A 128348-nucleotide genomic window follows, 5' to 3' on the forward strand; every position below is an offset into this window, starting at 1 on the left:
TAGTCTCATTATTTCTTTTATCTTAATTTTGGTGAGTCCCACCCAGGGACTGGCCTCTCAATGTCTCCTCAGTAAAAGCTCTCCCACAATCGCCGGGAGCCGGGAGAGGGCCCAGACTGACAGTGGTGTGCCGGACATCAGAATCCTCACCACTTTTGAGGAGTGTGCCCTGGACGTGAATGGTGTGGCTGAGGACAGGGCGGTCACCAATGTGGAGGCTGGCAGGCGCCGCAGAGGTCAGGGACCACCAGGCTCCACCCGGGAGACCTGTCAAACGTGAGTTGTTATTGCCTTACTGATTGACCCATCCATCCCATTGACCACATGGTGGCTCCCTCTCCAGTGTCCCATGAGGCCACCTCGGGGGAGTGCTCCGAGGATGCCACCATAATAGTCGAATCACAGCTGTCATCCCCACCCTCCACTAGCGCAGATACATGCAGCTCGGTGGGAAATGTTAGTGGCCAGAATTCTTGGACACAATCTGGTGAGCACCACACAGCTGCTGATGTACATTAGGTTGAGGCAGGAACCACCAGGCGAGACAGCCATCAGAGGTCTGCTAGATCCCAGGTCCCAGCTGGGTCCCAGCCTGATGCTGAGCCGATGGAAGAGGTGATCCCGGAGCTGATGGAGCATTATGGTGCAGGCGACATTCAGAGGGGGATGTCAGCAACACTCCAACAGATCCATAGCCACTTGGAGGAGTACCAGAGGCTACAGGCGTTGGAGCTGTCATCGGCAATGCATAGCCCCGAGGCCAACACTGCTAGCGTGGCGCCTGCAGTGGAGAGCCTGTTGCACAATATTGGCACCATGAGTGAAGGTGTCCAAGGTGTCGCATAGTCGGTGGCGGCCATGGCTGAGGGTCTCAGCAGAATGCCAACTCAGTGGGGGATGTGACCCAGTACCAAGCTGACCTTGATGAAGTTCTGCAGGACATGTCCCACTCTCAGATGGGCATGGCCGAGCAGAGCTTGTCCCAGTCGCAGGTGTGTATTGCTGAGACACTGAAGAGCATGTCCCAGTCACTGAGGAACATCCCCAAGGGCATTGACACGATGGTGCAGACCATGGGGGGACTTCCAAGGCTGGCATAGCGAGATGATGCAGGGACAGCTGGGCTTTTACCAGCTGCAGCTCCGTCCCAAGGTGAACCCTAGGGCCCTATGGGCACTGAGCGGGAGTAGGGGGTGCTAGGTGCCAACTCGGACCCGTCCCATGGCGTGGCAACGTTGAGAACCATCCCCCCCCAGTTCCACCCCTCTGATGAGGCAACGTCTCACAGCCAGCACAAGGAACAGGGCAGCATGGCTGTGCATGTGCCGCCGACAAGTGAGCCAGTGGCCTCTGGCCTCAAAACCCCCAGAGGACGCCCAAAGATCCGGGTCGTGGTAAGCAGCTGGCTGCCTCCACCTGAGATGTGCATCCTGGGGACACACCTATATGTATTGGTAGAGCTAGGAGGGCTAGGAGGACATTGTGTATTACTAGGGCACCGAGGGAGGGGGTGGGAGGCGTAGGAAGGTGGTGAGAGGGCTGGGAGTGGGGGAGGGGCAGCACCATTGGGAGGGTGGGGAATTGTAAAACACAATAAACACCTTTGTGCATAACTAATATGATGCCTCTGTCACTTTCTTCTGCAATGCGTGCCGCCTTCGGACGCTTGGCCCATCTCTCCCCAAGAGGCCTCGGCAGTCTGTGGGGGTTATGGGTGGTCAGTGGGGGGCAGCACGGTGGCACAGTGGGTTAGCCCTGTTGTCTCACGGCGCCGAGGTCCCAGGTTCGATCCTGGCTCTGGGTCAGTGTCTGTGTGGAGTTTGCACATTCTCCCCGTGTTTGCGTGGGTTTCACCCCCACAAACCCAAAGATGTGCAGGGTAGGCAGATTGGCTACGCTAAATTGCTTCTTTTTTTATTTTATTTATTTATTTATTTTTAAAATTTAGATTACCCAATTTTTTTTCCAATTAAGGGGCAATTTAACGTGGCCAATCCACCTACTCTGCACATTTTTGGGTTGTGGGGGTGAAACCCACGCAGACACGGGGAGAATGTGCAAACTCCACACAGACAGTGACCCAGAGCCGGGATCGAACCTGGGACCTCAGCGCCGTGAGGCAGTTGTGCTAACCACTAGGTCATCGTGCTGCCCACTAAATTGCTTCTTAATTGGAAAAAAAATGAATTGGGTACTCTAAATTTAAAAAAAGGAAAAATGGGTGGTCGGTGGGGAAGATGGGCAGGGACAATGGTTGCCCCACCAGTTCCCCCCACCCTCCCATGGCAGCCCACCCCTGCCAAGCACTGGGGTGGCAAGCCCAGTGCCCCCGAGCTCTTTACCTTTGAGCAGAGATGGCTACTCACTGTTGTGTTACTGCTCTAAGCCACGTGGTGGGTGTGATGCTTCTGATCTATCCCTGTCCTACTCTCTAAGTGTCACCTGTGGAAAGAGACAGAGCATGTGTGCCCTTTTCCTTATATATGGGTTCTGGGTGTCTTGACTGCCCATTGGTCGTGTCCTATTCTGTGTGTTCATTAGCTGTATGTCTGCATGTCATGACATCTCCGATGCTCCCTCTAGTGGTTACGTAGTTGTAGTGTATTTACATTAACCCCTTGTGTATTTAAAGTGATGCATATCACCACACTCACCTCCTCAGCTCCCCGCAGAAGCCTGTCCGCAAGGTTCCTGTTTTTGAAAAGGAGTATTAATCAGCACCAGCGTGACCACTTGCTGGGGAGGCCGTTGAATGACTGGAGGCCGTTGGATAAGGGGTGGTTCTCGTTAATTATATAATAAGGCTTTAGTGGTGATAATTGGTTTCTGGCCACGCTACGGTGTGATCCCAATATCGCCTATCGGAGCAGGACAGCTGCATCATAAACTGTTTGGCACCTGCCGCAGTCCTCGCTTTCTGCCTCTCCCGCTATTCACTGGCTTGGTTTTGCTTGAGCTAGAGCATAATGAGGCCAAACAATCGCGCTCCTTATGTCTGCACTTGCTGTTGATATAAACTGCATATGTAAATGATGGAACCATCAATTCACTAGACACGTGCTTTCAGATATGAACAGTGGTTTTAATCTACTTACTTCAGAGCCAGCCTGTTACCCGTTGAACTCACGATGAACTCAGGCTGGCTCTGGACACGGTTATTTATACAGCAGTCGAGGGGGAGGAGTCATGGGAGGAGCCAAGGGTGGAGCCCTGTACAACTCCTGAGCATTCCCAGAGCTACTCCCCCTAGTGGTCGGATAACACTACTGTGCTTACAGTAGTATTGGTAAATACAGTGTGAATTACCAAGTTACATTCACCACATTCAAAGTAAGTCTGTCCAGTGGTCGAACTGTCCACTGTGATCTGCGGAGCACCGGTGTTGCAGTCTCTTGTGGTGGCTGGATGGTGTTGTGTGCTGGGGTACAATGGCGGACTCCAGGGAGGGTTGTGTCTGAGCTTCATACTCTCCTGGTTCGACTGGGGACTGGGGGCTGGCCGGCGCGGGTGCACGGAACTGGTGGAGTGAGCTCGTGGGCTCGGGAGCGCGAGGGGGAAGCAGCATGGGGTGTAGGGTGAGGGGTCCTTCTGTGGGTGTAGAGGGGGTACTGGATCCGGTGGGTGCCAGATCCCGGAGGGATACTGTGCCCTGGCGGCCGTCAGGGAACTCGACGAAGGCGTACTGGGGGTTGGAGTGGTGCAGGCGCACCTTCTCAACAAGGGGGTCGGTTTTGTGTGCCCTGGCGTGTTTCCTCAGGAGTACCGGGCCCGATGTCCTCAGACATGCCGGAAGTGAGAACCCCGTGGTAGTGCCCCTGGAAAAAATGAAGAGCCTCTTGTGAGGGGTCTGATTGGTCGCTGTGCATAGGAGGGACCTAATAGCGTGGAGCGCGTCTGGGAGGACTTCCTGCCACTGGGAGACTTGGAGCTTTCTAGACCGGAGGGTCAGTAGGACGGTCTTCCAGACCGTCGCGTTCTCCCTCTGGCTCTGGACACGGTTATTTATACAGCAGTCGAGGGGGAGGAGTCGTGGGCGGAGCCCTGTACAAACTCCTGAGCATTCCCAGAGCTACTCCCCCTAGTGGTCGGATAACGCTACTGCGCTTACAATAGTATTGGTAAATACAGTGTGAATTACCAAGTTACATTCACCACAGTAAACTGTCAAGATATGACTGCATTCTCCTGGTCAGTGGTAGTCCTGCAGTGTTTTCACAATTGACAAGTTTACTTCGCCAGTTTCCATCCTAAATGTGGGCACATAAGTTGATAACAGAAACATACAATGCATGACTTCAAAAGGGGGACAGAATTAAATCTACATGCCCAGTTCCAATTATCCTGTGTAGCCTGATGTGATAGGAATCGGAGGAGATAACAGCAAAGCCTGATGGTTAAAAAGACTAACCCTGCATTATCTTAACAATTGTGGAGCAGAATAAAATGCTGTGGTCTGCAGCAGAGTACAAGATTTGCAGCCATGGAGTGGGCTTGAGAACTGATTGGGCAGTCACCTCATGCCAGCCATGCTTCCGATGGACAGTGACTAAACCCAGACCCCTAGGAGTGTAAGGGCTCAGAAACATGACTTCCAAAGCGAAATATGACACCCTAAGCATTTGTGAGCAAAAGACATTTGGTGGGATTCTCTCAGCCCAAGCCAGGCTGGAGAATTGCCGGGCCGGGCGCGAATCGTGCGACACCACGCCAAAGCTGTTCCACCGATTCTCCGGAGAATGGAGAATCGCCGCCATTGCCACTGGCGCGGCGCCGGTCAGGGGCCGCTCTACACGGCCCCCCTGGTGATTCTCCACCCGGGATGGGCCAAGCGGCCGCACAAAAAATCCGAGTCCCGCTGGGCTGTCCATATGTGGTTTTACCCGGCGGGACCTCAGCGTGCATGCATCCGGTGGCGCCCTGGTTGGGGGGGGGGGTCCGACCCCAAGGGGGTCCGATCCTGGGGGGGACCTCCGCTGTGGCCTGGCCAACGATTGGGGCCTACCAATCGGCAGGCCGGCCTCTCAAGCTGGGGGCCTCTTTTGCTCTGCGCTGGCCCCTGTAGCCCTGCGCCATGTTGCGTTGGGGCCGGCGCAGTGAAGGGAACCACTGCGCATGCGTGCAATCGTGCCGGTCGCACTGCGCAGACCCGTGGCGCCCATTTGACACCGGTATGGGCAGCTGGAGCGGCATGCATTGCTCCAGTGCCGTGCGAGCCCCCTGTAGGGGTCAGATTTGCAGCTCCTGAGGGAATTTTGATGCCATCGTGAAACGCGACGGCATTTATGACGTTGTCAACACTTAGCCTCAGGATCAGAGAATTCCGCCCAGTGATTGTGTCTAAAGACAGCGATTGATCAGTGTCTGTCCTGTGTATATGTGACTGAGAGAATGATCTGTGCTAGCAAGGTCTGGATGAAAAGGAAAAACAAAGGAACATCAGAAACAACAACCTGCAGGAACAATCAGCTTGAAGAACAAGTGCCCTGGATCTCGGACTCAGGAAAGACATTAGAATCCATCAAGAGGGAGGCTGATCACCTCACCTCTTAACAGGTGGCAGTTAGGTCCACGTCATAAGTTTTAATACTTTGTGTAATAGAGATTTTTAACTCTTTTTTAATGGAGTTTTGATGCTTTTGTGGTAACCTGGTAAGGTACAATAAAGGAGATTGTTATACGACAATTTGAGAGTTTAAGTGTTTTGTCTGTAACACTCGTTGACCCATAAGCGACGTGCAACACCTGTCTTAACCCTATTTGACCTGAAGTCCTGACACTTCGTCTTGATTTCCCACATGCAACACAAGATAGAAAGGTATGTGCAAATATCATAAATAGTTGGGAATATTTGGAATTTTCCAACCTTGGGGAGAATTTCCCAATTGTCCAGCATACTTTTGGCAGTAAAGCCGCTGAAATGCTGAAGAAATTGTGTAAATGCTATTTACAATTTTTTCAGGATTTCCGTGGTTCGCCCTCCAAAGTTACAGTGGCCCAGCTGCAGGACCCATTCCGACATTAACGGATACCGAGTGAGGAAGATCATATTCTAATTCTGAATTCCAAAGTGTTTATTAAAAGTTTGATTTGCACTATTCCATTATGGCACTACGTTGATTATTGTAAGAAAGTAAATCACAAATACCAGTTGTGGGGTCTGCATTGGTGGTAAGGTTCAGTTTAGTTGTAGAGCTCCTTTCAGTTGTAGGGTTCTGCTCAGTAGTAGGGCTTAATTTAGTAGTAGTGCTCCGTTCAGTCGTGGTTCTTTGTTCAGGCGTGGTTCTCCGTTCGGTGGTGGTGCTCTGTTTGGTGGTGATGCTCTGTTCAGGCGTGGTGCTCTGTTCAGGCGTGGTGCTCTGTTCGGTGGTGGTGCTCTGTTCGGTGGTGGTGCTCTGTTCGGTGGTGGTGCTCTGTTCGGTGGTGGTGCTCTGTTCGGTGGTGGTGCTCTGTTCGGTGGTGGTGCTCTGTTCAGGCGTGGTGCTCTGTTCGGTGGTGGTGCTCTGTTCGGTCGTGGTGCTCTCTTTGGTCGTGGTGCTCTCTTTGGTCGTGGTGCTCCGTTCGGTCGTGGTGCTCTGCTCTGTCGCAGGGCTCAATGTAGTTGGTATAATAGAGCCACAGGAAACTGGTATAATCGCTTCAACTGTTAGTTTAGGACTGAAATGTCCTGTCCTCGTATAGTTGTGAAGAGCAGTTGGACTGTTTGATAAAGACTGATGACCATCGCCAAAATTCCAACTATATGATTTGGCTGCATTTTTCAGATAATTGCTGGGATCATGAATTTTGACTCCAAAGACAACATTTAAGTCCTTGATGTAGACATTATCAGTGGTATTGCGATTGTTTTTTTGTGAAATATGCACATATATTGGAATACGATCTGAAAAGAAATCATAAAATATTTTACAACATAATTTATCCTTTGCAAATTTAAGATCCTTACGATATTTGTTTTGTGGCAATTCACATTATTTGGAAAGAAGATTCCATTCAGCCAGGCACAATTATTTAAGCTGGCAACACTTCTTAATTCCCTACCCTTTTAGCCTTGTCAAAGATTTTAATTGACTATAATGCATTGTGAGGCTCCCCAAAAGTATTAGAACTTTGTCTTGTTATTGCAAGAGCTTCCATTACTTACTTCTGTTCCTTTAATTTTATTTTCAAATAATTTTTCGCTCATCTTTAAGAGATAATTTTGACTGTGTAAAGCAGTTGATAGCAATTCAACAACCCATCTTACATTGACTTCAATGGAAATAAATAAATGGGAGAGATACAGGGTGGGAGCAATAACTAACGGCGTCAAGGCAGTATTTGGCCGAGTGTGACATCAAGGAACCCTAGCAAAATTGAAGTAGATGGGAATCAGGGAGAAAACTTTCCACTGGTTGGAGTCCTAACTAACATTAGGGAAGGTGGCTGTTGCTGTTGGAGGTCGATCCTAAACCCAGGTCACGTTGTTCGCATTCCTCAGGTCAATGTGCAATGCTCATCCACCCTCTGCTGCTGCATTAATGACCTTCCCTCCATCATAAGGTCATAAGTGGGAATGTTTGCAAATGATTGCATAGTGTTACGTTCCACTCATGATGTCTCAGATAATGTGACAGTCTATGCCCTCATGCAACAAGACTTGGATAACATCCAACCGTGGGATGATAAGTGGCAAGTAACATTCAGGCCAGGCAATGACCATCTCCAACAAAAGAGAATCTAACCACTTCTCCGTGACACTTAATGCGCATTACCCTTGTTGAGCCCCCCATCATCCACACCTTGGGGGAGAATCACTGTTGGTCAGAAACTTAACTGTACCATTTATATTACCACTATGGCTATGTCTTGACTCCCCAAAGCTTGTCCACCATCTACCAGTTGCCTGAATGCATGCAGCTCCAACGACATTCAAAACACCTGACACCTTCCAAGACAAAGCAACCTACTTGATAGGAATCCCATATGCCACCATCGATACATTGTGGCAGCAGTGTGATTGGAAACTATATCGCTAGTCCTTAACCACTGCTGGGTCAAAATCCTAGAACTTCCTCCCCAACAGCATTGTGGGTGGACCTAAACTACATGGACTGCAGCAGGTCAAGAACATGGCATACCATCACCTTCTCAATTAGGGATGGGCAATAAATGCTGTTTTATCAATGATACTCACAAGCCATGAACAAATATAAAAAGGGCTGGCAATTCACTATTACCAATTTTACACTATTGTCAAACATAAGAAGAAGATATCGGAGTATTTGGCCCTCGGAGTCTGCTTCACTATTCAGTAAGATCATTTCTAATCTTCTAGCACAACTTCATTTTCCCAACTATCCCCAAATCTATTAATTCTCTTATCCAAACACCTTATCAATTTCTTTCTTAAATATTCTAAACAAGATCATCCACTCAAAATTCAGACGTTGAGTGAAGAAATTTCTCCCCATTTCAGTACGAAATGGCCAATCCCATATTCTAACAATGTCACCACTAGTTTTATGCTGCTCAGCCAGAGAAACATCCTTATCATCATCCACCCTTAAGAATTTTAAATGTTTCAAAGAGATTATTTCTCATTCTTCTAAATTCTAGGAATTTTTGGCATAGTTTACTCAATCTTATTTTTACATTCCCTCTTTGGCAAGTATATCCTTCCTTACATAAGGAGACCAATATTTATACTCCAAGTGGATACACACCCAAGATAAAGTATATGATTTGGCCCTGGACCACAGTTTCCAGCTTCTTTATGACCATCACATAAGGCCTTCGATCGAAAGCTTTATGAACTTCAAAGAAGGAAATGCTAGTCTTCAGAGTTCCACAATTTTGTATAAAACTGTAACTTGATTTATAGATTCTTCATAAGAGCAAACTCTGGCCTGCTGTTATTTTTGCTTAGTAACCAAAACATCTGAAACTATTGATCAATGGATGGATTATCCCAAACATACTAATATTACAATCTCACCTGTGACAGTGTATGGACCACTTGCTGTTGCAATTGGGATGTATTTATTTCGCTGATGGTCTCTTCGATAGATAAATACCACCATCATATGGTCACCAAGTGCAATGTTAGTTGTGTTGATAGAGAGGGTCATACTGGATCGCCCAGTATTTTGATAGTATTGACCTAAAGTTTAAACAATTTGGTTAGCAAGTTGTTAAGGATATCTCTTGACATTTGAAGGATATCTTTATTGTACCAACCTTGTGTGTGCCAAATGTAAACAAAGTTCTTATGTCTCCAATCCATTTGTCGGGGAAAAGGACGACCATCTGGGAAGATATTGCATTTGGAAAACTTGGTGCAGTTAAACCAACCATACTCAGCAATCCAGGATGTCCAGTTATACACGTATTGACCAGGAAAGAATGAAGATGCTAGAAAATAAGCACTGGTGTTAGTGACTTATAAAGCTCAGTGAGAGTCAGATTTAGAAATTTGCATATACCTTCCAATAACTTGTCCTTATTAGATATTAAATATCTGCAACAATATGTATGCTTGAATCCCTAATTTCATGTTATATACTTAATATGTTTTTTTTATGTTGCCGTGGTGATGGCTCATTGATGAGATCCTAGGCTTGCGTGTTTATCCATAAACACTTTTATCGGTAGGCTTTAACTAGGTACAATTCCAAGGGTGGTCTGTTCCATGCAGGCACACTGTTTACCGAGTTCAGTTCTAGACTATTCTCTGATCATGTATGGTCATGTATGTATGATCATGAACAAGAGTAGTGAGGTCTTGCTTCAATTGTATAGGGACTTAGTTAAACCACACCTGGAGTCCTGTGTGCAATTTTGGTCCCTTTACATCAGAAAATATATTATTGCCATAGAGGGAGTGCAACAAAGGTTCACCAGACATGTCGTAGGGAAGCCAGGACTATCTTATGAAGAAAGATTGGGCAAACTGGACCTACATTGTCTAGAGTTTCAAAGGATGATAGATGATCTCATTGAAATCTCAAAATACTTGAAGGAATGGGCAGGGCAAACACAGTTTGGAGAGTTTAGAACCAGGGGAAGCAATTTCAAAATAAGGTAGAGGCCACTTAGGACCAAGATTAGGAGAAATTTATTTACACAGAGGGTTGTGAATCTTTGGAATTTTCTACCCCAGAGGGCTGTGGAATCTCAGCCATTGAGTATGTTTGAGGTAGAGATTGATAGATTTCTGATGAGCAATGTAGAAGGAGCCACCTTAAAGTATATAATGATGACTTGCCAAAATTGTCCGACTTCTATTGCTCTAGACACATGTGCCATTGGTCACCTTACATGCTCATATTACTTTTTTCAGAGAAAATAGAAATTCCTCTGGATGGAGGGTTCCTATTTCTGAAGGTCCAATTGGATCTTCCAATTTCTGGTGTGACTGAGACTATTTGCCAACATAGGAATGGCATAGTAGTTACACTGATTCGTGCATCAAAATGCCACTGCCATTAGAATTGGATGACTTACCAAAGAAAACCTTCAATTTGCCTGAATAAGGGTCAAGATAGCTGTTGTCAGAAGATACGGAGTATTAAGGGCCAGGGTTTAGAGAACCTCAAAGTATATCGTGGAGTTCACCTGACCTACAACTTTGAATAGATTCTGGTTATGGGGAGCACAAGGGCCCACTTTACAGGTGTGATGCAACAGAGATCTAAAAAGTATTTTTAAAAACAAAACAATGTTTATTCTATGAACCCAGTTAACAGTTCATAAACACACAGTAAACGCCTTATCATATACCAACAAACATAACCCCACAGATGCAATACTCTATAGGTAACCCTTAATACCTTTCCTAGCAACATCCATAAGTTATGACCTTTTTAAACAAAGACATCAGGTTTAAATTCTCTGCAGTAACAGGTATCACTTTGAAATCATCAATGAACTAAAGACATTCTTTAGCTTGCAGAGCAAAAGATCATTTTACATATCTGCTTGCTTTGAATACAGCTCTCCAACTCTGAAAACGAAACCAAAAACACACTGCAGCTCCCAGCTCAAAACAAAAGTGAAAGACAGACAGCTCCACCCACACACTGACATCACTGCAGCTATTTGATAAACACCCATTTCTTAAAGGTACATCCACCTGACAGGAGCTACTCATGATATCTTCGTGGGACAACTTATTCCTGTTATTTTGACAGTGATTCCTTCAGGGTCTTGACTCATACGATGGTTCACAGCAAACAATGGCCCAGATTTTGCTAGAGTAGGGCACCACACAATGTGCCCTCTTGTTGCCTTGAGATTTAAGGATTGAGAAATAAACAGTGCAAGGGCTGAGAATAACGATGAATCTGAGTAGGTGAATTCATGCCAAATCAGGTTCAGAAGAGTAATGAGGAAGGAAAGAAAGATTAGATTAAGAGAAGGAAATAAAGAGACAGAAAGGAAAACTTTGAAACAGAAGCAGATTGTTTCGCCCCTCGAGTCTGTTCCACTTTTCAATGAGATTATGGCTGATGTGTGACTCAATTCTTTTTTTTTAACTCTTTTTATTGGCATTTTCCAAATTATATACATTGCTGTTCATTTTCATTTATTGTACAGTACACAAAGACTTCTTCTTAGGTTCCTCTATTTATAGTGTATTGCCGTCTGGCTCTGCGTACAATCCTCCTCATCCCACCCCCCTAACCCCCCACCCCCCTCCAGCTCCCACTCACTGACCCCCACCTCCCTCCCTTCCTTCTTCACTGTAGCCCCCTCATTCTTTCTTGCTCGGATTTTCTACCTCACCTTGCTCCCCCCCCCCCCCCCCCCCCACACCCCAGGTCCCCCCTCGCTTTCCTCTTTCTGTATTGTCCTGGCTATTTCTCCCTGGCTACTGGCTATTTATTTATTTATGTCTTGGCCACAAACAGGTCTCTGAACAATTGGGTGAATGGCTCCCATGTTTTGTGGAAGCCCTCTTCCGACCCACGGATGGTGAATTTGATTTTCTCCATTTGGAGAAATTCCGATAGGTTGGACAGCCAGCCTGCAGCTTGAGGTGGTGCTGCTAATCGCCAACTGAGTAGGACTCTACGGTGAGCGATCAGGAAGGCAAAAGCAAGGGCATCCACCCTCCTCCCCATGAAGAGATCTGGCTGGTCTGATACCCCAAAGACCGCCACTTTCGGGCATGGCTCCAACCTCATCCCCACCACTTTGGACACAGTACCCAGCAAGTCTGGGGCAAGACCAGAAAATGTGGGCATGGTTGGCCGGGCATCCTTAGCACTGTTGACATCTGTCCTCCACCTCCGGGAAGAACCTGCTCAATCGGTTTCTGGTCAAGTGGGCTCTATGTACCACTTTTAGCTGAGTTAGGGCAGCATGATAGCTCAGTGGTTAGCACAGTTGCTTCACAGCTCCAGGGTCCCAGGTTCGATTCTCGGCCTGGGTCACCGTCTGTGCAGAGTATGCACATTCTCCCCATTTCTGCGTTGGTTTCCTCCGGGTGCTCCAGTTTCCTCCCACAGTCCAAAGATGTGCGGGTTAGGTGGATTGGCCATGCTAAATTACCCTTACTGTCCAAAAAGGTTAAATCGGATTACTGGGTTAAGGGGATAGGGTGGAGACGTGGGCTTGAGTAGGGTGCTCTTTCCAAGGGCTGGTGCAGCCTCGATGGACTGAATGGCCTCCTTCTGCACTGTAAATTCTATGAATCTATGAAGTTGAGCCTCGTGCATGTGTAGGTAGAGTTGACCCTGTGCAGTGCTTCCTCTAGAATCCCCACCCTATTTTGAACTCCAATTTCCTCCTTGTCGTGTCCAGTTCGGTGTCGGCCATCTCTAGCAGTCGTTCGTACATGCCACTACAGTTCCCTCTCCTAAGATGTCTGCATCCAGTAGCTCTTCTGATAGTGTCTGTCGTGGTGGTCACGGTTGATGCACAATCAATTGTACAAAGACGAGAGTTGGATACAACTGAGGCTTTATTGCTGTAAGATGTGTGGCCTCCCACAGCAGCTGGTGAAATGGCTGCTGAATCAGGACACGCATATTTATACTCCGCCTACTGGGCGGAGCCAGCAGGCAGGGACTACCGGCGAACCTGTAGTACAGGTCCTACCTTACATCACCTAATACAGGTGTAACAGTGGTTTACCACAACGGTTATGTCCTTGTCTCCTTCCGATGGACTTTTTTAAGCTACAGGTACCTGAGTTTGTTGCCTTCAGCTAGTTGGAATCTCTGCATCAGTTCTTCCAGTGTTGTGACCGTTCCATCAGTGTATAGGTCCCTGACTGTCAATGTCCCCCTGTCCTGTCTCCACCTTTTGAAGGTGGCATCGGTCAGTGCTAGTGTGAACCTGTGGTTATTGCAGATGGGGGCTTTGTTGGACATTTCGGTCAGTCCGAATTGCTACCGTAGTTGCTTCCACGTCTGGAGGGTGGCTATCACCATTGGGCTGCTGGAGTCTTTCTGTGGGTTTTTTGGGATGGGAGTGCCATCGTGATGAGGGCCCAGAGAGAGGTCCCCTTGCAGGAGGCCTCCTCCACGCATACCCACTCGGCTTCTGGCTGCTTTGTCCATCCCATCATTCTTTCCGCTGTTGCTGCCCAATGGTAGTATTGTAGGTTTGGGAGGGCTAGCCCTCCCCTGGATTTTATTTTCTGTAGGACCTTCTTTGTGATCCTAGCAATCTCTGCTCCCCCCCCCCCCCCCCCCCCCCATACAAACGCCATGATTAATTAGTCCAGTGAGTTAAAAAAGGCTTTAGGGATATAGATCAGGATGAATCTTAGTAGGAAGAGGTACCAGGGCAGTACGTTCATTTTGATCGTCTGTACTCTCTCCGCCAGGGAGAGTGGGAGTGTGTTCCACATCTACGGGTCCTTTTTGACTTCCTCTGTCAGACTGGTCAGGTTCCATTGTGGATCCCCGTCCAGTCATGAGTGATTTGGATCCCCAGGTAGCGGAATTTGAGTCGGGCCTGTTTAAACAGCAGTCCCACCAGTGCTGCCCCACCCCCTTGCGGGTTCACCGGGAAAATCTCACTATTGCTCATATTGGGTTTGTAGCCCGAGAAGGCACCAAACTCTTTCAGGAGCGCGATGATTCCTTCCATGCTGCTTTGTGGGTCAGAGATATAGAGGAACAGGTCATCTGTGTAGAGCGAGACTCTATGTTCTCTGACTCCTCTTTCGACCCCCTCCGGTTCTTTGCTGTTCTGAGCGCAATCGCTAATGGTTCGATAACGAGGGCGAACAGCAGCGGCGAACAGCAGCGGCGAACAGCAGCGCCGACAGCGGGCATCCCTGCCTGCTGCCCCTGTGCAGCTGGAAGTACTGGGAGCTGGTGTTGTTTGTCACCCATGAAGTGAATCCTTCCGAAAGGAGTGAATCGCTCCAGCACCTTAAGGCCTTTTCTGCATTCAGGCAGACGATCACCTCAGGTGCTCTGTCCCCGGATGGGGCATGATCACGTTCAGCAGGCTCCTGATGTTCGATGTTAGCTGTCTACCTTTGACAAAGCCCGTTTGATCCTCTGCGACCACCTCTGGTACACAGTCTTCTAGCCTTTTGGCTGGGATCTTGGCCAATATTTTGGCTTCTACGTTTAGTAGCGAGATGTGTCTGCATGTATCTCATTCAGTCGGGTCTTTGTCTTTCTTAGGTATTAGCGAGATTGAGGCTTGTGCTAGCGTAGGTGGCAGTGTGCCCCTTGCCAGTGAGTCTGTGAACATCTCCCGAAGGTGCAGGGCCAGTGCTGTCGCAAATGTTTTGTAGAAGTCCGCCGGAAACCCGTCTGGTTCTGGTGCATTCCCAGCCTGCATGGAGCTTATACTCTCCATGATCTCTCCCAGTTCTAGCTGTGTTCCCAGGCCCCGTGTTCTGTCCTCCCCCACGACTGGCATGTCCAGTCCATCGAGGAACTGTTTCACCCCCAAGTCCCCTGTTGGGTGCTCTGAGGTGTACAGTCCCCGGTAGAAGTCCTCGAAGGTCTTGTTAACCTTGTCTGGGTCCGTTTCAAGCGTGCCTGTGCTGTCCCTAATTTGCGTAATCTCTCTGGTGGCTGTCTGCTTTCTCAGCTGAACAGGCTTTGTCCCCGTGTTCGTATAGGGTCCCCTGTGCCTGGCGGAGTTGATGCACTGCTTTTCTCGTATAGGGCAGATCAAAGTCCATTTGTAGCTTTTTGCTCTCCACCAAGAGCTCTATGGTCAGTGCCTCAAGTAAGGCGTTGACCAGCTGCTGCCTAGCCGCTCCCTCCTCTCTATCCCATCGCGCTTTAAAGGCGATAATTTCCCCTTTAATCATGGATTTTAGAGGTGAGGCCTTCCCGTTTTGGTTGGTTGTCGTATACTGCGCTATGGTCTGTGATACCCGCTCGCTGAAGGCCTTGCCAGCCAATAGGGCAGTGTCCAATCTCCATGTGGGGAATTGGGTACTGCCTGTCTCCAACCTCACATCCATATAATGTGGAACGTGGCGGAGATTATGATTGCGGAATATTCCGCCTTGACTAGCCCTGGGAGCACCGGTTTTCCAACCACAGAAGAAGTCAATCCTCGAGTATATGTTTTGGACTGGGGAGAAGAAGGTGAATTCCTTCTCCATGGGTCCACTGGCCCCATTTGCCCTATGAAGTGACCGAGTTCCTTTGCCATGTTCGAAGTGTTCCCCGTTTTGGGGTTTGACCTGTCTGTCTATGGGTCCTGTACACAGTTAAACTCATCGTCCCCGTCCCCCCCATGATCAGTTGTTGCGTTGCTATGTCGGGGATTCCCGCCATGGTCTTTTTAATGAATTTCGCGCCGTCCCAGTTGGGAGTATACACGTTGAGAAGTAACACCGGTGCCCCGTCTAGGGCCCCGCTGACTATGACGTACGGTCCCCCTGTGTCCGTTACCGTCTTCGTCGTCTTAAACATCGTCCTCTTATTTAACAGAATCGCTACCCCCAGGCCCTCGTCCCATAGCAGGAATGTTATGTCTGTCCCACCCAGCCCTTCCTTACCCGCTGTCGGTTCTGCTCTCTCAGGTGTGTCTCTTGGAGGAAGACTATGTTGGCTCTCATGTTTCTTAGGTGGGTGAAGACTCTGGATCTTTTCACTGGGCCGTTAAGTCCCCTGACATTCCAGGTGACTATCCTGGTGGGGTTTATTTGACCCCACTCCTGTGGGATTAACCATACTTACCTGGTGGACGCGCCCCTGCACTCCAGGGCTTTCCTTTGTTAGGGGGCTGTCCAAGATGGCTGCTGTCACTGCTCTACCACGCAGTCGGGTCCCTGTGCTCCTGGGATTCCGTTAGTCCAGGAAGCACCCAACATGACTGCCAATAGTGTGTCTGCCACATAGGTAGGCCCCTGTACTCCAGGGTTTCCCTTCGCCCAGAGACTATACTGGGTGGTTGTCTGCAGTGCTTCTTTGTTCTGGGCCCCTGGTTGTGGCTCTATGTAGCCACATTATCCATTTCACTCCGTTCCTGTCCCTTTCCCCTTGACCCCCCCTTCCTGTCCTCCCTTCTCCCATCCCCTTCCCCCAGCTCTTTTCCCTCTTTGCTTCTCCATCCCCGCTGCTTGTTCTCACCCCCCTGCCAGGCGATGTTCCCCCCCTCCCCCTTGGGGGCCGCAGCGGCCTCTATCTGCTGCATGCTCCTGGCGCTAGCTCTCTCGCTAGTGTGGTGACCCTCCTCCCAGGAGTTACTGTCCTTCTGTCCTCCCACCCACTCTCTGTGGTCTGTCTGTTCTTTCCCCCATCTTGCCCTATACTTGTTGCTCTGCCTTCCCTCTGCTGTTGCCCTCGTCTGCATGAATAGGGCCAGTCTCTTCCTCCTGCGGCGGTCACTCAGGTGGTGGCTCATAGTTCATCAGTTGGGTTGTGTTGGGGGGAGAGGGTTGTGGAAGAGGGGAGAGGTTCTTTTCTCCACCCCATCTCTTATTGGTTTGCTACCACGCTGCCGTTCTTTGCCTGGGCCCTTCCCCGCCTCTCCTGTTGTCGCTGCCCCAGTCCGCATTCTGCAACACACTTAGCTGCTTCAGCCGGGGCATTAAAAAAAATGGTCTTTGCCCTGGTATGTGACCCAGAGCTTGGCTGGGTACAACCTTCTGAAACGTACGCCGCTTTCGTACAGCGCTGCTTTCGCCCTGTTAAATTCAGCCTTGCGTTTGGCCAGGTCAGCCTCAATGTCCTGATAAATTCGGAGTTTGTGTCCTTCCGAATTGCAGTTCCTGGACTGCCTGGCCCAGCACAGGATTGTTTACCGGTCCTGGCTGTGAGTCAATTATGTATACTTACCGTTGCCTCATAATTCCTTAATTCCTTTCTTCACCAAAACTCTATAAATCTCATATTTAAAATTTACAAATGATCTAGCATTATTGGAAGTGTTCCAAACTTCTATCACCCTGTGTGTTTGGAAATGTTTCCTAATTTCTTGCCTGAAAGGTCAGATTCCAATTTCTAGAGCTCGCCCAGCACTAGACTCCTCAACCAACAGAAATAGTTTGTTTCTCTTTGTCCAGACATAGAAAGGTGTATGTCTTATCCTTGGAGTGTGTATTCCAATTAAGTAATTCAGCAACACACTTTATTTCATCAAAGGTTATATATTCTCATATAATTACCTTGTATTAACATCAACGTCACATGCTCAATCTCATGCACACACAGACAAAGACTGGATAGAGATAAAGACAGTGTACTTTTACAGGTTACAATCAATTCACTCTCTACTTTACGATTTCCGGTCTCCCACGTGGCAGGCCTGTAGTTTCTCTAATGGATTTGATGATTTAAACTTGAAGTGAGGATCTTGTAAGGTAAAAAATTTGCATCAGATCGTGAAGTTTCTGATTGTAGAATATTTAGGGGGTTGGTTCTCAGGTAAACTTCGAAACTGGAACACGTTAAGCACTTTGGCTGCTTGATATTTGGCAGCTAGTTTCAGAGGCTGGTTCTCAGACTGGCTGGTGGCTGATGGATCTGCTGTGCCCTGGGGTAATAATGGTGTAGTCACATGATCACTGGGGATCATTCTGAGGCTCAGCCTATCTAGTTTGGATGTGAGAAGCCACTATGATACAATGGGAAGTTGATAGTGTCCATTGAGTTTTGATCTTTCTTTCTGTCCAGTATGAAACTCGGAGACAGGAATTCTGGAAACACCATAGTCTTTAGGTATTGTCCCATCCTTAAACAATGAGATGTATGAATTCCAGAGATGTTAGTGAGGAGCCCTTGCCGATATCCACGTTTAATTAGATATTCACTGGAGACCTAATACTTGGTGTAGTTCAAATCCCAAAAGTCACATGATTTGTGACAGCCATATGAACACTTGTTTGGTCCAATTTTATAAGTATTGACTGAAAATTCATAATATGACATGTCTGTACTAGGCATGACAATCCTATCTTGAAGATTTTGATCAAATTCGCCATTACTTTCCAAATTCCAGGCAATATATCTAACTTCTGTAATCTTACCTCATAATTTAATCCTTGGAGTGCAGGTATCATTCTGGTCAACCTATGCTGCACTCCCTCCATAGTCAATATATCCTTTCTGAGGTATGGAACTCAGAATTTCTCACAGTACTACCGGTGTGGTCTAACCAGAGCTTTATATAGCTGAAGCAAGATTTCTACCTCCTTGTATTGTATTCTTCTAGTTATAAAAGCTGGCATCCTATTAGCTGTTTTTATTATTTCTTATACCAATGAATTATATTTTAACAATCTTAGTACTTAGATCTACACATCAGTTTGGACATCCACTGTTTCTAGCTTTCATCATTTAGAAGGTATCCTGTTTTATAATTTTTAGATTCACAGTGGACCATCAATTGAAAGCAATTTGCTTGTTTTGGCCCTTCACTTAATCTATCAGTATCTCCGATTTTATGCTTCCATCTGCACTGATTACAATGCTACCTACCTTTATGTCATTGGCAAATCTGAATATGTGACTTTGATATGAAAAGTAGGGGAATATGTTCATTAATATTTGTTATGTTTAATATCTCCAGATAAAATTCACAGCCTGAGGAAATCACACTCCATACATATAATTGTTGACTTTCTGGGCTAGAAAGGTTGATTGGCAGTCATCAGCAATTGTCACATTTTTAAAAAAAGATAATTTTCGTTCAAATTTTCCAACAACAAATTTTATCCCAACAAAGACAACAGAAAAAAAACAGACCCCCCCCCCCATAAAAGCAATAAATTAACAAGAAAGAATAATAAACATAGAACCGTAAGAACACCCCCCCCCCCCCCCCCCCATTGCCGAGCCAAAGTTCCCCCCCCCCCCCCACCCTCGGGTTGCTGCTGAAGTTGACCACCCTCTAACACTCCGCCAGGAAATCAAGAAAGAACCCTTGCACCGACCCTCTCAGTGCAAACTTGACCCTCTCCAGTTTAATGAACCCAGCCATGTCACTAATCCAGGATTCCGTGCTCGGGGGCCTCGCGTCCCTCCACTGTAAAAGGATCCTGAGCCGGGCTACTAGGGACGCAAAGGCCAGGATAATTGTCACATTTTTAAAGGGTATGAGAAGATTAATCGAGCAATGACTCTGGAAAGTGGCTAATTATACCTAAATTATGGTCATATTCTTAAAACCCATAATTCAACTATAATTAGTAAACATTTACAAAGCCATGAGATAATCATAGATGACCAGCATTGAATTGCTAAAGTCATTTGTTCGTTATATGGATGATATAAGCATTTTTAAAAATTGGTGCCTAAATATAGTTCAAAAGAGTTCAAAACATGTCATTTTAATGGATTTTGAAGATTTTGATTCCTATGTCTTACAGGAATATGATTAGAGTAACTATAATCTGGTGAATCTTACCAATGAAGTTGTCTGACAGACAGGAAAGGAAGAATTAGGCCTATATTCTGCAATGAACAAGGTCAGTTTTTAAAACACACTTACCTGAAGGTGGAAGCAGAAGAATCAGGCATGTTGCTAGATTAAAAGAATGCAGGCTATCTTGCTCGCCCCAGCCACAATCCCCGGCATCGCTTAGCAATCTCCTCAAACCAGCTAGCCATTCCATCCAACACCAATCTTCCCCAAGTCCAGGCCACTGTTGCCTACTCTGGCAATGATTTCCACCCCCTATTGCCAATGATCTCCCACCCAGTTAATGAGTACCCCAAGCCATTATTACACCATTCCACCACCCTCCCTGATCCAGCCTTTTAACCTGAGGGCCATTTTGATACCAGCAGCAGCCCAAGCTTCAAATGTACTTTCCCAGGTGAGCTGCCTCTGCAGGTTGCCACCTTCATGGAAGTGAGGCCAAAGACCCAATATTGGGGATGTCTTGGGCCTCTCCTTTTGGAAACAGGGACAGCACTCGTCATTTCCTGTCTGCCCACACTATGACCACACTAAAACTTTGAGGCCAATAGTTTTCATGACACCCTTCTCAAATAGCCCAATTAGATTGTGCAAGTGATTGAAGTCACTGAACTTGATGACCTGATGTTTATTCTACATAGTATATACATGCATAACTTACCATTTTTGCAGTCGATATCATAAATGATGTCACCATTATCATCTTCCTTTTGACATTTAGGTAATTTAAGCACCACGCTAAAGGTTACGTTCGCTCTAACCAGAGTAGGCCCATCATTGCTCAAGTGGGCCACAACCTTTCCTCCTGAAAGAGAAAACAGATGACTTGAACAGGAAAAAAATATACTTTTCAGTTTCTCATTCAGAAGTGGTTTCATTTACAAAATAGTGAGAGTAAATGGAAACTGAATCATGAAGAATGTGCTTGAGAATTCATTATGGCTAGTGGAGAGAGAACACCTTCTCATATAGCCTCCAAAGGAAAACTAAAACTTTTTAGAATTAATTCCAAACAAGTGTTTCAATTCAGTTAGATCGTGCCCAATGTGTTTTCAGCATAGACACCCTTTAAATTATTTTAGATTACCATGTACGTGGTAACTTAAAGGGGCTGACTTTTGCGGGGACTGAAAGAATTTTCATGTTGCTATGTGGCTAAGGGTTTAAAACAAACCTTGAACATACATTGCACTCGCCAAGTCATCTCATACATTAAAGATATTATAGATTCCAAATAGAATTAGCAGCTTACTGGGTTTCTATGAGGCACTGTGGGCCATCAGCAGCCACAAAATTGTATTCCACCACATTCTGTAATCTTGATGCTTGGCATATCCCCCACTCGTCTATTACCATCAAGTGACGAGATCATCCCTGGTTCAACGAGGTGTGCAAAGGCATGCCAGGAACAATACCAGGCATACCTAAAAATGAGGTGTCAACCTTATGATGCTACAACCTAGGACAACATGCATGCTAAACAGTGGAAGCTGCTTTCAACAGACTGCAAAGCAATCCCACAAACTGACTGATATCAAGCTCTGTAATCTTGACACACCAGTTATAAATGTTGGTGGGCAAGTAAACAACTACCAGAGGAGAAGGAGGCTCCCATCCTCAGAGATGAGGTGGTCCAACATGTTAGTGCAAAAGACAAGACTGAAATATTTGCAACCATGTTCAGCTAGAAGTGTTGAGTGGATGATTCATTTCAGCCTCTTCCTGAAGTCCCCAGTATCAAAGACCCATCTTCAGCCAATTCGATGCACAACACATGATATCGCAAAACTGAATACAGCAAAAACGATGGGCCCTGGCAGCATCCCTGCTGTAGTACTGAAATCTTGTGCTTCAGAACTAGCTGTGTCCCTAACCAACAGGCAATACAGCTAGGATGGTAATAGTCATGCCACACAGGTGTCATGCAATGATTCTCTCCAACAAGGGAGAATCTAACCATATGTTCCAGATGTTCAAAGGCAATACCAGCACTGAAACCCTCATCATCAACATCCTGGAATTGTCTCTGACTAGAAACTTAAATGGACAACCCATATAAATACTGTGATGACAACAGCAGGTCAGAGGCTGGAATTCTGTAGTGAGTAACTCACAACCTGATTCCCAACCCTGTCCATCATCTGCAAGGCACAAGTCAAGGGTCTAATGGAATACTTTCCACTTGCCTGAATGAGTGAAGCTGCAAATACTTTCAAAATGCAACACCATCCAACACAAGACAATCTGGGTGATTGGCAATTCATCCATCACCTCAAGTATTCACTACTTTCTACCGGTGGGCGAGGAGCGGGCTTGTGCAGTATGTTACGATTGAAGTATTGAATGTACGTGGATGTTTGCACATTTTTGCCTTTTTTGCTTTCTTTCTGTTGATGTCTGTAACTGTTTACAAAGCCAAAAACTACCTCAATAAAATTGTTTATTTAAAAAAAAGTATTCACTACTTTCACTTCCAGTGCACATTGTCAGCAGTGTGTTCCATGTACAAGATGAACTGCAGCAACTGGCCAATGCTTCTTTGACTGCACCTTTCAACCAGAAAATGTTATTATCTACAACAGTGGGCGGGATTCTCCGTCCCACCGCACCTGTTTTCTGGTGCTGCATGCTCCCGCCGGCAGTGGGATTCTCCATCCCGGCAGCTGGCCAGTGGGGTTTTCCATTGTGGGCACCCCCATGCCGACAAAACAGAGGATCCCACCGACTGAGAATCCAACCCAGTGTTTTTCAAACTATTTGCCCGACACCCATTTTTACCAACCAGCCATCCTTCAGGACCCATGCCTGCCGACCTTCGCGGCCCACGCCAGCTGACCTTCGCAACCCACTATGGCCGACCTTCACGACCCACCATTTTCTCTAATCTTTAATGTAGCAGGTGAACCTGCTTGGTCTTCACAATCTCACTCGATTCAGGTTCACAGGAGGAGAGGTCTATGTGCAGATAGAGTGCAGAGTTCAGCCAGTTCCTTTGTGCCGTCTTCATCTTTGCGAGGACGGAAAATTCAACCTCGCACATGTAGATCATTGTGAAAGGCAAAAGCAATAAAATGGTTGTTTTACTCAGTTCCAGATACTCCTCAGAGATGCGACTCCAGAATGCTGTCAGCCTCATTGAGTTGTGCCGTGTTTTTAATTGTGCTCTCACAGGTGAGGCACAGAAATTCAGTCAGCTTCATTTGGAGTCCGCTGCTAGTTAATAATTGATTCTGGGATCTCAAACTCAAAGGGATTTTTCACCCACCTCTTCTATCTTAAACTTCTCCTCTGGAAAGTAGCGACAAAAGGTGTTGATCAGCGCAGTCTGATGCAACTGAGTAAGGCTTGCCAGTCTGTTGACAGTTTCCTTACTAACACTGTTTTCTTCGTGTCGTAGCAGTGTGAGGAACATGTAGTAGTTTTGGCTTTGCACTCGCAAGTTCCAAATTTTTAGTCACTTCTGGAAAGCTTCGATTTCTTCACAGTGCCAAAAGCAATCATCATCCCTTCCCATGTGTGGTGAATGTAACTTGGTAATTCACACTGTATTTACCAATACTATTGTAAGCGCAGTAGCGTTATCCGACCACTAGGGGGAGTAGCTCTGGGAATGCTCAGGAGTTTGTACAAGGCTCTACCCTTGGCTCCGCCCACGACTCCTCCCCCATGACTGCTGTATAAATAACCGTGTCCAGAGCCAGCCTGAGTTCATTGTGAGTTCAACGGGTAATAGGCTGGCTCTGAAGTAAGTAGATTAAAACCACTGTTCATATCTGAAAGCACGTGTCTCATGAATTGATGGTTCCATCACCATGCAAACTGAGGTTCAGTTCATTTAGATTTGAAAAGTTGTCTGCAGGATAAGACATAGTTAGTGTCATAATATCCACTCATGTATATAATGAGATGCAGACAGGCAGTGATTGACACAGAGGATGACCAGTAAACATACAGCACAGTACAGCCAATCACCAGACAGGACACTACCACTATAAAACCAGAGGGCGCTAGGTTTCTCGCTCTCTCGGGACCCAGCTACTGAGACAGTCAGAGTCCACGAGCTAGCCAGTGCAAACACCATGCGGTAGCTAGTAAGTCTGGTCAGGCTACTACAAGGTCACCAGTCAGATCAGTAGAGTGTTGACCCATAGCTGAATATGGATAGCAGTTCTATAGTTGAATAAAACAGTGTTGGATCTTCTCCAGTGTTAGACGTTTGTTTCTAACTTCCCTGCATCAAGTGCAGTCCACATCGAACCAACCTGCCTAACACATCAGTTAGCATCCAAGTTTCATCACCAAATGAATCAGCCAGAGGGGACAGTTTCTCAAGGAGGAAAGCGTAAATTTGATACCTCAGTTCGTAAACTCTGACCAGCACCCGACCCCTTGACAGCCAATGTACTTCTGTGTGGAACAATAAATGTGTGTGCTCGGCCCCCATATCGGAACACAGGGGCCGATATTCTCCAACCCTGAACCGGATCGGAGAATCCCCGGGGGGTGTGGGGGGGGGGGGGGGGGGGGGGGGGGGGGGGGGAGGCCCGAATCCCGCCCTGCCGCCCCGACGCCAGCTTCCCTATTCTCCGGCGCCATTTATCGGGGGCCAACGGGATTCCTGCCACGCTGGTCGGAGGCCATTGACAGCGCCCCCTCTGACGATTCTCCGGGCCCCGATGGGCCGAGTGACCGTCAGGTTTTTCCCAGTCCCGTTGGTGTGGATTACTCACCTCGCACACGGCGGACCTAGTCGGTAAGTATACTTTCACAATTCCTTTCAACACCACTTCAAGATCGCATGGAATTCCTTTCGATGCCAATGCCTCACGATGAATAAAACAATGATTCCAAACAATGTCCTTCCCAGCTGCCTCCATAATCTTTCCTGTTACTCTGCTGTTTATTCCAGTGATGTTGGCGGCCCCATTGCTTGTGATTCCTCTGCAATGAACCCAGTCAAGTCCACACTTTCCAACCACGTAACTATTCAATGCTTCATAAATCTCTACACCAGTCATGTGGGTTGGTAATCATAGATTTAAATCATAGAATTTACAGTGCAGAAGGAGGCCATTTGGCCCATCGAGTCTGCACCAGCTCTTGGAAAGAGCACCCTACCCAAGGTCAACACCTCCACGTTATCCCCATAACCCAGTAACCCCACCCAACACTAAGGGCAATTTTGGACACTAAGGGCAATTTATCGTGGCCAATCCACCTAACCTGCACATCTTTGGACTGTGGGAGGAACCGGAGCACCCGGAGGAAACCCGCGCAAACACGGGGAGGATGTGCAGACTCCGCACAGACAGTGACCCAAGCCGGAATCGAACCTGGGACCCTGGAGTTGTGAAGCAATTGTGCTATCCACAATGCTACCGTGCTGCCCGTAATGTCAAGCAGTACGGCAAACCTCGACAAATTCATTCTGTCAAACCTACCTAACATAAACTAGCAAGGTTGCACAATCTGGAACGTCTGTACATTCATCCAGTTATATTGAGAACTCCTGCGCTGATTTTAAATGAGAAATAAGCTGGGCTTCTAAATTCTCAGCAATATCACAAATTTGGTGAGCCACTGTGTTTTCACTCAGTGGGGTGAATTTCAGCTTTTTTAGCTAACCTCTCATCTAGAACTGTAGGAACCATGGGCGGGATTCTCTCAGCCCGGGGCTGGGCCAGAGAATCCCTGTGACTGGCACGAATCTCGCCACACCGCCCTGACGTTGGGCCGTGATTCTCCGCAGAGCAGAGTGGAGAATTGGCACCATTGGCGCTGGCGTGGTTGGCACAGCGTCGGAGCGGCCCCCCCCCCCCCGCTGATTCTCAGCCCGGGATGGGCCAAGCGGCTGTCGTAAAAAACCCGAGTCCCGCCGGCGCCGTTCGCACCTGCTCTCAGCCGGCGGGACCTCAGCATTGAAGGGTCCGTGGGCGGCCTATGGGGGGGGGGGTCCGACTCTGGGAGGGGGGGCTCCGATGTGGCCTGGCCCGCGATCGGGGCCCACCGATCGGCAGGCCGGTCTCTTTAGCTTGGGGCCTCTTTTGTTCCGCGCTGACCCCTGTAACCCTGCGCCATGTTGCGTCGGGGCTGGCGCGTTGAAGGGAGTCACTGCGCATGTGCGTGTTGGTGCCAGTGCCACTGCACATGCGTGGATCCCGCGGCGCCGAGTTTATGACAGGATCAGCAGCTGGAGCAGCGTGAACCGCTCCAGTGCCGTGCTGACCTCCTGTAGGGGCTAGAATTGCTGATCCTGAGGCCGTGTTGACGCTGTCGAGAAACGCAACGGCGTTTCCAACAGTGTCAACACTTAGCCTCAGGATCACAGAATACCGCCTAGTGCCTATTGCTGCTAGGAGAATTTATCTCTCTGCTACAGTTTAGGGAATTTTTTCTTTAGCTATACATAAGCTATCATGTAAGAGGCTAATTGTACTTTATTGTTCCATGTAACATTTCTGCTGAGGACTTCAACTGACGATTTAATTTCTCGGTGCATTCTTTGAAAAAAATCAAGAGGTTTGTCCTCGTACTCACTATGCTTAGTCTTCAAATGCCAGTACTTCCCTGCATTTATCACACATGGGCTTCACGTTCTGATTTGTATTGGCACAATTAATAAAACCACACCTTAAAAAATAATCTTTATACTGCTTTGTTCTGGATTTCAACTTCTTAATGGGCTGTTCATCAGAGGTTCTGAAGCTCACACCAGCACTGCTTTGTCCTGCTGTAGATTCTCCTGAGCCGCTTTATCCAACTTTAGTTGTGTGATCCTGGCCTGTTTGTGTCTCTGGCCCTCTCTTCTTTATTACGAAATGATCCATTTTAAATTCTTAAGTCCTGTTACTTGCTTGCTGCTAACAAAATAGAGGAATTTCTCTCTCCCAGAGCATGTGACATCAGTGTTCAGGACACGTGACCTGCTCTCTGCTGATGCTTCAGGCCGCAAGACTGCATCAATTTTTTAAAAAATCTGCTCCTGTCAGTGCGCTGACATCAGGAGGATACATTATTTTCCGCTGTGTTTCAGGCCTGCGCAGTGCTGTGGGGAATGCATGCGGGGTACGGCCAGAATTCTGAAAGCAGTCGGCATTTTTAAAAGCAGGCTGCAGACATTGGGCACTACTTCCCACCATCAGCAACGCCGCAATGCATGGCCCCACTACCCTCCTGACACCCACCCGCGACCCACCCACAGGTCACGAACCTGAGTTTGAAAAGGACAATTAGAGGCTTATGTGCACCATCAGCTGTAATCTCCCGCCAAGCCATACTCCATCCTGATGTGGAACTATATCGCTGTTCCTTCCTTGTTATTAGGTCAAAATCCTGGAGCTCCCTTCCAAACAGCATTGTGGGTGAACCAGTGGTTCAAAAGGTGGCTCATCTCAACCTTCTCCAGGGCAATTAGGAATGGTCAACAAATGCTGGCCTTGCCAATGGCGCTCACATCCCATGAATGAATTTTTAAAACTCCTTTTTACTGAATAGAATTCAAAGACCGTCTGGGAAAGAGATTTTGAGCAGAAGCAAGGTTTGCAGTACAAAAAATTGAATAGAAATTTCAACGATAGGTTCTTACCTCTCCAGCAGTTTTTCCACCGGACATCATTTCTCTTCCAATAGGGATAAATTTGCTCATTCCAGACATTACTGTCAGGATGCCACCCAGCAAGATGACCAGAATGTCGAGAGAATGATACTTTGCTACCACCAGTTAACACATCTCGGAAACCTGAAAACAAGAAATGCAGTCAGTCAACTTCAAGGATCAGAAATAAGATTGTCTTCCATTGACAACAAAGCTAAACAGCTGTCAGGTGCTTGCTACTTCAGCTGCATGAAATATATGTGAATGCATTCTTAAATCCTCAAAACAATTTTCTAAATATTTTGCATATTTGAAGTATATTTCCCTTCTCTTCCAATATGTCTCCCTTTTTCCTAAAAAATATACTTTATGCATAAAATTTGTCACGGTACATAACATAAGAGTTCAAACTTGGCATTACATAAAGTGAAATATTATCACTTTCTTTCCATGCAGTATATTGCACTCGGAGGTGCCTCACTACACTGGTCTTTACAGCTTCTGAGCACGATTCTCCAACCTCGTTGCGCTCTCGCTCAAGTGAACAAGGCGGTTGAATAGCAGGAGAGGCCAAAAATGAAAAACGTGCCAGGCGCCAAACAGTTTCCTATGCAACCGCCCCACTCCCGTAGGAGAAATCAGGATCTCGCTGTAGCGAGGTGAGAAATCAATTATCACCACTTAAGCCCTATTTCCATACAATTAACGAGAGCCATCCCATATCCAAAGGCCTCCTGTCATTCAGCCGCCTCCCCAGCAAGTGGTCACACTGGTGCCGATTAGTACACCTTTTGAAAAATGTGAACCTGGCAGAAGGACTTCTATGGGGAACCGAGGAGGGGAGTAGCCATCTTTGGTCACAGGCAAAGACCCCGGGGAGCACTGGGATTGCCAGTCCCTTGGTATACCATGGTAGCCTTTCCCCATTGACACTTTACACCAACTCCCATAAGCTTTACTGCCTCATTGCATTTTAACACACTACCCTTGACCCTGAACTATTCTTCCTTTACTCTCTTAAAAGTGGAAACTTATATTGTAACTGTTTCCATGGGAACCACTTACCAGTAGCATCCTCCCCCTTCACCCCCTCCCAATAAGCTACCTTTCTTCCTGTGGGAGCCTGAGCGTTGAGTGTTAGTGGGTATTTGACAGTGAAGAGATATCACAACCAAGCTCAATTTCATCTTTAACCAACATTCATACATGCAGACCTTCTCAGTGGAGTTGTGAATATGATCAGAAGCAAAAACTCTGCCTGATTTTGAAGATTCTGTTTCTATTGCCAAAGCTGATTCTATTGTCCTCATCACCACCCTAGTTACTGTCAATTTAGCTTAACTGACTTATTTATACCAGTTAGGTAAATGAGGCAGGTATTATTTGCTGAGCAACCAAATCCCAGGGGGAATCTTCTCTTACTGATCATATCTTTTTTAAATTCTGAAAACGAGGAGAAACGTACTGGTCCAGTGCAGCACGGTAGCATTGTGGATAGCACAATTGCTTCACAGCTCCAGGGTCCCAGGTTCGATTCTGGCTTGGGTCACTGTCTGTGCGGAGTCTGCACATCCTCCCCGCGTGTGCGTGGGTTTCCTCCGGGTGCTCCGGTTTCCTCCCACAGTCCAAAGACGTGCCGGTTAGGTGGATTGGCCATGATAAATTGCCCTTAGTGTCCAAAATTGCCCTTAGTGTTGGGTGGGGTTACTGGGTTATGGGGATAGGGTGGAGGTCTTGACCTTGGGTAGGGTGCTCTTTCCAAGAGCCGGTGCAGACTCGATGGGCCGAATGGCCTCCTTCTGCACTGTAAATTCTATGATAATCCAGCAACACTTCTGGGATTTAAAAAAATTACAGGATTCATTGACAAGATGAGAAACAAACTTAAGCGCACAAGGTTAAAGTTACACAGTTAAAACAGTCTTACAAGCACTTCTTGGCCTTTTGGCTAAGATGAGTGTGAGGTCAGGTGTAATGCCTGTATCTGGTGTGTCTCTCTTGTGGAGACCATGTATTGGATTCAATTTGAATTGGTTTTTGGAGCAGGCAAGGAGCTGGATTAGGGGTTTGCCCCTGTCCACACTCTGAGCTCTAGCTTTGTAACTCTGATAAAGTAATGGATAAAAAATAAATAAATAAATAAAACAGTTTTACAACCTTTGCAAAAGAACCCACAGTCAGAACACACAAGTAAGCACCTTCTTGGCAATAATCCCTGTTACATTTTTAACTCTAAAAATCCAGTATTATTATCAAGGCAAACTGCTGTCATTTCAGTAAAGGTATATTGCACAATGACTCGCACACTTCCACTCTGTTGTGGAAATGCAAAAATGTTCAGAAGCAAGACTGCTTTCTGAAACAAAGATTTTCCCGTTTTCTGGATGGCTGCTTCATGTTTGGCACCTTCTCTCAGCATAGAACTGGTCTCAGGACATCTTTCCCCATATGGCCAACACACTCAGCTCAACAATTTTCCTCAAATATCCTTTTTTCCTTTCATCTTCGATGTCATTGTCCTCAGCACCTGTTTGAACTCAGCGTTTCCAAAATATAAACATCTTTTGTGTTTTCCTATTGTCTCCTCTTTTGGGTCAAATAAAATTGAATAACCGTCCGTGTTTGCTTATGAAACCTTTGTAAGTTGTAAAATCCCTTACTCCCATTTAAAATCTAACAGCTGTAAAGCCAAGTCCCTATCTATCTCCTTGTGCAATTTTTTGAACCAACCTCTTTACATATAAATCCATTTCACCATAGCTTCTCCTTACAAAGGCCTGTATTTTGCACCTTTACCCCTTTTATCTCTCAACTCTCCCAGACACGTTGTCTCAATTAATCTTTCCCCAGCTTGATCAAATCATTTACACACAGGCACATCACCTTCATTACAGAATAACATAATATTTCCCAAATATTTATTTTTTAAAACCATCCATCCTAACAGTGGGGTTCCACTAAGATAGCTTTCTAATTTATATTGACTGGGCCTCTTTGGCACTACTGCCTATGGAACTAATCCAACTAAAAAAACATTTTAGGTCCTAGGACACATACTTGCATATTAAAAAGTGGTTACCATCTGGAAAAAAGTGAATTCTTTAGGCACCTTTGAATGCCTTTCAAAATGTCTGTCCTCATTTACTTTAATGAGGGGGTGAGTCAGTAGCCTTAATTTTGTAGGTCACCTGTTTCATGGAAGTGAGGCACAAGGCCTAATACCCCAGGCCTCACTATTTGGGCACAGGAACAGCAACTGGCAATCCCTGTTCACCCAAATTGGCCTCAGCCCAATTTCTAGGCTGTTAGATTCCTTGACATCCTTCTCAAATTATGCATTATTCCCAAATAGAATGTGCAAGTAAGTGAAGCCGCTGAGTTTTATTTAACATAGTACGTACTTTGCATATGCACGTGCAAAATTTATTATTCTTGCAGTTTATATCATAAATTCTGCCATCATTATCATGCTGCTCAAGAATTCAAGTGGTCTTTGAATACTATGTCTGCATCAACTCTCACCAACTTCTACAGATGTGCCATAGGGAGCATCCTATCCAGCTGCATCAACTTGGTATGGCAACTGCTCGGCCCAAGATCGTAAAAAACTGCAGAGTGTGGTGAACCCAGCCCAACGCATCACACAAGCTTGCCACCCTCACATTGAGTCTGTATACACCTCCCGCTGCCTCAGGAAGGCAGACAGCATTATCAGAGAGCCCTCCCACTCAGGCTTTTCCTTCTTCTAGACCCGTCCATCTGGCAGAAGGTACAGAAGTCTGAAGACCCGCACATCCAGACATAGGAACAGCTTCTTCCCCACAGCTACAAGACTCCTCAATGACTCTCCTCGGACTGATTTGTTCCCTGTAAGAACACTATTCACGATGTCCTCTGCTACTCTTGTTCATGCATTTGCTTTGTTTGGCCCCTTGTTCCGCACTGCAACCAATCACTGTTTGTTGATGTACCATTTGTCAATGTACTCTGTTGATTATTCTTTTTTGCCCACTATGTACATACTGTGTACATTCCCTTGGCCACAGAAAAATACTTTTCACTGTACATGTGACAAATAAATCAAATCATCTCTATTTTCTTCATCCAGCTTTCACAACTAAGTAGCTATTACTGAGGTCTAACTTGCCTCTACTCTCTACGACTCATTACTTTATTCATCCCACTCGGAAACCTGCAGCATTAATATATCCACACTGGAAAGAAAAGTATTAATCTGTCATATGTAATCCTTTTACTAACGATAAAAGTATAAAAAGTATATCAAGCCTAAAAACAACTATGAACTTAAAAAAAAGATTGAATTAAAAATCATCAGATACTCTCTAGTCAGGCATGAAAAATGCTGTAATCATATTCATGTGACTGTCAGATGACTGAACAGCCACACGATATTAAGAGTGAAAAGCTGGTGCTGTAACATGACCAAATACAAAATCTTGTAACATGAAATTTAGAACTGTAGATGTAGTTTTTTAATGCAAGTTATTTTTATAAGTTACAAACTAAATAGAAGTTACCAAAAGCTGTGGTCTGACTTAGTTCTAAAGTTCCAGTGTTTGATCAGGTCTTTATACCACACCAACACATACAGTGCTGAAAGGGTTTCTGCAGCAGAGCTAATTGACCGTTATGGCTCCTCTGTTCATTTGTATCACTGTGGAGTGGAAGGCGGAAGAGTTCTGTACATTTACAAAATACACAGGTTTGACTGATCAACCTCTGATAGGCCAACATTTTCTTTTCAATTTTTGAAAATGGCATTGTACCGACTAACATTTTTATGAAAGGTTTTTTAAAAAATCACCTTGCTGATGCAAAACAAAACAAACTGATTTAATGAAAGTGTTTTCCTTCAGCCTTTGGCACCAATACTCAAGTGTTCAGATGGCAGTGGAAACTCTGATCGTGAAGGACTATCACAGGGTTTCATATGGGCAGTAGAGAAATAAAAAGGATCTAATGCACCCTCTCCAATACTAGTGCAAACTTGCAGCGAGCAGGCATTGATGGCAATATTGCTACGGAACCACATTGGACTATTAAGCCTGCAATTATACGACTGCTACTGAGATGTCTGTGATGCACTGTTGACACACCCTTGTACTGACGGGTATCAAGGTGCCACACAATGCGATTCTGTGTATGCCTTCGAATGCATGTGTAATTATCTTGTCCTCAGGAGATAAGGTTAAGAGAGAAAATCTGAGGGCAGCACGGTGGCCTAGTGGTTAGCACAATCGCCTCACGGCGCTGAAGTCCCAGGTTCGATCCCGGCTCTGGGTTACTGTCCGTGTGGAGTTTGCACATTCTCCCCGTGTCTGCGTGGGTTTCACCCCCACAACCCAAAAATGTGCAGAGTAGGTGGATTGGCCACGCTAAATTGCCCCTTAATTAGAAAAAATAATTGGCTAATCTAAATTTTAAAAAAAAAGAAAAAAAAAAAAAAAAAGAGAGAAAATCTTGAGGTTCTGTTTGCTTTGGCAATAAAACAGATTCCATATCTAGTTTTCTAGGAAGTTGGTCCAATGGAGAAGGATGCACTCTGGCACCGGACTGGAGTGGCCCATTCCAGACATTTAACCTTATAATCCAGGCAAATACAGAGGGAATGACACAATGTCAGAAGTTCCGCCTTTCAGGTGTGACATCAAACCAAAGAGCGGAATGGTAGCCCAGTGGTTAGCACTGTTGATTCACAGCTCCAAGGTCCCAGGTTCGATTCCCGGCTTGGGCCACTATCTGTGCGGAGTCTGCACGTTCTCCCTGTGTCTGCGTGGGTTTCCTCCGAGTGCTCCAGTTTTCTCCCACGGTCCAAAGATGTGCAGGTGAGGTAGATTGGCCATGCTAAATTGCCCTTAGCATCCAAAAAGGTGAGGTGAGGTTATTATTGGGTTGCGGGGATAGGGTGGATGTGGGCGTAAGTCGGGTGCTCCTTCCAAGGGTTGATGCACACTCGATGGGCTGAATGGCCTCCTTCTGCACTGTAAGTTCTATGATTCTGTGATTCAAAGCCCTGTCTTCAGGTAGAGTTAAAAGATCCCATTGTGCTATTTCAAAAGAGAGCAGGGGAGTTAACCCTGGTGTATTGGATATTTATCCTTCAACCAACATCATTAAAATAGGTCATTTTCACATTGCTGTTTTGCAGTCTTGCTGTGCATGAATTGGCTGCGCATTCCCTACATGATAACGGTTACTACATTGTTAATAACGCATTGGTTGGAGAGGTCACGAAAGCCTTTATTTTTGTTCTTCTGTTTATCAAAGTCTCGATGGGGATCACTGTGGCTTTGGGTTGAGGGCGTTTAAACAGATCAGAACCTGAGGTTCTCACCTCAGCAAACCCACATCACTTCAAATCAACATCACAACTGCAGCAACTCCAAAAGCAAACTCACACATTACCTTGTTAATTCAATTTGAAATACAATATGTACATTTTCATAGAAACTCTTTCAACAGTGTAACACGACAACAACGTTTGAATTATGTCCTGGCAAAGTGAAATAAAAATGAACCATCTTACGGCTGCGAGCAGCTGCTTGGAGGGCTGTCAGCAGGAAAACAGTTCCAAACAGCGCCAAGTAGCACAAGCCTCTCATGATGACCACGGGTCCACACTTCTACCACACTCCAAGCCGAGATACTGAACTGCTCCCTGCCGCAACTGACTGTCAAGACAGCAATTGCATTCTTAGTACAACCCCATCGCCCCCCCCCCCCCCCCCCCCCTCACCCAGCGCTTCTTAATTTCGTGAATTTGTCATGTGCTCAGTTAATAAAAGGCACCTATTAAAAACTGAAGATCAACTCCCGCCCAATCTCATGGTTCTGAGTCATCCCGAGTTATCTGCATCATCTGGCTTATGACTTGGAAAGTTATGTCGGGGCAGCAAGGGCAGTGAATAATAAGGCAGAGAGCGGGGACTGCTCTCCTGCACCAGGACTAAGGACCACGCACAGGTTATTCCCAAAACCTAAAGCATTATTCATAACTGGGAGTACACAAAAGCATTATTCAAATGGAAATTTTGTTTCAAATTGTGGTTGGTAAAACAATCTTACCAAGAAATGCAAAACACTTGTGAGGTGATTTTGGAGTGGAGTATTTGACATTACAAAAAAAAGGAATTGTGAAAATTAGAATTTACAGCAGACATATAGATCATAAATAGAATTTACACCAGACATATAGATCATAAATATCACAGAATTCCTACAGTACAGAAGGAGGCAATTTGGCCCTTCAAGTCTGCACTGAACCTCTAAAAGAGCATCACAACCCAGGTCCACACCCCTGCCCTAACCTCATAGCCCTACCTAAACTTTGGACACAAAGGGGCAATTTAGCATGGCCTATCCACCTAACCTGCACATCTTTTGACTCTAGGAGGAACCCACACTGACACAGAGAGAAAGTGCAAATTCCACAGTTACCCAAGGTTGGAATCGAACCCTGCTCCCTGGCGCTGTGAGGCAGCAATGCTAACCACTGTTTTACATCAGACATATAGATCATAAATAGAATTTTCAACAGACATATATATCACAAATAGAATGTACAACAGATATGTAGATCATAAGTAGATTTTGACAAATTTAAAGAAATTATTTATCACAGAAATTCAGAGAAATAATTTGAGTGGTGCCACTGAAACTGATTCTACTAAAACTAACGTCGAAGAAATGGCTTGAAGGGTTGGTTCACTTTAAAATGATACTATATTGTGAGGTTCCTGTAAAAGTAAATTTTGGACTCCTGCATCTTATTACAAAATTATACTAAATACTGGCTACTTAAGTAGTGTCAAATTCACTTAAATGAAAAGGCATGTTTGCAATAATAACATTAGGACATTGAAAGAATGGCTTTGGACCATGTATTACCATGGCCTAGCTATTTTTAGTGGGGGCCTTGAGGCGCAGTGATGGCGTCCCTATCTCTGTGCCAGAAACTCTGGGTTCAAGTCACACTTCAGGACTTGATGACCGTGGAAAGTATGTTCATAATGTGGCCAAACATGTTGATGGCAGGCAATAAGGGTAGGAGAATCTTCTTGGCAGGCAACGGCAGATTACTGCAGTACTTTGCCAAGCATAATCATGGACCAATGCAATGGAAGCCCATGATTGCCATTGTCCTCATAGTGCATGGTACCTGGAGGAAGAGATATACTTTTACTGGTTTCATTCCTCTACCATCTAAATTTTAATACATGGATACACAGGTATCCCACTGTGTCCCAACAATCTGACATTAGTGTATTTTCCTAGGTTTTGTTACCCGTGACTGGTATTTTTGGTAGTGTACAGAAAAAGTGACTTTCACAATTGATGATAGATAGTCTCTATTATACTTTGCTTGTCAGTCAAAAGAAATTGTCGCCATTCCCATCGAGACCATAAGACATAGGAGCAGAATTAGGCCATTCAGCCCATCAGGTCTGCTCCACCATTCAATCATGGTTGATATGTTTCTCATCTCCATTCTCTTGCCTTCTCCCCAGAACGCCTGATACCCCTATTAATCAAGAACCTATCTATATCTGTCTGAAAGACACTCCGTGATTTGGCCTCCACAGCCTTCTGCGGCAAAGAGTTCCACAGGTTCATGCTGAAGCCACCTTTGGACTTTTTGTTGGAAGTTGAAAGTTTTTTTTCTGTTGCACCATGCCTCTTTTCGGATGTTTAGATGTATTTGATGCTGCGCTGTAGAGTTGGAACCAGTACACACAAAGAATGCATTACTACTTCCAGGTGAATAACATCACCAAAAACGAGCAGCTGTTGGTCATTTTGCTAACCGCCTGTGGTACACATACATTTGGGGTGATAAGCCTTACATACCCATGCGCAGCCGACAGTAAAACATTTGATGAGCTAGTGACTTTGTTGGAACAACATTTTAATACAACCCCGTCCATGATAATCCAACGTTACCGGTTTAACACCACAGAGAGGACCCCGGGGGAATCCCTTGCTGAGTTTTTATCCAGGCTGCACAGGATTGTGAAGTACTGACGACTTTGTCAGAGATGTTATGAGACTGGCTGGTTTGTGGCATCAACAACACAGCCATCCAAAGGAAACTGTTAGCCTTGCCGACATTGACTTTTCAACAGCTCATCCAGATAGCGTTGTCCTGAGAAAGTGCAGACGGGGGAATGCAGAAGTTACAGGGAATGGAGGTGCACACCCTTGGGCGTGCCCCCTTCTATCTGAAAGCCACTCCCCGTACCCCCGCCATGCCTGGATGGGCACCGTAAGGGTCCACACTAGTGGCCGTCGGAAGTTCCTTCCTAAAGAGAACCGTCTCAAAGGTCTATGGATATGGAGCCGTGTTAGTGTAGGAATTGTGGGTGCGACCGCGGCGCTAACACCAGTTGTGGCTGCGTCAGAGAGCCAGTCGCTCCGGTAGAAGCTGGGGCCAGCCCAGAGCCCGTACTTTACATTTGGATGAACCCAAGGAGGATGCACCTGAGGATGAGGGAACGGAGGACGACTGCCTGAAAATACATTTCATGACATAACCTCATACATTTCTTTATTTTATAGAATTTACAGTGCAGAAGGAGGCCATTCGAGTCTGCACCGGCTCTTGGAAAGAGCACCCTACCCAAGGTCGACACCTCCACCCGATCCCCATAACCCAGTAACCCCACCCAACACTAAGGCCAATTTTGGACACCAAGGGCAATTTGTCATGGCCAATCCACTTAACCTGCACATCTTTGGACTGTGGGAGGAAACCGGAGCACCCGGAGGAAACCCACGCACGCACGGGGAGGATGTGCAGACTCCGCACAGACAGTGACACAAAAGGGTCCAGGGGGGCAGTTTTTACACACATAGGGTGGTGAGTGTCTGGAATGAGCTGCCAGAGGCAGTAGTAGAGGCGGGTGCAATTTTGTCTTTTAAAAAGCATTTAGACAGTTATATGGGTAAGATGGGTATAGAGGGATATGGACCAACTGTGGGCAATTGGGACTAGCTTAGTGGTAAAAACTGGACGGGATGGACAAGTTTCGCCAAAGGGCCTGTTTTAATGCTGTAAACCTCTATGACTCTATATCAATTGATGTGGAGATGCTGGCGTTGGACTGACAAGTTTGTGTGAGGACGCAGGCTGGGAAGGCAGCAGCAGTGCTAACAGTGAAGGCAAACTCATTAAAAAGAAAAAGACATTTGTGCGGGTCAAAACTCCCTCACTTTCAACCTAGCTTTGCGTCCCAGGAAGGTGGGTGTGAGAGCGAAGCAGAGCAGATACAGGTGAGGGCGGTGTTTGGGGAGAATGCAACAGATGGGAGAAAGATCGGGATCGCTCCCAGGGGGCGGGGGGCACCACACCAGCGGGCAAGCCAGTGCAGGGAAGTATGGGCGAAGGGAGTCGCGGCGCAGCTCCTGACAGGGAGGAGGCAGAAGGGGTGGGAAAGTGCTAGAAAATTGGGGGAAGGGGGGGAAGAGTGGGAAGGACAGGCAGGGGAGAGATGGGTGACCGACAGGGGCATGGAGAGGGGAGGACAAGAGGGAAGGACAGACCTAAGAAGGGGAACCGGGAGTGGCAAGGTGCGGGGGAATGGGTAGAATGCTGGCTATGACAGGCTGCACATGATGGCAGCGAAAACAGCGGCACCAGGGGCGCCCATCTTGGTAGACCCTGAAGCAAAGGGAAACTAGGGGCTTTTCATAGTAAATTAATTGAAGCCTACTTGTGACAATAACCGATTATTATTATTATTATTAGGGGGAACTTAATGGGCCAATGAAAAGATACAGAGTCTTCGCCCATCTGAAAGGTCTGAGGGCCGATATTATCTTCCACCAGGAGACACCCCTAAGGACTAACTGCCGGAAAGAACTGGGTGAGTGAGACGTACCAATTGTGTTACGGGGCGGGGGCGTGGGCTTGGGGGGGTGGCCATGGTCCTGAACAAGAAGTCAGCCTTCACGGCGACAAAGACGGTAATGGACCCAGAGGGACAGTATGTCATGGTTAGTGGAGCACCTGTGGTCCTGCTAAATGTATATGCTCCCAACTGGGACAACACAGATTTCATAAAGAAAACCGTGGCAGAAATCCCTGACAGAGACCTGCATCGATTCATCATCAGGAGGAGGGGTGGGGGACTTTAACAGCGCACAGGACCCATGGAGACAAATCCAGCCCCAAATTGGGGAAGCTAACAAATATGGCAAAGGTGCTGAACACCTTCAAGCAGCAGGTGGGGACAGCAGACCCTTGGAGGTTCAAACGGCCAGGAGAGAGCGAGTTCTCCTTCATCTCCAAGGACCACAAGGTCTACTTGAGGATGGACTTCTTTGTCGTGGGGAAATCGGTGCTCCCAGGTGTAGTGGGAGCGGAATACTCCGCAATTGTAATCAACGACCACACTCCACACTACGGGATTGAGGTTGGAGACGTGCCGGGCTCAATGCCCCCCATGGAGGCTGAACACAGCCCTATTCGCCGACAAGGCATTTTGTGATTGGCTATCACAGGCCATAGACTGGTATGTAGCCAAAAACCAGAACGGGATATCTCACCCTCCACATTCTGAGAAGCGCTGAAGGTGGTGATCAGAGGGAAAGTTATTGCATTCAAGGCATGAAAGGAGAGGTCAGCCAGGCAACAACTGGGCGACTCCACACTGGAGGTGGATCAGCGATACTCCATGGCCCCAACTGTAGAACTGCTGGTGTAGAGGAATAATTCGCAAATGGACTTGACCTGCTGTCAATTGGGAAAACAGTGTGACATGGGTAGCACAGTGGGTAGCACTGTTGCTTCACAGCTCCAGGGACCCAGGTTTGATTCCCGGTTTGGATCACTGTCTGTGTGGAGTCTACACGTTCTCCCCGTGTCTGCGTGGGTTTCCTCCGGGTGCTCTGGTTTCCTCCCACAAGTCCCGAAAGACGTGCTCGTTAGGTTAATTGGACATTCTGAATTCTCCCTCTGTGTACCCGAACAGGCACCGGAATGTGGCAGCTAGTGGATTTTCACAGTAACCTCATTGCAGTGTTAATGTAGGCCTACTTGTGATAGTAAAGATTATTATTATTAGCTCTGCCAGACGCAGGGGACCTTTTATAAACATGGAGACAAAGCCAGCCACCTGCTGGCTCACCAGCTGAGAAAACAGTCAGCAACAAGGGAAATAGCTCCGGTTAAAGACAAAACGGGCAGGCTAATCACTGCACCAGAAAGGGTCAGCAAAGCCTTCACAACTTTCTACACCTCTCAGCCCCCGGAGGGGGACTTGAAGCAGTTCCTAGATGGACTGGACATTGGCCAGTACGATGTGGGCAACACAGAGGCGTGGCTGCAAGGGGATCAGGGCTGGGATCTAAATATCCAAGGATATATGTCCTATCGAAAGGACAGGCAGATGGGCAAAGAACATAAGAACTAGGAGCAGGAGTAGGCCATCTGGTCCCTCGAGCCTGCCCTGCCATTCAATGAGATCATGGCTGATCTTTTGTGGACTCAGCTCCACTTTCCGGCCCGAACACCATAACCCTTAATCCCTTTATTCTTCAAAGGGGCGGGGTTGCATTGTTAGTAAGGAATGAAGTTAAATCGATAGCAAGGAGCGATATAGGATCAGAAGGAATAGAATCTCTGTGGGTAGAGTGAAGGATCGCAAAGGCAAAAAGACCCTGATGGGAGTTATGTACAGGCCCCCTAGCAGTAGTCAGGATGTGGGGCAGAAAATAAATCAGGAAGTAGGAAAGGCATGTAAAAAAAGGCAATATTACAATAATCATGGGGGACATCAAAATGCAGATGGACTGGGAAAATCAGGTTGGTAGTGGATCACAAGAAATGGAATTTGTGGAATGTCTAAGAGATGTTTTTTTGGAGCAGCTTGTGACAGTGCCTACTAGGGAACAGGCAATTCTGGATTTGGTGATGTGTAATGAGGCAGACTTGATTAGGGAACTTAAGGTGAAGGAACCCTGAGGGACCAGTGACCACAATATCCTGCAGTTTGAGAGGAAGAAGCTGCAATCAGATGCAACGGTATTACAATTAAATAAGGGTAACTACAATGACATGAGGGAGAAGCTGGCCAGAGTTGATTGGAAAAGGAGCCTAGCAGGGAAGACAGTGGAACAGCAATGGCAGGAGTTTTTGGGGGTCATTAGGGAGGCAAAACAGAAATTCACCCCAAGGAGGAGGAAACATGCTAAGGGGAGGACAAGTCATCCATGGCTGACAAGGGATGTCAAGGACAGCATAAAGACTAAAGAAAAAGCATATAAAGTGGCGAGGATTAGTGGAAAACCAGAGGATTGGGAAGCCTTTAAAAGCGTGCAGAGGACAACTAAAAAGCAATAAGGGGGGAGAAGATGAAGTATGAATGCAAGCTAGCTAGTAATATAAAGGAAGCTAGGAAGAGATTCTTTCAATATATAAAAGGGAAAAGGGAGGCAAAATAGACATTGGACCACTGGAAAATGTGGCTGGAGAAGTAATAATAGAAAACAAAGAAATGGCAGACGAACTGAATAGTTACTTTGCATCAGTCTTCACGGTGGAAGACACCAGTGGGATGCCAGAGGTCCAGGAGAACCAGAGGGCAGAGGTGAGTGCAGTGCCCATCACTAAGAAGAAGGGTCTGGGGAAACTGAAAGGTCTGAAGATGGATGAGTCACCTGGACCGGATGGTCTACACCCCAGAGTCCTAAAAGAGATAGCTGAGGAAATTGTGGAGGCATTAGTGATAATCTTTCAGGAATCACTGGAGGCAGGAAGGGTCCCAGAGGACTAGAATATGGCTAATGTAACAATCCTGTTTAAGAAGGGAGGGAGGCAGAAGACGGGAAATTATAGGGCGGTTAGCCTGACTTTGGTCATTGGTAAGATTTTAGAGTCTGTTATTAAAGATGAGATCGCGAAGCCCTTGGAAGTGCATGGTAAAATAGGACTGAGTCAGCACGCTTTGTCAAAGGGCGGTCGTGTCTGACAAATCTGTTAGAGTTCTTTAAGGAGGTAACAAGGAAGTTAGACAAAGGAGAACCAGTGGACGTGATTTATTTAGATTTCCAGATGGCCTTTGACAAGGTGCCGCATAGGAGAGTGTTAAATAAGTTAAGAGCTCATTGTGTTCAGGGTAAGATCCTGGCATGGATAGAGGATTGGCGGACTGGCAGAAGGCAGAGAGTGGGGATAAAGGGGTCTTTATCAGGATGGCAGCGAGTGACTAGTGGTGTGCTTCAGGGGTTTGTGCTGGGACCACAACTTTTTACAATATACATTAATGATCTGGAAGAAGATACTGAAGGCACTGTTGCTAAGTTTGCAGATGATACAAAGATTGGCAGAGGGACAGGTAGTATTGAGGAAGCAAGGGGGCTGCAGAAGGAGTTGGACAAGCTAGGAGAGTGGGCAATGAAGTGGCAAATGAAATACAATGTGGAAAAGTATGAGGTTATGCACTTTGGAAGGAAGAATTTAGGCATAGACTATTTTCTAAATGTGGAAATGCTTCAGAAAGCAGAAGCACAAAGGGACTTGGGAGTCCTTGTTCACGATTCTCTGAAGGTTAATGTGCAGGTTCATTCGGCAGTTAAGAAGGCAAATGCAATGTTGGCATTTCATGTCCAGAGGGCTAGAATACAAGACCAGAGATGTACTTCTGAGGCTGTATAAGGCTCTGGTCAGATTCCATTTGGAGTATTCTGAGCAGTTTTGGGCCCTGTATCTAAGGAAGGATGTGCTGGCCTTGGAAAGGGTCCAGAGGAGGTTCACAAGAATGATCCCTGGAATGAAGAACTTGTTGTTTGAGGTACGTTTGAGGACTCTGGGTCTGTACTAGTTGGAGTTTAGAAGGATCAGAGGGGATCATATTGAAACTTACAAGATACTGCGAGGTCTGGATAGAGTGGATGAGAAAAGGATGTCTTCACTTGTAGGAAAAACTAGAACCAGAGGACATCATCTCAGACTAAAGGGACGATACTTTAAAACAGATGAGGAGGAATTTCTTCAGCCAGAGGGTGATGAATCTGTGGAACTCTTTGCCACAGAAGGCTGTGGAGGCCAATTCATTGAGTGTCTTTAAGACAGAGATAGATAGGTTCTTGATTAATAAGGGGATCAGGGGTTATGAGGAGAAGGCAGGAGAATGGGGATGAGAAAATATCACCCATGATTGAATGGTGGAGCAGACTCGATGGGCCAAGTGGCCTAATTCTGCTCCTATGCCTTATGGTCTTATGGACATGCCTGGTAAGGAAGAAGATAGGAAATGGGGCCTGGAAGCATCATTCAAACTGGGGGAAGTCATGGAGAGTATCAACTCCATGCAGGCAGGAAAGGCACCAGGGCCAGATGGATTCCCAGCAGACTTTTATAAAGAATTTGTGCCAGCACTGGCCACGTACTTGCAGGAGATGTTCGCAGACTCGGTAGTACACTGGCACAAGCCTCAATATCGCTGATGCACATAAAGGAGCGTGGGTCCTACAGGCCTATCTCATGAATTAACACAGACGCACAGTTGTGGCGAAGGCCCTGGCAAGGGGGCTGGAGAGCTGTATGCCAGAGGTAGTCGTGGATGACCAGATGGGCTTTGTCAAGGGCAGACAGCTAACATCGAATATCAGGTGCCTGCTGAACCTGATAATGACTCCATCTGGTGAGAGAACATCAGAAGTGATCATCTACCTGGACGCAGAAAAGACCTTCGACAGAGTCAAATGGGAGTACTTCAAAGACGTACTCAAATGTTTTTGGTTTGGGCCAGGGTTCACCTCCTGGGTGAAACTACTGTATAGCACTCCCAAGGCAAGTTTATAGCAAACACCACCAGCTCTAGATACTTTTGGCTGCACAGAGGCCTGGCAATCGAGCCACTGGGGATTGTTCTCAGAGCAGTGAAGGGGTGGAGAGATTTCCAAACTGGGGAAAGAGAACATAGAGTCTCACTCTATGCCGATGACCTGCTCTTCTACATCACGAAGCCCCCAGACCAGCCTGGAAGGAATAATGAAACTAAAGGAGTTAGGAGCCTTCTTAGGTTACAGGCTAAACCTGAGCAAGAGTGAGATCTTCCCTGTAAACCCACAGGGGACAGAGCTGGGGGAATGCTGTTCAAGCAAGCCCAGACCAATTCCACTACCTGGGGATCCAAATAGCTCAGGATTGGACACGGATCCACAAATGTAACCTGATAAGTCTGGTGGAGAAAGTCAAAAAGGACCTGCAAAGGTGGGGCCCACTTTCACTGTCCCTCACAGGGAGAATACTCATGGGGATGTTCCAGCTATCTGAGATACATTCAGATCAAAAGGTTTCTCTGCAAAGAAGCAACAATGTACTCCCAGATACCAGGACACTCGGTAGTAGAACTGCTGGACGCAGACGACCGAGGGAAGGGAAACTGTGTGGACCTGTAGGGGCGACTGCTGGAGGAGGTACTCACCCCCAGACGAGTAAAGGAAAAAATGGGAGGAGAAACTAGGCATAGAGATGGGGGAGGGATCCGGATTGAAACACTGCGCAGGGTGAACTTCACATCCCGTGTGCAGGGCTGAGCCTAATGCAGCCCTAATGCAGAGTGCACCTAAGAAGAGCGCAAATGAGTGGGATCTTCCCGGAGGCAGAAGACAAATGTGAACGGTGCCAGGAAGGCACGGCCAACCATATCCACATGTTCTGGCTTGCCCCAGACTTGTCGGGTACTAGCCGACCTTTTTTGAGGCCATGTTCAGGGTTGTAAGAGTTACGGTGCAGCTATGCCCAAAAGCGGCAATCTTTGAGGTATCAGATCAGCCAGAACTCTTCATGGAGAGGGAGGCCGATGACCTAGCCTTTGCCTCCCTGATTGCCTGTCAGAGAATCCTAATCGGATGTCAATCAGCAACATCATCCAAGGCTGCAGACTGGCTGTCCAACCTGGCGGAATTTCTCAGGCTGAAGAAAATGAAATTCACCATCCATGGGTTGGAAGAGAGCTTCCATTGGATGAGGAAGCCGTTCACCAACTTGTTTCAAGAACTGTTCAAACTAGTAGAATAAGGAGGGGGGGGGGAGGGGGTAGGGGAGGGGCAAGCCACGGGACAGAGAGGGAAAGAAAAATTGGGGGAGAGAAAGAGGGCAGGAGAGGAGGAAGGGGAAGGGGGTGCCAAGGAATACAAAAGGAACACAAGGGACAAGCAGAAGAGACAAAGCGCAGGGACCAGTCCAAGAGCAAGCTCAGGCCCAAAACAAATTGTAAATTATTGCCTGTAATGTACGGGTTTTGGCCATTTTGGAGAATGTAAAATATTTATTCTGACTAAATGGGGGGTTGCGGCCACAACTGTTGTGAAGATACTTCTCGGTGAAAAATGTGTTTGGCGTGGTTCTATAATTTATACATTGTTGGGATGTAAAATATGAAAACTCAAAAAAGCCATTTAAAAAAAATAACAACCTTGCATTATTTCTCCTGTATTATAAATGTTGATTGTTTGAAATTTGTCATTCTTGAATCTGACCTTATGTGTGCACTGTGAAAGGCTTCAGCAACATGTCTCTTTTTAGCAATATTATCTGAGAGTTTTTACTTATTATTTCCTTTCAGCCCTTCTTACAAATCACTACTAGTTTGAAACTCTCTATAATTTCCTTCCACCCTAGTTTTATCATTTATTAATCTCTTAAATCTCACCTTAATTTGCATCACTTCCAGTGGAACACTCTGACACAGCAGGCCATGCCTGAGAATGTTGGTGGCATTGTCCGTCCGCTGGACGACTTGGCTCAGACCCAGAGGGTGGTGGCACAGTCCGCAGCTTGATGTGGTGCGGTCCCAGATTAAGGCGGTCCATTCCCCATGGCTGCGAGCATCGAGATCCTGGTCGGGATGGGCTTGGCCTCCATGATTGGCAGCGGCAGGTGGCGGGGAGTCTCAGGGGATAACTCTGCTCGCATCCCCTCCCATGACGTAGCCCGGGGCCATCTGCCATGCCAAGAGAGGAGGTGGAGCCAGAACAGCACAGCACCTCAGACTACCCCCCCCCCCCCCCTCACCCTCCTGTCCATGGCGCATCTGGTTGGCAGTGGACAGAACAGGGTGACACCATGCCATCTGGGACACCCAAGCAGCAGCCGGGTCCATCCAGGCCCGGTCGCCCCAAAGGCGCCCGCCAATGGGAATCCAGGTCACAGGGTGGGAATCGCAGCAGGCCGCCTCCACTCCTGATGTACCACCTGGGAATTCACTTAGGCATTGCATTAGGGCCCGTATGCCCAGAAAGATAGACACCAGTTAAGTTGGCACGGGTACAGGGTTCAGTTTAATGATAGGGGCTAGAACACAAATCTGTATATATATTTGTTCATATTAAACACCTGTGTACAACATTACAACCTGCCTGGGTGCTCTGTCAGAAAGGTGTGAGGGTAGGGCTGGTCTAGGCTGGCCTCAGAGGAGTTGGTGGGGGAGGGGGAGATAGGCGAATTTTGGGAGCGGGCTTGGCCCAGGAACAGCAGTTCAACCAACGTTCACTGCTCCGATGTTCCACCACCATCCCAGGGATCTGATGGGACCGTGTGATGGAATGGCCAGGTCGCTTGCAGGGATCACCCAGGTGGACGGTGGAAAGTGCTACCGTGGATAGGAGTCAGACGTTGTCAATCGATCTGGAGCACCAGAGCTCATCCCAGAGGGGGTTGTCATCATCCTCCATCCCATGGACCAGACCGGCTGTTACTACCAACCAAAGGTTCATTCCTCGTAGTGAGGCAGGTAGGAATCACGGAGGGGGGAGGGGGGAGGTTGCGCAGTATGAGTGTTCAGTGGAGGGGGTGTTTGGCCTGAGGCGGGGCGGGGACTGGAGGTGGTGGTGGGATATTCGTACCGTTGGCCAGGCCCACTAGTTGGTGAACCTGGAGGCGATTAGACCGTCCTGTGCACCTTGTGTAACATTGTGCAACTTCCTATGTATGCCAGGGCCTCATGTTCTGCCCATCATCGCCCTCACCCACATTCTCCTTGTTGGACAATGCCTGGTGTTCATCTCCGTCCTCTAGCACGTCGCTCCTCTGCTGTATGATGTGGAGGATGCAACAGGCCACCACAATGTGGGCGACCCTCCTGGAGTTATACTGAAGGGCTCTTCCAGAGCTGTCTAGGCACCTGAACCGCATCTTCAGGATGGCGAAGCACCACTCAATCACGCTCCTGTTCGCTGCATGGGCGTTGTTGAAGCAGGTCTTCGTGTCGGTCTGTGGCCTCTGGATAGGCACCATCAGCCAAGACTGCGATAGATAACCCCTGTCCCCAAGAGGCAACTCCTCAGCTGAGGCAGCGCCTCGAAGAGGTCAGGAACTATCGGGTATGTCAGGATGAAGGCGATGTGCACAGTGCCCGGGTATTGAGCATCATGCACACTGCCTGGAGGGCAGCACGGTAGCACAGTGGTTAGCACTGTTGTTTCACAGCATCAGGGTCCTGGATTCAATTCTCGCTTGGGTCACTGACTGTGGAGTCTGCACGTTCTCCCCGTGTCTGCCTGGGTTTCCTCTGGGTGCTTCGGTCTCCTCCCATAAGTCCCGAAAGCCGTGCTGTTAGGTGAACTGGACATTCTGAGTTCTCCCTCTGTGTACCCGAACAGGCGCCGGAATATGACGACTCGGGGATTTTCACAGTAACTTCATTGCAGTGTTAATGTAAGCCTAATTGTGACACTGATGAAGATTATTATTATTATCGGGCCCAGATATGCATGATGTGCAACTCGTGGTCACAACCCAGCTACACGTTATTGGAGTGTAAGCCATTTTGGTTTGTGAAGACTGGCTTGTCATGGACCTGTGCTCGTAGGGCGACATGCATCCTGCCGATCACCCCTGGTTCTGGGGCATCCCAGCGATGCTGGCAAACCCTGCTGCCTGGACAGCCTGGTGGGATCAGTCCATATTGAATTTGATAGATTGTGGTGACCGGGCATAGTCTTCGTTACGGCGCAGATGCACCTGTGTATCAAACTCTGTGCGATTCCAGACAGGTCCTCACTCTGCGCCTGGGAGGACCCCATGGCGCAGAAGGTCAGTGCGACCAGCACCATAACTGCCGCCAGAAGTGTGTGTCCCTCCACATTCCCCTGGGCGCCAGGTGCGCCATGATCTGGCAGATATGTCGCACTGTCCTCCTGCTCAGCCGGAGGCTGGTCGGCATGCCCGGTCTGGCAGGTCCTCGATGACAGGTGCTGCCAGTACACACAAGGCCTCATGCGGCACTTCCCTTGCAGCTCCCCCATCTTTGGCCAGCTGGACGGTCAGCTCTCCATCCTCACAGGCTGCCTCCTGTTCCTCTGGGACACGCTCAACTGCTGCACGGTCCGCTACTGCAGCTTCCTTCTCAAGCAGCTCCAGCTCGTACAGCCTCAGTGCATCCCCCAGGGCTGCGGCGACTAGAATGAACGTCACCATTCCTGACTGAATTCCGAAGTCCATTGTCTGTATGGTGGTGACAGTCAGACATGATAGCATGGTGCATATCCCTGTGCCTGGCCAGGTCCACTGGACTATATGGTGGCCCAAGTCTGCACTGCAACCCTGCGCTTGTGTTTGCCCTCCCTTTCTCCCCCGTCTCCACACCCACCCCCAGCCATTACCCTTGGCACCCTGCCCAGGCACTGAGTGGACCTCAGGTCCTGGTGCCCCTCCCTGCTACCAGGTGTACCAGTAGCTGGCACTACAGTGTAACCATGCCAGGGGTACGCTCCACAGCCTCTGTCCTGTGCCCTCCTGTGGCCACTCCCTTGTGTGGGCTGGGTGCTGCCCCACCAACAGGTGGCGGCCCTTTTGAGAGGGGGGTGGGGTTGGTGAGGGGATTGGCTCTGGTGTGAGCACCAATACCGCCGGTGGCACTCTACACAACCTGGGGCCATGAAATGAAATGAAATGAAAATGAAATTCAAAATCGCTTATTGTCACGAGTAGGCTTCAATGAAGTTACTGTGAAAAGCCCCTAGTCGCCACATTCTGGCGCCTGCTCGGGGAGGCTGGTACGGCTGGTATGGTGGTCGGACAGTGGAGCGGGCAGCAAGGTGGCTGCCTTGCAGGCCTCGGAAATGGCAGTCTGTGGGGGACACCCTGGTTGGGGGTCATGCCAACCCCACAGCCTATTCCCTGGTCAACCCCATCTCCCCCCCCCCCCCCCCCCCCCCCCCCCCCCCCCCCCCCACTGCACCCACTTTAAAACTACAAGTGAAACTCACCGTTGGTGCTTCCTGTGGCGGAGGTGGATGATCGCTGAAGCCCCAGAGAATACGGGGCAGGTCGGCTAACGATATGGAAATGGCGTTTACGTTACGTGAGGAGTAGAATACATTGTTGCTGTTGTCAAGGCCCTGGAGCAAGGCATTCTGGTGTGTGCCTGGCGCCCGCCATGATTTTGGCTTCACAATCAATTCTCCATCCCTTGGGCGCGATTCTCCACAACGGTTTCACTCTGGCGGCGGAGGCCGCTCCTCGCCCCCTATTCTCCCCCCCCCGGGGGGCTAGGAGCAGCGTTGCGAGGAACTCGGCTGCCGGGCCTTGACGCTTGCGTCAAGGCGGCGCGCCGAGAATGACGCGGCCGGTGGCGCCTAAGTGACGTCAGCCGCGCAGGCGCAGGTTGGCTGGATCCAACCCGCGCATGCGCGGTTGCCGTCTTCCCCTCCGCTGCCCCGCAAGACGTGGCGGCTTGATCTTGCGGACCGGTGGAGGGGAAAGAGTGCATCTCTTAGAGACGCCGGCCTGACGATCGGTGGGCGCCGATCGCGGGCCAGTCCCTTCACGAGCACGCCCGTGGTGCTCGATCTTCTCTCCGCCCCCCACAGGCCCCACACTTACGTGTCGCGCGCTGTTCATGCCGGCAGCGACCAGGTGTGGTTGACGCCGGCGTGCACAGCTCGGGATCATCAGGCTTGGCCTATCTGGGCTGGAGAATCGCCGGTCGCTGTGAAAAACGGCGACTGCCGATTCACCAAGCGGCGTGTCGCAAAACACGACACGCCATTTTGGGGGTGGGGTGGGAGAATCGCGGGGGGTGCCAGAGCGGCCCTCCCGCGATTCTCCCACCCGGCCTGGGGAGCGGAGAATCGCGCCCCTTATCTTTGGAAGTCCATTCTTTTATAACTTGCAGCATGACGCCTGATCTGTGTTCTATACATCTCATTTGAAAATCCAATTTCTGAATCGTGTAATATCCTAGGAGACAAATTAAATATTTGTGCTTTAACAGTCATTGTGAAGTTCTATGAAGAAGCATATCATCGAATACCAGCTAAGGTTTCAACATGTGAAAATTGTGTTTTCTTTTACACGGAAAACAAAAAAAAAAAAACCCTGGAAATGATCAAATAGCTTTGGAATGTTCGCTGCCATGGTTTATTGCATTCCATGTTTTGTTTTTCTCAATGAAGACTTATTTGATTTTCTGACATTTTAAAACTTGCGTAAGTAGTTGCCTGATGGAATCCTCGTGAAGAATTAATCACTCTCAGCTGACCAATGATACTTTTTAAGTTACTGTTTTATTAAATTAATTCTTCAATACTGGAGTGTGCATTAACCCTTTTGAATCCAACAATCAGAACAAAGAAGCTGTTAGTTAAGTTTTTGCTCTTCAGATATGCCATTTTATGTGCAATGGGCTGTCTATAGAAACTCACGGGACTCAAAATTGAATTGTGAGCTGCTGCCTCTAGCAGTGCAACTGTCTTGCCTTGCTTCCCCTGAGGAAGGCAGAGCCACTCACTGCTAACCACGCAATGGCCTTCTTCCATGACATGGCAATCTCAGGTGCCATCCTATGTGCAAGAATATGCTCAGTTGACGCTCTCCTAACGTCACACAACCAGGGTTCCAAATACAGGTACCAGCCATGCCTGTGTTGTCTGCTCTTGATTTAAAAAGTGTGCAACAGCAAGATGAATCCAGTAGTGAATTTACTTAAAGAACTGGGCGCTCTGATTGCAGTTATTTTATTTTATTTTATTTATTGTCACATGTACCGAAGTACAGTGAAAAGTATTTTTCTACACAGTACGTACAAAGTAGATAAAAATTATAATCAACAGAATGCATTGACAAATGGCACATCTACAAACAGTGATTGGTTACAGTGTGGAACAAGGGGCCAAACAACATAGGGCAGCATAGGGCATCGTGAATAGTGTTCTTACTGGGAACAGATCAGTCCAAGGGAGAGTCGTTGAGGAGTCTTGTAGCTGTGGGGAAGAAGCTGTTCCTATGTCTGGATGTGCGGGTCTTCAGACTTCTGTACCTTCTGCCCAATGGAAGGGTCTGGAAGAAGGCAATGCCTGGGTGGGAGGGGTCTCTGATAATGCTGTCTGCCTTCCTGAGGCAGTGGGAGGTATATACAGAATCAATATGAGGGTGGCAAGCTTGTTACATTTACAAGGTAGGTTACATGTTTGGAATTTGTCCCACTGGAAATGATTTCAAAGTACTCTGGAATGTTTTTGGAGGCATTTGGTGCATTTGACAGAAATACAAAGGCTGCAACAGGCATGGGGGCTGTAATTCTGTTGATTCTAGGTGTGCAGCGGTACAGGGAGATGGAGCATCAATTGTGGAGAGGGAAACCTCCATGCCATGTCCTCTGCTTAGTTGGATCTGAACTTTTAAATCTTGTTTGACAACGGAAGGAGGATGTCTGTCAGCCAGACAATGCATCCAGCATCTAATGTGCTTGCCAATTCATCACTGTCCTGCATACTGGCCCATCAAGGTTCGCAGCTGAGTCCCCTGGAGCAGCTCTCATCTATGACCATGCAGGCAAACAAACTATTATTTCCCTCTGGCTATCTGCAGCTCATTCATGTCCAGTGGCTCACCATAGGCGGATCCTCACTTTATGCTAATTTCCATGGTAAGTGCAATGCCAATGTCTGAGCTGATGATTTCATGTATCAGATCAAGTCCTGGGACCTCTGTCAGTTGCCGTGCTTTGCCCTCTTTCCTCTTCTTGGGGCTTCTGGGCAGCAGTATGTGAATGTCTGCAACCATGCATGCATTGGAATTTAGAAAATAATTCTCTAAAATCTGGTTCACATTTTTGGTCTATACCAAAGTTGACTGGCACACTAAGAACGGTCCCTGTATAGTCCAGTCTTTACACTAGGTGGCATTTTATCAATTCACCAATATGGCAATGCAACCTAAAAATCCAGTGGACTGTGACAGAATATTAGTTGTGTTGATGTATTTAAACTCAAAAACTATTCACCAGGACTGATCCTATGAAAGGCTGTAAGTAATAATTTAATGTTAATTTCCCACCACTCTAACACAGAGGCCCATATATAATTTACACAATGAAAAAATACGAGTCCACACAGTAACTGAAGTACAATTGTACTTTTCAAAAAATAAACATGGCAGCAACACACATAGCAAGATAACTAATAGCCCAGAGAGACAATAGAATATAAAAGGCAGACAAATAGTGAAAGGTTGGTAACAGTTTCTAAATGTGTACTTGGCATTAATCTTTATCAAGGCAAAAGATGTTACCAAAGTTGCAGTAGAAGAAGAGGTACTTGAGATACTGCATGGGGTAAAAATTGATTGAAAAAGGAGATACTAGAAAAGCTGATTGTCCTGAAAGTTGGTAAGTCACCAGGATGTGATGGGATGGGATGTGTCCGAGGATGCTAAGGGAAGTAAGGGTGGAAATTGAAGACTGACTGGCCATAATCTTCCAAACCTCCTTAGCTACAGGGCTGGTGCCAGGGTTTGAGAAAGCCAACAACTAAAGGTCGGTCAATTAACCTTGGTGGTGAGAAATTAAGCTTTTAAAGATAGTGGGGTAGATTGTCCGAGCCTCCAAGCTGAAATCGAGTTCAGCATGGGGCGGAGAATGGTCGTTAAACCCAAACTTTTGACCGGAGAATCTCGCGCGTGAACTACACGCTCGGGTAGGGGGCCATTGACAGAGGCCCCACCCCCTGTGATTCTCCGTGCAAAACCGGCCGAGTTCCCGACGACGTAGTTCTAATCACCTATCGGCCGTCGGGAACGTCGGGTGGCGGCTGCGGACTCAGTGGGGGGCAGGGGGATCGTTCACCCGAGGGGGGGCCTCATGGACGGCCAGGGGAGTGATCGAGCGTCACGGACCTGCGGGTGCGCGCGATCACGAGGGGGCCTACATTTTTGGTGCCGCTCCGTTGTGCGAGTCCACCATGTCCCACGGGACATGCGCGGACTCCCGACCGGAAATGCGAGGCCACGTATCCGCAGCCAGAGCTGCGAGAAGCACTCCGGGGCCCTGCTAGCCCGCTGCAGATGGGAGAATCACTCAGGGCACAGCCCCATTATTGGGGAATCCAGCCCAGTATTTCAGGATAAAATAATCTGTCAACTGGACTAGTATGAGTTAATTGCCCTTGAAATGAGTGGCTTGCTGCGCTATTTTAGAGGGCACATTGCTGTGGGTCTGGAGTCACATATAGGCCAGACAAGGTAATGATGGCAGAGATCTCCTTCCCTAAAGAGGATTAGTGAACCAGATGGGTTTTTACAACAATTGTTTCATAGTCATTATTACTGAGACTGGCTTTTAATTCCAGATTATTAAAATTAATCAAATTCCAATTCCACCAACTGTCATGTCCTCAGAGCTTTAGTCTGGGCTTCTGGATTACTAGGCCAGTAACATTACTACTACACCGCTATCTCCCCTTTTTACTGAGGATGAGGGTTCCAGAGATGAGGAACTTCAGTTACATGGATAGAATGGAGAAGCTCGGGTTGCTCTTTCTAGAAAAAAGAAGGCTGAGAGGAAGTTGAATGGAGATGTACAAAATCATGAGGGGTCTAGATAGAGTAGATGGGGAGATACTGTTTCCATTGATGACTGTAAGAAGCACAAGAGGGCACAGATTTGAAGTGATTGGCAAAAAGACATAGGCAACATGTGGAGGAACACTTTTTATGCAACAAGTGCTTAGGATCTGGAATGCACTGCCTGAAAGGGTGGTGGAGGCAGATTGAATCATGGCTTGTAATGGGAAACTAGCTAAGCACCCGAAGAGCAAAGATTAGCAGCGCTCGAGGAAAAGGTGGGAGTGGGAGGTTTGCAGAGAGCTGGCATGGCTACAACAGTCTAAATTGCATCTTCTGCGCTATAACCATTCTATGATTATATAGACATGGGTCAAATAAAGCAGAATTAGTTAATGCAAGCTTATCAGCACAATAGGTCTTCTCTAAAAGATTGCCTTTACAAGTCATAAAAAAAGTATTATGGAGATAATTTTATATAAGGTATTTGTTAACTGTAAAGTTGCAGATAACAAACTGCATAACAGAAAGTATTATACTAAGGAACCTTTTTTATGCACAAAATACCAACCACAGCATTGGAAATTATAGATAAATGAACTTATAATTGAGGGAGGGAAAGAGGGTAGTGGCTCGACTGACATGAGGAAGTAAGTCATATTACATCCACATGGTACATCTAACTGTTGCTTGTTTCCCTCAACCATCATGTGAACGTTAAAACATTAAGCATATAAAAATCACACGGTCAGACAAATGGGCAGGTAATTTAATGTATCCAGTGGCGTTTCCCATTTGAATTCACTGACATGTTTCATTATCTGCATAAATTACAATATTTCTGTTAAATTAGTCAGATATTTATCATATTACCATGGCATGGTGGCACAGTGGTTAGTACTGCTGCCTCACAGCGCCAGGTGTGTTCAATTGGGTTCAATTCCGGCCTTGGGTGACTGTGTGAAGTTTGCACTTTCACCCTATGTCTGAATGGGTTTTCTTCGGGTGCTCCACAGTCCAAAGATCTGCAGGTGAGATGAATTGCCCGTGATAAATTGCACTTAGTGTCCAAAGATGTGTAGGTTAGATGGGGTTATGGGGCTACAGGGATAGGACGGTGGAGTGGGTCTCGGCAAGGTGCTCTTTCAGAGGGTCGATGCAGACTTGATGGGCTGAGTGGTCTCCTTCTGCATTATAGGAATTCTATGATTTTAATTCTCTGTTACTGTCAAATGTTATTTTATATTAATTCCTGATATAAATTAGGACTTTTTCCTTAAAAATATTTAACAATGCCCCAATAGAAACCAAAGTTTTGCAGAAATAGTTTTGCACATCAGTGGAGCCCAGCAATTGTATCAATAACTGTTACTGTTTTGCTTGATATAAATATTGACAATCCATAGCTTCGTTGAAAATTTGGAGGCAGTTTCAACAGAACTTTGGGTTGGGGCCAGGGTCAAGGGAAATGCTGATTCAGGGAACCATAGATTTGAGCCAGGGAAGTGTGATGGAAATTTTCAGAGATAGGAGGAGGAAGGATTAGGACACTAAAATATTTGTTCTTTGGGGGTTGGTTTGTGGAATTGAAGTAGCTGGGAGCGAAGTATGGGCTGGAGCGGGGGAAATATTTAGATACATGTAGGTTCGAGACTTTGCCAGAAAGGAGATACAGAGCTTCCCAGTAGAGCCGGCTTCCATATTGCTGGAGGAGGTGATGACGACAGGGAGACTGGAAAAGGCGGTAGTGTCGGCGTTTTATGGGGCTATTTTGGAGGAGGAGAAGGCACCGCTAGAAGGGATCAAGGCAAAATGGGAGGAAGAGTTGGGAGAGGGTCTGGAGGAGGGGTTCTGGTGTGAGATGCTCCGGAGGGTGAATGCCTCCACCTCGTGTGCGAGGTTGGGGCTGATACAGCTGAAGGTGGCGTATAGAGCGCACCTTACAAGGGCGAAGTTGAGTCGGCGCTTTGATGGGGTAGAAGACGTGTGTGAAAGTTGGGGGGGAGGCCCCGCAAACCACGTTTATATGTTTTGGTCCTGTCCAAAGCTGGAGGATTACTGGAAGGAGGTGTTTAGGGTAATCTCTGAAGTGGTGCATGTGAAACTGGACCTGAACCCTCGGGGTGTCAGACGAGCCGGGGTTGGAAACGGGCGCGGAGGCAGATGTTGTAGCCTTCGCCTTGTTGATCACCCGCAGGCGGATCCTATTGGGATGGAGATCAACCTCTCCACCCTGTGCCCTGGCATGGCGGGGGGACCTGCTGGAATTCTTAACGCTTGAGAAGGTCAAATTTGAACTGAAGGGAAGGATTGAGGGGTTCTACAATTCATGGGCGTTATTCATTATTCACTTTCGAGAATTGGATCACATCGAACATTAGGGGGGGTTGGGGGCTGGGCGGGTTGAGGGAGGGGGACTGTATGTTTTAATGTTGACTATGGATGATTCCTGATTCCTTTTTGTCATTTGTTTATGTTAACATGCGGGCCAATGTCTGGGGTTTGGTGGGAGGATGGGATCGTTGTTATTGATATAGGGATTGACATTACATTCGTTACTGATTATTGTTGGGTGTAAATTTGGGAGAAAATGTGAAAAAGGAGGAGAATAAAATATTTTTAAAAAAAAATATTGACAATACTATCATAACCAAATACACCATTATCATTATGTGGTCTTCACAATGTACGCAAACATACAAAATAGGAACAGGAATAGGCTAGTAGGTCCATTGAGCATGTTCCACCATTGATAAGAACATGGCTAATCTGATTGTGGCCTCAACTCCACTTTCCTGTCTGCCCCGATAACCTTTAACATCCTTGTCAATCAAGAATCTATCTCACTCATCCAGGGTCAAGCCAGGATGGGGACTCGCGATTTTTGGGGTTGGGGTGGAGCCGGGAGTGCAGGAGGCGAAAGAGGCCGGTGTGCTGGCCTTTGCATCCCTAGTAGCCCGGCGAAGGATCTTGCTACAATGGAAGGATGCGAGGCCCCCAAGCGTGGAGACCTGGATCAATGACATGGCGGGTTTTATTACGCTAGAGAAGGTCAAATTCGCCTTGAGAGGGTCGGTACAAGGGTTCTTTAGGCGGTGGCAACCTTTTCTCGACTTTCTGGCTCAACGATAGGGTACGGAGACAGTAGCAGCAGCAACCCGGGGGGGGGGGGGGGGGGGGAGAGGGGGGGGGAGGGGGAGGGAAAAGGGGGGGGGGCGGACGATGACTATGTTTGTTTATTTAATTTAAATTTATTTTGAAGTTATTTTGTTGTTTATTGGGGTTGGGGGGGTGGGGGATGGGATACATGCGTCGATACGGTCTGGGGGTGTTACAGTTATTATGGGTTATTTTGTTGCATTTCATTGTTTGTCGTTATGTTTTATATTTTCTGTAAAAAATTCCAATAAAAATTATATAAAAAAAAAGAATCTATCTCACTCAGCCTTAAAAATATCCATTGAAACTACCTCCTCTGCTTTCTGAGGGGAGGAAGAGTGTTTGTCAAACTAATGATTCTCGAGAGAGAAAAATATTCTTCTTAGGGTGAATTTCACAGAGGGGTAGCAAACTTCATGTCCCCCCCCCCCCCCCCCCCCCCCAATGTAGGAAGGAGAATGAAGAAGAACATGCTTTTAGGGTGGAGAGGGATACTAGGGCCTAGGAAGGAGTTAGAGGGGAATAGGAGGATGGTGGCCAGAAAGAAAGTGTGGGGGGGGGGGGGGGGGGGGGGGGGGGGGGAAGAGGGGGGGGGGGGAGGAGGAATTTTAGGACAGTGCCCCTGGTGCATGTAGGGCACCCCCTGAATGAGATACCCCCTTCTTCCTCAATTTTTTGATCAAGAGCATAATTAAATGCCTGCCCATTCCAACTGAATTGGCAATGTATTATCCAGTTCAATAAGCCTACTAACATGCCTGATTGACCCTTAATTATTTACTTACACATGGCAGGCAGGCATCCGCCCACCTAGCATATTTTGGGGATGAGCTCGGGGGTGGTGAAGAAGGTGGTGGGCTAGCCACCCAACATATTTCACATCCCCTCTCCCCCCGCTGAAAACACAGCTGGCTGGTGCATGTGAAATCCAGCCCTTCGCCTCCACCTTGGGAGACCCCTTCATTTAAAACAATTCCCTATTTCTAGTCTGTTGCTTAAAGTGAAATATCCTGAGCATTCATCCTGTCAAGTTCCTCAGAGTTTTATATGTTTCATAAGAACATAAGAACTAGGAGCAGGAGTAGGCCATCTGGCCCCTCGAGCCTGCTCCGCCATTCAATGAGATCATGGCCAATCTTTTGTGGACTCAGCTCCACTTTCCGGCCCGAACACCATAACCCCTAATCCCTTTATTCTTCAAAAAACTATCTATCTTTACCTTAAAAACATGTAATGAAGGAGGCTCAACTGCTTCACTGGGCAAGGAATTCCATAGATTCACAACCCTTTGGGTGAAGAAGTTCCTCCTAAACTCAGTCCTAAATCTACTTCCCCTTATTTTGAGGCTATGTCCCCTAGTTCTGCTTTCACCCGCCAGTGGAAACAACCTACCCGCATCTATCCTATCTATTCCCTTCATAATTTTAAATGTTTCTATAAGATCCCCCCTCATCCTTCTAAATTCCAATGAGTACAGTCCCAGTCTACTCAACCTCTCTTCATAATCTAACCCCTTCAGCTCTGGGATTAACCTAGTGAATCTCCTCTGCACACCCTCCAGTGCCAGTACGTCCTTTCTCAAGTAAGGAGCCCAAAACTGAACACAATACTCCAGGTGTGGCCTCACTAACACCTTATACAATTGCAACATAACCTCCCTAGTCTTAAACTCAATAAGATCATTTTCTAAACTCCAATGGCTACGGGTCCAACTTGTCCACCTTTCTTCATAAGATAACCCATGAATCTCCAGGAATCAATCCAGTGAATCTTCTCTGAATTCCTAACATTATTATGGGCGCGATTCTTTTGAGAGATTTCCAAGTGTGGTAGCGAGCGGGAACTGCCGCAAGCTTCCCGGCGCTCAGCCCAGCATGGCCGGGAACGCTATTCAACATTAATTTGTCCACTTAACGAGGCCCCACTGGCTTCTCACCGCAGATGAAGGCTGGCCAGCCAATCCGCCGGGGCCGCGTTCGTGAGCCACCCGCTAACAAGGTGGAGCCGCACTTAAACAGCACTTGCGCGGCCAAACCCACTGGTCCCATGATTCAGGGATGCAGACCTGGGGAGGCTTCTCGATGCGGTGGAGGCCAGGAGGGATGTCCTATTCCCCCGAAGGTCCCGGAGGGTGAGCCACCGGGCAGCCAGTACTGCCTGGGATGAAGTAGCGGCGCCCGTGAGCTCGGGGAATGTGACCAGTGTCACAAGACCGGGCAGTACTGGTGAGTGACACCAACGCCGCCCCTCCTCCTGAGACTTTTCTGCCCCCATGCGAGCATCCACCCCCCAACCCTCCATGCGGCTCCCAACTCTCCCTTCACTCCCCCTGTCCCTTCAACCCCCACCCAACCCTTCCTTCACAACCCCGCCACCACTGTAAACCATGCGTGCAACTAATAATGCCCTCTCTGTATCTCCTCAGGAGAAGCTCTCCCACAATCGTCGGAAGAGGGCCCAGACTGGCAGAGGAGTGACGAACATATGAATTCTCACCATCTTCGAGGAACAGGCCCTGGAGGTGAATGGGGTGGTCGAGGATAGAGCTGCCACCAATGCAGAGGTTGTCGCAGAGGTGAAGATTCCACCTGGAGGACCTGTCACATGTGAGTTCTTATTGCCATTCTGACTGACCCATCCCTCCCTCTGGCCACATGTCCATTCTTCTGCAGGTCCTCCAGCCGATGGCGCCGGCCCTTCCTGGATGGGCCCCTCCTCTGCCTTCCAAGAGATTACCTCGGAGGAGAGTTCCGAGAATGCCACGATCGACGCATTATAGCTGTAATCCCCACCCTCCACCAGCGCAGATACACGCACCAGGGTGTGTGCTGCTGATGATGCACATCAGGTGGAGGCAGGAACCCCCAGGCGAGACAGCAGTCGGAGGGCCGCTGGATCCCAGCACCCAGCTGGGTGTCAGCCAGATGCTGAGCTTGTGTAATAGGTTTACCTGGAGCGGATGGAGACGTTAGGGAGTGGCTGGGACATTCAGAGGAAGATGACAGCAATACTCCAGCAGGTCCATAACCGATTGGACGAGTCCCAGAGGCAACAGGCATAGGAGATGTTGCCGGCAACAAGGCCAACACTGCGAGGGTGGCGACAGCAGTGAAGAGCCTGGTGCACGATTCCGGCACCATTAGTGAAGGTGTCCAAGGCGTGGCGCAGTCAGTGACAGCCATGACTGAGGGCCTCAGCAGAATGTCTGACTCACTGATTGATGTGACCCAGTACCAGGCTGCCCTTGATAAGGTTCTGCGGGACATGTCCCGCTCTCAGATGGGAATGGCCGAGGCGCTGCGGAGCATGGCCCAATCAATGAGGAGCATCACCCAGGGCACCGGTATGTGATGGTGACCATGGGGAGCTGCCAGGGCTGGCAGAGCCAGATGATGCAGGAGCAGATGGGACTCGAAACAACAGCCTCTCTGTTCCGAGGTGAACCCTGGGGCCCTATGGCACTCAGCAGAAGGACATCCCATGGAGAATGGTGGCCTCCAGCTCCTCTGAATTCCATCTCTCTCATGAGGCCACATCTCGCAGCCAGCACATGGGACCGGGCGGCACGCCTGTGCATGTGCTGCCGACAAGTGCACTAGTGCTATCCGTTCACATTTGTCCACCTTGTCCAAGAAGAAACTGCTCATTCAGGTTCTAGTTAGTTGTGCCCTAGGCAACACTTCCTTTTTTAAAAAATATTTTTATTTGCCATATTTTCATCATTTTTACAATACAAAAGAGAAACCAAAAAAAACCCAACAATACTAAAAAAGAAACAAACCACCCTAAATCCAAAGGCCCCTTCCCCAATCCCTCCCCCAGTCAACAGTCAATGGCACCAACTCCCAAAAGTGCATAATAAACAAACCCCAACAATTGTAGAACCCCTCCTTCGCTACCCCCCCCCCCCCCCAGCTCAAACTTCATCTTCTCCAGAGTCAAAAACTCCAGCAGGTCCCCCCACCACACTTAGGCACAGGGCGGAGACACTGACCTCCATCCCAACAGGACTCACCTACGAGCGATGAGTGAGGAAAAGGCTAAAGCATCTGTCTCCGCTCCAGTCTGCAACTCAGGCCGCCGGTCCGACACCCTGGAAATGGTTTTTAGGAGACTGGGCTCCACATCCGCATGCAAGACCCCCCTGATTGTGCTAAATACCTCCTGCCAAAACCTTTCCAGCTTCGGGCAGGACCAAAACATATGAACATGGTTTGCGGGCCCCTCCCACATCGCTCACAGACATCCTCCACCTCCTTGAACAGCCGGCTCATCCTTGATTTTGTGAGGTGCGCTCTATGTACGAGTTTCAACTATATCAGCCCCAGCCTTGCATACGAGGTCGAGGCATTCACCCTCTGCAGCACCTCAAACCACACTCCCTCTTCCATCGCTCCCCCCTGTTCCTCCTCTTACTTTGGCTTAATCCCCTCCATAGATGCCTTGTCCTCCTCCAGGATCTTCCTGTAGATCGCCGGAAGAACCCCCATCTCCAGCCCTCCCGCTGACAGCACCGCCTCCAACAACAAAGAGGCCGGCGCTATCGGGCAGGTCAGGAAAACCTTTCTTGTGAAATTTCGAACCTGCAGTTCCTAAACCCTCCCCCTGCGCCAATCCATATTTCTCTCCCAACTCTTCCAGACTCACAAATTGTCCCCCAAGAAACAAATCCTTAATTTCCTTGATCCCCCTCTCATTCCATCTCCACAATCTCGCATCCATCCTCCCGGGCTTAAACCCATGATTCCCCCTCATTGGCATCTCCCCTATCCTGACTCCCAATTTAAAATGATGCCTAAACTGACTTCCATGATGTGGAGATGCCGGCGTTGGACTGGGGTGAGCACAATAAGAAGTCTTACAACACCAGGTTAAAGTCCAACAGGTTTGATTCAAACACGAGCTTTCGGAGCACTGCTCCTTCCTCAGGTGAATGGAGAGGTATGTTCCAGAAACATTTATATAGACAAAGTCAGAGATGCTGGACAATGCTTGAAATGCAGGCATTTGCAGGTAATCAAATCATTACAGATCCAGGGAGAGGGATAATCACAGGTTAAAGAGGTGTAAATTGTCTCAAGCCCGAACAGTTGGTAGGATTTTGCAAGTCCAGGCCTGATGGTGGGGGGTGGATGTAATGCGACATGAATCCAAGATCCCGGTTGAGGCCGCACTCATGCGTGCGGAACTTAGCTATAAGTTTTTGCTCGGCAATTCTGCGTTGTCGCGTGTCCTGAAGACCGCCTTGGAGAACGCTTACCCGGAGATCAGAGGCTGAATGCCCTTGACTGCTGAAGTGTTCCCCGACTGGAAGGGAACATTCCTGCCTGGTGATTGTTGCACGATGCCCGTTCATTCGTTGTCGCAGTGTCTGCATGGTCTCGCCAATGTACCACGCTTCGGGGCATCCTTTCCTGCAGCGTAAGAGGTAGACTACATTGGTTGAGTCGCACGAGTAAGTGCCGCGTACCTGGTGGGTGGTGTTACCACGTGTAATGGTGGTATCCGAGTCGATGATCTGGCATGTCTTGCAGAGATTGCCCTGGCAGGGTTGTGTGGTCGCTGTTCTGAAGGCTGGGTAATTTGCTGCAAACAATGGTTTGTTTGAGGTTGTTTGAAGGCCAGTAGTGGGGGTGTGGGGATGACCTTGGCAAGATGTTCATCTTCATTGATGATGTGTTGAAGGCTGCGAAGAAGATGTCGTAGTTTCTCCGCCCCAGGAAAGTACTGGACGACGAAGGGTACTCTGTCAGTGGTGTCCCGTGTGTGTTTTCTGAGGAGGTCGGTGCGGTTTTTTGCTGTGGCGCATTGGAACTGTCGATCGATGAGTCGAGCGCCATATCCCGTTCGTACGAGAGCATCTTTCAGCATCTATAGGTGTCTGTTACGCTCCTCCTCGTCTGAGCAGATCCTGTGTATACGGAGGGCTTGTCCATAGGGGATGGCTTCTTTAATGTGTTTTGGGTGAAAGCTGGAGAAGTGGAGCATCGTGAGGTTGTCTGTGGGCTTGCGGTAAAGCGAAGTGCTAAGGTGACCGTCCTTGATGGAGATGAGTGTGTCCAAGAATGCAACAGAATTTGGCGAATAGTCCATGGTGAGTCTGATGGTGGGATGGAATTTATTGATCTCATCGTGTAGTCGTTTCAGTGATTCTTCGCTGTGGGTCCAAAGGAAAAAAATGTCATCGATGTATCTGGTGTATAACATCGGTTGCAGGTCCTGTGTGGTGACGAAGTCTTGTTCAAACTTGTGCATGAAGATGTTGCCATATTGAGGTGCGAATTAGGTCCCCATGGCTGTTCCGTGCATCTGGACGAAGAATTTGTTGTCAAAGGTGAAGACGTTGTGATCTAGAATGAAGCGGATGAGTTGCAGAATTGCGTCTGGAGATTGGCAGCTGTCGGTGTTGAGGACTGAGGCTGTTGCAGCAATGCCGTTGTCATGGGGGATGCTGGTGTGGAGTGCCGAGACATCCATTGTGACGAGGAATGTTCCTGGTTCAACTGGTCCATGGGTGCTGAGTTTCTGTAGGAAGTCCGTCGTGTCGCGACAGAAGCTGGGTGTACCTTGTACGATGGGTTTCAAGATGCCCTCGATGTGGCCAGAGAGGTTCTCACACGGTCCCATTGCCTGAAACGATAGGACGGCCTGGTGTGTTGGCCTTGTGTATTTTCGGAAGGCAGTAGAGATCTCCAATGCGGAGATTACGTGGGATGAGAGCACGTAGGGTGCTCTGAAGGTCTGGATCCAAGGTCCTGATCAGTCTGTTGAGTTGGCGGATGTGTTCCTTGGTTGGATCTGCAGGTAACTGTCTGTAGTGTTCCTGGTTGTTGAGTTGTCGGTATACTTCTTTGCAGTAGTCCGTTCTATTCAGTATGACGGTGGCCCCTCCTTTGTCTGCTGGTTTGATGACGATGTTGCAGTTGGTTTTGAGAGCGCGGATGGCGTTGCGTTGTACTTGGGTGACGTTCGGGGCTGCCTTGTGAATGCGACTGATGAATCTGGCATTGACACGACTCCTGACGGCTTGAGCATACATGTCGAGTCTAGGGCAGCGGCCTTCCAGAGGGGTCCAATTCGACTCTCTCCTTTTCGGTTGCTGCACCGCAGATCTCGCGGTCTGCTGTTCCGGTTCATTGGTCGTCTCCTTGACTTCTGGTGGCGGCCATGGTGTGAGTGGTCGGACATTTGGTGACTCCTGCTCGTGGTGGAATTTGCGGACCTTTCCCCCGTCTAAAAGGTGGATCTTTTGATTTATGAAAAATGAAATGAAAATCGCTTGTCACGAGTAGGCTTCAAATGAAGTTATTGTGAAAAGCCCCTAGTCGCCACATCCCGGCACCTTTTCAGGGAGGCTGGTACGGGAATCGAACCGTGCTGCTGGCCTGCTTGGTAGTGCAGAAGGGGTGGTAGGAGAAGAGTATCCCACCAGTAGATGGAGGCGTGGACCAGAAGTGGCCGAAAAAGAAGGGAACAGTTGGTGATACCCGGATCGGTGCCTGACACAGGTGAAGATGACGGGGGGTCAGGGATCGGCCCTAACCTCTTAATCATCGACGGAGCAGCTGCTGGGCTTCCTTAACGAGAAGTTCACCCATCAGAGGAAGGAGAATTTGGAGGACCTGGCTAGGGTGGTGCACCCGATAAAGGCGGAGATTAACTGCATGGGGACAAGGCTGGAGGCCCAGAGCCAGGCAATTCGGAAGGTGGAGGTGGTGGTAGAGCACGAGGAGCAGTTTGCCTCGATGGCAGTGGAGATGGGTTGATGAACAGAGGCAGTTGCAGGAGGAAGTGGAGGACCAGGAAAATTGATCTCACAGGCAAAATTTGAGGATCATGGGACTGCTGGAGGGCAGCGAGGGAGCTGATGCCGGTGCGTCTGTTGCTCGAATGTTCGAGAAGCTGTTGGGAGAGGGGACTTAATAATAATAATAATAATCTTTATTATTGTCACAAGTAGGCTTACATTAACACTGCAATGAAGTTACTGTGAAAATCCCCTAGTCGCCACACTCCAACGCCTGTTCGGGTACACAGAGGGAGACTTTAGAATGCCCAATTCACCTATCAAGCACGTTTTTCGGGATATGTGGGAGGAAACCAGAGCACCTGGAAGAAACCCACGCAGTCACGGGGAGAATGTGCAGACTCCACACAGACAGTGACCCAGTGGGGAATCGAACCTGGGACCCTGGCATTATGAAGCAACAGTGCAAACCACCGTGCTACCGTGCCGTCCTTGGAAGTGGACCGAGCACACAGGGCGCTGATGAGGAAGCCACATGGGAATGAGCCACCAAGGGCGATGGTGGTGTGCCTGCACTGGTTCTTGGACAAGGAATGGATCTTGAGGTGGGCCAGGCAGACGAGGCACTGTACCTGGGAGGGTAGTGAGCTGCGCGTTTATCAGGACCTAGGTGCGGAGCTGGCTAAAAGAAGAGTGAGCTTCAATAAGACCCTCTTAAGAAGGGGGTGAAGTTTGGCATGTTGTACCCGGCACACCTATGGGTGACTTATATGGGTCGGGAGCTGTACTCTGGGACGCCTGAGGAGGCGATGGATTTGGTCAGGGACAAGGAACTGGCAGGAGGAGGACATTGAACTTTGGAGGAGATGCTCCCTTTCTGTCCTTTTGGGGTTTATTGGGTTATTTTTGTATTGTGTTTGGGGCCATTGCTCTGGGATTGTTCTTGTTGGGAATGGTGGGTTGCTCATTTCTTTGTGTTTGGTGGGTGTTGTTAAGTTTGCATTGAGAGTAGTTTGAGCGTGGAAGGGGGGGGAGAATCAGTGTGGGGTAGGATGCTAGGTGCCATGGGTGGGGGCTACCAGGCTAGCTGGGTGGGCTAGTTCACAGAAGCGCAGTGGGGGGTGAGCAGGTGGCTTGTGTGTTGATGGGGGTTGGGATTCTTCTTTGTGGTGGGGGGAGGGGAGGGGGAAAACTACTGACAGGGGAGGGGTTTCTAAAATATGGTATGAGAGGGTCTATGATGGTGGGCACCCGAGGGAGGGCCCAAGGAGGTGCAGGACACAGGTTGGAGGCTGGCCCAGGAGGGGTTATAATAGTTTGGCGGTGTGAGGGTTGAATGGGCCAGTCAAGAGGGCCCATGTTTTCACACGTTAAAACGTTTATAGGCGGGCTTGAAGGTTTCTGCTTTTGGCTTGGGCCTGATCAACCAATGATCCCTGTCCAGCTCATGTGAGGAGGGTTCTTCTCCCTTCCCCAACAACTCTGCCCGCAGCTTCACAAAGTAGTCAGTCGGCCTTGAGTCCTCCACCCATCAGGCAGGCCCATAATTCATAATTTCTGCCACCTCAACCTGTTCTCCACGTCCTCCACCTTGGCTCTCAGCCCTTTATACTTCTCCTTTTGATACCAGAAGGAACTGCAGCAGAATTCTGCCGCTGAGCTGAATAAAGCACAGAAACTTTCTTTGGGTATGTATATTCAACAACCAACTACCACTGGGTTTAGGAAGGCGAGTTGGTACGGGAAGGCAGGTTAACCTGGACACCCGGTTCGTCTAAATTTCTAATGCTTGTAAGATCTAATTTACCTTTATGATCATGAATGGGCCACTGTGAGGCTGGTGCCAATAGGTATTAAGCGATTGGGATTCTATAGCAACTTTGATTAGGATGTCACCCCCCACTCCCACAAACCTTCCTTTAGACAAATGGATTATGGGATGCCAGCCAGAGTTTCTCGCTCAGACTGGCCTAATCAGTTGCAAAGTGCACATATTTCTTGGTCATGATGTGGAGATGCCGGCGTTGGACTGGAGTGAGCACAGTAAGAAGTCTTACAACACCAGGTAAAGCACTGATGGTCAACCATGTCCAGGAACCCAATCCTCTGCCTCTAAACCCTGTATTGGGGAGGGATACCCACCTCCTTAAAACTGCACTGCTTATGCTCATCTATGCTCTCCTGTAAAACAGGTTGTCGAGGCTGTTGTGGGCCAAGATAAAGTTGCATAAGTTGAACGCTTCCTGGACTGATGTATGACAAGATGGGCAGTGCACTTTGGGCATACAGAACTCCAAAGCAGTAGGAATAATCTTCAAGATACTGAAATCACCTCCAAGACAGTGAAAGTACAATCACAGAGCAATTCCTGTGAGCAAAGGTCTTTCACTTATTCAATGAAGCAGCTGTGAGATTGAAGTTCTTTCAAGATTTTTCCGTGCCATCTGTTCAGTTCCCTCAATTCTCCGTCCTCTTCCCTTACTTTCACTGTGGAGTTCCAGGAAACCCATGAACTCAAAAGTTAAATTTTAAAGGTCAAGTAAAAACAGCTAATTGCCTTTTAACTCATTTAAATTGGCAACCTGCTTCATCTGAGGGTTCTCACACACAGCCAAACACATTGATGTTATAGGTAGATGGCAGCTGATTTCCTTGCGTGCTATAAATTTCAGCCCTTTAAACCAGCCACTCGCTTCAAACCCCAAACTTTTCTTGCTTAAAGTTACACCACATATACAGACAATCTTTTTTAAAGCGCATGATAGAAAGTATAGCACTAAATGCTCACACTGGTTCTAATTCCACCTAGTGAGTAGACTCTGCTGAATAAATTCAGTCTGCAAGTTATAAACAGAACACATACTGAGCTGTATAAGCTGACCAAATGGATCACCAATCACAGGATAAAGTGCTCTGGCCAGATTATAACTTGACAAAAATGTCCAACGTTGGACATTTTCACCAAAACACAAACAAGATGCGCCGTCTCCAAGACTTAAGTCACAAAGTTGATCGCTAACATTAGAAGATTGAGCTGTCATAAGACTGGAAAACTTTTGAGTCATTCATCCTGAAGGATGAAGAGTGGACAGTGGAGGCCTGTATGCAATTGCAACCCATAATTTGAAGAATCCATAATTTTAGAAATGCAAGGCATTAGTAGATATTTTGGTGAAAGCCGGTCATGCTCTTCATTTGAAGATTTGATAGTTGAAAGTAATGTAGGAAATGTAGTGAAATCTTCTAAAAAATCATATACCAAATGTACACTGAAGACCAGATATCTAAATACAAGCATATGGAAGATGAAGCAATGTAGCAGCCGGACCAGTGCTGGGTCCAATTATGCTCTTAATGTATACACGATGATATAGATCTAGATGTTGACCACCAGAAGTCGTGGTCCACCTTTGGACCAATGACATAGGTAGAAAAAGAGATAATATCCTAAAAGCAGATTTTAAGAAGTGAATTAAAAAGTAGGACCTCAAGAGGAGTAATCACAGAATTACTTCCCGTTCCAAATGTTAGTGAGCAGGGCAGGAAGAAAGAGGAGTGTTTGTGTGTGTGGGGAGAGGGAAAGAGTGGCAATATTGATTAAAGGTGATATTACAGTACGAGAGAGAGGACGTACCAGAAGGGCCAAGGACAATCTCTCTGGGTAGACGTAATGATTCAGAATGGTGCAACAACATTGACCAGTGTAAATAGACCACCAACTTGTGGAAGGGAACAAATTTGCAAAGACATTACAGAGAAGGGCAAGAATTATAATTATAATGGGGGAACTTCAATATCCAAATACCGATTTGGAAAGGAATTGTGCAAAAGGACAAGAGGCGAGAGTTCCTGGAATGTGTTCAAGGTAATGTTCTGCAGCAGAATGTTGGATCTAGTTCTGGGAACGAGTTGGCCCAAGTGGATCAAATATCAGTGAGTTAACATTTAGGAGACAGTGACCATTGTATCATAAGATTTAGGTTGTGCATGGAAACGGTCAAGGAACAATCCAGATCAGGATAAATGATGGGGTAAAGCCAACTTCGATGGAATGAGAATGCATCTGAGTTGAGTGAGAGGTTATCAAATGTTGGCAGAAAAGACGGTGGTTGAATAATGGGCCACCTTCAAGAAAAAGTAATGCATGCAATGTCAAGATACATTCTCTTGAAGGGAAAAGGTAGGACAAATAAATCCAGAGCATGTTGGATGACAGGAGATAAGAGGTGAAGGTGAAAAGGAAGACGTGCACATACAATAGATGTCAGGTAAAAATACAATGGAGAATCAGGCAGAGTATAAAAGGACCAGAGGGAAGCGAAAAAGCACGAAGAGGGCATGAAATGATGCTGACAGCTAATATAAAGGGAATCCCAAGGTTTTCTATAAGCATTTAAAAGGGTGGTAAAAGAGTAGGGCTGATTAGGGATAAAAAGGGACTTGCACATAGAGGCAGGAGAAATGGCAGAGATATTAATCGAGTAATTGGCATCGGTCTTTTCAAAGGAAGATGCTACCCAGGCCGAAGTGAGAGGGTAAGTAACTGGTTCACTGAAATAATTCTTAATTGAGAAGGAGGAAGTGTTAGAAAGGGTATCTGTACTTAAAAATGATACGGTATCAGCCCTGAATGAGATGCATCCAGTACTGAGGGATCGAAGTGGTGCAAGAGGACTGAAGAATTGTGAATATCATACCCTTGTTCAAAAAGGGGTTCAAGAATAAAGCTGGCAACTGCAGACCAGTCAGTTTGACTTCAGTGGTAGGGAAACCTTTGGAAACTATATTTCAGAACAAAATCAATAGTCACTTAGACAAGTGTAGAATAATTAAGGAAAGCCAACGTGAATTAATTAAGGGAAAATCATGTTTAACTAACTTGGAGTTTTTTTGAGGCAGCAGAGAAGGTTGATAAGGGCAACACTGTTGATGTAGTGTATACGGATTTCAAAAGGCTTTTGACACATTGCCACACAACAGACATGTGAGCAAAGTTCTAGCTGATGGAATAAAGGGCAAGTAGGCACTTGGATAAGAAATTGGTTAAGTGATAGAAAACAGAGTAGTGATAAATAGTTGTATTCCATATTAGAGGGAGATTTGTAGTAGTCCTCACCCGGGATCAGTGTTGGGGCCCTTGCTTTTCCTGATATATAACATAGACTTTGGTGATTTCAAAATTTGAAGATGATACGAAGATTGGAAACATTGTCAACTATGAGGATAGTCTTGAACTTCAAAAGCTCAAAGACATCTTGGTGGATTGGGCAGACAAGTGGCAGATGAAGTTCAATGCAGAGAAGTGCGAGGTGATTCATTTTGCCATAAATTATGTGGAGGAGGTGCAAGAAGAGGGACCTCGGTGTACATGTACATAAGTCACTGAAGGTGACCTTGCATGTTGAGAGAGCAGTTAATAAAGTATATAGTATCTTAGGCCTTATTAATACAGGTTTGTGTATGAGAGCACAGAGGTTCAATTTGAACTTGTGCAAGACAAATATTTAGGCCTCAGAGTACTGTATCCAGTTCGGGGCACCATACTTGAGGAAGGATGTGAAGGCATTGGACAGAGCGCAGAGAAGATTCACAAGAATGATTCCATGGATAAAGAACTGTCGCTATGAAGATAGACTGGAGAGGTTGGGCTGTTATGCTTGGAGAAAAGAAAAACTTGAGAGGAGACTTGATTGAGGTATTCAAGATCCTTAGGGATGTGGACAGGGTAAACAGTGAGAAACTGTTCCCACTCAAGACAGCATCAAGAACTAGAGGCACAGATTCAAAATAATTGGCAAAAGGAGTAAGAGTGATGCAAGGAAATATAAAATCACCCAGAGTGGAAGTGTAGGATGAACATCCTGAGAGAGTAGTGGAGGTATGTTTGATCGAGGTATTCAAAAGGGAATTTAAGGCTACGGGGATAAGACAGGGGAATGGGACTAGGTAGAAAGGACTTAGGAGCAGAAGTAGGCAATTCAGCCCTTCAACCCTTCGATTATGACTGCTCCTAAGTCCTTTCAGAGGCCCAGTGCAGACTTAATGGGCCGAGTGGCCTCCTTATACACTGAGATTCCTTGATTTTAGGGAGCACAATACAAAATAAAAGAAGCACATTAGGTCCTACCAGAGTTCTGCTGTCATATTCAAATATTTTAAGCCATCCTGTGATGTCCGACATCCAAATAGACCTAGGCCGATCCCACTATCCGCTGCCCTCCACAAGTGAACTCTGAAGCTTTTCAGCTCTGATCAAATAGCCAAAATACTGACACTCTCTTTTTTGGATGTCATATTTTAAGTTCAGTACAGTACTCAATGGAAAGATGCTGAAGGATGTAGATGAATAGGATGCACACATTTAATTCCTTGGAAGTGGTATCACAGGTAGATACTTTGGTTTGCAGAGAAAGGAGAAACAAAGTCCACAATAATTAAAATCAGGAAATTTGCAGCCTCAGTGAATTGCATACTTACAGATCTTTTCTACCAGCTTAAGGTGAATGAAAAATGTGGTGGGCTGAATTCTCTGCCAGCGGGATTCTCCGTTTTGCCCAGGGGTTTCCAGATGGCTTGGGGCTGCCCCACAATAGGAAACCTCATTGACCAGCCGGCGAAACGGAGCATCCCGCTGGCGGGGTAAAACAGAAATGTGGCGCGGCGGGGCAGAGAATACAGCCCTGTGTTTCTCCTTAAGATCACTGACTTGAAATTACCCATAATTTGGACCATCTCTATTTATAAACATTATTGTATGAACAAGCACTGTAAAATTCTGAATTTGTCACTTTATTCTGATTTGCTAAATATCAGTTTGTACATATAAAGATATTAAAAGATAAATAAGCAAAAACTACTTGCATACAATTGTAGACAAATACCTACAAACCATTTATTATTACCAGTAATTCACTTGAGTGTAAAGGGTTTTCATACTACTTTAATCTACTCTAGAAAAGAAAAAGGTTCTTCCTTCTGACTGCACAGGTCTAAAATGCATGCCCAAGCAATAATTAAAGTCACAATAATTAATATCTAAATTATATGTGCTTCAAATTCACAACTATAAAAGACTCAAACAAAAATACAGCAAAGATTGTAGGAATGGATGGTTATCAGATTTTGATAGATATAAAGGACTCCACTTGTGGGGATAACTACACAATCCAGTATTCCTAGGAAGCATCAAAATATGGAATCACTCCTAATGTGCATATTTATAAATGAAATTTAAACGAAAACATTGTTGTAACATGTTATGCAAATTCTTATTGGAATAATTAAAACAGGTGTTGTACACAGTTTAAGAATAAAAATGTTCTGTGCATTTATACGCTTGAATTCTTTTAAATAAAATAGCATACAGAATATAAATCTTTCCTGTTCTGATGAAATAATCCATCCTATGGGTCATTCAAGAGAAGTTTTGACTTCAAGTTAATAAAAGGTGAAGCTGCTTCTGTTGACAGTGGAAACTCAGTATCTTGCAATTATCGTTCCAGGTTTCAGCAGCGTCCGACATTCCCTGATCATCAATGTATTCTTTTTTCTCCCAGATACTGGTACAAATGAAACATGTATCAGGCTGCACAACTTATCCTGGTCAGCAGATATTTCTATTAAGGGAATACCCATAGGCGTGTTTATTCTGACTTTTCCAATTCGAAGTTTGTGGAACTCTTACCATATCTTACAGTGGAATTGGAGTCATTAAATGTTTTCAAGAAAGAGATAGATATATTTTTGATAAAAAACGGGTTAAAGCGACATAGGCAACATGAAGAGATCTGCCATGATCTGATTGAATGGTGGAGTAGGCTCGAAGGGATGAATTGCCTATTTCTGCTCCTAATTCCTATGTTCCTAAATTGATATATTTGTGAATTTTGGACTGGGTAACGTGAAGGACAGATGGAAAAAAGGGGCGGCAAGTAATAATTCATCCAATAAATTACAGTGTTAGAATCACAGAACTGACAATGCAGAAGGAGGCCATTCAGCCCATCGTGTCTGCACCGGCTCTTAGAAAGAGCAGCCTACTCAAGTCCACACCTCCACCCCATCCCCCTAACCCAGTAACCCCACCCAACACTAAGGGCGATTTTGGACACTATGGGCAATTTAGGATGGCCAATCCAACTAACCGGCACATCTTTGGACTGTGGGAGGAAACCGGAGCACCTGGAGGAAACCCACGCACACACGGGGAGAACGTGCAGACTCTGCACAGACAGTGCGGAGTGTTAAATCCCTACTATTGCTGATAATTATAGCACATCGACTGAGAATTAAAACAAATTCAGAAATCTCAAATATGTTGCCTCAGTATACTGTTCAATGAAGTATCATTGCAACGAATCGATCCAACCACTTTTAATGTCAGTCAGATTTACACATTCAAAAGTTCAATGGGCGGTGGTCTTAATGGGATCCTTCCTAGTGTGAACTTCTTTGCTTCAAATTCTTGTAGGTCATCTACTGAGAGCTCTGTCCGGGGCGTGTACAACTTATCATATCCACTGACTGAATTATTACTTCCAGCAATATTTTGGGGCTGAGATACTGATACTGCAGAGCACCCAAAAGCGTTTGGTGTTGTTGTTACATTACTCCCAAAAGCATTTGCTGTTGTTACATTGCCCCCAAAAGCATTTGGTGTTGTTGTTACATTGCCCCCAAAAGCATTTGGTGTTGCTGTTACATTGCCCCCAAAAGCATTTGGTGTTGCTGTTACATTGCCCCCAAAAGCATTTGGTGTTGTTATTACATTGCCCCCAAAAGCATTTGTTGTTGTTGTTGTTACGTTACTCCCAAAAGCATTTGGTGTTGTTGTTACATTGCCCCCAAAAGCATTTGTTGTTGTTGTTGTTACGTTACTCCCAAAAGCATTTGGTGTTGTTGTTACATTGCCCCCAAAAGCATTTGTTGTTGTTGTTGTTACGTTACTCCCAAAAGCATTTGTTGTTGCTGTTACATTACCCCCAAAAGCATTTGCTGTTGTTGTTACATTGCCCCCAAAAGCATTTGCTGTTGTTGTTACAGTGTTTCCAAATACTGAGGTTGTCGGTGCACAGGTAGATGCAGAACTTCCAAACCCGGGGGAAGCTGTCGTTGGGTTGCTTCCAAATGGCGCAGAACTTCCAAACAAAGAGGGACCAGGAGTAGAACTGGTTGCAGAAATACCAAACGCACCAGAAGCTGAAGCTGATGTGGACGTGGGAACTGCAAATGTTGATGCGTTTCCAAATGTTGAACTGGCAGGTGCTGAGGAGCATCCAAAGCCTGATGTTGTTGTGGTATTGCCTAATCCAGCACTGGGTTTGAAACTAAATGTTTCGCTGTTTACAGAGTTGGAGGCAAAACCTTTGGAAAGAAACAAATTCAAATAAGATGTATTATTTCAGTAAACCACCAGGGAAGTAGATCTCTCAAATCAGATACAAGTGCACAATCACTTTATTTAAAACTTATTTATTAAGTAAGGGAAAGTTTAGGGTGTTCCAGAATAAAATTTCCAAGGGTTTTGTTGACTTCAACAATACTTGCTGCACTTCACACAATTAGTCTAAAATCTTCCCTTTTCTTAAAAAAGTAAGAACCAATTAGAGATGGTGAATTTCAGTACGGCACTAAAATGAGTTATCCAAGCTACAATTGCAATGATAAAAAATTTAAATTTTTCCAATTAAGGAGCAATTTAACGTGGCCAATCCACCTAACCTGCACATCTTTACTGGAAAAAATGTTGTTGCATTCCTTAAAGGTTAACTGTCAATTGTATTTTCTTAGTACAATAGACCTCTTAAAAACCTTATCTAGTCAAAGCAAAACAATTAATGAAGCATTAGCAAGGTGACCAGAGCCATACATCAATTTTCTGGCTTTTTAACCAGGTGACAGCCTGTAAAATGACACAGAAAATAAATTAACACTATACTTTTTCAGCAATTAAAACAGAGGGATTTCCAGTCTAGAAAAGCACTTTCCTGTAGGAACTGCACATTAACACGCACCTGATGCGCCAAAGTTTGAAGTTTGCATCTCACCAAATCGTGTTTCAGGTTTCTGTTGATTAGGCTTCCTCAACTCAGCACTCTGGAGAAGCAGAGAAAGAAACCACAAGATATATTTTAGAGGTTCTTAAAATAGAAGAAATCATGACAGATGCCATTTGTGCTGTGGTGGGGAACCGCTGGCAGCAGCTCAATTATTTTCCTAGGCAGCACAGTACAGGCAATTGTTCATTATTAAAGAATAGAGATATAAAAATTAGCAAAAAGGTTAGTAATAAGCCAACAAACACATGGGTAATCAATTGACTGCTTGATTATCCAGCTTCTATTAATGATATTTGGGTTAAAAAAAATAACATGAAATGATGTGGGGCAGCATGTGACACAGTGGGTTCAATTCCGGCCTTGTGTGACTGTCTGTGTGGAGTTTGCACGTTCTTCCTGTGTCTGTACAGATTTCCTCTGGGTCCTCGGCTTCCTTCCACTGTCCAAAGATGTGCAGGTTAGGTGGATTGGCCATGATAAATTGCCTTTAAGGTCCAGGGATGTGAAGGATGGGTGGTGTTATGGGCTTAAGTAGAATGGACTTTCAGGGCGGTGGTGCAGACTCAATGGGCTGAATGGCCTCCTTCTGCACTGTTGGGTTTCTATGGTTCTCTGGACTTTGCAGATCCAACTCAGCTTCAGTGATTCAGGAGCCTGAACAATAAGTTTCTCAATTCAGTACAAGTCTAAAAACCATGGAAGGCCATACAGTGATGCATGTGGGAGTAGAAAGATTCACACTATAGTAGTTTGAGAAACCTCTTCTAAAGGTGGGAATACAGCAGAGTCCTGTAGTACACAGTTTAACGCTGCATTTGGTCCATGCAATATCAGACCCAGCAGCAATCAGTGTGTGAGAAAAGCAAAAAAAATGTTCAATTATCAAATAGAGAGTGTTTACGACGAACATACAAAATAGTATTGGCCCCTCAAGCCTTCTCCACCATTCAATAAGATCATGGCTGATCTGCTTGAGTTTGGCAGAGGAAGCAAAGAGGCAGGCGTTGGGGGAGCCCCTGGGGCTGAGAGAGGTGCTGAATAGTATCAGGGTATGAAGTCGGGGAAGGTCCCAGAGCTGGACAGGTACCCGGCAGAATTTTATAAGGGATTTACGACGGACGTGCACCACATCTGTTGGGGGCATTTAATGGAATGCGGGAGAAGGGGGAGCTGCCGGAGACGATGGCGCAGGCAGTTATGTTAATCCTGAAAACGGGGAAGGACCCGGTGGAATGTGGGTCGTATAGCCCCATGTCACTATTGAACATGGATGTGAAAGTATTGGCTAAGTTGTTGGGAGGGACGATGAAGGATTGTGCCCTAGGGGCAGGGGGATGTCTTTGGTACCAGAGGTGGTGGTGTCCATGGACGCGAAGAAGGCATTTGATCGGGTGGATTGGCGGTACTTGTTCGAGGTTTTGGGAAGGTTTGGGTTTGGCCCTAGATTTGTGGCATGGGTGCAGCTGCTGTATGTGGCACCAAAGATGAGTGCGAGAATGAATAATACGAGTTTGCAAAGCTTTGACTTACACACTTGAGTAGTTCAATTGGATAACGTTCCCACACAAAAGTAATGCCCAAAAAAGTATAAGACAAGGCAGCAGATGGGCAATGATTCTTCGCTGGACTCATAAGCCCCTCAAAAGCTTAGTAGGTGGAGAAAATGGCGGAGGCTCCCGCCATGATTCTGGCCATTCCGTGGATGGCCAAGATGCTGGTAAACTTCTTGGCAGAGGAATTCAAGAAGCAGTGGCAGGCAGTCTCTGAGGGCCTTGATAAGGCAAGGGAAGGTGCCCTAGCATGTGCCCTAGCAATGTGACCTTGGAGAAGACGGATCGGAAGGTAAAGGAGAAAGGCACGGTGATACAAAGGGTGGAGGTGTCTCTCTCGGACCAGAGTGACCAGATTGTTTTCCTAGAGGCAGAGATGACGCAGCTGGCTGACATTGAAGGCCAAGGTGGACCAACTGAAAAACTGCTCCAGATGGCAAAATTTGAGAATCGTTGGGCTGCTGGAGGTCTGGAGGGCCTAATCTATGGACTATATGCCCAAGATGTTTGGGAAGAGATGGTGGGGAAGGGGGGGGGGGGGGGGGGGGGGGGGGGGTTACCATCCCTATGAACTAAACCAGGCCAATCGGTCGCTTAGGCAGAAACTACGGTCTGGGGACCCACCACAGGCACTCATCATCAGCTTCCACAGTTACCAGAAGGAACGGGTCCTGATGTGGTGAAGGACACTCAGGCCAGGTCGTCAGGATACATCTAGACGTGGGAGCAGAACTGGCTAGAAGACGCGGGGCGTTCAACAAGGCTATAGGCGTATTGTACACAAGTAATGTACAATTCGGTGTGGTATACTCTGCATGCCTTCGGTGATTTAGAAGGAAAAAGGCTATTATTTTGAGACGTCAGAGGATACAGACGAGTAGAAGGCTCCCTTTTGGGTTGATCACTTGGCATGCAAGAGGTTTAAACAGCCCAGCAAAAAGATCACATGTGTTTGGGCACCAGAGAAGTTTGAAGCTGATGTGTTTTTACAGGAGACCCATTTGCCAATCAAGGACCGAACAAGATTGCGCAAGGGCTGAGTGGGACAAGGATACCATTCGGGTTTCAATGTTAGGGCCCAGGGGGCTGCAGTGTTGGTCAACAAGAGGGTATCTTTTTCAGCTGCTAAAATATTTGTGGATCCAGGCGGGAGGCATGTCTGTGGGTCATTGGCAGGCATGCTGGTGGTCCTAGTTAACTGGGATAATACTGCACTTATCAACAAATTGCTGGCTTCTATTCCGGATTTGGATTCAAATCAACTAATTCAGGAGGATTTTCATTGCATTTTGGACCTTTGGCTGGACAGGTTGAGTCCTAAATCTCTGAGTCCATCAGGGGTAACAGAGGCGTTATTGGATTTTATAGAACAGGTGGGGTGCGGGCAAACCCATGGAGATTTATAAGCAGTTCTCTTTTTTTTCTCAAGCTCATCGGGTCTACTCCCTGATTGACTTCTTTGCGGTGGGGAGGTCTCTTATTCCTGGGGTGAGAGGGCATGGTACTTGGCAGTCGTTATTTCGGATCATGCTCCACATTTTGCGGACTTGATATTGGAGCCGGGCCCTTTACGATCCCAGAGGTGATTGTACACGGCATTGCTGGCTGTAAAAATGAATGTTCTCCTCACGTTCTTGTTTCTTTGTCACCCAATGTTCTTCCCCAAAACTTTCTTTGGTAGGGTCAACAAAATAGTAACCTCCTTTATTTGGGCAAGCAGGACCCTATGGATTTGTAGGACGTTTCTACAGAGAGAGAGGCGCAGTCGGGGGGCCTAGCGCTACTTAATTTCTTATTTTATTATTGGACTGCAATCATTGAAAAGGTGAGGGAGTGGCTTAAGGATCCGCGCGGGGAGGAGGGGGGTAACGGAGGTGGGGTCATGCAGAGGTTTGAGTTTGAGGGCCTTGGTTACTGCCCAGCTTCCGCTTTCTCCTGCAAAATTTACATCGAGCCTGATAGTCGCTACCACTCTGAGGATTTAGAGGCAGTTTAGGCAGCATTTTAAGCTGCGCTCCTCGTCAATGTTGGCCCCTGTTTGCAGAAATTATTTATTTGTGCCATCAGGGCATAGGGGAGGGAGGCACTGGAGAGGTTTGGGGACATGTTTATTGAGGGGAGGCTCGCCGGTATGGAGGAGTTATTGGATAAGGTCCTGCTTCTAATACATTTAAGTATTTGCAGGCAAGTGACTTTTTGCACAAGGAGATTCCTTCATTTCCCCTGGCACTGTCACCCTCGCTCTTGGGTAGGGTCTGGCTGAGTTGGGCAAGGAAGGATTTCAGATATCTATGGCCAGATCCTGTCGACGGAGCAGGCTTTGTTGGAGGAAGTGAAGAGAAAGTGTGAGGGTGACCTGGGTCAGTGTTGGATTTATTAATTGTTTAGGGTCTTTTAAGAAATCAACTGAATACATATTTAGCCTGCAAAAACTAACAACGCTTCGAAGAATGCACCATGCACACCAACCCCCAATATGCCAGCGTCACACACCAAGACGGACAGCAAGACACAGTCTCCCTCTGGGACCTGGCGCCCGCTGCTTCCCAAGCCAAGCCAACCCAACCCAACCACCACCTATCGCCACCCCCCGAAACTCTTACGACCCACCCGGGGCTCCTGTACTGTCCTAAGCCTGCACTTGTCGCCATCCACCACCCCCCTGCCTACCCCCACCAACACACCGGACTGAAGCTCTAGACAACACGCTCCTGAAGCCAACGACTGCAACCCCCGTACCCGCCGCACTGCCAGAGCTGAGGAGGTCCAGAAGAACAGTCCGGCCTCCAGACAGACTGAACATATGATGAGCCCACTTCACCCCCGCAGGACTTCATTTTTTTTAACAGGGGGTGAATGTGGTGAATGTATTCACCATTGTATAAGTTGTCTGTGTAGCACTGTGGCCCAATAGTAATGTGATTTCCTTTACAGGTATTGTACTGGAATCTGGTGGGCTCCGCCTCTGGCTCCGCGCCCCCTCGAACGGTATATAGACCGGCCGCCTGGGAACGGCCCACATTTCGTACAGCGAACACAGACAGGCTTGTTCTTGGTTAATAAAGCCGAAGTTTACTCACTCTCATGGTCTTGCAGTGAATTAATGGTACAACATAACTCTCAGCTGAGACTTCCTCCTTCTTTGAATAGAGGAGTCACATTTTCTATTTTCCAATCTGATGGGACCGTTCCAGAATTGAGGGAGCTTTGGAACATTAAAATCAATACATTTACCATCTCAGAAGTCACTTCTTTTCAGATGCAAGGATGAAGCCCATCAGGACCGGGCAACCGGTATGCTTTTAGTTCTAATAATTTTCTCAACACCCTTTCTCTGCTGATTTTAAATTTCTCCCTCCCTTTCATCTCCTGGTTTACAGTTAATTTGGTAATGTTATTTGCATCCTCCCCTAATGTTCACTTTACTTATTATTTTCCTTTTTAAATACCTATAGAAATTTCTGCTGTTTTCATATTTCTAGCTAGCTTTCTCTTCTACTCTAATTTCTCTCCCCCCCTTATTAATATTTGGCCATTCTTTGATGTTCTTTATATTCTTGTCAATCTTCTGACCTACCACTCATCCATGTGGAATTATACACTTCCTAGAGTTTTTACATTCCAAATTATGAATGCGGTCTTCAAGAAAATCTTATTTTGTCCACTTGAAAGATTTAGGCTCAAGACCCATGCTGAGACTTTGGCACAGAATCTAGGTTCACACTTTAGCATTGAGCCAGTACTTCATTTTTAGAGGTAGTTTGAATGAGGTAGTGCCTGTTCAAGCAGATGTTAAAAAAATACCCTTGGCATACAGTAAATCTCAGCTTAACGTCGACTCAGTCAAAGTTACTTTACTTTAATGTGGTTTATAAAATAGGAACTAAATATCCATTTAATGTTGCAACATTCATTATAACATCATTTGACACTCTGTGGCCTGCACACCTCACATCTGCACATGGTAAATTCTAACATTTTACCTTGCGTTGTTGGGATCAGTGCACCACTATTGGAGATGACTTTAGCTGGCTGCTCATCCCCCCCCTCGCTCCTGTTCCAGCATGCACTGAAGTCCCGGGACTTAGTCAGTTGCTCCCTGCAGTGACAAACCCCTGCCACTAGATGGAGTCCAGTCAATCTACGTAAGAACAAGGAGTAGGCAATTCAGCCCCTCGAGCCTGCTCCGCCATTCAATACGATCATGGCTGATCTAATCTCAGTCTCATCACCACCTTCCTGCCCAATCCCTGTAATCCTTCATCCACTACTAATTAAGAGCCTATTAATCTCCTCAAATTTGTTTAGTGTTCTGCACTCTGGGGTAGAGAATTCCACAGATTCACAACACTTTGAGAGAAGTAATTCCTCCTCATTTCTGTTTTAAATCTGCTACTCCTTAGCCTAAAATTATGGCCCCTCTTTCTAGAATGTCCAGCAATGGGAAACATCCACTCTACATCTACCCTGTCAATCCACTTTACCATCTTGTATATCTCAATTAGTTCTCCTCTCATTCTTCCGAACTCCAGTAATTGCTGAATCTATTTTCTTAAGACAAGTTCTTAATCCCTGGAATCAATCGTGTGAACCTTCTCTGAACTGCCTCTAATTTATGTCCTTCCTCAAGTAAGGGGACCAAAACTGTGCACTGTAATGCAGGTGCAGTCTCACCCATGCCCTATACAGTGCAACAGCAATTCCCTACTTTTATACTTCATTCCACGGGCAATGAATGCCAAAATTCCATTTGCCTTCCTTATAACCTGCTGCACCTGTTATGTTTGTGTACTATGATAATAAATGAATGTGTACGACAGAACATCTAGTTTAAGACTAGTTATTTGATGGTGAATAAACTGTGGATAGACTAAACTATTGCTAACCAAACTGTGGGTAGACTAAACAATTGCTAACAAAACAGTGGAGCTTCTAACCATGCTGCCCACAGCTTCTGTAACTCTGATCAAGACTGTTTTTTTGTCCTATTCCTCTTGCATGACACCTAGTGGTCAGAGGCCATATACACTTGTTGTATACACTGTTACTGCATATCATTACATCCCCTTTCCTTGAGATTTTTCAGACATGTTACAAATCATTTCTGTAAACAATACACAATTCACAAATTTTAATGTCCAATCACATGAAATGAAATGAAATGAAAATCGCTTACTGTCACAAGTAGGCTTCAAATGAAGTTATTGTGAAAAACCCCTAGTTGCCACATTCTGACGCCTGTTCAGGGAGGCTGGTGCAGGAATTGAACCGTGCTGCTGGCCTGCCTGGGTCTGCTTTCAAAGCCAGCAATTTAGCCCTGTGCTAAACCAGCCCCTCTGTGCTATTCAGCCGCTCTGCTTTCTTTATCTCCTTGTCAATCTTCTCAACCGTGGTATGCTTGGTGAACATGTGCTACTACTTTGAACATCTGTTGGTGTATCTGATAAGGTTGTGTCATTTTTTTGAACATTTTTCTGTATATTCAAGTCTGACTCTTCCGATGTTTGTGTTGGTTCAGGTTGATAGAAGTCTTCACTAACACCATGGTCTTGAGCAGGTTCTTTTTGTTTTAAATAGTGCCCGACAATTTATTCTCAAAACCTGTCCTTGTTCTCCCATTACCGTGTATGATCTTGGACCTGCCTCTTGTAGTACATTAGCTTTTCTAGACCATCCATCAGGATGCTCAATCCTTACAACATCGCTTAAGACTCCTGGTTGTTCTATCGTAGTATGCTCCCTTTTAATGTTTGCGTTCAAATCCTTGGGAACCATACAAATCCTTGAGATCATTATTCCTCTTTTTCACACAGACCATTGAGTTGACCCACACTGTAGGCTCTTCTATTTTCCTTGTGACTCCAAGTTGTGTCATCCTGTCTAACTCTGCCCTGAGACAGTCACACACTGGCGTAGGAGCTCTTTGAGGAGGTGTACTCAGTGCACTGTCAATGCTATAGACTCTTTGCACCAATTCCAGTGCCTCACACGCTTCATCATCCAATAATGAATCATGTCCTTCAGCAACAATTGAGAACTTCAGCTTGTGAAATTTGTTTTTTACTTACACGTCTAATTCGCAGATACCTAAAGTGGCAATCTTCTTACCATTATAGCCTTTAAGGAAGACCGGCTTATTTTGAATTCTTGGCTTTAGCTACATGGTCTTAATATCATTTACACTGATTACGTTTGCCTTCGCACCAGTATCTAATTTAACACTAATTAGCAATCGATTGATAATCAACGGTATAGTCCATTTGGGGCTGTTTAGCACAGGGCTAAATCGATGGCTTTGAATGAAGACCAAGCAGGCCAGCAGCACGGTTCGATTCCCGGAACAGCCTTCCCGAACAGGCGCCGGAATGTGGCGACTAGGGGCTTTTCACAGTAACTTCATTTGAAGCCTACTCGTGACAATAAGTGATTTTCATTTCATTTCATTTATCACTTTCAGCAGTCCTTATACTTGTGGGTGACATTTTTATTCGGTATGGCTTCATTTGTTTTGTCTTCATCCGACACCGGGCCAATGGAAATTGTCACTTAAATTAGTGTCATTGATCACGTTAATCGATTATCCTGCATTAATTTTCTTATTTGAGCAACAGTGTTTTGCAAGTGATTCTTCCCTTTGCACTTCGTGCATATTTTGCCAAAAGCTGGACATGGCCTTGGTCGATGCTTAGAATGACATTGTTTACATGTAACGGCTGTATGTTCAGACAGTTTAGAATGGCTGATGAGACCATGTTTCTTTCCCAAGTGCGTTACAACACTAATCGTGCTACCTCGCTTGCAATATTCGCGCCAAAACCTCTTGCATTAAACGTATTAACATGTTACGCAGCAGGTTCGCTAGCACGGCAAATTTTTATGGCATGTTCTAATTGGAGCTCATATTCGCGTAAGAGACGCTCACGCGCCTTAGCATCATGCAATCCAAAAACAACTTGATCTCTAGTCATGGAGGATTTCAGAGGCGCAAAATTGCACATCTGCGCTTTCAGCTTAAGGGCAGAAAGAAAACTATTCAATGATTCGCCAGTCTTCTGCATGCGCATTCGAAAAATAAACCTTTCATCTGTTTCATTTTTCTTAGGTGTACAATGCTCGTCAAATTTTTTGATTACAGCATCAATTTTCTTACTGTCTTCCTTGTGCTCATACACAAAATGTATTATATATTTCAGTTGCCTGCATGCCTGCTACTGTGAGCAATAATGCAATTTTTCGCTCGTTCTGATGTGCCTGCAACCGAATAGCCGAGACATACAATGTGAAGTGCCGCTTAAACGCGTGCCAATTTCCATCCACATTGCCTGTAAGTTGAAGCTGTACTGGAGCTTTCAGCCTTTCCATTTGAAGAACCACATTTTGCTTGTAGTAATATTTCTTCTTGTTTGACGACTGTGCTGGTTAAATGAAGTCTGGTATCATGTTATGTTCGTGTACTATGCTAATAAACAAATCAGTGTACAATAGAACATCTAGTTCAAGACTAATTAGTTAATGTTGAATAAACTGTGGGTAGATTAAACTATTGCTAACCAGGTTCTGAGTAGACTAAACTATTGCTAACCAAACTGTGGAGCTTCTAACCATGCTACTCACAGTTCTTGTAACTCTGATCAAGACTTTCCTTTGGTCTGGTTCCAGTGTCCTACTCTTCTTGCATGACATCTAGTGGTCGGAGGCTATATACACTGTTATATACACTGTTTCTGCATATCATTACAGCACCTTCATACTACCTTTCTGCAATTCATGCAGATGGACACCCAGATGTCTCTGCATAGAAACATTTTGAAGATTCTTTCCATTTAAATCATTTTCTTTTTTTATTCCTCTGGCCAAAATGGATAACGACACACTTATCCACGTAAAATTCCATCTACCAAATTTTGGCCCTTCTTACCCAACCTATCAATATGTAAATTTCTTATTTCCTCATTGCAACTTGCTTTCCCACCTATTTTAGTGTCATCTGCAAATTTGGCTATAGTACATTCTATCCCTGCATCCAAGTCATTAATATAGATTGAGGACCCAAGGACAAAACCCTGTTACAGCTTGCAAAACAGAAAAGGACCCATTTATCCCCACTCACTGTGTTCTGTTGGTTAGCCAATCCCCTAGCCAGGCTAATATATTATCCCCAACTCCATAGGATCCTACTTTTTGCAGATACACTACATCTATAAGACCCCATTCATCCACTTTGCTCGTTACACCTTCAAAGACTACCAGAAAATTAGAAAACACAATTTACTCTTCGTACAACCATTCTGACTCTGATGGATGGTGTTTTGATTTCCAAACGTCCGGTTACTATTTCCTTAATATTGGATTCCAACAATTTCCCAACAACAAACAAACAGATTTAAACTAACTGGTCTATAGTTTCCTACTTTCTACCTTTCTCCCTTTTGAACAGGAGCTTTCAATTAGCTTTTTTCCAATTCACTGGAACTCTTTCAGAATCCAGGGCATTTTGGAATATTAATAACCAATGCCTCCAATAGCTCTGCTGCCACTTCCTTTTGACAGTGGTTAGCACTGCTGCCCCACAGCACCAGGCACCCGGGTTCAATTTCAACCTTGGGTGACTGTCTGTGTGGAGTTTGCACTTTCTCTCCGTGTCTGCGTGGGATTTCTCCGGGTGCTCCTGTTTCCTCCCACAGTCCAAAGATGTGCAGGTTAGGTGGATTGGCCATTCCAAAATTGGCCCTTAGTGTCCAACGGTTAGGTGGGGCTACGGGGATAGGGTGTTCTTTCGGAGGGTTCGTTTGTGCAGACATGATGAGCCAAATGACCTCCTTCACCACTGTCGGGATTCTACAATTCTTTGTAGACCATCAGACCATTGGGACCTGTCTCCCTTTAATCCCAATAGTTTGCTCAGTAGTACCTTTTCCTTAGTGATTAGAATTGTTTTAAGTTTATCCTTTTCAACAACCTCTGCATTACTTTTGGGATGGTTCTCAGATCCTCCACCAGGAAAACATATTGATTTAGTGTCTCTGTCATTTCTGTGTTTCTCATTATTAACTCCCGCTAACAATCTCTCCCTCAATGCCAGCAACTAAAGAGCTGGTCATTGACTTCAGAAAGCAAAGTACTGTACACACCCCTGTCAGCATCAACGGGGCCGAGGTGGAGATGGTTAGCAGTTTCAAATTACTAGGGGTGCACATCTCCAAAAATCTGTCCTGGTCCACCTACGTTGACGCTACCACCAAGAAAGCACAACAGCGCCTATAGTTCCTCAGGAAGCTAAGGAAATTGGGCATGTCCACATTAACTCTTACCAACATTTACAGATGCACCATAGAAAGCATCTTATCTAGCGGCATCACAGCCTGGTATGGCAACTGCTCGGCCAAGAACAGTAAGAAACTTCAGAGAGTCGTGCTCACAGCCCAGTCCATCACACAAACCTGCCTCTCATCCATTGACTCCACCTACACCTCCCGCTGCCTGGGGAAAGCAGGCAGCATAATCAAAGACCCCTCCCACCCGGCTTACTCACTCTTCCAACTTCTTCCATTGGGCAGGAGATACAGAAGTCTGAGAACACGCACGAACAGACTCAAAAACAGCTTCTTCCCCACAGTTACCAGACTACTAAATGACCCTCTTATGGACTGACCTGATTAACACGACACCCTACATGCTTCATCCGATGCCGGTGTTTATGTAGTTACATTGTGTACCTTCTGTTGCCCTATTAAGTATTTTCTTTTATTTCCTTTTCATTTTATGTACATAATGATCTGTTGAGCTGCTTGCAGAAAAATACTTTTCATTGTACCTCGGTACACATGACAATAAACAAATCCAATCCAATCTCGTCTCCTAAGGGACCAATGTTGACTTTAGCTACTCTCTTCCTTTTGATATACTTACAGAATCTCTTGCTATCTGTTTTTATATTTGGTGCTAGATTTCTTTCATCATTTTTTGCTCTTCTATTGCTTTTTTGGCAACCCTTTGTTGATCTTTAAAATTTTCCCCACCCGCCAGCCTGCCACTGACCTTTACAATATGGTATGCCTGAATGTTATCTTTAACGTCCTTGCTTAACATTTCCCCTCTTACAATCTCTCTTATTCACTGGAATATATTTTAATAGGGAGAAATTGAATATCTCCTTAAGCGTCTGCCACTGTTCATCAACTGACCTACCTTTCAGTCTTTCTGCCCAGTCCACTAGGGCCAAATCTGTCCTCATGCCCATGTAATTACCGTAAACACCTGAACACTAATGTGGGACTCTTATTGGTCACAAACTGAATTTGAAATTCAAGCATGCAATGATCACTCTTCCCTAGAGAATCCTTTACTACAAGTTTAATTAATCCCATTTCATTACACAATACTAAATCCAAAATATATCTGGTTGGTTCAACAATATATTGTTCCAAGAAACAATCTCTAATACACTCTCTGAACTCTCCCTCTAGGCTATCCTGTCAATTTGATTAATCCAGGTCACATGCATATTAAATTCACCCATGATTAGTCATACCTTTCTTACATACCCCCAGTATTTCCTGTTTTATACTGTTCCCCACTGCGGAACTACTGTCGGGGACGTGCAGATTACTCCCACCAGTGACTCCCTTTGCCATTTCTTATTTCTACCCAGACTGATTCCACATCTTGATCTCTTGTGCTTGTTTCATTTCTCACTGATCCTTTTCCTTTCTGTCTATCCTTCCGAAACACAGAGTACCCTTGGATATTCAACTCCCAGACCTGGTCTCCTTGTAACCATATCTCGGTATTCGGCATCAAATCATACCCATATGTCTTTATTTACACTGTTAACTCAATTTTATTACGAATGCTACGGGAATTCACTTACGAAGCCTTTTAGGTTTGTCATATTATTAATTTCCCCTACCTCTTGTATGGTTCCGTAGCGCAACATGACGTTCACACGCTCTGTCCCTTCCTTTCGTTATCTGGTAACAATCTGAAATCAGGCAGCTGGTGACTATCTTAATTTACATAGGATTACATAGAACATAGGGCATAGAAACGGACCGTTTAACCCAACTAGTCCATGCAGGAGTTTATGTTCCACTTGAGCCTTCTCTCATCTTTCCTCTTCTGAATCTGCCAATATAACCAACCCTCTTCTCCCTCATATGCTTGTCTAGCTTCCCCTCAAGTTCATCTGTACTACTCAATTCAACTACTCCCTGTGGTAGTCAGTTCCACGTTCCCACCCCTCTTTGGATTATAGAAGTTTTTAACTGAATTCTTTATTGGATTTTTTGATGACTATCTTATATTGATGGCCTCTTGTTATAGGAGGAAACATTCGCTCTGTTTTCACTCAATCAAAATGCTTCATAAATTTCAAAGACTTCAAAGTCATCCCCTCAGCCATTTTTTTCCCCCAAGAGAGAAGAGACCCAGCCTATCAATCCTTGGGCAGCATGGTGACATAGTGGTTAGCACTCTGGCTTCACAGCGCCTGGGTCCCAGGTTTGATTCCCGCTCGGGTCACCGTCTATGTGGAGTCTGTACATTCTCCCAGTGTGCGCATGGGTTTCCTCCGGGTGCTCCGGTTTTCTCCCACAGTCCAAAGATGTGCAGGTTAGGTGGATTAGCCATGCCAAAATGCCCTTAGGTTAGATGGGGTTGCAGGGTTACGGGAGTAGGGTGGAAGTGGGGGGTTAAGTAGGGTGCTCTTTCCAAGAACCGGTGCAGACTTGATGGGCTGAATGGCCTCCTTCTGCACTGTAAATTCTATGAAAATTTCCTGAAAGGCAGCATGGTAGTGCAATGGTTAGCATTGCTGCCTCAGGGCGCCGAGATCCCAGGTTCTATCCCGGCTCTGGGTCACTGTCCGTGTGATATTCTCCCCGTGTCTGCATGTGTTTCGCCCCCACAACCCAAAGATGTACAGGGTAGGTGGACTGGCCACGCTAAAGTGGCCCTTAATTGGTAAAAATAAATTGGACACTCTAAATTTAAAAAGAAAAAAAAATGAATCCTTTTCTGATGTGTATACCTACGCACTTCTGGTATAATCCATGTAATCTTCTCAGCGTCCTCTACAGAATTCCTATATAATATGGAAACAATCTGACCATTCCAGTTAAGGTCAAAACTTCCATGGCACTACCTCCGGTGATGGTGATGTGCTGCGTGGGCGCACATCAGGTGGCTCCCCTCCAAACCAGGACCAAAAAAAAGGCACTTTTAGTTGCATTTTGTCCAAATTTAAATAAATAAATAAATCCCTCAACAGCAAAAGGAGGCAACGATGCCACTGAACTGGAGCTCAAGGGCCCGAAGAGACGGCAGAAGCGGCGGAAAGAGCCACAACCAGCAGGCAGACGAGACGGCAGCCCACGAGGCAAAGAGGCAAACCTGGGAAGTACATAGGGGGCAGATCTAGCAAAACGCAGGGCTACGTTTAATTAGGCGAAATCGGCCTGTACAAGAACGGGTTACGTTTTGGTATACTGTTCCCGGCCAGGCTCTGGGTCACATACCCAAAAAAAAGGAACATTACTTTAGCTCTCCTGAGAAAGCAAATGAATTTGTCAGAACCACCGGCTGGGACAAGGGACAGGCACGGCAACGATGAGAGTTGTGCAGGGAAAGACTCTGAAAGAGCAAAAGACTCACTGGTCAGTGAGCATGTTTGCGTGGGGCTGTGCTGCCTCGTTCCGATCATAAAGGGAAGACTGGGTCTTAGAAAGAAGCACAAATGAACACAAAAGGAACAGAGCAGGAAAAATGAGTCGGGTGTCAAGGAGCTTCGACAAGGGAGGAACAAACTGAAGAAACAAGATGGCACCGCAAGCAGCCACTTTAAAGGGTCCCTGAACAAAGGGAGATCCTGGAATGCAGGGGCGCACCCACGTGTCATACATATAGTTGGTGGCCATGTGAGGTGTCCTCTAACAAAGCGAAACCCCTCAGTGTAGGGGCGCATCCACCAGGTAAGGATGGTTGATCCCGCAGGAGTGGAGGGACAAAAACGCCCACCAGGATAGTCACCTGGAATGTCAGGGGACTTAACGGCTCGGAGAAAAGATCCAGAGTCTTCGCCCACCTAAGAAGCCTGAAAGCCGACATAGTTTTCCTGCAGGAAACACACCAGAGGGAGAAAGACTGACTGCGGGTAAGAAAGGGCTGGTTGGGGCAGATGTACCATTCATGCTGCGGGACGAGGGCTGAGGAAGCAGCCACATTGATTAGTAAGAGGAACAGGTTCACTGCGACACAGGCCATTACGGACCAAAGGGGATGGCATGTCATGGTCAGCGGTGTCCTAGACAGGGCAGCAGTAGTTCTGGTAAATGTGTATATGCCCAACTGGGACGGCACAGGCTTCAAAAAAAAAGACCATGGCGGAAATCCCCGACATTGACATACCGACTGATCATGTGGGGGCGACTTCAACAGTGCGCAGGTTCCACAGACAGACCGATCAAACTTCAGATTGGGGAAAAAGGACAGGCAAGGCTAGGGAGCTGGGAACATTCATGGAGCAGATGGGGGCAGTGGACCCAGGCGGTTCCTGTACCCCGGTGAGAAGGAATTCTTGTTCTTTCTGTTCTTTCTTACTCAAGGATAGACATCTTTGCAATTGGGAAAGCGGTGCTTCCAGGAATAGTAAGAATGGAATATTGCAAGATAGTTATCTCCGAACACGCTCCACACTACATGGATATGAGGTTGGAGACAGGGCGTGCCTAGTGCCCCAGACCTGCTGGCCGATAAGGTCATCTGCCAAACAATATCACCAGCTATAGGCAAGTATGTTACATATAACTGGAATGGGGAAGTCTCACCTTCCACGTTCTGGGTGCGACTGAAGCTGTGATTCTGGGAGGGATCATAGCCTGCAAGGCACGAAAAGATAGGGAAGAGAGGGTGGCCAGGCAACAACTGATCGCCTCCATTCTGGAGGTCGACTGAAAATACTCCGAGGCCCAGCCCGTAGAGCTTCTGGTGGAGAGGAAAAAGCTACAGATAGACTTTAACCTGCTATCCTCCAGGAAAGCAGTGCACCAACGCCACCAGACACGAGGGACCTTTTACAAACAGGGGGGAAAAGCTGGCCGCCTACTGGCTCACCAGCTGGGAAAGCAGGCAGCCACGAGGGAGATAGCACAGGAGAAGGATAGCAAAGGCGGACTGGTAACCGAGCAAAAAGAGGTCAACCGAGCATTTGAGACCTTCTACCGAGTGCTGTACACCTCCGAGCCCGCCAACAGGGATGCAGAGATGAAATGGTTCCTCAATGGACTGGAAATGCAGTCATGGGGGACGATAGGCAAGGGAACTGGAAGCACCAATAAGACTGGGAGAGATTACGGAGAATATCAGGTCCATACAGGCGGGGAAGACTCGGCACCCAACAGGTTCACGGTGGACTTCTATTAGAAATTCGCACCAACTCTGGTCCCAGACCTACGGGACATGTTCGCAGACTCGCTAGCGAGGGGCACACCGCCTCCTACGCTAACACAGGCCACGATATCGCTGATACCAAAGAAAGACAAGGACCCACCGGAATGTGGATCATACAGACCTATTTCATTGCTCAACGTGGATGCAAAGATACTCGTGATAGTCCTTGCCAAGAGACTGGAGAACTGTGTCCCAGAGATGGTTGCAGAGGACCAGACAGGCTTTGTCAAGGGTAGACAGCTAACTGTGAACATCAGGCCACTGCTGAATGTAATAATGACCCCATCCGGGGAGACAAGACCAGAGGTGATCATGACCCTGGACGCAGAAATGGCCTTCGACTGAGTCAAATGGAAGTACCTCATCGAGGTGCTGGAGCAGTGTGGGCTAGTGACGGGGTTCACCTTGTGGATGAAACTCCCGTACAACGCACCTACGGCGAGCGTTCGGACCAACATCACCAGCTCTGAGTACTTCCAACTGCACAGAGGCACACGGCAGGGATGCTCTTGTTCACCCTGGCAATCGAACCACTGCCGATCGCTCTGCGAGATGTGAAAAGCTGCAAGGGTATGAATGAAATGAAAATCGCTTATTGTGACAAGTAGGCTTCAAATGAAGTTACTGTGAAAAGCCCCGAGTTGCCACATTCCGGCGCCTGTTCGGGGAGGCTGGTACGGGAATTGAACCGTGCTGCTGGCCTGCCTTGGTCTGCTTTAAAAGCCAGCGATTTAGCCCTGTGCTAAACCAGCTCCTATACAAAGAGGGGACAGAGAGCACAGAGTGCCGTTCTATGCAGATAATCTGCTCCTCTACGCCTTGAACCAACAGAACAGCATGAAATCAATCATGCAAATTCTGGTAGAGTTTGGAGTCTTCTCGGGCTACAAACAAGGCATTCCCGGTGAACCCGAACGGGGGAGGGACAGAGCTGGAGGGACTACCATTCAAACTAGCCCAAAACAAATTCTGCTACCTAGGGATCCAGATAGCCCATGAATGGACACGGATCCACTAGTGGAACCTGACCAGTCTGGTGGAGGAAGTAAAAAAGGACCTATAGAGATGGGATGCACTCCCGCTTTCCTTGGTGGGGTGAGTGCAGACAATCAAAATGAACGTTCCTCTTCCTGTTGAGATCCATACCAATCTTCATCCTCAAGGCCTATTTCCAAAGAAGTAGGCAACATTTTTATGGCGTTTGTGGAGGTAAGAACCAGAGGATCCCCAAGTCGATACTACAAAGGAGGAAAAACAGGGGCGGTCTGGCCGTGCCAAATCTACAGTACTATCACTGGGCAGCCACAGCCAAGAGGGTGAGGGGATGGATAAGAGAGCCAAACATGGAATGGGTGAGGCCGGATGAGTCCTCCTGCAAGGGAAGGACCCTCTGAGCACTTGCCATGGCAGCACTCCTATCCCACCATCAAAGTACACATCATGCCAGATGGTGGTAGCCACATTGAAGACTTGGAAGCAAATGAGGGAACATCTCGGTCTAACAGAGATGTCCTCCATGGCCCACACCTGTGGTAACCACAAATTCCCACCAGCCATGCTTGATGCCACCTTAAAAAAAATGGAGACAGGGTGGGGGATGCTAGCAGTTAGGGTCCTTTACATAGGGAACAGACTTGCGACCATGGACAAGATGACGGAGGACTTGGGCTTCCCGACGGGAAAGGATCTCAGGCACCTCCAAATTCAACACTTTCTCTGCAAGAAGACAGCAAAATACCCCAGGACCCCCCACTAAAGGAATTAATCAACACGGACAGTAAGAAGGGGGGGTATTGTGGGAACATATACTGACGGTTGCTGGACAGGGCAAGACTACTGCTGGACGAAGCTGGACGGAAATAGGAGAGCGAACTGGGGATGGAAGTGGGTTGGGGACTTTGGAGCGAAGCACTGAGCAGGGCCAACTCCTCCTCCTCCTGTGCCGAGCCCATCTGACTAGAACCCAAATGAGCAAGTTCTTCCGGGAGTTGCAGGATAAATGTGAACGGTGTCAGGGAGGCCCGGCCAACCACACCCACATGTTCTGGGCCTGCCCCAGACAGGTTGGGTTCTGGACAGCCTTCGTTAAGGCGATGTCCAAGGTTGTGGGGGTGAGGGTGGAGTCGTGCCCGAGAGTGGCAATCTTTGGGGTATCGGACCAGCCAGATCTTCATACGGTGAAGAGGGCCGACGACCTGGCTTTTGCATCCCTAATCGCACATTGGAGAATCCTGCTCGGCTGCCGATCAGCAGCACCACCCACAGCTGCAGACTGGTTGGCACATCTGGCTGAATTTCTCCAGCTGGCGAGGATTAAGTACACCATCCGAGGGTCGGACGAAGACTTCCACAAAGAGTGGGGCATTCATCAGCCTGTTCCAAGACCTGCTCGAGGCCAACAGTGACTTTGGAGTGGGGGGGTGGAGGAGGAGAGAGAGAGAGAGAGAGAGAGAGGGAGAGGAAGAGGGAGAGGGAGAGGGAGAGGAAGAGGGAGGGAGGGAGAGAGAGAGAGAGAGAGAGAGAGAGAGAGAGAGAGAGAGAGAGAGAGAGAGAGAGAAAGAAAGAGAGGACGGAAGACAACGGAAGGCACACACAAGAGGAAGGGGCAAAGGAGATGGATGGGGAGGGAAGGGAACGAAAGAGAAGCAAAAACAAAGCACGGGGGGGGGGGGCAAGTAAGAGCCACGCAGCCCCCACATACACTAAAGAATAAAAACTAAAAGCCCCATCAGAAGCGGAACACAATACATGGCACCCAGGGCAGATGGCAACAAATAGAGGGGAACTAAATTACTAACGAGTTGGGGGGAGGGCGCGGAGGGAGGGGGGACCTCATGGAAAAATCATTGTAAATAAGACACAAACTTGTTCGCAAATATAGAATCATAGAATTTACAGTGCAGGAGGCCATTCAGCCCATCGAGTCTGCACCACGCCTCCACTCTATCCCCATTATCTCGGTAACCCAACCTAATCATTTTGGACACTAAGAGAATTTAGAATGGCCAATCCACCTAACCTGACATCTTTGGACTGTGGGAGGAAACTTGAGCACCCGGAGGAAACCCACGCGGAGACAGTGACCCAAGCCGGGAATGGAACCTGGGACCCTGGAACTGTGAAGCAACTGTACTAACCACTTGAGCTATTATTCTGTAAAAACTGGAATAAGATTAAAAAAAGATTCCGTGGCACAATCGAAGAAGAGTTCTTCTGGAGTGCCGGTCAATATTTAGCTCTTGACAATAAGGCTAAAATAGGTGAACTGATCATGTACTTCATTGCTGCTGGTAGGATTTTGCCACACACAAATCGACTGTCATGTTTTCCCCAATTACAACAGTGACTACGATGCAAAAATACATAATTGGCTACAAAATGTTTTGACACATCTTGAAGTCTTAACTATAACATTACAGCAGCTTGAACATTTTAAACATGCAGCAAGTCCTCAACTTAAACAAAGAACAAGTTGACACTGTCAAACGCACATCAGTTCCACAACATCAAATGTCTATCAACTCAGCGCCAAACACATGGCTATCCCATCCTGAACACACAGCATGTTCACACAGCTCAATGCTGAAGCTTCTGCCCACCCCACACACTCCCAGAACCGCCAGGAGTGAACAGCAATACGATCCAGTCCTGGGTAAAGCAGCCTCATGACAGCTCGTAACAGGCAAGGCCATTCTCTTGATGACAAAGCCTTTCTTCTTGTTGAAGGACTTCACAAACCAGTATTTCTGCTACATCAACTTGCCTGGTGCTGGAGCTGCTCCCTTCCCATTGCCTCGTACTTGTAATCACTCTTGTAACTTGTTCCTCAGGCCTGGGGAGGCCTGAGTCTAGAATTCCCCGCTTGGCTGCAGCGCCAGGGCCGCAGCCCATGAGGATGGAAAGGTAGAGGGGCAGTGCACAGATGTTAATAAAACCTAAGTGGTCTTTGCTGCCTCAGTGCACATTGCCTTATGCTACAGGTCTCTCTTTTTCTCACGTGCTCCCTTTCACAATGTTCAACTCTTCAGTTTCCAAATTGTGAAATAAATTCAACACAAGGTCCGTCAAGCTTATATTCTAAAAGAAAATCAGCCACCATACAGTAATCTCCACAGATCTCATTCTTGACTAGATGCATTAATGTTACTGGAAAGAAGATGGTAAACTCAGTTATTAAATGTTTGTACTTTGCGTACAAAAGTGTCACATATTGCCTTTGCTGCTTTAAAATTAAACATCAGTACATTTTGTATAGATCCAAATGTTAAACATATATCAAGTGCATCAGTACCTTTTTTTACCGTCACTATATCAGGGTTTTTCAAAGCCAAGGTGGGTCACGGGCAGGTGTCGGGAGAGTCACGGAGCGATTGGTCGCTATGGTCCCGATTGTGGGAAAAGCGGCCAAGGGCTGCAACTAGCGTTTTTATTGAGGATCAGCCGCTGACTTCCGGTGGAGGCATATAGGTGGAGGTCGCACATTAGATGGCTCCCAATAGAGACACTGGCTTTTGACTTTTATGCCTGGTCTCAGGAGTAGTTTTTGGATGAGTTGGTGTGGGACGTCATAAGGAGGTCAGGGAATGTCAAAGTCCCAGAAGAAAGTTTCTGCAAAGAAGTAGGCGAGTGAATGTTCACCAGTGAGTGTTGCTGAGAATCCTACAGGAAGGAAGATGGCAGCGCCTGGATCGTCAGGTGGGGCTGCACCCCTCACGGTGGAAACTCTTAACGAGGTGATGTCGGTGGAGTTTGAAGAGGTTTGCAAAGCATTTGGAAGTGCTTCAGAGGACCTGGTGAACAGGTCGATGGGGCAAAATTTGAGAATCGTGGGCCTGCATGAGGGGTTGGAGGGCCCGAGGCTGACCGAGTATTCTCCAAAGATGTTTGCTGAGTTGATGTAGAGGGGGAAGAATGCTCCCACTACAAGCTGGACAGAGCACATCGGTCGCTCAGGCTGAAGCCTAGAGCGAATGAGCCAACAAGGGCAGTCATAGTCTGCTTTCACTGATACCACATGATGAAGAAGGTTTTGAGCTGGGCGAAGCAGAGATGAGATGTGAAGTGGGAAAGCGTCAGTGTACGCATATCCCAAGATCTGATGGCAGAGTTGGCGAGAAGGCAGGTGGCCTTTGGAAGGGTAAAGGCAGCACCGTAGGGCAGTGGAGTGAGATTTGCAGTGGTTTACCCAGGGAGAGTGACTCAGAACTCGAAGAACTTTTATTCCGAGACTGTGGAGGCTTGGTGGGGAAGGTGAAGGATAACTTGCTGAGGTGGGACAATCTCCCTCTGTCGTTGGCAGGCTGAGTATAGGCAGTAAAGATGAATGTCTTGCAGTGGTTCTTGTTATTGTAACAGTGCCCGCCATTTTTTTCCCCCCCAAGGTTTGTTTTAGGGGGTGGATTGGATTGGATTGGATTTGTTTATTGTTACGTGTACCGAGGTACAGTGAAAAGTATTTTCTGCGAGCAGCTCAATAGATCATTAAGTACATGAAAAGAAAAGGAAATAAAAGAAAATACATAATAGGGCAACACAAGGTACACAATGTAACTACATAACACTGGCATTGGATGAAGCATACAGGGGTGTAGTGTTAATGGCGTCAGTCCATAACAGGCTGATCTAATTTGTTTGGGCAGTGAAGGTGGTTAGGATTAGGGAGGTGATACTGCAAAGGGGATGACAGGTGGGGGAGCGAGGCCTTCCAAATTTGAAATATTACTATTGGGCGGCAAATTCAGAGAAGATTCAGGAATGGAATAGGAAGGTGGGGGCTTTGTGGGTGAGGATGGAGGTGGGCTCTTGCAGGGGGCAACAGTGGCTTCCGATAGCCCCAGGGAAGTATGCAGTGAGTCCAGTGGTGGTGGCCACACTGAAGATCGGTAGGCAGTTTAGGCAGCATTTTAGGTTGGGAGCTGGGGGATGGAAAGAGAGGAGGATCATTAAATGAAGGATCTGTTTCTGGGAGGGCGATTTGCAAGTCCGGAGGAGCTGGGCGAGAGGTTTGGGCTGGAGCAGGGCATATGTTTCAGGTCTATGCAGGTGCGGGGCTTTGTGAGGAAGGTCTTCCTGACCTTCCTGATAGCACCTGCCCCCTCGTTCAGTTCCAGGTCCAGTTCAAGGGTTCTACATGTGGATGTGGAGCCCGGTCTCCTAGAAGCCATATTTGGGCTGTTGGACCAGCCGGAACTGCAGGTGGGTGCGGATGTTTTAGCCTTCGCCTCGCTGATTGCTCGCAAGTGGGTCTTGTTGGGGTGAAGGTCAGCTTCGCCACCCTGTGCCTTGGCATGGAGGGGGAACCTGTTGGAGTTTTTGACCCTGGGAAAAGTGAAGTTTACTCTGGGGCGGGGAAGTGATGGGTTCTACAATTGTCATGGCTTATTTATCTTTTTGCATTTTGGGGAGTTGCTTACCATTGATTGCTGAGGGAGGGGGGTAGGGAGGTTGCTTCAATTTGTAAAAATGTTGAAAATTTGCAAAATAAAACTACTTGTTAAAAAAAGAGAATCGTAACCTCTGCCGCCTTTTAAATGAGAAGGAAATGAGGCTGTGTGTAGTCCTGCCAGAAGTGGCAGCAGTGAGCAGGTACACTTGACGTCAAGCAAATGTATGTGCTTTTGGCGGCAGATCACGGAGGAGAGCTTCCTCCATTTTCTATCTGCTGATATAAATTAATTCTCAGATTTTCATGAATAAAGCTTTATCCTGACAGATTATTTTACTTTATGCCTGTGAGCTTTCATTGTCTTTTCCTGACCACAGCTTACCATTGAACTTCTTACAGATGAATTCGGCTTTTTCATTTCAAGCATTCTGTTTCTCTGTTGATTTGATAACTGTTGAATGGAGTCAGCCTGTATCAAAATTCAGCAAGTTAATGAATGTTTCAGACTAACAGTTAGAAACTCAATACCCTTCACTTACTGAATGATGAAACAGTTTTATTGAATTCCTACATTGCAGGAGGCTATACCAGCCCTCCAAAAGAGAACCTTACCTCAGCCCACTCCCCCACCCTATCCCCATAACCCCACCTAACCTGCACATCTTCAGACACTAAGGGGCAATTTATTTTTTTACCGTGGCCAATCCACCTGATCTCACATCTTTGGACTGTGGGAGGAAACCCAGAGTAAACCCAAACAGACACGAGCAGAACATGCAAACTCCACACAGTCACCCAACGTCGGAATAGAATCCAGGTCCCTAGCGCTGTGATGCAACGGTGCTAACCACTTTGCCACCGTGCCACCCTTATGCTTAGATTCAGTGACTGATTGTAGGCACATAAATTGTTTCTTTAGCTGCAATATTTCAACTATTTTACCATATTTTTATTTATTAAATCTCCATTGTTTCAAAGTAAATTGATGTAGACACAGCTCAAAACATTAAGCCCATCTACCCAGTCAGCATGTTGTTCTGTAAATTTTGACACATGATCTTTAGTGTCATTCAAGCGAATGATTAACCAGAACTTTTCAATAGGTTCAAAATTAGAAGTTAGACTGCTTTGTTCAAATTACGTTCTTGTAATCCATGAAAATAGTAGCAAAATAATTTTATTTCTAAATTAATCATTCATAATCCAGTACCCTGAGAGGCCTGAATTCACAGACCATACATGATAGTAAAACTAACAAGCACCTTGAAGAAAAAAAACAGAGCAGGTTTAAATAATTGTGGACTAAAAATCAGTAAAAAATTATACATAAACTTAAACCCTTCCCAAGACTCAGGATGGTGAATGAACCCTCGTCAGCTCTTCTCTATCAGCCTCCCCGAACAGGCGCCGGAATGTGGCAACTCGGGGCTTTTCACAGTAACTTCATTTGAAGCTTACTTGTGACAATAAGCGATTTTCATTTCATTTCTCTGTGGAACATATTCTACCAAAATAAGATAGAATTTGGAACAAGTTATTAACAGCGAGATTAGCATGCCAATAACTAGAGTTATGGCGCATATCACCAATTTTGGTGTCGCAGGAAAATTTGGGCCAGTGTATTCCCTCCCTATTATTAAAATTTATGCAAATACATTTTAATTAATTTAGAGTAGAGAAGAAAATGTGACATTTCAAATTCTAGAACACCCACATCTTTACAGAGTAGCAAAGCTTGCTTGACTGAATCGCCCCCTACGTTTCTACTTCATATCCTAAAAGTTACAATCCAGGAAACATAAAAATCACTTCAAAAGCATCGAGTTCTTACATAATTTTGTAAGCTGCCTCCTGTTCTACTGTTATAGTATTCCATTCGCAATTCTTCAGGGGAGATGTCCACAAGACCTGTAGATGGAAAAAACACATAGTGCCTTCTTACATATCTTTCAAAGATGATTAAATGTACCCAATTAATTGTGGCCTTTTACTGCAACAGGAAGTTTGTATGAGAAAACAAAGGCAGAATATAAGTGAAAAAAGAAAACATGCTGGGATCAACTGATTTTAGAGAAAACAAAAAACAGAAGTAGAATTAGCCTCATACCTGAAACACAAGCATATTCTTTGGCAACAGAATAACAGGAAAATAACCATTGGTTAGAGATTTCCCATGCTTCAATGTCCTTTCTCACTATTTCCCTGCAATAAATAGAAAACAATAAGACATTGTATATACTTACACCAAATAATCACTACTATTCAGTGAATATCATCAAAATCTCTTTCCTGTAGTGAGATGCAGTAGTCAAATAGCCCAGCAATAGCCACACTTTCAAAGTAGACGTTGTCGTGTTATGTAACACAGGCTGCAATTGGATGCAGCTTTAACCAAAAGATACTCCAGACCTTGAAGTTAGTACAATCTGATTCATTGAACCAGTAGCACAGTTCTCTACGAGTTTGACTCTCTGCTAACCTAAGTGTGATTACTCTGTCTGACTGAACCAGACTAGCTCTTAGCCACGTGCTGGAGGTGTGATACTGTAAATACACCCTGACTCACTCTGCCGATGTTCATCAATGGAAAGAGGCGGAGTGCGAGTGCCTCGTGGCTTTTATAGTGAGTTACCACCCAAGTGTCCTGCCTGCTCATTGGTCATGTCCTGTTCTCTGTGTCCATTAGCTGCCTGCCTGTGCCTGTCTGTATATCATTATCTGCATGTCTGCCTATCACAACATCTCCCCTTTTTTAAAAAAAATGTTTTGTTGGCAAATGGAAACGTACTTACATGTGGTGGCATATATTAACATATTTACAAGCTTTGGCATATGTTAAAGTATTTACATGTGAAGACAGCTGTCTAATGTGAGCAAACAGAACATAGCAAACAAAACAAATGTTCATAAGTCCAGTCTCTGGGGCTTGCGTCTGATCCTTGCCGACCGCCGGAGAGGTGGTGGTGGGGACGACGGCGCCTTGACAGGCGGAATGGAAGCCTGACTGATGGCCTCGTAGTTCGAGGTATCAGGAGGTTGCAAAACAACGGACGGAAACAGAGAAGAAAGCGGTTGCGGGCAGGCAGCTTTGCGCCGTGCTCGCCTGTTTCGTTGCACACCAGAAACATCAGCCATACGCACAACATACGAGCGGGGCACAGCCTGTTGAACAACGACAGCTGGAGCAGACCAGCCCCATCCGGTATCTTGATCCTGACAGTGTCTGCCGGGGATAACACGGGCAAATTGGTGACATAAGCATCATAGCCCTGCTTTTGCTGGTTTCGGAGCTGCTGCAACTTCTGCAGCACCGGGAGGTGATCCAGGTTAGGGAAGTGTGTGGCTGGAAGTGTCGTCCGCATCTCCCTGTTCATCAGGAGTTGAGCCGGCGACATGCCAATGAACAGTGGGGTCGCCCTGTACACAAGCAGCGCAAGGTGAATGTCAGATTCTGAATCCACGGCCTTGCAGATGAGCTGTTTCACAATGTGCACCCCTTTTTCAATGCCGGCCTGAAGATCCACATTGGAGGATAGTCATTGTGTAAACCCGCTGCATGAGGTTCAGCTGCCTGCAGGCATGCGCGCCTGCACAATGTGGGTGTCGGCCGCTTCGTTATCCCGTTCGCATCGCGCATGCGAGGGGCCTCGGGAAAAATGCACAAAATCGCAGCTTTCATCAATGCTGAGGCGTTGCATCCGGGAGATGGCCCGCACATACTCTGCCTCATGGGAGGCAAGTTTCTCATTTCCAGCCGATTTGTACTGGGCATAGTGATTTTTGGCGTGCTTATGCATGGTGCATGTTTTAATCATGACTGGCAGGGTCATATGCTTGATTTTCAGTAGCTGCTCCCTCAGAGGATCAGAGTAAACTCCAAAAACGATTTGGTCTCTGATCATGGAGTCAGCAATATCACCAAAGTTGCAGGACAGCGCTGGCAGGCGGAGGTTGGTTAAGAAGGCATTGAAAGATTCATCTTTACCTAGTAGACGCTGTTCGAATATGTAGCGCTCGAAGATTTCATTAGTGTCCAATTCACAGTGACTGTCAAACTTGTCGAGGATGGTGTGAAACTTTGTCTTGTCCTGGCTTTCGGTGAAGTGAAAAGATTTGAAGAGTTTGGTGGCTTGATCACCCGCTGTTGAGAGGAGAAGCGCGATCTTCCTTGCATCAGACGCACCCGCGAGGTCTGAAGCTTCGATGTAGAGCAGAAACTTTTGCTTGAATGTCAGCCAGTTGGCACTGAGATTGCCGGAGGTCCTAAGCTGGTGACGAGCCGGAATCTTCTCCATGGTGCCGGGATACATTCGCTGGTCGTCACGGAATGTACTGAGATAAACCACCTAGATTAAGCAGTATCCTGGTAGCATGTTGTGTTATGTACTCTGGGATAACACAGGCTGCAACTGGATGCAGCTTTAACCAAAAGATAGTCCAGACCTTGAAGTTAGTTCAATCTGATTTATTGAACCAGTTAGCACAGTTCTCTATGAGTTCGACTCTCTGCTAACCTAAGTGTGGTTACTCTGTCTGACTGAACCAGACTAGCTCTTAGCCACGTGCTGGAGGTGTGATACTGTAAATACACCCTGACTCACTCTGTAGATGTTCATCAGTGGAAAGAGGCGGAGTGTGAGTGACTCATGCCTTTTATAGTGAGATACCACCCCCGAGTGACCTGCCTGCTCATCGGTCATGTCCTGTTCTCTGTGTTCATTAGCTGCCTGTCTGTATATCATTATCTGCATATCATGACAGATATTTGAGTAGGATTATAAAAGCACCAAAGGAAGAGAGTACGGGGCAGCAACCATTTTCTTTAAGAGAGCACATGCAGAAGACTAGCAAAGGACATTGTCTACCATGACCATTAATAAGGCATCTAACTGTAGTTCAAAGTTGTCACACAACACCTTACAATAAAATTGATCAATATAAAATACAACTACAGCAATATGTAAACTAATGAATATTATCTTTTATTAAATTTTAAATGCTTTACCTTGATTAAAACTGAATGTTTAAGCAATCTTATTCCAATTGGTAATTTACTTGAAATAATGTTTAAAACATTATTTCAATAATGTTTAAAACATTAACATTAGTTAAGTGTATGCTATTGATGAAACCATTAAGCTGCAAACAAGGGTAATGTGGACAGATTCATTCTTCAAATTTCCTTTCCTCCCAAGGTTGCGTTTCACAGCTGCACAATGTAAAGACACAAGTAAAGGAAGAAATCTTGTAAATGTACTCCACATCAACAGCCATATAAGGCAGGGCCTTTTCCAAGTTATCACTGTTAATACCAGAATCCAACCTCACTTGACTCTCAACAAAAATTCCAAACTTAACTTTTGATTCCATTTCCCTGACTGGATATTTGTTCAAACAGAGTCTGACAGCGAACAACTTTGAACATAGAACATACAGTGCAGAAGGAGGCCATTTGGCCCATCGAGTCTTCACCGACCCACTTAAGCCCTCACTTCCACCCTATTCCCCATAACCCAATAACCCCTCCTAACCTTTTATTACGGCCAATCCATCAGAGCTTCACATCTTTAGACTGTGGGAGGAAACCGGAGCACCCGGAGGAAACCCACGCAGACATGGGGAGAACGTGCAGACTCCGCACAGACAGTGACCCAGCGGGGAATCGAACCTGGGACCCTGGTGCTGTGAGGCCACAGTGTTATCCACTTGTGCCACCGTGCTGCCCACTGATGGTGTTCTGGTTGACTTTGAACTCTACTTCAAACCCTTTATCCTATCTGTCACGACAACTATCTATTTTCAAGACCATGCTGTGCTTTGCCTTAATCTGCAACCTACTGCAACCCATCCCTTCTTCGCATCATTTCCTCCCCTCCATCTTCAGTGAAACTTCAGCCTTCGATCTGAGATTCAAACTTATCTAAACCTCTCTGCCTTCTTATTTCTATGCCCACTTTCAATTGTTTCCTCAAGGTGCTGCTATTCAACTACATCCTCAATTACTTCCTCTAATTCTTCACGATGGGCATAATTGTATCTATGCCATGTCAAAAGAACTAGATAAATTATATTTATCCGGTTATTTAAACTAAGTCATGCATAAAACAATTGCACTCACAAGAGGTTTTCCACTTCACGATCTTGGTCTTCACTAGAGAGGGTTGTAAACCTATTCTGCAGAAAGCTTCCAGAACTCGAAGTTGCTTTCTTCCCGGGATCGGCAGATCCAAATCCTCTTCTCTCGACATCCCTGCCACCACTTCCCCATGTTGATGCTGGTCTGTAGAAACTTGGTGGCTGGATATAACTAGGTGATTGATGTTTTTGGAACTGATTTCCCCAGGTTCCCCTAGAAGCTATAAATAGAGCAAGAGATAGTGAGAGAATGAATTGAGTTTAATACCCTAATATCGTTGCAGCCAATTGAGAAATCACCAGCAATGCAATAGTTAAACATTTATCTAAATTGCACAGAATTAAAATACCCTTATTGTTACGATTTTCAAAATTACCAAATGTAAGAAGTTTGATAATCAAGTTTAAAAGAAAAATACAATTTTTACAACAAGTGTATTCAACACATTCATCATTTAAAAATGATATGCCTGTCAGACTACTAGGAAAATGGGGCCGAGATCAAAACGTTTCGATACAAATGCAATGATAATTAATGACTGACATGTGAATGCTGACACAAAAATTGATACACAGATTTCCAATACAATATTAAAATTACTCAGCAAAATGGGACATAAATGAAGCCATTCTAAAACTAAATTTTCTAATTTTCTTGGCACGTCCAAGATCAGGAAATTCAGACACCGTTTTGTGGCTATTGTGAAAAAAATGTTTAATTCATTTAAACAAATTAAAAAGATTCAAAATCATACATTTAAAAAAAGATCTTTTATTCTCACTCTCAACATTTTCATCAAGTAAACAACAAATGAACAAAAAAAAACAAATACAATAACAATCCCCCAAACAAAATCAGAATCCCCCTCAATATACAGACAAAACACCTGCCCATGTGTTCCAGGTAAAAAATTAACATTCAATCAGTAAACAGTGTAATCAAAAGCAACAATAACCCCCTCCCCCCCACCATGTTCAATGGCAGCCAATTTTCGAAAGTGCATAATAAACAGTCCCCATGAATTGTGGAACCCCTCCTTCATCCCCTTCAGCTCAATGTCACGTTTCAGAGTCAGAAATTCCAGTAGACCCCCCCCCCCCCCCCAAGCCGAGGCACAGGGTGGAGAAGCTGACCTCCTCCACCCCAGCAGGACCTGCTTCTGGACAATCAGCGAGGCGAAGGCTAAAACATCTGCCCCCGCACCCGTCTGTAGCTCGGGCCGATCTGGACACCCCGAAAACGGCTTTGAGGCCCTAGTTGCAATTCTACATAAAGTACCCCCAAGATAATAATTAAAACCTCTCTCCAATGTCTCACCAGCTTCAGACATGACCAAAACATATGTACAGTTGTATCAGCCCCAATCTCGCGCATGAAGTTGCGGCGTTCACCCTCCGGAGCACCTCACACCACAAATCTTCTTCCATAATCTCCCACAACTATTCCTCCCACTTGGCATTAATCCCTTCCATGGACACACTGCCCTCCCTCAAAATCCTCTATTCGATCACAGACACCACCCCCTTCTCCATTCCCCCGCCGTCAATACCTCTACCAACAGCGAGGAGGTCGGCGCTATCGGGAAGTTCTGAACCTCCTTTCTCGCAAAGTCTCGGAGCTGCAGGTACCTAAGCCCTTCCCCGTGCCCCAGTCCATATTTCTCCCCCAACTCTTCCAACCTCGCAAAACACTCAAGAAACAGGTCTTTTATTACCCTGACCGCCTTCTCCTCCCTTCTCCAAAACCCCCCATCGAGCCTCCCCGGCTCAAACCTGTGATTCTCCCTGATCAGCATCTCCCCTGACCCCACTCCCAACTGCCTCCAAATCTTCAGAGTTGCCACCACCACCGGACTCCCAGAGTGTTTGCCCAGAGCCATCGGGAGCAGTGGCGTTGCCTGCACCCGCAATCCCAACTCGCTACACAGACCCTTCTCCATCCTAACCACCCCCCCCCCCCCGCGATGTTGGATCCTGCCTGTTGTCCTCTCTACAGCCACCTTTCTGACCCTAGCTACCTTCCCCCTCCAAATGAACAAAGTGACCGACTTGTCCATTTCCTTAAAGAATGCCTTTGGCAAAAAGACCAACAAGCACTAAAATAAAAACGGAAATCGCGGTAGCACATTCATTTTGATCACCTGCTTCCAACCTGCCAGTGGCAGATTGTGGACCTTGCCAAGTCCTCTTTCACCCTCCCCACCAAGCTAGTAAAATTGAACATAGAGCCCCCCACAGTCCCGTGCCATCTGCACCTGAAAAGGGTTGCTGCCCTGTGAAATGGCAGCCCTCCCACTCTGCCCCCACCCCCCAGCCGCACACCACAAAATAAATCTCAGCCCAACCCAAACCTCTCAAGGACCACCATAGAATATCCCATTCTACTCAATCAAACGCCTTTTCCGCATCTAGCGCAATAACCACCTCCGTCTCCTTTCTCTCAGCCAGTGTCATGATTATATTTAATAACCTAATATTTGAAAATAGCTGCCTTCCTTTCACAAATCCTGTCTGGTCCACCCCAATCACATTCGGGAGGCACCCCTCCAATCTAGCCGCCAGTATCTTGACATCAAACATTCAGTAGCGAAATAGGCCTGTACGACCCACACTCCATCGGGTCCTTATCTTTTTTTAACAGCAGGGAGATCGAGGTTTTCCCCAGTGTTTGTGGTAGCACCTCCTTCCCTATCGCCCCTTCAAACATCCCCACCATCAGCGGCGCCAATATGTCTTTAAATTGAGAGTCCAGCGAATCATGCCCATATGTTCTGGGCATGCCCGGCACTGGAAGAATTCTGGAAGGGGGTGGCGAGGATGGTGTCGAGGGTGGTTGGATCCAGGGTCAAACCAGGGTGGGGACTCGCGATTTTTGGAGTTGCGGTGGAGCCGGGAGTTCAGGAGGCGAAAGAGGCCGGTGTCCTGGCCTTTGCGTCCCTAGTAGCCCGGCGGAGGATTTTGCTGCAGTGGAAGGATGCGAGGCCCCCAAGTGTGGAGACCTGGATCAGTGACATGGCAGGATTTATAAAATTGGAGAGGGTCAAATTTGCCCTGAGAGGATCAATACAAGGGTTCTATAAACGATGGCAGCCTTTTCTGGACTTCCTGGCTCAAAGATAGGTACCTTGGTCAATAGCAGCAGCAACCCGGGGGGGGGGGGGGGGGGGGGGGGGTGGGGGGGGTGGGGGGTGTTCCTTATTATAGTTTCTATTTTTTTTTCTCTACGGTTATGTAACTTAACATTGTGTTAATTTAAGTTGTTGTTAATATGTTGTGTTGTTCATTGAGGAGGGGCGAATGTTTATGATTGCTATCATTATTGTTAGTATTTTATTATGGTTCGATATTGTTGTATAAATTCAAAATTTTTCAATAAAAATTATTTAAAAACAAAAATATGTCTTTAAATTTCTTGTAATACTCATTGGAAACACATCTGGCCCTGCCACCTTCCCCAATTGCATCTTTCCAATTGCCTCCTGTCCTCCACCGACCTCTCCAGTCTGGCCCTATCTTCCTCCTCCAGCCTCGGATACTCTGTTCAGTCCAGGAACTCCCGGATCCCCTGATCCTCCCCTGGTGGCTCCGACCGATACAAATTTTCATAGAACTCCTCGAACACCTTATTAATCTGGTCTGGGGCCACCACCAATTTCCCTGTCCTATCCCGCACCTGGACAATTTCCCTCGCTGCTGCCTCCCTCTGAAATTGGCCTGCCAGCATGTGGCCCACCATCTCCCCATATTCATAGATCGCTCCCCTCACCCACCTCAGTTTGCGTACTGCCATCCCTGCGGACAACTGATCAAACCTAGCCTGAAGCTCCCTCCTTCTGTCAAACAGGGACGGATCTGCATCCCCCGCATACCTGCTGTCCACCTCCAACATCTCCTCTATCAGCCTTTCACGCTCTTCCCTCTCCTCTTTATCCACCTTGGCCTCAAATGATATCACCTCCCTCCTCACTACCGCCTTCAGGGCCTCCCATACCACCGCCTGCAATACTTCCCCTGAACTGTTAAAGCCTACGTCCTCCTCAATCACCTTCCTGATCTTCTCACAGAAACATTGGTCCTCAGCAACGCCGCATCCATTCTTTTTTTAAATAAATTTAGAGTACCCAATCATTTTTTTCCACTTAAGAGGCAATTTAGTGTGGCCAATCGACCTACCCTGCACATCTTTGGGTTGTGGGGGTGAAACCCACGCAGACACGGGGAGAATGTGCAAACTCCACACGGACAGTGACCCAGAGCCAGGATTGAACCTGGGACCTCGGCGCCGTGAGGCAACAGGGCTAACCCACTGCGCCACCGTGCTGCCTGCCACATCCATTCTTCACCCCGGCCTCTGCACTGCCCCCTTCTCCTGGGCCATACACTCTTGCCAGCGCCAACCGCCACTCCAAATTCCCTGTTACTATAATGTATCTACCCCCCTGATCCACCACCACCTTCTCCATCTGAAACCAAACTCTCTTACCCACCAAAACTGCTACCCCCATGTCCTACTGTTGAACCCCGAGTGAAATACTTGGCTCACCCAGCCCTTCCTGAGCCTCACCTGGTCTTTCACCTTCAGATGAGTCTCCTGTAGCACGACAACATCGGCCTTAAGCTTTTTAGGTCTGCAAACACTCTCGACCGCTTCACTCACCCCCCAAACCACTCACGTAACTATCCTGACCGGGGGCTCTCACCCGCCCACCCCCCACACCTCCTATCCGTCTTCATAACTCCGGGCCCTGTCCACTAGGCCTGGCTGCCCTGCCCCTCTGTTGCAATCAAACCCCTTCTCCGTCCTCTCAGAATTCCCCATCTACTATTAAAACATGCTGCTGTGCAGAGGGACCTCGGTGTCCTTGTGCATGAGTCGCAAAAAGTTGGTCTACAGATGCAACAGGTGATTAAGAAGGCAAATGGAGTTTTGTCCTTCATTGCTAGAGGGATGGAGTTTAAGACTAGGGAGGTTATGCTGCAACTGCAGAAGATGCAAGGCCACAGCTAGAGTATTGTGTTCAGTTTTGGTCTCCTTACCTGAGAAAGGATGTACTGGCGTTGGAGGGTGTGCAGAGGAGATTCACTAGGTTAATCCCAGAGCTGATGGGGTGGATTACGAGGAGAGGTTGAGTAGACTGGGACTGTACTCAATGGAATTTAGAAGGATGTGGGGGGATTTTATCGAAACATATAAAATTATGAAGGGAATAGATAGGATAGACGCGGGCAGGTTATAGAATAGAAGAATAGAACAGTACAGCACAGGTTGTTTCCACTGGCGGGTGAAAGCAGAACTAGGGGACATAGCCTCAAAATAAGGGGAAGTAGATTTAGGACTGAGTTTAGGAGGAACTTCTTCACCCAAAGGGTTGTGAATCTATGGAATTCCCCGCCCAGTGAAGCAGTTGAGGCTCCTTCATTAAATGTTTTCAAGATAAAGATAGATAGTTTTTTGAAGAATAAAGGAATAAAAGGTTTATGGTGTTCGGGAAAGTGGAGCTGAGTCCACAAAAGATCAGCCATGATCTGAATTGAATGGCAGAGCAGGCTCGAAGGGCAAGGTGGCCTACCCCTTCTCCTAGTTCTCAAGTTCTTATGTACTTCCTCTCGAGTACACCTCACACAATATCGGTCCCCTCCCTCCAGTTGTCACACTTCCTCAGCCCATCAAAACCTGTTAACCAGGCTCCAATGACCACAGCCCCTCTCCCCACCTGTGTGGAGGACCCTACCCAGGCCCTGCCTCCCCTCCAATCCCCTCGCCGGTCCCAGGAAAACAAAGAAATGCCCTTCAAACAAACAAATCCAGTGCAAACACACAAACCCCAGAAAACCGTCATTGCAAAGAATCCCAACTCCAACTCATTTACCACATGTAACAACATGAAATAAAAAATAGAACTATATACAATTTTCTATCCCCCCTACCCTCAGCCCAAGACCAATCCTCAGTCCCATTTCTCACTTCTGCCCTAGTCCTTCTGCCGTCACAAAGTTCTAAAAAAAAACCCAAGCTTCAAGCAGTAACCACCCAACGTGCGAGTTCCTCCAACATGCCGCCACCGGAAGTCAGCTAAAAATAATAAATAATTCCGAACAGAGCAACTATGTAGAAACATACATTCTCCCCATGTATGCATGGGTCTCACCCCCACAACCCAAAGATGTGCAGGGTAGGCGGATTGGCCACGCTAAAACTGCCCCTTAATTGAAAAATTCAGAAAAACTACACAGGAACACATACTTTTAATGTAAAACAGCAACTAGAAGAGTGAAATACAAAAATCCTCAAAATACAAATGGAACTTAATTCAAGCTGCATTGCACTTTTCCAAATTTGTGCCCACTTGTAACTTTACAATTAATCAAAAATGTTGAATTCAAAGAAAACCTTATGCTATGTCACCTGGTGATACAGAAACAATGAGCAGTAAGTGACCACCGCAATTCAATTTCGATGAAGAAAATACCACAGATCCTTTCCTGTCCTCTCAACTCCCTTACTTCACTCTTCTCACATTCATGCCGCCATTCTCATCTCAGCAGCCACAGTGTACTCCAGCACCTTTAAAATGGGTTAGGGTACAAATCAGAGTGCTCAGCAAAAGTAAATACCGGTGAAAAGGAAGGACCAGGAAAAGGAATAATCAGCATGGATATCCAAGGAAATAAAGGAGGGCATCAAATTGAAACAAAATGCATACAAAGTGGCAAAGATTAGTGGGAAACTAGAGGATTGGGAAATCTTTAACGGTCAAAAGAAAGGCACATAAAAAGTGAAAAGAAAAGTAAGATAGATTATGAGGGTAATCAGCTAGCAAAGGTTTCTATAAATATATAAAAAGAAATAAAGTGGCTACGGTACACATCGGTTCTTAAGAGAATGAGAAGGAACATTTAATAATGGGAAATGAGGAAATGGCCGAGGCATTGAAGAGGAGTATTTTGTTTGTTATAAATATTATTATGAAGGTATTTGTATCTACATTAAACACAGCCAAAACCAGAGTAAGAACAAACAGAAAACCTCATAACAAATAAATAACTACCCTACAGCTCCAACCTCCCTGCCATTCCCCTCCACTCACCCTGCATTCCACATTTTAACCCCTTTATTCCACCCCCCCCCCCGCTACTGACACATTAATTTTCCTTGAAGAATTTGATAAACGGCTTCCATCTCCGAGCAAACCCACCAATAGACCCTCTCAAGGCAAACTTTCCAGCCTCAGGAACTCCGCGAGGTCGCTCACGCACGCCCCGGCTTCGGCGGCTCCGAGTCCCTCCATTCCATCAAAATCCATCTCCTGGCTATCAGCGAGGCAAAGGCCAAGATGTCGGACTCTCTCGCCCCCTGGACTCCCAGGTCTTCCGACACTTCAAATGTCACCACTTCTGAACTCAGGGCCACCTTCACCTTACACCTCAGACATTACGTCCGCAAACCCCTGCCAAAACTCCTTCAGCTTTGAACATGCTCAAAGCATGTGGACATGAGCAGAACGTGGGCAGCAGAAGAGAAGCGGCAGCCCGGACCCCGAAGCCAGAGACTCAAGCGCTCGGGAGCAGAGCCAGCGGAGCCAACGAGCAGGAGAGGGAGGGGAGGGGAGGGGAGGGGAGGGGTGGGGAGGGAGGGACAACAGACCGGCAGCGACCACGTGGTGAGCAGCGAGACAAAGAGGGACTCCGGTCCGCACCAGGACCCTCCAAAACCCTCCTGACCCAGTGAGAAGCAATGGGGAGAAAAAAGAGAAGTGGGAAAAATAAAAGTAAATAAATAGACGAGGAAAGAGAGGGAGAAAGAAAGGAAGGGAGGAAGAGAAAGAAGGTAACAAACCACAACCCCCCCCCCCCCGCCCCCCCCCCCAACAAAAAAGAAAAAGCAAAGGGAAACCTGAAGCCCGAGGAAGACCCAGCCAGAGCAGAGGAGCGGGGGAAGTGAGAGCAACCCCAGGGGAAGGAACAGCAGCGGGGAAAGAAAGAGAGACAGACTGATGGCTGGAGGAAAGAAAAACACCAAGGTGACTGGACAGCGAGATGCAAGCAGCAGCAGCAGCGAGGGTAAGGCGCATGAGCGTCGGACGCGCAGACAGGCGGCCCCACAAGACAAGACGGATGTACAGGCGAGCCTGAAAGGGAAAACGATAGTGGACCAAGCAGCGGAGCGTGAGCAGGACGCAGCGACCAGCATAAAGGAGGCGCTCTGGTCGGAGCTCCAAGCAATGATGAAGGAGACGACGCACAAAATGCAGCAGACCATCGAAGGCCTGGAAAGGCAAGTGAAGGCACAGAAAAAAACGATTCTGGAGTTGGAGAGGGCCGCCTCGGACCAGAGCAACAGGGTGATAACCCTAGAAGCAGAGGTCAAAAGGTTAGTAACGGCCCAGGGGAGTCTCAGAGGGAAAGTGGAGGACCAGGAAAATAGGTCCAGACGGCAGAACATTAAAATAATAGGTCTGCCAGAGGGGATAGAGGGCAGAGACCCAACAGGCTACATCACCCAAATGATGGGCAAGCTAGTGGGAAAGGAGGTATTCCCAAACCCACCGGAAATAGACAGGGTGCACAGGCTCTGACCCAAGCCCAAAGCCGGGGACCAGCCCAGATCAATAACTGCGAAGCTGCACCGGTTCCAAGACCAGGAAAGAATCCTAAAGTGCGCCCGGCAAACGAAACAAAGCACGTGAGAAGGGAAGACCATAAGGGTGTATCAGTGCATTGGGTCAGACCTGGCCAAAAAATGGCTGAATTCCACAAGGCGAAATCAGCACTGCACAAAAGCAAGGTAAAATTTGGGATGTTATTCCCGGCCAAACTCTGGGTAACATTTGAGGGGAAAGAACTGTATTTTAACACCCCAGCGGCGGCTGATGAGTTTGTTAGAGCGAACAATCTGGGGGAGGAGCACACACAACCACAGTAAAAGACATGGGGACGGAAAAGGAAGGGAAAACCAGAAGAAAGAGCGGAGGACAGACTGCAAACAAGGACAATGGACTAATGAACTGTGCACATGTGTGTTATGCCTGGCGCGGGACTGTGCTGCCTTGTCTCAGAGCTTGTCTCCTCCCTCAATGCAATGGGGGGCGAGTGGAGCGAGGGAAATGAGGGTGAGGAAAGCAAACAGGAGGGCGAAACAAGGGCCAGTCAGAGAAAGGTTAAACAGGGCCAGAACTGGGCGAATACTGGGAGGAGGGCCACCGTACTAACGAGGAGGGCCAGCACGGGAGGGCAGGAAGGAAGGAGGGTCACGGAGCCCCTCTCAGTGGAGCGGGAGCATCTGGCACAAAGAGGGGATGGGGGGAGCAGAAGGGGAGGGGAGAACGCAGCAGGGGGACAAAGGGACAGGGACTGGGGGGGGGGGGGGGGGGGGGAAGGAATCTGGGGGAGAACGCAGAGGAAAAGAGAAGCAAAGAGAAGGGTGAGATAGTGAAGCAGTAGAGACATAGGCCTCGGCAGGCATGGAGCAGGGCGAGGAACCAAGCGGGCGCCGCAAACAGCCACCCGAGAGGGCATCAGGGGGAAGGGAGACCCCGAAGGGCACCCCCCACCAGGATTGTTACCTGGAATGTAAGGGGGCTCAACGGCCCAGTGAAAAGATCCAGAGTGTTCGCCCACCTAAGAAGCCTAAAAGCAGACATAATCTACCTGCAAGAGACGCACCAGAGGGAGAAGGACTGACTGTTGGTAAGGAAGGGCTGGGTGGGACAGACGTACCACTCATGCTACGGGACGAGGGTGAGGGGGGTAGCAATATTAATCAGCAAAAGGACGAGGTTTACGGGAACCAAGACAGTTTCAGACCCAGGGGGAAGGTACGTCATGGTCAGCGGTGTCCTGGAAGGGGCACCTGTCATACTGGTAAATGTGTATGCTCCCAACTGGGACGACTCAGAATTCATAAAGACGACCATGGCGGAAATCCCAACCTTGACACACACTGACTGATTATGGGGGGTGGCTTTTACTGCGTGCTGGACCCACTGACCGACCAGTCAAACCCCAGAACGGGGAAAACGTCTGGCATTGCTAGGGACCTTCATGGAACAGATGGGGGCGGTGGACCCATGGAGGTTCCTGCACTCGGGAGAAAAGGAGTTCTCGTTCTTTTTGCAGGTGCACAAGGTATACACCCGTATCGACTTCTTTGCAGCGAGGAAAACCAGGGATCACGGGAACGGACTACTCCACGATCGTTATCTCCCACCACGCTCCACATTATATGGATGTGAGGTTGGAGACAGGCCGGGCCCAGTGCCCCACATGGAGTCTGGTCACAGACCTCCTGGCCGACAAGGCTTTCTGCCAAAAAATATCGCAGGCCACAGGCAATTACGTTAGCAACAACCAAAACGGGGAGGTCTCACCCTCCACGTTCTGGGAGGCACTGAAGGCCGTGATCAGAGGAGAGATCATCGTCTACAAGGCAAGTAGAGATAGGGAAGAGAGGGTGGCCAGGCAACAGCTAGTGGACTCCATTCTGGAAGTCGATAGAAAATACTCAGAGGCCCCGACCGTAGAGCTGCTGGCGGAGAGGAAAAAGCTGCAAATGGACTTTCACCTGCTAACCACCAGGAAAGCAGTGTACCAACTCCGCCAGACACAGGGGGACCTTCTACCAACACGGAGACAAGGCTGGCCGCCTATTGGCTCACCAGCTGAGAAAGCAGGCAGCCACGAGGGAAATAGCGCAGGTTAAGGATAGCAAAGGCAGACTGGTAACAGAGCCAAAGGAGGTCAATCGGGCATTCAAGACCTTCTACCAGGGACTGTACACCTCCGAGCCCCCCCCCGACAGGGATGCGGGAATGAAACAGTTCCTACACAGACTGGAACTGCCAGTGGTGGGGGAAGACAGATGGGGGGAGCTGGAAGCACCAATAGACCTGGAAGAAATCATGGAGAGCATCAGCTCCATGCAGGCGGGGAAGGCACCGGGACCCGACGGGTTCTCAGCGGACTTCTACAAAACATTTGCACCAGTCCTGGCCCCACACCTAAGGGACATGTTCGCGGACTCACTGGCAAGGGGCACCCTACCCCCAACGCTAGTGCAGACTACAATCTCACTAATACCCAAAAAAGATAAAGACCTGACGGAATGCGGATCATACAGACCCATTTCACTGCTGAACGTGGATGCGAAAATACTCACAAAGGTCCTGGCCAAAAGGCTGGAGGGCTGCGTACCAAAGGTGGTCGCAGAGGACCAAACGGGCTTTGTCAAGCGTAGGCAGCTCACAGCGAACATCAGGCGGCTGCTGAATGTGATAATGACCCCCCCAAACACACAAACGCCATGATTAGCCTGTCTATGTTTTGGAAAAAGGCCTTGGTTATGAAGATCGGGATGGATCTAAACAGGAAGAGGAACCTTGGCAGTACGTTCATTTTGATCGTCTGCACTCTTCCCGCCAGGGAGAGTGGGAGTGAGCCCCACCGTTGAAGGTCTTTTCTTACTTTCTCCACCAGGCTGGTCAGGTTCCACTTGTGGATCCGTGTCCAGTCTCTGGCTATTTGGATCCCAGGTAACGGAATCTGTTCTGGGCTGTTTTGAACGGGAGCCCCTTCAGCTCATCCCTCCCCCTTTTGGGTTCTCTGGGAATGTCTCGCTTTTGCCCAGGTTAAGTTTGTAGCCCGAGAAGGTTCCAAACTCTTTTTGTATTGCCTTCAGTCCCTCCTGTGGCTTCGAGACATAGAGGAGCAGGTCACCTGCATAGAATGAGACTCTGTGCTCTCTGTCTCCTCTCCAGATTCCCTTCCAGCTTTTTGCGTTCCGCAGGGCTATCGCCAGGGGTTCGATCGCTAGCACGAACAAGAGTGGGGACAGGGGGCAGCCTGTCTTGTTCCTCTCTGTAGCTGGAAGTATTCAGAGCTGGTGGTATTAGTTCGGGCACTCGCTTTGGGAGCGTTGTACAGGAGCCTCACCCAGACGGTGAATCCCGCTCCTAGCCCAAATCGTTCCAGTACTTCGAGGAGGTAGCTCCATTCGACTCTGTCAAAGGCCTTTTCTGCGTCCAGGGAGACGATCACATTCAGCAGCCGCCTGATGTTCGCTGTGAGCTGCCTACGCTTGACAAAGCCCGTTTGGTCCTCTGCGACCACCTTTGGTACACAGCCCTCCAAACACACAAACGCCATGATTAGCCTGGGGGGGGGGGGGGGGGGGGGGGTGTCCAAGAACCTGAGAATTCCCAAACCGACAGTGCAAAGAGGGAAAGTCAGAGGGGGCCTGGCTCTACCGAACCTACAATACTACCACTGGGCAGCAACAGCAGAAAAGGTGAGGGGGTGGGTACAAGAACCCGACACAGATTGGGTACAAATGGAGGAGGCATCTTGTAAAGGAACAACCCTCCGGGCCCAGGCTACAGCAGCACTCCCTTCCCCCTCAACAAGGTACACAACGAGCTCAGTGGTAGCAGCCACGCTGAGAAAGTGGACCCAGTTGAGACAGCATTTTGGGATAACCAAAATGTCCCTTATGGTCCCCATCTGCGGCAACCACAGATTCCCCCCCCCGCTATGCTAGATATAACCTTCAAAAGATGGAGGCGGGATGGGGGCACACTGACGGTCAGGGACTTTGACGTAGGGCGCAGACTGGCGACACTGGCCGAACTGACAAGGAAGTGGAAACGAGCAAGAGGACAGGAATCGAGACACCTGCAAATAAAGCACTTCCTCCGCAAAGAGACAGTAGGGTACCCCGGGGCCCCAGAAAGCACACTACTAGAGGACCTGATAGGCACAAGCAGCGAGAAGGGGGGGCTATGTGGGAAAATATACGGACAGCTACTGGACAGAGCCCGAATACCACTGGACGGGACTAGACAAAAATGGACGAACTGGGGACAGAGGTAAGATGGGGACTCTGGAGCGAAGCACCGAGCAGGGTGAGCTCCACCTCCTCCTGCGCAAGGCTCAGCCTAATGCAGCTCAAAGTGGTGCACAGAACGCACCTGACCAGAACCCGAATGAGCAGGTTCTTCCCGGCGGTGGAGGACAAATGTGAACGGTGACAGAGGGGCCCGGCCAACCACACCCACATGTTTGGGCTTGCCCCAAGCTTGCTGGGTTCTGGACAGCCTTCTTCGAGGCAATGTCCAAGGTTGTGGGGGTGAAGGTGAAGCCATGCCAATAATGGCAATCTTCAGGGTATCAGAGCAGCCAGAGCTATACATGGGGAAGGGGGCCAACACCTTGCTTTCGCTTCCCTAATCGCACGCCAGAGAATCCTGCTCGGCTGCCGATCGGCAGCACCACCCAAAGCTGCAGACTGGCTCACTGACCTCTTGGAATTTCTCCACCTGGAGAAGAATAAGTACGCCATCCGAGGGTCAGAGGAAGGCTTCCTGGATACTTGGGGGCAGTTCGTCGGCCTGTTCCAAAACCTGTTCGAGGTATCTCGGATATTGAGATAAACCCACAAACCCCAAAATCAGAGCATTAATTTCCCTGAAAAAAAGATTTTGGAATGAAGATTGGGAGGCTCTGGAAAACAAATAAGAGCCTCGGGAGTACCACTATTTTCACTATCTGCACCCACCTCACCAGTGATAACAGGAGCACATCCTAAAATTCCCCCTCGTTTGCTCCACCAACCGGGCCAAATTCAAATTATGTAATTGCTCCCATCCCCACACCACCTGGATGCCCAAATACCTAAAACCCGCCCCCACCAACTTAAACAGCAGCTCGCCCAACCTCCTCTCCTGCCCCCTTGTCTCGATTGGGAAGACCTCACTCTCCCCCATGTTTGTATCTGGTAAGCCGGCCAAACTCCTCTAACATTCATAATTCTCCCAGTACCTCCCAGTGGATCCGATATATCAAGCAGCAGATCGTCTGCATATAGCGAGACCCTGTGCTCCACTTCCCTCGCACTATCCCTCTCCAACCCCTTAACGCTCGAAGCGCCATTACCAGTCACTTTATTGCCATGGCAAAAAGCAATGGGGAGAATGGACATCCCTGCCTTGTTCCACGATGTAATCCGAAGTACTCCACAATCACCCGATTCATCCGTACGTTAGTTACCGGCGCCCTATCCAACAACTGGACCCAGTCCACAGACCCCTACCCAAACCATCCCAGCACTTCCCACAGATACTCCCATTCCATCCAATCAAATGCCTTCTCCGCGTCAATAGCAACTGCATCTCCACCTCTTGTTCCTCCGGGAGCATCATTATCATATTTAATAATCGGCTAACGTTTGGGAACCGATGCCTCCCCTTTATAAACCCTGTCTGGTCTTCTCCTATCACTCCCAGTACACAGTCCTCAATACATGAGGCCAAGATCTTTGCCAGCAGTTTGGCATCCACTTTTACCTTATCCTTCTTCAATATTATGGATATGGAAGCCTGCGACAGCATAGGGGAAAGTTGCCTCTTATCCCTCACCTCTTTGTATTCCATCACCAGTCCCAGCTCCCCAGAAAACTTCTCATAAAATTTTACCGGGAACCCATCCGGGCCTTTCCCTTACTGCATCGCCCCCATGCTCTCCATCACCTACACCAATCGAATGGGGGCTCCCACCCCCTCAACCACCTTGCGGAACTCCAATTTGTGTAGAAATCGCTGTATTTGCTCCCTTTTAATCGCTGCTTTTACAAGAGGCTCCGATTCAGAGAGCCTCTTATAAAACTCCTCGAAAACCCCATTCATTCCCAACAGGTCCGCTCCTACTGCCGCTCCTTCAACAACTCTGCCTCCAAGGTCTCCGAGTACCTCCTATCTACCCGCAAGATCTTTTCCACCAGTCCATCCATCTCTGCCCACTCCATCCTATCCCCATGCGCCCGAATAGATTATAAACTCCCCACTAACCACCCCCTTAAGCACCTCCCATAGCGTGGAGGCCGAGATCTCATCCGTATCATTCAGCTCCACATACCACCGGATGGACATCCGCATCTGCTAGCAACACCACATCCAGTTTCCACTGTGCCCGCTGTCCCCCACCCGCCCCACCGCCCCGCCTCTCCCAAGTCAACCCAGTGTGGCACATGGTCAGAGAACATAATCGCCAAGTATCCCGAGTCAACCACTTCCGCCAGCAGCGTCTTGTTCACCATAAATGGAGCTGAATGCCAACGGTGAGGTGAGAATGATCGCCCTTGACATCAAGGCAGCATTGTACTGAGTATGGCATCAAGTAGCCCTAGGTAAACTGGAGTCAACGGAATCAGGGGGGAAACTCTCCTCTGATTGGAGTCATACCTGGCACAGAGGAAGATGGTTGTGGTGATGGAAGGTCAATCATTTTAGCTCCAGGTTGTGGCCATCTAAAATAGCCGCCCACAATGGATAATGGGAATTATGGTTAGGTTAGGACACAGACGAAACACAGCCCGTGTACTGTGCAGAGGAAAACCAGACCTGTACACAAACTCACACCTGTTAAAGGCCAACCACCGACTTCCCCAGGGCAATGAGACACAAATTGAAAATAGCAGCAGTAACAGGCTCTGGGGCGCCTATTTACCTTATTAGGGAGTGCATACGTGCCTTGGACAATGGCAGCTAGGACCCGCCCAGCCATTGAGGTACCCGCCCCTAATTGGCCAGAATCGATTAGGGTGATCAAAACCCTATCGATCCATTGGATCTCGAGTTGGGACCGCCCAAAAGAGCGCGAAAGATCGGAGGATAAGAAGAACGGAGCGACCAATATTCTGTCTCTTTTGGGACCAGCCTCTGCCCCTACCAACTGCAGCACATCGACCAGCCAAGTTCAAGGACCTGCGATCGCTACCTGAAGGACGAGCCGCAGCTAAGATGAACCTGACAACTTTCAGCTGCCACACATGAGGATTCAGATAAAGCCCTTGTCTAACCTGTACAGAGCCCGTCACTTGGAAGTTAAGTAAAGGTCATTTAACTTGTTAGGTATAGTTTAATGTGTAGCCGCGTGTAGATTATTACGCATAGAACCAAGCCTGTATTTAATAATAAACAATAATTGAACTAATATACTGGTTGTGTGGTCATTTGTCCAGTACAAGGAACATACTCGCGTCTTGTGGTGCTGATAAAACAGCAACAAGGTCATCACTGCAGGAGTTCCTCAGGGTAGTGTCCTAGGCCCAACCATCTTCAGAGGCTTCATCAATGACTTCAGAATGTTCAGCACCATTCGCGATTCCTCAGATAATGAAGCAGTCCATGTCCAAATGCATCAAGAGCTGGACAATATCCAGGCTTAGACTAACAAGTGAGAAGTTACATTTGCACCACACAAGTGCCAGGCAATGCCCATTTCCTACAAGAGAGCATCTAACCACCGCCTCTTGACATTCAATGGCATTATCATCGCTCAATCCCCCACAATCAACATCCTGGGGTTACCACTGATCAGAAACCGAACTGGACTAGCCACATCAATAATAATAATCTAATAATAATTATTATTGTTGTCACAGGTAGGCTTCCATTAACACTGCAACAAAGTTACTGTGAAAATCCCCTAGTCGCCACACTCTGGCGTACACAGATGGAGAATTCAGAATATCCAAATTACCTAATAGCGCGTCTTTTGGGACTTGTGCAAGGAGACCGGAGTTCCCAGAGGAAACCCACGCAGACACGGTGAGAGCGTACAGCTCCGCACAGAGTGACCCAAGCCAGGAATCGAACATGGGACTCGGGAGCTATGAAGCAAAAGTGCTAACCACTGTGCTATCATGCCACCCTTACTGTGGCTACCAGGGCAGGTCAAAGGCTAGCAGCAGATACTTGGAACTCCACCGTTGGAGGTTTCCTCTCCGAATCACTCACCACCCTGACTTGTCCACTGCAGTCCTTCAGGTGTGGGTGCTGTTAGGGAGGGAGTTCAGGATTTTGCCCCAGCGACAGTGAAAGAGCGGTGATATATTTCCAAGTTGGGGTGGTGAGTGACTTGCAGGGAAACCTCCAAGTGGTGGGGCTCCCAGGTATCTGCTGCTCTTATCCTTCAAGATGGTAGTGGTCGTGGGTTCGGAAGGTGCTGTCTAAGGAACCTTAGTGAATTACTGTAGTGCATCTTGTAAGTGGCACACAAGGCTACCACTGTTCATCGGTGGTGGAGGGTTTGAATGTTTGTGGAAGGAGGAGCAATCAAGCAGGCTGCTTTGTCCTGGATGGTGTCAAGCTTTTGGAGTGTTGTTGGAGCTGCACTCATCCAGGCCAGTGAAGAGTATTCCATTACACTCCTGACTTGTGCCTTGTAGATAGTGGACAGGCTTTTGGGGAGTGGGGTCAGGAGGCGAGTTACTCGCCATAGAATTCCTTCCATCACTTTGCTGATGATGGAGAGTAGATTGGTAAGGTGATAATTGGCTGGGTTCAATTTGTTCTGTTTCTTGTGTACAGGACACACGTGGGCAATTTTCCACGTTGCCGGGTAGATGCCAGTGTTGCAGCTGTACCGGAACAGCTTGGCTAGGAGTGCGTAAAGTTCTGGAGCACAAGTCTTAAGTATTATTGCCAGATTATTGTCAGGGGCCAAAGTCTTTGCAGTATCCAGTGCCGACAGCTGATCCTTGATATCAAATGGAATGACTCGTATAGGCTGAAGACTGACATGTGTGATTCTGGGGAGCTCCAGAGGAGACCGATCTGGGGACCTCCAAAGGAGCCCGAGATGGATCATCCACTCAGCACCTCTGGCTGAAGACTGCTGCGAATGCCTCAGCCTTACCTTTTGCACAGATGTGCTGGGCTCCTTCATCATTGAGGATGGGGATATTTGTGGTGCCTCCTCCTCCAGTGACTTGTTTAATTGTCCACCACCATTCATGACTGGATGTGGCAAAACCACAGAGCTTAGATCTGATCTGTTGGTTGTGGGATTGCTAAACCTTAATTTACTGCTTATGCTGTTTGGCACACAGGTAGCCCTGTGTTGCAGCTTCACCAGGTTGACACCTCATTTTTCAATATGCCTGATGTGGCTCCTTGCATGCTCTCCTGCACTCTTCATTGAACCAGGACTGATCCCCTGGCTTGCTGATAATGGTAGAGTGGGGGATATGCCAGGCGTGAGTTTACAAATTGTGACTGAATTAGCTGTTTAGCTCACAGGGCTAATCGCTGGCTTTGAAAGCAGACCAAGGCAGGCCAGCAGCACGGTTCGATTCCCGTAACAGCCTCCCCGAACAGGCGCCGGAATGTGGCGACTAGGGGCTTTTCACAGTAACTTCATTGAAGCCTACTCGTGACAATAAGCGATTTTCATTTTTCATTTCATGAATACAATTCAGCTCATGGATGCATGGTGGTAGTGCCACACAACACGATGGAGGGGATCCTCAATGTGAAGACCAGAAATCTTCCTTTTTCCTCAACCCCTCCCCACTTCACTCTTACCCGTGTTCGGCTGTCCTCGCCCTACGCCTCGCGGGTGTTCATTCCAACAGTTGTCCCCGAAACGGCAGCGTCCCTCAAGGAAAAATTTACACACCGGCATGCTGGCGATCTGTGGGCCAAGTCTCCAACGTTACTGCAGCTTCTTCGACATTGTGACCCGCTTCCTCCCGCCTGCAAGTGGAGATCCGTCTCTCAGAGCGGTCGCGCTCTCTCTGACTGTGCAAAGATGTTGTGGAGGTTGGGGCGAGGTAATCTCTGCGGTTTGTTAATGGCCGGAAAAGGGGGCCCCTGAACCTGTACTAACAATTTCATTAGCTTTGAGCAGTATGGGAATGGATTTAGAATTAGCACGGAGCATTCACGATCATAAAATAATCCGCCTGATCTGTAATTACATTTGATGAATTTAAATTTGGAACTTTAAAAACTCTGGTGGACAACCGACGAGTCGCTCATGTCATCAGGGCGCCTGTTGATGTCGTTCCGATCGTGGACGAGGGGCGGGGCTCCGATTGTGGGTGAGCGGCGGGGCTCTGGGGGGCGGTGCTCTGATTGTGGGCGAGGGGCGCGGCTCTGTGGGCGAGGGGCGGAGCTTTGAGTCTGGACGGGAGGGCGGGTTCTAATTGTGGGCGGGACTCTGATTGTGGACGAGGGGGTGGGGCTCTGAATGTGGGCGGGTCTCTAATTGTGGGGGCGGGGCTCTGATTGTGAGGGAGGGGGCGGGGTCATTTATTGAGCGGGCAGTGCAGGACTCTGTGGGGGCGGGGCTCCGATGTGGACGAAGGGCGGGGCTCTGATTGTGAGGGAGGGGGCGGGGTCATTTATTGAGCGGGCAGTGCAGGACTCTGTGGGGGCGGGGCTCCGATGTGGACGAAGGGCGGGGCTTCAATGCGGAGACGAGATGCTGTTGTTGAATCCTATTAAATCAGCAGTTCAGAACTGAATAACTGCTGGGTACCTATACTAGCTAATCATAGCATGTTTGTGTCTTGGTCCGTTGTGTCTATGGCAGATGGAAAACAAGACACCCAGCTTAATCCCATTCCCGCATTTGTTCCATGGCCCTGCAGGTTATGATAGCATTGATATTTTCGTGATTCTACTACTCCTTCAGGCACCCTACCAGCTCTAATCTTAGAACCATTGAATACCTACAGTGCGGAAGGAGGATATTCAGCCCACAGATTCTGCACGACCCTCTCAAAGAGCATCATACCTGGACACAATTCCCCATCCTATCCCCGTAACCCAGGACAATTTAGCATGGCCACTCCACCTCACCTGCACATCTTTGGACTCTGGGAGGAAACCAGAGCACCCAGAGGAATCCCACGCAGACACAGGAAGAATGTGAAAACTGCACACCGCAATCGCCCAAGATCAGAATCAAGCACGGGTCTCTGGCAATCTTGAGGCAGCAGTGCTAACCACTGCCACCGTGGCCGATCTATGTTTTTACAAATTACTTTAAATCTCCCACCTACCCAATCTGACCTCTCTGCGAAGGTAAAGAGGTCCTTCTCACCCACATTATCCAGGTTCCTCACAATTTGGGGAATCAACTCTCCCCTCAGCCTCCTCTGTTCCAAGGAGAACAACTACTGCCTATCCAATCTTCCTTCATAGCTGCATGTTTCCACTCTGACAATACTCACATAGAACATAGAACATTACAGCGCAGTACAGGCCCTTCGGCCCACGATGTTGCACCGTCCTGTGAAACCCTTCTAAAGTCCCTCTACACTATTCCCTTATCGTCCATATGCCTATCCAATGACCATTTGAATGCGTTTAGTGTTGGCGAGTCCACTACTGTTGCAGGCAGGGCATTCCACACCCTTACTACTCTCTGAGTAAAGAACCTACCTCTGCCATCTGCCCTATATCTATCTCCCCTCAATTTAAAGCTATGTCCCCTCGTGCTGGACATCACCATCCGAGGAAAAAGGCTCCCGATGTCCACCCAATCTAATCCTCTGATCATCTTGTATGCCTCAATTAAGTCCCCTCTTAACCTTCTTCTCTCTAACGAAAACAGCCTCAAGTCCTTCAGCCTTTCCTCATATGATCTTCCCTCCATACCAGGCAACATTCTTGTAAATCTCCTCTGTACCCTTTCCAATGCTTCCACATCCTATAATGTGGCGACCAGAACTGCACACAATACTCCAAATGCGGCCGCACCAGAGTTTTGTACAACTGCAACATGACCTCATGTCTCCGAAACTCAATTCCTCTACACAATGTTACACACCTCAATCAGGTGACCCCAATCTTCCCTGCTCCAAAGAAATCAATATAATGTAGGAAAGTGTGAAGTTAGGCATTTTGGTGGGAAGAACAAAGGAGCTGAATATTACTTAAATGGAGAAAGACTGCAGAAAACTGCAGCACAGGATTTGCAGGGTCTTGTCCATAAATCACAAGAAGCTAGCATGCAAGCTCAGCCAGTAATAAAGGAATGTTGGCCTTTATTTCAAAGGGATTTGAATGAAGAAATCAGGAAGTCTTGCTAAAACTGTACAAGGCACATGAATACAATGAACAGGTTTGGTCCCCTTATCTAAGGAAAGATATACTGGTATTGGAGGCAGTCCAGAGAAAGTTCACTAAGTTGATTCCAGATATGAAGGGTTTTCTTATGAGGAGACATTGAGTAGGCTGGGCCTGTACCCATTGGGAGTTTAAAAGAATGAGAGGAGACATTAATGAGACAAATATGGATTCTCAGGGGGGCTGACGGGTTAGATGCTGAGAGGTTGTTTCCCCTTGTGGGAGAGTCTAGGACCAGAGGGATAATGTCATAGTAACGGGCTACCCATTTAAGATAGGATGAGCAGGAATTTCTTCTCTCAGAGGATATGGAATCTGTGCAGTTCTTTATCGCAGGGAGCTGTAGAGGAACGGTCGTTAAGTATGTTCAAGGCTGGGATAGACAGATTTTTAATCAGTAAGGGAATCAAGGGTTATGGAATAAGGCAGGAAAGTGGAATTGAGGATTGTCTCATCAGATCAGCCCTGATCTCATTTGATGGCAGAACAGACATAATGGGCTGATGGCCTACTTCTGCTCCTACGTCTTAAAGTCTTATGACCTACCCTTGACTACTGATTTATTATTAGGTTTGTACTCTATCCCTTCCTGTCACATTCTGTTTATCATTTCCTGTATACTTTTATAATACCTTTGTCTCTTCCCTTGTTGCTCCTCTTTGATCTACCATATCTTCCCAAACTTGATCCGTTCTCCCAACTATTTGGTTTGAAATCCTCTCTGCCTCCTTAATTATGCAGCTCACTTGAACACCAGCCTCGGGGCAGTTTAGATGGAGACCATCCCAACGGTACAGTCCCCACTTTGTACTGGTGCCTGTGCTCCAAGAACCAGAATCCACATCAGAAATTCATAATACAGGAGCAGAATTAGGCCATTTGAGTCTGCTCCATCATTGATCTCATGGTGATTGATTTCATCCTGGCCTTAACTCCACCATCCTGCCCGTTCTCCATAACCCTTCAACCTACTACCAATTAAAAATGTCTAACTCATGAGGGCAGCACGGTGGCGCAGTGGGTTAGCCCTGCAGCCTCACCGTGCCGAGGTCCCAGGTTCGATCCTGGTTCTGGGTCACTGTCTGTGGAGTTTCCACATTCTCCCCGTGTTTGCGTGGGTTTCGCCCCCACAACCCAAAGATGTGCAGGGTAGGTGGATTGGCCACACTAAATCGCCCCTTAATTGGAAAAAGTGAATTGGGTACTCTAAATTTATATATTTTTAAAAAAATGTCTAACTCATTTACTCACTTTCCCAGCATCCGCTGCACTCTGGGGTAGTAAATTTCACAGATTCACAACCTTTGGGAGAAGTAGTTCTCTTTAACACTTTTAAATTTACTAGATTTTATCCTAAGACTGCAACCTCTCATTCTAGAATGCCATAAAAGAGGAAGCATCCACCCCAAGCCTACTTTATCCATACCTTTTATCATCTTGTATACCTCAATTCGATTTCTCCTCATTCTTCTAAACTCAGATAGTTTGATAGTTTTCTGTAACTCATGAACGAGGACCACCTCTGCAACAGAGCAATCTGAAGTCTCTTCCTATTTAAATAAGTTGCCGTCCCTTTCTCTGACCAAAATGCATAACCACACACTTAGCCATGTTAAACTCCCATCTGGCACATTTTGGCTATAGAACCTTCAATCCCTGTATCCAGGTTGTTTCTATAGATTATAAATTGTTGGGGCCCAAAGACTGAACTAGTGGCACCCCACTACTTATATATTACCATCTAGAAAAAGACCAATCTATCCCAACTCTGTCTTCTATCTGTCAGCCAGTCTTCTATCCAAGCTAATAAATTACCCCTAATCCAATGTGATCTCACCTTGTGAATTAATCTTCTGTATGGCACTTTATCAAACACCTTCCGGAAGTCCAAATATACCACATCTACAGGATCCCCATTATCCACTTTGCTTGTTACATCTTCGACAAACTCAAGCAAATTAGTCAAGCATGATTTGCCCTTCATAAACCCATGCTGACTCTTATGGATAATGCTTTGGCTTTCCAAATATCCTTGATTCTAACAATTTGCAAAAAACAGATGTTAAACTAACTGGTCTGTAATTCCCCACATTCTGCCTCCCTCCCTTTTTGAATAAGGGCATTACGTTAGCATTTTTCCAACCCACTGGAACCTTTCCCTTGGCCAGAGAATTTTGGAATATTATAACCAATGGATCCACTATCTCTGCTGCCATTTCCTTTAACACCCTAGGATGTCGGCCATCAGATCTGGGGATGTCTGCCCTCAGTCCCAATAGTTTGAGTACCATTTTACAATTGATGTTGATTGTTCCAAGTTCCTGCCTTTCTATTACCTCTGAATTGCCCATTCCTATGGGAATGGTACTGGTGTTCTCCACTCCGAAATCTTTTTGATTTAGTATCTTTGCCATTTATGTGTTCCCCACTATTAACTCTCTGGTTTGATCTTCCAAGGGACCAACATTCACTTTAGCGACTCTTCTCTTTTATGTACTTCTAAAAGCTTTTTCTATCTCTTTGGATATTTTGCATTTAGTTTTCTTTTGTAATTCATCTTCGCTGTTTTTATTACTCTTTTTACGTTTGGAAGCCTGCCACTTCTCCCACACCAATCTTTGACCCACACATTAATTTATCTAATTGTGAAAAAGGAGAATAAAAATATTTAAAAAAAAACAATAAGTCCAACTCATATGTACGAGTCCAAATTCCATCAATTATCATGGTCGAATGTCTTTCTTGTTGGGTTGGTGAGTTTGACGGTGGCATGTCCTTGTGAATGCCATCAGTGTCCCTGTGCATAAGGAACCAAGAAGTGGTCAAATCATTTCGTTGGCTGATTTGGAGTCTTTTTTTTCTTCCGATGCTTGTGATAGCGATGTTGGATGGCATCTGTCCTGAAAGCCAGGTTGCCTGTTGGTAGTGCAGCAAACATGAATTGGTAAGATGCACTGTCCTGCCATGGTATGTTATTGTACTGAGCTGAGCAGTAACAGTGTCCCTCATGGGCAGAGTTGTACCACGTCGTACCAGTCGTAGTTCCATTGGTGTAGTCTTTGTCGTGCTTGCTGTTGACGATGTTGCCTTTGGTACGTGTCGTGTCGTTGTCTTTGATATGGTTTTCATAGGTTGTGATGTTGTGTTGGATTGTTCTGTTGTTGTGTTCGCTGCACTCAAGGACCACACTCTGTGGATAATACGAGTCCTTCACACAGTTACTCGTGTCAGTGTGCTTTGTGGCATCTGCTATTTTCTTGAGCGTGCTGTCACTGAGTTTGCAGCATGCTCCGTCTGGAGTCATGTCTGGCTTACTTGAATCAGCTTTGGCGTTTGGTTGCTCCCCATCTCCCCTGGACAGCACGGTAGCATTGTGGATAGCATAATTGCTTCACAGCTCCAGGGTCCCAGGTTCGATTCCGGCTTGGGTCACTGTCTGTGCGGAGTCTGCACATCCTCCCCGTGTGTGCGTGGGTTTCCTCCGGGTGCTCCGGTTTCCTCCCACAGTCCAAAGATGTGCAGGTTAGGTGCATTGGCCATGATAAATTGCCCTTAGTGTCCAAAATTGCCCTTAGTATTAGGTGGGGTTACTGGGTTGTGGGGATAGGGTGGAGGTGTTGACCTTGGTGGGGTGCTCTTTCCAAGAGCCGGTGCAGACTCGATGGGCCGAATGGCCTCCTTCTGCACTGTAAATTCTATATGTAATCTGGAGTTTGGTCTGTTTCACCTGAGTCAGTATTGGTTTGTCGATGCTCCCAGACTGGAGTCTGGTCTGTGTCACCTGAGTCAGTGTTGGTTTGCCGATGCTCCCAGACTGGAGTCTGGTCTGTGTCACCTGAGTCAGTTTTGGTTTGTCGATGCTCCCCGTCTGGAGTCATAGCAGGTTCACTGGAGTCGGCTGAGATTTCTTGATGCTCCATGTCTGGAGTCAAAACATTCATGAATGCATTTGCTTGTGGAGAGGCTCGAGCGAATGAGGTTTGAAGTAACGTGGTGTCACCGGAGTCACCAGTGGTCTCACTGTGATTGTCGAGTGCTTCTGTACACACTAGCTGAGGTCTGTCACTTTGCACATCTTGTATGGGAAGTGGGATGCTGTTGTCACTTGTCTCACATACAGTGGATAGAGCCTCAGTAGCTTCTTGTTGTTCACTTGGGCTGGGTAGACTGTCAGAGTCTTCTTCTTGTGGCTCAAACAATGTGGGTGGACTGTCATAGTCGCGTTGTTGTTCACTGGAGCGTGGCAAACTGTCAGTCTTCTTTCTGTTGTTCACTTCAGCGTGGCAGACTTGCATCGTCTGCTGCTGGTTGCTCAGAGGAGGTTGCTAGACCCTCATGGTCTTGTTCCTGCAAGGACTGCGCTTTGGAGTCTTGCGTTGCTTCTATCATGGAGGCTGTCCACAAGCTCGCTGTGGAGGCTTGTGTCACTCGAGTCACTTCTTGTGTGGAGACGTGCAGTTGTCTCGCTGTTGAGCCTTTCATCGCTTTCTGTATAGAGGCTAGAACCTTTGTGGTGCGTGGACCACTCTCTGTGTGGCAGCAGACCGCTCTCTGTGGGCTTGTACCGCTCTCTGTCTCTTGGAGTCAGGCCGCAGCATAATCCTGCACTCACGAGTCGGAATATCATATATGCTGGGTTGAAGATTCCCCAATCTGAAGAACTCGTCATCGGCGTCTTCAATGTACAACACGTCTAGGTGCGGTTCGGATTTGGTACTGGGGTAGC

At 47.2% G+C, this 128348-nt stretch overlaps 2 protein-coding genes across 4 annotated transcripts in view; both read right to left on the reverse strand.

The window, feature by feature from the left end:
- Positions 1-34123, reverse strand: part of gpnmb (glycoprotein (transmembrane) nmb) — a 73409-nt gene extending 39286 nt beyond the window's left edge. Inside the window, exons 1-7 of one of the 2 annotated variants that reach the window (XM_038797411.1) lie at positions 33975-34123; positions 27419-27571; positions 20495-20638; positions 9217-9390; positions 8975-9139; positions 6470-6880; positions 6146-6307 (exon numbers count right to left, since the gene is read on the reverse strand). In XM_038797411.1, the coding sequence (XP_038653339.1) occupies positions 6146-6307; positions 6470-6880; positions 8975-9139; positions 9217-9390; positions 20495-20638; positions 27419-27571; positions 33975-34050 (1285 nt within the window). In that variant the 5' untranslated portion in view covers positions 34051-34123. Of the gene's footprint in view, positions 1-6145; positions 6881-8974; positions 9140-9216; positions 9391-20494; positions 20639-27418; positions 27572-33974 lie in introns of both variants that reach the window. The other variant, XM_038797410.1, reaches the window with a different exon arrangement.
- Positions 34124-72498: 38375 nt separating this feature from the next.
- On the reverse strand, positions 72499-121683 carry LOC119966141 (nucleoporin NUP42-like). Of its 2 annotated transcripts, none has more exons than XM_038797413.1 (7): positions 121070-121683; positions 102697-102934; positions 98686-98780; positions 98410-98486; positions 96961-97047; positions 74154-74235; positions 72499-73503 (listed from the first exon to the last, which is right to left on the reverse strand). In XM_038797413.1, the coding sequence occupies exons 1-7, from the start codon at positions 121167-121169 to the stop codon at positions 72530-72532; spliced, it is 1653 nt and encodes a 550-aa protein (XP_038653341.1). In that variant the 5' UTR covers positions 121170-121683; the 3' UTR covers positions 72499-72529. The 2 variants fall into 2 exon arrangements, with proteins under 2 accessions (XP_038653341.1, XP_038653342.1); XM_038797414.1 differs by lacking the exon at positions 121070-121683 and adding an exon at positions 117944-118112.
- Positions 121684-128348: the final 6665 nt, after the last annotated feature.

Source organism: Scyliorhinus canicula, chromosome 5 (genome assembly GCF_902713615.1).
Source record: "Scyliorhinus canicula chromosome 5, sScyCan1.1, whole genome shotgun sequence".
In the NCBI taxonomy this organism is placed as follows: Eukaryota; Metazoa; Chordata; class Chondrichthyes; order Carcharhiniformes; family Scyliorhinidae; genus Scyliorhinus; species Scyliorhinus canicula.

What these genes read in the sequence shown, in the direction of transcription:
- LOC119966141 (XM_038797413.1), bottom strand. Translation starts at nt 121,169, where the DNA reads ATGCCGGTGTGTAAATTTTTCCTTGAGGGACGCTGCCGTTTCGGGGAC. An exon ending in CGTGAAGTGGAAAACCTCTT is followed by an intron (nt 98,781 to 102,696) that starts GTGAGTGCAATT and finishes TATTTATTGCAG; the next exon opens with GGAAATAGTGAGAAAGGACA. An exon ending in AGAATATGCTTGTGTTTCAG is followed by an intron (nt 98,487 to 98,685) that starts GTATGAGGCTAA and finishes TTCCATCTACAG; the next exon opens with GTCTTGTGGACATCTCCCCT.